The sequence below is a fragment of the Scardinius erythrophthalmus genome, assembly GCF_964197995.2.
Source record: "Scardinius erythrophthalmus genome assembly, chromosome: 22".
In the NCBI taxonomy this organism is placed as follows: Eukaryota; Metazoa; Chordata; class Actinopteri; order Cypriniformes; family Leuciscidae; genus Scardinius; species Scardinius erythrophthalmus.
Genome location: NC_138242.1, coordinates 26,850,749 through 26,994,927, shown reverse-complemented (window position 1 = coordinate 26,994,927; position 144,179 = coordinate 26,850,749). Strand labels below are relative to the sequence as shown.

Sequence of the window (144,179 nt, the reverse complement as noted above, 5' to 3'; positions counted from 1 at the left end):
CCCGAGGGACAGTCTCCGCCCTGGACGTCGGAGGGAAACTCCCCGCCCTGGCCGCCCGAGGGAAAGTCTCCGCCCTGGCCGCCCGAGGGAAAGTCTCCGCCATGGCCGCCCGAGGGGTCTTCACCGCCGTGGCCGCCCGAGGGGTCTTCACCGCCGTGGCCGCCCGAGGGGTCTTCACCGCCGTGGCCGCCCGAGTGGTCGTCTGCTTCGCCTGGGCCGCCCGATGAGCTGTCTGCTTCATTCTGGCCGCCGGCTAAGCCATCACCCCCTGTTCCTGTTCCCCTCCATGGACCTGGCCCCCCATCCCACCCCCTGATCCTCCACCGTTCCACCTCCCTCCTTGACTCTGGTTTTGTTTGTGTTTGTGGGTCTTGGAGTGTCTGGTAGCCACTCCGTAGAGGGGGGGTTGTGTCACAGTGTCTGGTTTATGTTCCTTGGGTCACCACTAGATGTCCTCCTTCCCCACGGTGTCCATCACACTCTTGAACTACATCCCCCATGATCCTTGTCTTTTCATTGCACTCAGCTGCCCCTTATCACTGATCATTGCACTCAGCCTGTTCCCCATTAGCATTGTTATTTCCCTGTGTATTTATACCCTGTCTGTTTTAGTATGTGTCACGGAGTCCTTGTTTGTATCACACCACTTCCGAGTTCTGTTCTTGCCGTTTGTTTGGTTCCTGTTCATGTTTGGATTGCTCTATTGGATATTGACCTTTGCCTGGACTGTTTATGAGATTGGATTACCCTAACATTAAATTAACACATACTGCATATTGGATCTACCTTTCTTCTGTTCTTGTGTGGATCGTGACAGGTTGTCCCTATTCTCTTAATGAGGAATGGGTGTGTTTTGGGCATAACGTGCAATAAACCAATCAGAGTCTCATCTCCCATTCCCTTTAAAAGCCAGTTGCGCTCGTGCCATGGCAGATTCGCTATTTACATGGCGTAATTTGCAAGCAGAAAAACTGAACGCTTCTCCAGAGAGGAATGAGATCTGCTCGTACGCGAGGTTTAATCGCGCGAGCAGACCATCTACAGGACAAGCCGGATTCCACAATATCTTTATGTACACAATAAAAATATTTTACATTTTACATTACATCCTTTTATTTTGAATATTTGGCTAGTTTGTGTGCTGTTGCGCGTCCCTGTGTGTGTAATAAGCAGAGTGTACGTGCGTTGTGCACCCGCCTATAGTAATGCGGCCTTTAAATAACAAAACAAATATTGTGCCATTGACTTTGGACCAGGTTTTTGTTCGTCAATGGCGCAGTCTATTTCAGTTGCCTCAAAATAGCAACGCGCCAACAATGCACCTGAACACACCTCGTTTTCAGATGGGCGAACAGATGGGCGCAAATGCATTTTCTATTTAAACAACGTGGCGCATGATAACTGCGTCGGGTAGAAGCAAAAAACACTTGCGTCGCGCCTGGCGCCGCATTGCGCCCGGTGGATGATAGGGCCATAATACTCTAATGAGAGTTACATGTAGTTTCAAACCTAGTGTAATGGATAACATAGAAAAGAATCAAATAGAAGAGAGAAGAAAAGGAGATAATAAAGCACAACAGATTACAGCAGGCAAATGAAGTGCATTGATTAGTCATTAATAAAGCTGCTATGTGGTATCAAATGTAAACTGTAAAGCTGACAGAATGTTTTGAGAGGGGGCTTGTTGGCGTCCGGATCTGGGTCTCGTCCAGTGACACGGTGGCGTGGGAGGGACAGCTGTGGTGTTCAGTCTGCTGGGGAATGAGTGGGCCTGACTGGACTGCCAGCTTCCCTCATTAAGATTTGATTAAGATTATTGTGCCCTTTCACGGAAAGCAAACAGAATGTTCTTCATTTGCTCTTCCTCCACTCTGCCACTCTGTCCAGGCTGTTTCTGTTTTCCCTTTTACGTTCACCTGTAAGGACGTGTGTTAAGAAAGGTTAGAATGTGATTACATTGCATACAGCTCGTGACACAATGACATTTACATGTATTTATCGAAGACAATGGAATTGTGTTGATCAATATTAAATTCAGTCTTGGGCAAACACTTCCCTCCTTCATATTTCCACACAAAGAATATGAACAAGAATATGAATATTATTATGAAAATGATCAATACTGCAGTTACTGAAGCCGTGCAGCTTTAAAACTGCTGTCGGATTTGATATATATATATATATATATATATACTGTATATATATAAGTGCTGTCAAATTGATTAATCACGATTAATCGCATCTATCCTAAAAGTTTGTGTTAATATAATATTATGTGTGTGTGTGTGTGTGTGTGTGTGTGTGTGTGTGTGTGTGTGTGTATACATATATATGTATCATATAAATCTTTGTGTGCGTGTCTGTGTATATGCACACACACACACAAATATACAAAAAACAAAAAATCTGGTAATTTCACTTAAATGGCAATGAAAATTATCTATGAATTGTCATTTAAGTGAAATTACTGAACTTAAATATACGAGATTGATAAAAATGATCATTCTAGAAGAGAATTTCAGATGGCACTTAGAGGCTTTTGCATCTGAACTCTTCATGTATACATGCATGCACACACACTTACGTCACACACATATTATATAAACACACTTTCATGTGATGTGATTAATTGTGATGAATCGATTTGACAGCACTATATATATGTGTGCGTGTGTGTGTGTGTGTGTGTGTGTGTGTGTGTGTGTGTGCATGCATTGTTTGGTAAACATTGGGCAAAATGCTTTTTTTCCTGCAATAAAACATATTAAAGAAATAGCATTTGAGTTTTACATTTTTTTAAAGATTATAAAAAAATAATCATCAGATTAATCAATTATTAAAATAATCCCTAACAGCAATTTTGTCAGGAACTGTGGTAGTCATGGTCGATTTTTTGTAAGGACACATAAACATCCTCATCAATTCACCGCAACATGAGGGCAACAGACCGCCTGTCCTTCCTCCATGTGTCCCAGCGGAAAGGTGATGGGATCGATATCCACATGTGCGATTAGTTTTCCACATAAGGCTGTGACAGATAGAGATAATCCCTGCATAAATCACACTGCTGCAGCGTGCATTAAATCTAGCCAATCAAACACCTGCAAGGGTGGTTACGCCCTGCCACTCCGTCATCCAATCAGAATGCAGCTCTCTGAGATGAACAGGTTGTTCTGCCTGACGACCCGGCCCGAAGATTCTGTTGAGCCAAAGAGGCACATTCAGGACAGCCAAAGAACAATATATGTATCTCTAAAAAGTCTCAAAAGCAACAAAATATAATTTTCACTATTTCTTAAAATATCTTCCAATGTGTTCTGTTTGAGGAGTAATGAGATATTTCCTAAGAAGGATCTTGAACCTAATAAGAATGGCAGGGATCTAAGCTGAAAGAAACACAGCCCTGCAACCCTGGAATCTGGTTGATACGTTGCCACGGAGATAAGAATAGCATGTTGGGTTTCTCATTGGGTGAAGGACTAGCTTGACTCTCATTTGATTGGTTTTCAAAAGCTTCAAGTCCACCAAATATTGATTAGTGATCAACAGTACAGTGACCTGGTAACGTCCAAGAAAGAAGAAGAAAGATATTTCTGTTGAATGACTGTTGTATTTCATTGAATTTTGATTGAGTAAAATCCTCAATTCAAATTCCAATTCATCATCTTTTTGGGGCATTCAAATTCACATTTATGCATTGAAAGGGAGCCGGTTCCTCAAATTCTGAATGGCCCTTGTTAGTAGTTTCGGGGTGAAATGCTCCATCAAATCTTGGCTCAGTTTATGTGTTGGAAAGAGCAGGGCGGAAACCGCAGCAGATGTGATCGGCAAGGCAAAAAAAAAACTATTTGATGCTGCTCTCACACTCGACAAAGTGCACTCATGAGATCTTTCAGTCTCATAGATGATCTACAACGGCCACTAGTACTTTACAAGACCCATTGACGACCCTTTCAGGCTGGCCATGTTATCCTGGAGGCTTTAAACTGGAACCATCTATCAAAAATAATAAGCTTTCATCTCTTCATCTGACTGAGCTGCTTTTGGCTTCGTCACTGAACCAGATGGAGAGAATCCTTTTACAGAGCCAATCGGCTGCATCTCTGCCTAACTTCAAACAGTTTAACTCATCATTCCTCCTGGAGAACAGTGGGATTTCTTTTCCCACGCAAGGTCCTGTCCAGCTTCCGTTTCTTTAAGGTCTAGTTTGTGCATGTACGGTTTCCCCAGGTCATTTTACAGTCAAACAGTTGAAATCTTGCCACTGCCGGCCCACACAAAGAGCAAAACTTTTTACTTACCCTCGAGTTTAGTTCATTTGAGTGTCCCTCTCAGTGTCTATGGTGGCCCTTGCTTACTATTTACTACTGCAGATTAGGGTCTAATTCTCATTATTAACTAACTATTAACTATGACTTTTGCCTCAATAAACTCCTAATTACTGCTTATTAATAGTTAATAAGGTAGTTGTTAAGTTTAGTTATTGAGGGATGTAGAATATGGTCATGCAGAATAAGGCATTAATATGTGCTTTATAAGTAGGCCTACTAATAAACAGCCAAAATCATAGTAATATGCATGATAATAAGCAACTTTACTGAAATACAGCTTAAAGAGATAGTTCACCCAAAAATGAAAATTCTGTCATTAATTACTCACCCTCATGTCGTTCCAAACCTGTAAAACTTTTGTTCATCTTCAGAACACATGAAGATCTTTTTTATGAAATCTGAGAGCTTTCTGTTCCTCCATTGACAGCTACGTAACTACCATTTTGATGCTTCAAAAAGTTCATAAAGAGGTCATAAAACTAATCCATATGAATTGAGTGGTTTAGCCAAAAAATTTCGGAAGAGACTTGATCGCTTTATGATGAACAGATTGAATGTAGGCGATAAGCGTGTTCGCTTGACGTGCGAGAACCAATGAGGTTCATTCTCATGTTACGCAGCACGTTTGAGCTTCAGCAAGAACCAATGAGGTTCATTCTCGTGTTAATGAGAAGTTGGATTACTAAAATTACTAAAAACTATAAACTAAATAGAAATGTTAAAATAAACCTAATAAATGTACAAAAGCACATAACACAATTAATAAAACTTAAACTAAAATTAAAATATAGCTTAAAATATAACAATAAATGCTAATTCAAAAAGTTAGTACATTATAATAGAATATAAATAATACTAAAGTAACACTGGTTATCATTTTACTACAGGAACAGTAAGCATGGTAGTATTATGATACAAGTATATTTGTACTAATTGTGCAATGTGCAGTTTGTGGTATGTTTATTGTACAATTTTGTATACGAGTTTTATAAATATATGCAGTACACTGTCAGAAATAGGGGTACAGCAGGAGTCCATTTCTGTCCCCCAAGGTACATATATGTACCTTTTTGAGGGTCAAAAGGGTACATATATGTCCCCAAGCATTAAAAGGTTCAAATATATACCGTTTCTTTTAAAGGTTAAGGTACAATATCAAAAGACAGCCTCTGCTAAGTATTTTTTTTTTTTTTTTTTTAAGGTGTTAATGATACCTTAATCATTTAAGGTATATTTTAACTTGTCACTATATTTGAGTAGCCTTGAAATAAAGTCAATTTACTGATATTAAATACTGATAAATATTAAACACAGCAAAAACTCCAGTGTTAAATGAACTGAAAATTAACAATCAAGATTGTTAAAGTTAATGATCTAATTAAAGGAGAACTCCGGTCAATTTTAACATTGAGCTCATTTTTTTGTACATTTGGAGTTCTGTCAATACAGAGAACAACCACAAAAATCGGTGTTGCCTACACCGAGTTATTCTATTTTTAAAATTTGCACCCTGTTGACTTCAATGGGGCAAGTACTAAACCTGCTTTTAGCCTCTTAACATCCTTGATGTGTCATTACAAGTGCACAGGTCATGTGAGTGATTCCTTCAGAGTGAACACGAGTGAATCTGACTGCAGTAGATGTGAAAGATATTAATAAAAATTATGTTATTTAAGCCAGCGCAAATATCTGTGTTTACATCCTGTTTTCGGTTGAAGTCCAGAGCAATCGATTGCCGAGTTCACACGCATATGATCACGAAAAATATTTAATACATTTTTATTTTACTTCTGCGTGTGTGTAATATATATTCATTATAGTCAACGATTGTACCCTGTCAAAGCCAATTTTGTACCATTTTTGAAGGGTCCATTTTTGTAATTTTAAATAAAGGTACAAAATTGTCACCACAGGTACAAGACTGGTCTCTTAAGGTACAAATCACAAGGGTACAAATATGTACCCTAGAGGGTACAGCCCCAGCCCCAATATTGTACCCTTGAGGGTACAGCCCCAGTGACAAGCCATTGTACCCCTAAAGGTACAATTATGTACTTGATTTTCTGAGAGTGTATATAACTAGAGCACATTGCACAAAAAAAAAAAAAAAAAAAAAAAACAGGCACTATACATATTGCTCTGTATGGAGTATGTTAGTATTTCACTCCAATTTTTTTTTTTTTTCTGTCCTGAAAAGTGAAATCAATACTTTATGTCAGCTGTCTTTGAATTCAATAGATATACAGTAGCTGTCATAATGTCAGGGTGGAAATCGCAACAGTAAGCGTACAGTCTTGTCTCTCGTACCATATAACATCCTATGCTGAGAGCATTGTTCGGAATAACACAGATAAGACAGGCTGGTTATCGCTAAATGTTTTATGTGATTATGAGAGTCTCTCTGCAGTGACCTCAAACTAAGGTTTATCTCTCAGCGACAGAGGAAAATAATCACCCTCCCTTTCTGGATTTTGATAAAACATACCACCTCATCCAATTGGATCACATCCTCGATCAAGTAAACTCTTGTGTGAGTAGTATAGTCCAGCTAGCATCGATCTCCAGCCTGGTGTCTCAGCAGTTACTCTATCGAGCAGAAGAGCAGCGGTGTGTCCGATTAGAGATTCGAGCCTCTCACACACACACACACACACACACACACACACACACACACTGCCGGACAGCAGGAGATGTAGGGCCGCACGACTCAACTGATTCATGTTTCCTGCTGCTTTTGTTCACCTCTGCTTAACTCTGCGATCGACCCTCCAATCAGAGCTGAGAATGCAATGCATGATGGGTTATCTTTTAGTGGGGATTGTTATCTGACAGGAGAGAGGGATGTGCAGGTTTACTATAAGAGCAGTTACGTTTGATTTTTCTCTGCAAACGGAGACGTTTAGCTGCCTTTTCCAGCCCAGACAAATGTTGAGCAAAATGCTGCATTACTTGCAGAAGATTTTATGCACAGCAAAGCTTTTAAAAGAACTGCCTCAGCCAATAACCCTGATGGATTTTGTTAAAAGTTAGGGGTTGGACTAAAAGAATTTGAGACTAAATGTACCTTAAATGGGCATTTCAAAGAACATTTAAAAAACTTCAGTGAAATGAACTGCCATTGAAAAAAGATGCCGTTTAAAGTTCCTCCGATGTGTAATTTGAAATTACTTATTTTAGACTCTTCCTAAAGTTAGATATTGTTTATGGTCAAGTTAAGTGCCGTCCCAGAATGCATATAGCGCCGAGAGAGAGAAAAAAGATGGTGGATAAATGGTGATTATAAATAGCTTGAAGTTACTGTCTATTCAATACTGAAAATATTGCTAAAATACAAATATATTTTATGTTTTTTACAGTCAGCGTGGCATTAGAATCAATTGTGAATCGAGTCTACCGGGCTTTGGAAGATATCTATCTGCAATGTGTGTGTGTTTTCATGCGTGTACATGTTCCTAGCATATGGCAGCACAACACAGTTCAGTAGAGCAAAAAATCAGGGCAAATTAATTCACAAAACATACAGCAACATTGAACACTGAAACAAGACCCAGCAGGACCAGCAGCAGATCTAAACACAGTTCAGTGAAAGTGCAGAACAATGTATACTCTCCAAATGAAACCATTGGAAATTCATGTCAACATTTGGAGAAAATGCAGTGCAGTGAAAAGAAGTGACTGAGAGAGAACACAATTTATCAGGAGACAATACACAGTACACACACACATATATGTGTAAATACAATTCATTTTTCCCTTTTTTTAAGTGATGGGGCCTTGTATCTCTGGAGTTAGAAAGGGGATTTTCACTGGGAAAGAGGATGCAGTTCTGTCTTGATTTATCTTGCAGCTTCCTCTCATATATTCGGTGCAGCTCTGAAATAGCAATTCCTTTCTGGCCCGTTCACTGGGCGCACCATCCCAAAACCGGTCAAAACTGGCACTAGAAATGTGTTGTTTGGTTCTTTAGCTGGCACTGACGAAAAATATCACAGTCATAAAAGGAAACTTGGACTGTGTGTTGTTGGGAAGCAGAAAAAAAAAGACCCAGCAAGCACCATCTGTGTTTTCAATGTGAATCATTCACAGTTCTGTATGACATACTTCTGAACAGCACAAGAAAGGCCAAATGTTCAGATATCAGTGCGACCTCGAGCTGCCAGAAATTATGATGAATTGAGACTGCATGGACTTGCAAAGGAAGGTTGCAAAAGTCATATTGATGCTTAGCAATTACAACGGCTTTACCGTTGTACTTCAAAATATTGCCTGTCAAATCTTCCTGGGAAAATTTGGGAAATGACGCAAAAAAGTAAATGCAAAATAATTTCTGTTTTCAATTCACAAAAAAGACAGAAGGAATTTTACATAAACAGTGCATGAAGGAAAAATAGTGCTGCCACATTTTGACTTTATGAGTTGTATTTTAGGGCACGGGACATATGAACAAACTCAACGAAAGTCAAAATTCACAATTAAAATTTGGTATAACCAATAAAGCTTCCACCATAGCAGGGGCTCAAAGAATATTACAACGTGCAATGGTGTTCATGTGCGCTCATAAACATGATCATTCTGATGTGATTTGAGGGCAGTTTTCAATGCAAGAAAGAGCGAATATATACTCATATATATATATATATATATATATATATATATATATATATATATATATATATATATAGCATGTTTTATATGTCTGGAAAACAAGATGGTCAACTCTCAGGCCAGTTCAGTACACTCTCCATTAGCGATGACATGCACTCAAAGACACACACATCATCATATTGCGGTTCAACAGAATTCCTTTTACACACACACTCACACCAGACACACAGACAACTTCCCCTCCATCGTTCACAGTCGTTCTTCTCCTCCCTCACGTTCCGTCTGTCGAGAGAAAGGCTGAGTTTAGAAAACCATCCTCATCGAATTACCTGGCAAAGCTTAATGAGCAAAATTTTTATAGTGCAAATGACTTGGTTGTTTAGTTCCAGATATATTGCTTCCTTCTCTTTCTTTATTTTAAGATATTTCACTCCCTCAGTCATTTTTATTTCAGGATATATCACTCCCTCCCTCTCTTTACTTCAGGATAAATCACTCTCTCCCACTCTGCTCTTTCTATCTTTATATCGGAATATATCACGACAAGAATCCTTTTCCGTTGTACTCTATTATTGATAATCTAATGGTGTGAGTTCAGTCTGGTTTGAAAGTGCAGAGAGCAGAATCCAGACAATGATGCAACCTGAATGTCTCTCATAGTCTGGCTTTTAATATTGGCTGAAAGTCTGGTTCAGTTTGCAGCTTATTCTGGCAACAAACTGCTTGACTGGCATGTAAAGTTTAATTTATTTATATTAAAATGTATTTTTTTTTTTATAAATTCCGATAAATTATAAAATTTCCTGAAGGAAATATAATGTATAATTTAATTGTAAATGTATTGCATTCAGTACTAGAAAATATCTATATAACAAAAATAGTAGTGTAGTTAGAATTGATTATTTCACCCAATATTGGTGTGTATGCTAATTAGCGCATCATAGTGGCAAAATGTTAACGGGAAGCACTGCTGACAATAATTGTGAATTGAATTTCCCTGCAGAGTTCTACTGCTGCCTGATGTAAAGTCAGGTGTTGTTCCAAATGCTGCCATAGAAGGTGCCTATGTAAGCGGTGAGTCTCTCTAAACTTCTAAAAGTTTACTTTAGGAATAAATCACAGGTCTAAGCACGTACAATGCAGCATCCCTAAAGTCTTCAACAGATCAGATTTGGCAAAAAGACAGGAAAGGGCCACAAGTTACTTATTTCTTGCTTTTTGTTTTTCTGCTCAGCTACTTTGCTAATTATGGTTGACTGTGTAAGCTGGCATTTGCTGTGTGTGTTTTACAGGCTATTGGTATAGCACAGTCCCTGGATACTGGCATCCTCTGGTCCTCTGTCCTACCAACTACAGTACACCCACCCACTTGCGTGGAGATGGAACCTTCTGTATTCCCCAATGACCGTGTGGGAGGCATCCCCACATCATTGAGCACACATTTAGAAAAGCCTCTCTCTCATGGTCCTACCCACATTCACTCATAAATGGTGAAAAAAGCAAAAGGTGAATGTGCATGCCATCTTTACAAGACTGTGTGTTACATAATCCTGACTCCCAGCTACTCCCTACCTCTGTCTCTTAGCTTCAAATCTCAACAGTTGCTCACCTGGAAAATAGAGATTCTGAACAAGGGCAACTACTCTACATTGTCACAAGCACAACAGATAACAGCTATTACATTTTTACAAGAAAAAGTAAGCAGGGCTTGTCTGTGCAAAAATCCACTAACACAATGCTAAGATGTTGCTTGTGATGGTTAGGGTGTTGCTATGTGGTTGCTAAGGTGTTCATGGGCAGTTGTCAGGGTGTTGATATGCAGTTGCGAAGGTGTTCTATGTGGTTGTTAGGGTGTTGCTATGTGGCTACTGAGATCTTCAAGGTCAGATGTTTTCTAAGTGTGGGGCGCGCCTCCCCTGACATGCTCTGGCGCCCCCTGGGCGAAATTAATATTTTCAATCAATACATTATAGTGGAAAGAATACTTTAAAAAGCAAGGTTTTTGGACTAGAGACGTTATGTTTTCGCTACTCATCGCTTACTGTAGATGATTTTAGATTTTTGATCAGATCATTTTAAACCGTATAAACTCCTGTAAAGTTTTAGTCCAAGAATCCAATAAGCGATGCATTCAAACAGTCAGTCCAAAACAGCCCAAATGCAGAGAAAACCCGGCCGATTTCATCAGAGATGGCGGAGTGAATAGTGTATTTGGCTTCAAAGGATGATCTCTCTCCTTTTCTGTGCTTGTTTCGGAGCAGCTATTTTTCATCATGAAATACAGACTGAACGGCAGCTTAAAACACCCAACCGCTGTGCGAGCATATTATGATACACAATCAGGGCTTGACATTTACTTTTTTGCTCCCCAGCCACTGTGGCTAGTGGTTTTCCAAAGTTACTAGATGGTTGGAGATGATTGACCAATCAGAACTGTCAAAGTTCAAAAAATCCAAAGCTGTCAAAAATCTATCATCATTAACTTCTTTCAATATTTAGTTATTAATCTGATCAGATTGCCTAATTTATATCATAGGCACCATTTCTGCTTCAAAAGTCAATTAATGATCACTAACTCAACCAAAATAATTGTGAATTTTTAATAGCAATGTACCTCTCCTGTTACTCTGCATGATTTACTCTCTCACGGACGTCTGGTGGATTTTATCTGAGTGCTGTTATTTCTGATGAGCAGAATGAATGAAGCATGCTGATATTTGAGTCTTATTGCCTTCTCAGTGTTTATGTTTGATGATTTGCGTCATTTAGCGTAGGCTTTGGTTCCAGGCAATCAGCAGGGGATTCTGGATAACAGACCTTTAGCCCCATGAGTCATACCCACAGTTCCCTGCAACGCTGATCACATCAGCTGAGATGCAGTGTCAGTGAGATGAATCAGATGAAATCGCTCTAACACATGGGAGGCGGCGCTGTTAGAGGAGCTGAGGTGAGGGAGGAAGCTGTCAATCACTGGCTGAGCAATTTGACCTCATCTCTATTTCCGTTGCTGCATAAAAACATAAACATTTGTCACAGGTAGCTTTCTACAAATTTGATTGACAGTTGAGATTGATTGCGTGAGTGACATCGAGAAACAAATTGAACTGTTTCTATCTCTGTCAGGAGATATGATAAAGGAGTCATGTAGATGTAAATTGAATGCATGCTGGGGGATTTATGCTTGGCAATTAAGGTCAATTACAAGAAAATTTCAGCTATGAGAACATTTGTTGGTATGTCTGTTTATGGAAAAGGCCACATATGAATGATAGGTATGATATCCTGCTGAAAAGACGAAAAAAAAAAAAAAAAAACCGCAAAATACATATACATTTTCATACTGTGCATTACAATGTTGAGATGGCTGCATACTTGTAGCACTTAAAAAGCATTAAAAAAGATAAATAATTTTATTTAGAGAAAATAATTTCAAATTTTAATATTGGCCTAATCAGTTACTAGCATCGGACAGAATATTGTGCATCCCTAACGATGCATGGATGGATGGATGGATGGATGGATGGATGGATGGATGGATGGATGGATGGGTGGATGGATGGATGGATGTATGTTTGGATGGATGGATGGATGGATGGATGGATGGGTGGGTGGGTGGATGATGGATGGATGGATGGGTGGATGGATGGATGGGTGGATGATGGATGGATGGATGGGTGGATGGATGGATGGATGTATGTTTGGATGGATGGATGGATGGATGGATGGGTGGGTGGGTGGATGATGGATGGATGGATGGGTGGATGGATGGATGGGTGGATGATGGATGGATGGATGGATGGATGGATGGATGGATGGATGGATGGATGGATGGATGGATGGATGGATGGATGGATGGATGGATGGATGGAAATGAAGCAATATTGAAAAAATACCAATTTTCTGGATTTACCAGATTTTCACTATCAGTTCATTCCTAATAGAAGCAGCGAAATAAATATCATGAAAATAATGTAGCAATGAAAAATAAATAAATAACAGTCATTGTAATGGAAATAATGTGGAAATATAAAACAAGGTATTCTTTCTTTTGATTTTGGGTTGAAATGGGACATGGAAATGTTCTTGACAGGTCTCGAGCTTCATCTGTGTCTGTGTGTTAGTTATGCTTGTCATTGAGACAGGCTGATCTATTCTAGCTGTGAAATTTCCCGTGCCTCATTAAGGCAGATGGAGGCGGGTCAGTCTTTCCATCTCCGTAGCAACAATGGCCATGCTGATATTAAGTAATATTGATGCAGTAAAGGTCAGAGTTGGCTGACAAAATAGCAGGCACAGATCACTCTTTGTTATGCCTTAAGGGTTAGTTCATGCTTATTTCAGGACAAAGAATCACAGGTATGATTATGTCTGACAGCAGGTCCCAGAAATGACCTCATCCTATACAGACGCACAATGTCTTGGATCATTGAATTATCAGAACTGATGTCAGGTCTGCTTCTCTGATCCTCAGCTAATAAGCACAGATGTTTCCTTATAGCTTTTATTAAAGTCTGAGACCACTGGGGCTTATCTGACCAAAAAACAAAACAAAAAAAACAAGGAGGAATGCATCAAAGGAGATTCCATGGAAAATGAACAAAATGAAAAACTCAGAGTGTGGCTACAAATTGGTGACAAGATTCCAGACTCAATCCTGAAAACCTACAGCACATGAAGATAATAACATGAGCATTATTATATATTCAAGCAAGCAAAACATGAATGGAATTCTTCAGTTTACACCATTGAATCAGTCCCCATCATGCTTTACATTTACTGCCCAGTGATTCATTTATGATGACTGAATCAACCAATAAGAAGCTTAGGAAACAGTACTCTTCATTAAAGAAATGGTAGGTAACTTTGCAGTGGCTAGCAATAGCAAGCTAGCTTTGAAAGCATAAGATTCCACCCTCCCTTCAGAGCCACACCTCCTTCAAAACACATGAAAACGCATAGCCAGAGCAGAGTCTGCAAGGCGTCACGAGAGTCTGCGTTAAATTACCTCATGTCTCAAAGCATGATTATTAGCATTATAATAATAATGAATATAAACAACTTAGAGCTCTGACTTGTACCACCTGACTGCTGCAGATTAATTTCTGCATTGAAAGAAACGGATAATTCCTCAGAGTACAGCTCAGAGTAGAATGTCACAGGTCATCATCTCGTAATTACGGTAATTACCATGGCGTGAAAGCAGCGTAAGCTCATTTTGGTTCATTTGGCGGCTTCTGTTTGTTTGCAGTGCTTTGTGACTGTCTGTCTACATCTTTGCATGCATAGCCTCATGGAACGCACTGATGACATGTGATGCCTGCGCGAACAGGTTGCGCGGAGGTATGGAAATACAGGTTGACCGGCAGGAACATCCTATTGGATGAACATTTTTTGGTCCTGAGACTTCCACTGAAGATATAAGTAAAAAAAATTGTTATATTTAGACCACTTCTAGTATTGATTGCTATCAGGATGAAGAGTTTCAACCAGCATAACAAAAACTTTGCCTTCTCTACCTTTAACACAAGTCTACCAAATTAAGTTTGTAATGCAATTGTGTTTTTAAAACACAGAGTATATAATGAATTGAAATCATTGTAATTAATAAAGCATCCTCTACCTAGTTTCAGCAATGAAAACTGTTAACAGAACCAAACGCCATTTAAAAAAAAGGTCAGGTAAAAAAAGTTTGGGCTGAGAAAGGATTTTATTATTTTTCCAATTATGATAAAAAGTGAATAAAAAAGTATATTGTTACAAAGGATTTATTTTTCAAATCAGAGCTGTTATTTTGAACTTTCTGTTCAAGAATCCTGAGAAAAAGACGTTTACATAAAAATATTAGGCAGAACAACTGTTTTCAACATTGATAATAAATATTTCTTGAGCAGGAAATCATCATATTAGAATGATTTCTGAAGGATCATGTGGCAGTAATGATGCTGAAAATTCAGCTTCGCATCACAGGAATGAATTACATTCTAAAATATATTCAAATGGAAAACATCTATTTTAAAAGGTAATAAACTTTCACAATTTTACTTATTTTACTGTATTTTTGAACAAATAAATGCAGCCTTGGTCAGCATCAGAGTTCATCTCTGTTATGCTACGATGAGAGGAGATTCTGACCTTGTGATGTGGCTTTGGTTTTGATTGATAGCTGTATTAAGAGTGTCACTACTGCTTTCGCTAATGGAACATCACATTCTGAGAGCCATTACTTTACCATCCATCCCACTGGCCACCTCTCTCTTTCACTCTATATCTGTCATCTATCTCTTTTTCAGCTCTCACCTATTTCGCTCCTCCTTGATCGTGTTTCCCATCACCTATCAGCTGTTTACATTCAATTTCTCATAGGCAACCGTGCTGTGCCCTGTGTGGACTAAATGAAGGTTAGGCAGAAGTTAGATGCACTGTCGTGGCCCAGAATGTGCTGCCTGGCTGGAGATGCTTCTTCCCAGGATCTGGACTGGTTTTTTTTTTTTTCCTCAAGGGAATAATTCCTCTCACAGACGGTGGGCTCATTTGCATCAGCAGTCGACAACAGCATTGTTTTGACAGCTCAGAGAAGGAGATTATTCCAAGCCACACAATCGGAACCTAATCTGGGAAATCAGGCGAGCGGCACCCCTCAAAGAGCTTTATCAAAGCACACTGTGTCTAAAACAGATCTAAAATCTCACCAAATGCATTCGCCATATCATAAATGGAGACATCTCAAAGTTAATGCTATCGTTTGTGATTTAGACACACACACACAGAGAGAGAAAGTAGTATGAAGCATGTGTATTGTATACTGTAGATATAAAAAACTTGGCAACACTTAATTTTGATGGTCCACTTTAGACATTCTAACTATAAGTAATTTTGCAACTACATGTCAACTAGCAGTCATTAGAGTAATAGTAGACTGTCTGCTTAATATCTGCTAACAGTTTATTTTGATGATCCCCAACAGACATTCTACTGACTATAAGTAACTTTGCAAGTGCATGTAAACTACTAACCCTTAACAGTCTGCTAATACTCTAATGAGAGTTAGTTGACATGTAGTTACAAAGTTATTTGTAGTTAGTAGAATGTCTAAAGTGGACTATCGAAATAAAGTGTAACCAAAAACGTTTCTGTACACAGTTTACTTACCCAAATGTGCAGTTTTTAATATTACTATAACCTCGATTCGACAACAACCTTTTATTTGCATTGTGACAAATGAAGCAGAATTCAAATAATTCAAATAAAAACTCAATGCCACTTGCTGAAGTAAATCATACAACATAATGAAATTGCGACATCTCTTTGAAAGCTTGTTGCATACTGCATATCACATACTATTTCACTTCTTTTTTTTTTACAGTAGGCATTATACAGTAAGCAGTGTGCAAGATACATAACATTTCGGACACAGCCACACACACACACACACACACACACACACACACACACACACACACAGTTTTAACTAAGTCAATAGCATCCCAGACACACTGCTGTTGGAGACATTGGCTCTGTTGCCCAGTGGCCAGTGTGATGAGTGTCAGCAAAGGGTGAGTCTGATATTCTTAATGCAAGTGTTGCTGCAGAGCTCATAAATTAGATTCAAGCCTGAAGCCATGCAGCCGAGCCAACTTCATTTGCAAAGTGCAGGTGATAAAGATACACACATGCAGACCCTCAAACCTTTTTCTTTCTCCCTCTTGACATGCAAACACACTTCAGCAGAATCGCACTTTGCCTGGACAGTCCGCGGGTGAGACAGGCCTCAGTGCAAGAAATTATTTCTCATGTATTAGCAAAGGCAGACGTGACAACATGATTTTCCATCTGTATGACTCAAGCAGCAATCTTATTTCTCTGACCTCTGCTCGCTGACTAAAACTGAATAAGGAAGTGGTTTTACTGTCATTGCATTCCTGTCAAAAACGTTTATATTTTACATTTAGGCTATTCTTACAGCTGTCCCTTTCCAGATATTTTGGCAGTCCTTTCTAAAAGACTAGAGAGGGCTTTTCATCTTTATATTCTACTAAAGAAATATGAAGCTATTGATGGTTCCATTAAGAATCTTTAAAGGGGTGGTTGATTATGATTTCACTTTTCTAACTTTAGTTAGTGTGTAATGTTGCTGTTTGTGCATTAACAACATCTGCAAAGTTACGATGCTCAAAGTTCAAAGCAAACGGAGATATTTGAGAAATCGTTTTTTAAGGACTACAACAAACGGCTGGTTGGGACTACACGACATTCCTCCTGGGTTAGTGACATCACTAACCCTAGAATTTACATAAACCCCGCCCCCTGAACACGATTTATAGATTATCAAGACAGAATATGCTAATCAAGTTAACTACACATAAGCTTCATAAATTCATCAACTAACCATTCAGAAATGTCCTGTTGCATTCTACATGTTGTCCCCTCTACTTGAGTCTCTCCATCATTGTCTGAATCCGGTTTGAACATAAAAGGCTAAAAAATTGTAGCATTTTCAGTGCATGTCTGTGTGAGCGCAAGCTGATGAAGCTCCGCCCCCTGTGCCGGGAGCAGCAGCTCATTTGCATTTAAAGGAACAGACACAAAACGGTGTGTTTTTGCTCACCCTCAAAAAGTGACAATTTTAACATGCTATATAAAAATATCTGTGGGGGTATTTTGAGCTAAAACTTCACATACACACTCTGGGGACATTAGATACTTATTTTACATCTTGTGAAAAGGGCTGTGGCGAGCAGGACGAGGCCGAGGGCCGTGGGAGGACGGCGCGAGGCCGGTGGCGTAATTATGATGAGCTACACCTGTGAGACGCACCGGTCTCGCATCTCTCACGGAGGAGCGGAGGCATAAAGGAGGAGCGACGACAGTGAAGAGCGAGAGAGGACAGGCCTGTGTTTTAGTTGATGTTTTGTTTTTGGTTTGTGTTGCCAGCAGTCGTCCGTGAGGGGCTGCTGGCTTTTACTTTCATTTTTGTATTTGTGTATTTATTTATTAAATATGTTTGAATGTCCGCCGGTTCCCGCCTCCTTCTTCCCGTAACATCTGAACCCCGTTACATTGGTGCCGAAACCCGGGAAGGAGGAGGAACGCGCTGTCAAAGAGCCCTTGCCGCTGTTGGGAATCCGCGGTGCCATCGAGCATGGCGGGCAGTTTCTGTCGCCATGGACGCTCGAGGCGGTGCGCTGGAATGAGTTACCGGGGGGACGGACGAGCTCGCTGCTGGCCGCCTGGGTGCTGGAGGGGCGGCTGCCGTCCGGTAGGGAGCGGAGGAGTCGTCGCCGTTCGCCGTGGGCCGGAGCCTGCTGCCATCCGCCATGACGGGGAGGAGCAGGGAACGGGGGACTCCTGCCGACTGCCCGAACCTGGAGGAGCCGTCGCCGTCCACCAGGCGGCGGAGGAGTGTCGTGCCGTCCACCGAGGTCTATCCAGCGTCACCGCCAGGCACCGCGGAGAAGATCGCCCAGCGGGTGGCGGGCCGGATGGCAGCGCGTTGTGGGAACCGGATCAAGGTTTTTTTTTTTTTTTTTTTTTTCTCTCCCCTCTCTCGTCTCTGTCGCTCCTCATGCTTCCGTCTCCTGTACTCTCGCCTCGTCTGTCCATACCCCCAGGTACCGCAGCCGCCGTGATCGGTCCCCCCGGGGAGGGGGGGGGGGAGTAGGCGCAGCCTCGGTGGTACCCCCCGGCCTGCGAGGGGCGATGGGGGTATGTGGCGAGCAGGACGAGGCCGAGGGCCGTGGGAGGACGGCGCGAGGCCGGTGGCGTAATTATGATGAGCTACACCTGTGAGACGCACCGGTCTCGCATCTCTCACGGAGGAGCGGAGGCATAAAGGAGGAGCGACGACAGTGAAGAGCGAGAGAGGACAGGCCTGTGTTTTAGTTGATGTTTTGTTTTTGGTTTGTGTTGCCAGCAGTCGTCCGTGAGGGGCTGCTGGCTTTTACTTTCATTTTTGTATTTGTGTATTTATTTATTAAATATGTTTGAATGTCCGCCGGTTCCCGCCTCCTTCTTCCCGTAACATCTGAACCCCGTTACAAGGGCATTATACCACCCCTTTAACATTTATGGAACATTTCCGTTGCATTTAAGTTTTTATAGTGGAAAAGGTTTATTTAGATGATAATGTTCCTTTAAGAACCGTTCACTGAAAGGTTCTTTGAGGAACCAAAATTGGTTCTTCTATGGCAAAACGCATTTTTGGAAACTTTTTAAGAGTGCAGCTAACACAAAAAACTTTTTAAAAGACTTGACTTCATCATTATATTTGGTATTTAAATCACTGGTGAAAAAAAAAAACAGCAATTCAAAATACATAAATACATGTTTGTTTTATCTGTTTTTTAGAACATTTTTAGGACAATTTTCTGCAACAGAATAACAGCAAGAAAAAAACAACATTAAGAGATGTTGGAGGAATACTGTGCTTGCTTGAAAATGACTAGATTATTCTGATAAATGATAAATGTTATCATTTATCCCTTTATTATCAGTCTTACAAAACACACACACACACACACACACACACACACACATATGCAAACATGACAAATTACACTCCTAATGAGTGCAAACGTTGCACCATTGTTTTGTGAATTGATCCCTTGGAGTGTCTAGATTCATTCTGTATTATTTCTGTAATGTACATAATTTCAGTGCAGCCAAAACAAGAGCACTGGGAAAGACAGATACAGAGAGCGAGCGCTGGGTTAGAAGGCGAGTCTGACATTATTCTAGATGAGTGATCGAGTGACACACTGGGCACTACATCATTCCCACTGAGCATTCTGGGTAATTTAATGCTTTTGTGTCCATGCATGTGTTTAAGGTCGTTTTGTTGGTTTCAGTTTTGATTTATGTCTTCAGCTCTGGCCTTTTAGCTGCTGAGAATGAATTAAAGTTTGATTTGCATACATTTGCTGTTAATTTTCTGCCCGTGAAAGCTTTTGTCTCGGTGCCTGTGTATTATCACACTCTGTATACAATAGAAGGTTGCTGGAATCTCTCTAAAGCTGATCTCAGACCCACAGGACTGTTAGACCCTTTTTACCTCTAAGATTATACATTTATGTAAGACTCCATAAATAGTTTGATGCTAAATTTGATATAAAATGGGTCAGTAGAGTCTTAAATACAAACCGCTCTCTCACAAACATTTTTTAAAACCTGGTTCATCTTCATATCTTTGCCTCCGGTCATGCCTGCTTGTTCAAGTGCTGTTTTAAGTCTTAAATAAGTATTAATTATAATTGTGGATTACAAAGAAACAAACAATTGTACTATTATGTATAATTTGTAATTTAGTTATGATGTCTATATTAAAAAATACATTACGGTTTCCACAAAAATATTAAACAACACAAACGTGATAATAATAAGAAATGTTTCTTGAGCAGCAAATCATCATATTAGAATGATTTCTGAAGGATCATGTGACACTGAAGACTGGAGTAATGATACAGTAGACTAAATACAACAAAGAAACTAGACAATATTGTTATTTTAGACAATATTTATATAATAAATATTTCACTCATAAAAAAATACCTAAAATGAATCAGTGAATCGTTTTCTGAAACAAAAAAAGTCAGTATAGGACAAACTGATTTACTAAAGTGAACTGGGCCCAATGCAACATATAAGAATGAGGCCATTTTATTTAATTTGTTTGGCTATAAAGTTGTTTACGCGTAATGCAGACAAAGACAATTGCATAGCATTTTGTTATGATATGCTGGCATTTTTGTAATTGGTAGAATCGCTACTTTTAGTTATTTACTGCCCAACACTGATTATTCATCTGCAAAATGACAGTTGCGGGGGTTTTTTTCTCGTTTGTGACATACAAGACAGAGAACTGCAGTGCCAAACCAAGAGTCTGAGCTAAGGTTTTATTCAGCTCCACTTGGCACACACACATCCCAGCGGCCTCAGGATGATGAACCGGATTTGTACAGTCAGACGCTACATGGCCAAAGGTCACTGGAATCAGTATTAGGTTTGAGTTTTAGACATCTTGTTTGAAGTATTACCTGGAGAGTCTTGCCTCAGATGCACGCGTGTTAGTGTGTGGATGCATGTTTGCTGACTCTTTGGAAAGACACAGACTATGTTTTCTCACCTCCATTGGGCATCAAACCGGTCCTGACCAAGCAGACCAGATGGAAGGCACTGCGTGAGCGTTTCGTCTTTAACTCTGAGCTCATAACTCTCTCTCTCTCTCTCTGTTCCACTGGTTGTTTCTTCTGTTGACCAAGCTCACAGTGAATGCAGGAGTGAGGCCTCATTGCTTTATGTCTCTTATAATCTATAAACAGAAATAACTAACTAAAAGTAGCAATTCTACTAACTTCTCTATATTTATCTGAAGTGTTGGAGTAGATAATCTTGAAAATACTTTTTCCGCTAACAACCTTTTTCCAATAACAATCTACTTTTCCAAGTCTAGTTCTAAACAATCTTTCATTCTAAATGGTCGTCGTGCTCATGCATTGGTTTGATTCATTCTAGTATATCAGTTTATTTGGACCGTTAAAAATATAATTCACAGATTCCCCTGCTGTTCATTATGTTTTCAGCTCAGTTAGCGTGCATTCAAGTTTTATGCTCTCACCCTAATTGAGATTGTCAGTTCATTTAAAACTCTTATTGTTTTGGGGCCAGAACAATACGACTATGAAAACTTGTAATATGCACTACCGCTCAAAAGTTTGGGGTTGGTTAGAAAAATGTCTCTTATGCTCACTAAAGCTGCAATACTGTGATATATTTTACAACTAATGATGATGAATTTTCATCATCTTTACTCCAGTCTTCAGTGTCACATGATCCTTCAGAAATCATTCCACTTTGAAATCATGACATTTTTCTAATATGCTGATTTATCACATTATCTTTGTGGGATGTATTTTTTCTGGATTCTCTGAGAACATCATTTATTTAAAACAGAATAACAATATAAAAACCTTTACTGTCACTTTTGATCAATTTAATGCATCTTTGCTGAATAAAAGTATTAATTTCTTTAAAAAAATATATATATATATATCTTGACCCCAAACTTTTGAAGTGTAGTTAAGCTACTTTACATTATTACTTGTATCCTGGCAGGCTGCAAAGTTGCTTCCCCAACACTATAAATAACATCCAAAAGGCAGACAAGAACAAAATGACAGATACATCTTAAGCAGAAGAACAATAGCTGAACAATGACACTGCATCTCCAATAACTTGCTCATTCAACGTGTAAAGAAACTTTTGAAAGACAACCAGAAAAAAGATTCTGTGCATGTCAAAGCGGCTGGGACTAAATTTAATCAGAGTGACTGACACAGAAATGCTTCGTTCTTTTCCCTCACTGTATGAACATTGATTATAGGTTAAAGGCAATTAAAGTAATGGAGAAAAAAAAAAAAAAGCGAGGACGCTGCCAAAGAGAGTCTTGGCTTGGCCGTCCGTTAGTGCAGAGACGGTGAGTGAGAGGTCTGATTTAGAGACCTAGAGCGTCTTACAGGAACAAACCCTTAATGCAGCATCTCTGGATGATGTTCAGAGAGAGAGAGAGAGAGAGAGAGAGAGAGAGAGCGAGAGCGAGAGAGCGAGAGAGAGAGAGAGAGAGAGAGAGAGAGAGTCTGAGTGTAGAGAAGCCAATGTCTGAAACGCTTTAGCAAAAAGGCATTAAAACAAAACAAGTGTAACCTGCTACAATTTACCTGAATCAATATAGGTCTCATTAATACAAAACAAAGTGTCTTTCAATGGTTAGAAAGGAAAGCTTTTCAGCTATTGCCATATGGAAACCATATCAAATTATGATGCTTTTCAATTGTTTACTGACCATATGAAATTTGTGAGTATCTAAAAAGGAAACTTATATGTACAACTATTATTTATTTGTTTTAATGGCTGAGTTACACCATGTGTCAATGCAATAAAGCAAGAAGCAATTCATCACGGCTGTTTATTTCCTAATCATCCATGCTTAGATTCTATTGCTGTCACGTTACTGTGCGCTGGGTAGTCCCACCCACTCTAATCCGATTGGTCTGAAATCATTAACCTGAATAACCATGGCCAGATTTACTAAACAGGGCAAATTAGCGTGAGAGCGCAATCCCACAAAAGAGCCGATGGTAGTGGAAAGTTTTGCGCGTGATCTACTGACCACATGCAAATTTGTTTCTGGTTTAAGACATGCTTTTTGGGTGGCGCATTAAATAATGCAAATACCAGTAAATTGGTGAGCAAACCTTAGTAAATCACCTTGCATGACTCATTTAAATACCCTCCTCCCATAAATTTTGTGTCTGAAAGGGAAACTCTTACAAATGCATATGCAATAATGTCAGCCTCAAAAATAACTGTGTCCACACCTTTTCAGCGCTGACAGTAGTTTTTAAACGGCAAAAGAGGGTTTGCGCTGGCGCAAGCTGTTAGTAAATCTGGCCCTATAACTACCAGATAGATAGTTCTGAAATATCAAATGGCAATCTGAGCAATTTATGGTAACTACAATTAAAAATGACTAGTTGTGATGTGGAGTGCCCGTGTGAGCCACTGGAGGGCACTCTCTCCCTGCATTGTTTCACCATGGACTCATTATGTTTAACTATGTTTCAGTGGTGTTTGATTATGGGTTATTGAGTTCCTTATATAAGTCTGAGTGATCTCTGTGTCCGGTGCGAAGTCTTGTCACACTGTAAGCGTACATCTCTGAGCATTCTTCCATGTTTGTGTATTCCGTGTTTCTCTGGACTCTTGACCCTTGCCTGCTTCTTGGACTGTGTATGAACCTGTGCTGCCTGCCTCGACCAAAGCCTGTTATCACCACGAGTTACTGGATTGCCCCTTGTTTAACTGTATGCCGGAGTTTATGTCTGCTTGTGTTTGATGCTGAAATAAAGTGCTGCATATGGATCTGACCGCCTCTGTCCGTACGTTACAGAAGACTTCGCCACTACAGGATCCAGCGGACTTTCAGCATTTATCCACCGTGGCCAAGACCCAAGTTTCCATGCTAGCCTCTCATCATTTACAGCTGACGAGACTAACATCTCTCCTCGAGGAACTTACAAGCTTTACGCAATCTGTGTCTTCGCAGAGCTCAAGCACAGCCACTAATCAAGTCCAAGCTCCCGCTGCACCTGTCCCACCGCAACCCAGTGTGAGTGCTGCATCTAATTATTCTAGTCTGTCATTTCCTGAAAGGTTTAATGGCTCACCTGTGGCGTGTGAAGGATTCCTTCAGCAGTGCAGCTTATATATGAATCATCAGCCCCAGTTTTACACCTCGGATGATGACCGCATTTCTTTCATTTGTTCACTGTTCACTGGAAAGGCTCTGGAGTGGGTAGGCGCGTTCTGGGAACCAGGTCGGATATCGTTCCCTTCTTATGATGTGTTTATCGCCCTATTCAGAGAGGCTTTTGAACTCCCCGCAGGAGAAGAGGATCCCGAGGAACTGCTCTTGTCCTTGCACCGGGGTGGTTCGTATGCGGCGGATTTCTCTCACTCATTCCGAACGCCACTAAAGCCTCATCTCGCCAAGCTGTTCGATCCTCCCTTGATGACCATTAGAGGGGCTTTCAAGTATACAGTTTCTGCCAAACCCATTCTTCGTGTCGGACCCCTCAAGCCCGTATTCCTCACTGGTCTTGTTGAACTTGTTAATCCAGAGACAGCGGGGGTTTCGCCGGCCGAACTGGAGTTTGAGCGCGTGCCAGCTGACTCGAGAGAATCGAGTGCCGAGTCGAGTGAATCAAGTGAGTCCAATGAACTGAATCCCGAGTCCAGTGAGTCGAATCCCGAGTCCAGTGAGTCCAGTGAACTGAATCCTGAGTCCAGTGAACCGAATCCCGAGTCCAGTGAGTCCAGTGAACTGAATCCCGAGTCCAGTGAGTCCAGTGAACTGAATCCCGAGTCCAGTGAGTCCAGTGAACTGAATCCCGAGTCCAGTGAGTCCAGTGAACTGAATCCCGAGTCCAGTGAGTCCAGTGAACTGAATCCCGAGTCCAGTGAGTCCAGTGAACCGAATCCCGAGTCCAGTGAGTCCAGTGAACCGAATCGTGAGTCCAGTGAGTCCAGTGAACTGAATCCTGAGTCCAGTGAACCGAATCCCGAGTCCAGTGAGTCCAGTGAACCGAATCCCGAGTCCAGTGAGTCCAGTGAACTGAATCCCGAGTCCAGTGAGTCCAGTGAACTGAATCCCGAGTCCAGTGAGTCCAGTGAACTGAATCCCGAGTCCAGTGAGTCCAGTGAACTGAATCCCGAGTCCAGTGAGTCCAGTGAACTGAATCCCGAGTCCAGTGAGTCCAGTGAACTGAATCCCGAGTCCAGTGAGTCCAGTGAACCGAATCCCGAGTCCAGTGAACCGAATTCCGAGTCCAGTGAACCGAATCCCGAGTCAAGTGAATCTAGCCTTGAGTCAAGTGGATCAAGTCCCGAACCAAGTGAATCCAGTGTGGAAAGTGAGTCAAGTTCGGCTGAATTTATGGAGTCAGATCCAGCTAAGCGAAACAATTATGTTCCCATGGATCCAGAGTTATCAGTTCCAACAGTGCGCCGTCGCAGGAGGAAGAGGAGGAGGACTCACTCGGCTCGCCAGGCTCCTGTGAGCGTACCTAGACTCCTCGCCCTGCCGGCCCCGCCTCTGCGCCTCGCCCTGCCGGCCCCGCCTCTGCGCCTCGCCCTGCCGGCCCCGCCTCTGCGCCTCGCCCTGCCGGCCCCGCCTCTGCGCCTCGCCCTGCCGGCCCCGCCTCTGCGCCTCGCCCTGCCGGCCCCGCCTCTGCGCCTCGCCCTGCCGGCCCCGCCTCTGCGCCTCACCTCGCCAACGCCTATCAAGCTCTGGGAGCCTTTTCCAGAGGCTGTTTCCAGCCCGGAGGCTATAGCCTTAAATTTCCCCAAGAACTTTTTGGGGGGGGGCAGTAGGTATCCTGTGAGGGCCATGGAGGTGGCGCTGACATGGACCCTGTCTGTGCTATTTCCACTTGAGCTTCTTATGCCGCTAGTCCTGTCTGATCCTGTGCTTCCCATGCCACTGGTTACGTCCAGTCCTGAGTCTGCTCCGTCCTTGTCTCCGCCTAAGTGGGCTTCGTCCTGGCACCTCTCCAAGTGTGCTCAACCCTGGTTTCCGGTCAAGTGTGTTCTACCCTGGTTGCCTACGACACGTGCTTCCCCATGGTCTCTTACCCTGCTCGGGTTTCCAGGCCCTAGGTCTCTCCATGGGTCTGGCCTCCTACCTCTCCACGGGCCTGGCCCTCCATCCCAGCCCCCGTTGACCTCCCCCCAGAGTTTTTAGGAGCGTCTGGAAGCCGCTCCTTTGGGGGGGGGCTATGTGATGTGGAGTGCCCGTGTGAGCCACTGGAGGGCACTCTCTCCCTGCATTGTTTCACCATGGACTCATTATGTTTAACTATGTTTCAGTGGTGTTTGATTATGGGTTATTGAGTTCCTTATATAAGTCTGAGTGATCTCTGTGTCCGGTGCGAAGTCTTGTCACACTGTAAGCGTACATCTCTGAGCATTCTTCCATGTTTGTGTATTCCGTGTTTCTCTGGACTCTTGACCCTTGCCTGCTTCTTGGACTGTGTATGAACCTGTGCTGCCTGCCTCGACCAAAGCCTGTTATCACCACGAGTTACTGGATTGCCCCTTGTTTAACTGTATGCCGGAGTTTATGTCTGCTTGTGTTTGATGCTGAAATAAAGTGCTGCATATGGATCTGACCGCCTCTGTCCGTACGTTACACTAGTAAAGTACAGCATGATTGTCACATTTTGGGTTTTGTTTCTTGTCATTGTCATGTTTCTGTGTCTTGTCATGTGATTCCCTGTTTGTCATGTGATCCTGCCATGTGTCTTGTCATTGGTTAATCGTCTGATCATTGTTTCCAGTTTCATGCCTTTGTTTTATGTTTGATTATGTTTTGGAATTAAAGTTGCATTTGGGTTCACTTCAACTTGCCTCCAGTGTGATTCATTACAATAATAAACGGAATATAGATCACTAGTTAATGACAAATGTCATTAGTATAAAGTAAAAATGTAATTATTTATAAGCTAAAACATAACAAATGAAATAGATATTTAATAAAAACTAAATATGCTTTAAAAATAACAAAATATTACAGTGTATAAAAAATAAGCTACTAAAATGTAATAAAATATATTATGCAATAAAATATGATTTATTTTTAAATACAATAAAATAATATTTAAAATACTAATTTGTATGGACTGCTAATAGGGAGGGCAGGTATGCAGTGATAAGCAGCCAAATTTATATTTTTAGAGCCCTAGTTGGTTAACAGCTTTAAACATAAAATATTTTCTGATCTTCTGCAATTTTGTTGGTTCGTGACAACAACAAAAATATATATACTGTATCTGGTTAAGAAAGCGTTAGAGGCCTGCAATGTTCAAAACAAGTTTGGGTTTGCAGTTTTCAGGGCATCGAAAGCTCTTGATAAAGAAATTTTGCTCTGATTTGCATGTGACCTTTATCAAAATTAGGTGGCAGACAGCTGAAGTCTGAAGTTGGATCATTTTCTCTGAATGTGCTTCTCCTCTACTAATCAATTACAGCCAGTAAATAAGAAATGCAGTCAGCATACTCAAATCAAAGTAAATGATGCACCATTTCCACTCCTGTAGTTGACTCAGAACGTGGTATATGGCAAAGTACGGAATAATTGAATTCCTTCGGGGCCAGACCAGCTCAGCGAGGTATCAGACAGAATGCCCTGTGGTTTATTTGGAGCCGTGTGTAAATACTCTTCTGATAGTGGTTCATTTTGATGTGACTGAGTGCATGCTGCAGTTTAAGTGCAGGTTTACCTTTGTCTTAAAGGGAGAGTTCACCAAAAAAAAAAATCTTTCATCACCCTCATATCATTCCAAACCTGCACTGAAAAAAAAAATGGTGTTGAATTAATTTACACCTAGAAATTTGCAAGTACACAAAGAAAAAAAAAAGGTTATACAAATTATACCTTAAGAGGTACAACAGCTTGTCACTACATGAGGCAGTGGACATCTCTGTACCTTTTTACCACGAAAAGGTTCATAGTAGTACCTTAAGAGGTGGAGAGTAACAAAGTACATTTACTTGAGTACTGTACTTAAGGACACTTTTTGAGTATCTGTACTTTACTTGAGTATTATTTTTTCTGGAAACGTTTTACTTTAAAGGTGCATTAAGCAACTTTTCATGTTAAAAATACCCGTTTTTCTAACCCATACATGCTTAAACAATTGCCTGATGGGCTGAATGAGCCCTTCTATGATCTCTGCGATTGCCTCTATAATCCTGTACAGTAAAATAAATAAGAGGGATTCGGGACGGAATCGACTGGGCGTGACGCAGGGTTCTCAAGTTTGATCAAAATCTTGGAGTGAGATCACATGCGGTTGGGGGAGGAGCCCTAATGGAGCCCCGCCCCCACCTGTCCCCGCCCCCCAATTTTACCCATTGTTCATAATTAACCAGCACAAATTGAAATTATAACAATTGGTAAATCTGATAAATGACAGAGCAATTAATCACATCAAATATACTCTTTAGTGTTATTTCAAAATTACAATTAAGTTACAAAAATTACAAAAATATAACAAATTGCTCCAAACAGTTTGGAAAAACAAATATTTTTGCATTTTGAATGTGTCTAGTCGAAATGGTATAATGATTTATTGTGTGGTGGGACATTGAGAACAAATGACAGAGTATTATTAAGGTATGTGTGTGTGTTTGTGTGTGTGTGTGTGTGTGTGTGTACACAAGAGTACACACTCCAGCTTATGAAATGTGTTTTGTGTTGCAAGTGTTTGAAAAATACAAATGCAATGGCAATCAATGAATGCAATGGCAACGTTATGTTTTGACAGGATATAAAATATTACCCAGAGCACTCTGCTTTAATACGTATGTAGCCTTAATGTAACTAGAAATACTATTAATACAGTAGGCTATAATATATAATATAATTTAAAATAAAATAAATACATTTAAATTTATTTAAAATAAAATGAAGAAATACATCTTCATTCCTTCCCATACCCACTAACATTTCCCTTAGTTTCAGATAACGTAAGCTAGCCAAACTGAGCCAAAGCTTCTGGCCTGGTTGCAAAGTAGTTGTAGAGTTTTGACTGCATCAATAATAATGTATACGATGGGCTATATATTAAATGTTCTAGGACTGTTAGACGAGCTTTCTTCCAACTTACCTTCTCCATTATCACGACATGTGTTCGCGCGATGTTGTTGGTTACCTAGTAACGAACGTACGGTGGCCGAGAATGTTCCATCAACTTCCGTGTGTTCGCGCATCTATGCTGCCTATTAACGAACGCAATCTGGCCGAGATACGTGCTGGCGGCAGGAAACTTCACTTTGTGTGCCCGCGCCTCGTATACAACGTTATATAAAGCTTGTAGGACAACTTGGTTGGCATTGCCTTTTCAGCGTGAGAAATACACGGTGTGGCGTGTGAGCGTGTGAACTGGTTGAATTGCGTGTGTCTCACGGCCAATGCGTGAGACTTGAGAACCCTGGTGACGTCATGCGCGTTCACGCTCACCTGGCTATGTCTGGCAGGTTTGTGTATTCGCCGCCATTATCCGCATCAGCGAAGACAACTCAAGAGACTTTGGCAAAAGTAGAAGATGGATTCAAAGAGACCGGCTTCTAGTTCATCCCAAACCCCAACGCAAACTCCACGTAACCGTGTGCACAACTCTGGTTGCAGTTTCGCGTGTCGCCAGAAGGGGGCATAGTTCTGCAAAAACTCAGAGACTTGCGCAATGCACCTTTAACTTCACTACATTTGAAAGACAAATATCGTACTTTTTACTCCACTACATTTCTGTCAAGGTCCTTGAATAGAAAGTAACCTCAGTCAGGGGATGATTTTGGTTGCAGGGGTTGCATTTTGGTCGGAAATGAAAATTGGGTTGACGTCAGAACCTGATTTATGTTGGTTTCTGACGTCAACCAGATTTTCATTTTCAACCACAATACATGAAACATGAAAATTTGAAGCAGCATTTTCTTTTACAGTTTTATTTACAACTTCGAAAATACATTTTTATTTACAGTGTGTATGACTAATTGAATTCATTTAACACAAAGAAATTGTTTAGCAGAATGTTCAATGCTTCTTTTAATACAATAAAAACGTCAAAAGAATGATAACAGAATTTGCATTTATGGTTGAAATATCCCTTCAGTTTTGCTAGCTGTACTTCAGATCAAATCTGCCCCAAACCAATAGCATGTGCTCTTCCTTTTCCTTTCTTCAACCGCTCACATTTCTTTAACTCCATCCCTCCATTTGCCCATTGTGTAAATAAACCAAATATCAGGCAGGGCTGATTGACTTCCTGCCCAGTCTGGTCCCACCCAGCCCAACTCCACATGCGAAATATACTTCGATTCCCCCTGTCAGGGCTCCTGGTCCCCACAGAACCAGACAGAACCTCTGTCTCCTGGTTAGAGAAGTTTACTGACATGCGTTTCAGCAGGTCTAAATGGAGCCTGTGTGCTGTAACTCCAGAGAACACAAAACCCTCATGCAAGCTTCAACAGTGTGATGGATTGAAAAGGGTTTGAATGAGAGCTGTGTGGCTGAACATGATGTTGCAATGCTTGTGTGGACCTCGTGCTCGGATAGTACAGGCTTTGACGGCATGGAACAGAGGAGAGTGTGTCTGTTGTGATGCCACACAAGGATATCAGTCATGATGTTTGTGCAGCAACCGTGCCCATGGGGTAACTGCACTTAAATCTAGACTATGTGAAAAAACAGTGATAAACAAGAGAGACGGAGAGAAAAGTGCTACTAGAGGGCAAACATCTGTTCTAGCCAAATGATCATTAAAGCATCAGCTCATCCGAAAATAAAAATCCTGTCATTAATTACTCACCCTCACGAGACTTTCGTTCATCTTCAGAACGCAAATGAAGATCTTTTGATGAAATCTGAGAGATTTCTGTCCCTCCATTGACAGCTACACAACTGACACTTTGACGCTTCAAAAAGTTCATAAAGAGATCGTAAAACTAATCCATATGAATTGAGTGGTTTAGTTAAAAATTTCTGAGGAGACTCGATCGCTTTATATGATGAAAAGATTGAATTTAGGCTTTTAATTGGTTTATTTTCACAATAAATGTGCGACTATTGACAGCCCTTGTATATATAGCCTATATATATATATATATATATATATATATATATTACATGGCTTGGCTGAATTCCAATGTAGAATGCGGTCTGTTATTTCTTGATACAGACCGCTGCGAAGTATACATACAACCGGCGTATAGCGTCATAGAACGTCTCTGAAAAGGTTCACGCCCACTTTTAGGGGAAAACAATCCGGCGAGCTCCATACACAGTAACGGATTGAGGACGTGTACTAACCCTTACAAACATGTAATTTGTATTTAAACATTTTTTTTTTTTCACACAGTAGGCTACCCCTATTATGTATTTGTATTTAATTATTTTTTTCCACACAGTATTTTGTATTTTTTATTTTATTTTAAATACATTTCCATGTATTTATGCCCATCTCTGCCTGCCATCATCATCAATATCTTGCTGTTATGGAAATATCATGAATTACGGATGATGCTATCGAAAGCTAAATCAGGCTAGTTGTATAGCTGGACAGAAACGTGCACTCAGTAGCTACTCTAAATATAAAGACACAATATTATACATTTAAAGATGTTTACTTATTAAAACCGTAGTAAAATCATTCACTGGCTACCTGGTGACTCGATGAGGTACGAGTAAATGTCCGGGTAAACCACTGGGTGGGGTTGTTAGACCAATTTGACGCTGGTAGAATGAAACGGGATATGTTTTTAAGTTGCCCAAATTAAGTTTATAAATGTATCGTTCACGCTCTATGGAAGGCAGGGTGGACATATAATTACTCAACGTATTTCATCTAAGTGATTTCTGAAGTTATACACGTCTGCCGGCTGTGTACGGACGTTGTTTTGTGCCGCTATTTTGTATTGAAGTCTATGGGAAGTCTGGCTTGTTTTTCCCTAAAAAGGGGCGGTTACGAAATTGACAGTTAAGTTCCCGGATGTGCCGGTTGTATGTATAACAGACCGTTGCCATGAAAAACAGTGCGTTGCTATGGACGCGGAACGGACTATTTTCTTTGGCGGAAGCAAAACAATCGTTTTTAAATCAATAAACTCCTTTTTAAATCAATAATTCGTGCCAAATTATGTATTTATTTTGTAGGTAGCCATGTATTAAGCGGGATAATGTATAGAGAGGCGGTCGTTATAGGGAATAACAACCCCTTCAGGCTGATTCAAGACCCATTCAGCCTGTCGGGGTTGTTATTCGCTATAACGACCGCCTCTCTATACATTATCCCTTATATATATATATATATATATATATATATATATATATATATATATATATATATATATATATATATATATATATATATATATATATATATAATCATGCCAATATGTACTTTGAAATTGAAAGAAAAAAGTTAAAATTGAGAGTAAAAGATGAAGGTGTAATGCAGGCCAAGACAAAGAAAAAAATCTGGTGCATCAGAGGGATAATTTTGACAGAAACAGCCAGAACATCACCAGCCATTGATCACATAGAGAAGAGATGCCAGCTATCTCCTGAGAGAGATGGACAACGATTACCAATTTAGAGAGAGATCTTTGGCTGATAGAAATTGAGACAGATGAAAAGAGAGAGGACAGAGGCTGAGATGAAGATCAGTATGATGGTCAGTACAAAAAACCTCGAAGATATCAGAAGAGAAGATGAGTGGGAGAGAGAGAAAAAAGAGAGAACTCAGGAACAAAGAGCATAAAAGGAATGAGGAGTACAAGAAGGGGAGAGATAATTAAAGAACAAAAGAAACAGGAGAAATAGGGCGTAAGCGCAAGGAAATCCACAGACATAACAGTGGGATTGTTTTCAAAATGTGCAAAAGAGAGAGCTTGAGCAACATTGCAGACATTGTAATGAAATAAAATAAAATCTCAGTACACATTTTTCATTACTTTTGAAAAGCTACAGTACCACTGACACACACACACACATATACACAAAGGACAGAGCCAGACACATCCAGAGAGGCTCTTGTGGTAAATGGGCTACATTAGGCATTTGGCCAGTGTGTATAGAAAACTATTAAAAATGTACTTATGAAATATGCATTACGTGGCCCCTCTGATGCACTGAACCCTGACAAAACAATCCACTGCAACCTAAACCTGCACACTTGAAAGTGAGAGGCAACTTAAAAAAAAACAAATAAAAAAAACAGCAATGCTCAAAAAACTATTCTAAGGCTTCAAATTAATTCAGTGTGTGGTTTCACACATTGGAAATCAGTTTTATTTTTTAACATTAAACTAAAGTGTAAACTCAAATACCTTGTGTGGAGGAAACATAACAGAATTAAATAAACCCAATAAAATTATGCATGAACTGAACTGAATCACAAGCTAGCAATAGCACACATTAGGATACCAAATGCAATATTATTTCAACATGCAAGAAAAAAAAAATTTAAATGAGCAAATTATTTTTGATAATTGAAAATGCGCACATGACATGCCGGGAAAAAATCCGAGTAATACGAGAAATTAATAATTTGTTCCAACGGCTTACTAATACGTCAGCACGTTTTACTAATTCATTCCCTCTTTTTAAGTAAATTATGTGCACAATATAATAATTTGTTTCCTCGTTTTACTAAATCGTGGCCAGATTGTAATTGTAAATTGTAAAATTTGTTCTCTTTTACTAAAAAATTAACTATAATTAAAAAGAAAACAGAATAATATAAATATATTAATATTAATATTAATATTAATACATACTATAATAGTAAACACACTATCGTTCAAAAGTACAAGTACAAGGGTACAAGGCTGCATTTGATCAAAAATACAGTAAAAACATAAAATATTATTACAATTTAAAATGACTTTTCTATTTTATTATATTTTAAAGTCGTATTTATTGCTGTGATGCAAAGCTGGATTTTCAGCACCATTACTCACACATTTCTTCTTATTATTATTATTATTAATGTTAAACAGTAGTGCTGCTTAAAATTTTTTGGAAACCGTTATATTTTTTTTCAGGATTCTTGATTGAATCAAATTAATGAATAAAAAGTTCAAAAGAACAGCATTTGGAATATTATGTAACAAAGTAAATGCCTTCACTGTCACTTGATCAGTTTAATGCATTCTTGCTCAATCAGTTAATTTCTTAAAAAAAAAAATGTAGTCATGTAAATTGACTGCACACAATGAAATTAAGTTGCAGCAAATATTCAAACATTGTCGCATAGCTGATTTTAATTAAAAAACATTGCTGCAAGCAGCAAAAGCTCATTTATGAGTGAACAAGGAGCTCTAGTAAACACAGCATAAACAAGATAACATGCATATTAAGAGCATGTTCACAGGATATGGACATGGACGGCCTTGTGTAGACGTGATCTGATCAGAAGGGGTCATCTAAATGTCCTTGTTTCAGCTGAGCTCCAACATGCACCAGTTCTGCTCTGACAAATGGCCAGGACTGGGTTTCAAATATCACGTTCCTCTTAAGAAAACAACACACGGTCCTTCTGTTGCTCATTAAACTCTTGATGTCATCGGGATTGTTCCACTAGCCAGTCCTCCTGCATTCTATTTGCTCCATTTCCTGTGCAGATTTACACTGTGTTCTAACCAGATGTGACATGATAAACCAACAAGCGCATCCACTGCTTTCTGTTGCATTGTGCTGGGTCACGAGGATGAAATCTCATTGGCACAAAATTGTAGTCCATGTATCTGTTTATTAGACAACAGAGCAAGTTTGGGTTTGGTAAGATTTTTTTTTATGTTTTTGAAAGATGTCTCTTATTATCACATAGGCTTCATTTTTTTGATCAAAACACAACAGAAATAGTACTATTGTAACTGTATTTGAATATATTTTAAAAATTTGAATTTTCCAGTCTTCGGGGTCACATGACCCTTCAGAAATCATTCTAATATGCTGATTTGATGCTTATGGAAACCTTGTTAAATTTAGGATTCTTTGATTAATTCCAGGTTCAGAAGAACTGCATTTACTTATAAACGTCTTTACTGTCACTATTGACCAATTGAACGCATCCTTATGAAAAAGGTATACATTTCTATAAAACAAAAATCTTCCTGACCCCAAACTTCTGAACAGCGAGTTTTGAACACTTTTAATTTTTATTATGGCACGTCAAGCCATACTATTATGGTTTATGCAAACTAAATAGAAAACATAGTTCCATTAACTGAAATAAAAATATAAAACCAATTTAAAAACTCACCCTCAAGTTGTTCCAAAACTGTACGAGTTTCTTTATTTTGTTGAACACAAAAGAAGATATTTTAAAGAATGTTGGTAATCAGAAAGTTGATGGACCCCATTGACTTCAAAAGTATATATTTTTCTATTATGGAAGTCAACGGGTGCCGTCAACTGTTCGATTACCAACATTCTTTAAAATATCTTCTTTTGTGTTCAACAAAAGAAAGAAACTCATATAGTTTGGAACAACTTGAGGGTGAGTAAATGATGACAGGATTTTCATTTTTGGTTAAAAAATCCCTTTAAGATAAACAAATTCATATTTATATTAATAACAATATAGTATAACGGTTTCAAATTTGAGGACCTTCATTCAATAAACAACTAAGGGGCCATTCACACAGAATGCATTTCTTGAAAAGTTCAACTACTTTTAACTAAAGCAACATGTTTTTAGAACGGTGAGATGCTGCAAAAGATGTGAAACACTAGTGAATGTCAAAAGCACCCTATCCATTTTCATTGTATGGAAAATAAGAGAAATACAATCGTATGTGTTTGGAACCCATGGAAACCTGATGACAGAAGATCTATTCCTTTAATCAGCAAGACACGGAGTCTCGTTGGAACAGTACAATGCTGGTCCAGAGACAGCCGACCTTGCGAACCCTATACACCAAAAAATGCTCCCTCGTTCTGCCTGATGTTCTGTGACCGCAAACATCTGCCCTCAGGAGGAGATGAAAACCTCATCTCAAGGGAGACACCAGCTGGGACTGGACTTCTAGGGGATTCCTAGAATACAGGGCAAAGGTGGAGGAAACGTGCCGGCTGGGATTTCCTCAGAGCCAACAGGGGGAGCAGTGTTGGGGGTGAGGGGTGCATCCTGCATGTACTAGTTGTTAAATTGATTCCAGCCTTGAAAAGCAAAGGAAATACCATTCCTCATGCAAGATCCTTTTGTCTGGGTAAAACATCCTATACTATTGTTCTGTCTGAAGTTTTAAACTGAAACACCTGCCGGAGGCCCCTTCGGACCGAGCGTCTGCTTTCACTAGAAGTTTTTCCTACAAAGTAATTAGGGTAAGCCTTTTGGCCTGCACTGAAAAATAAGCACGTTTGAAAAATAACTGCAGAACTGGGGTATTGTTTCACATAAATGGTCCTGTTTTCCTAATAGATGATGATAGTAAGGTTTAGGCTAGAGATGCTTTTTAAATTTCCTTTCAGCTTGAGTGCCGCATTTTTAGATATGTCGTGAAGGACAATGTAAAAGACGTGAAAAGCTACTGCAATGATCAAACCTGTCTCTCTAACACACTTTTACTTAAAAAAAAAAAACGGAAAAGGAGTGCAATGCAAAAATAAAAAATGCATTATGTGTGAAGCAGTTTTGTTTTGGTATTGAGATACTATTACAGTTTGTATTAATATTTTCAATCAGTTTTTATTTTTATATTTTCCGTTTTCATTAGTTTCATTAGAGTTAAGTAATTTTGTTGTGTGTTTGTCATTTTTTTTATAGCCTATGTTTTAAAATATGCCTATAGCTTTTATTATTTTTAATTTAGTTTGTTATTTTAATACATCAAGGTAAACTACATTAAAACGAGAGAATGTAGTTAAAGTTACACTGGGTAAGTTTTGACCCAAGCGGTTAAAAAACAAAACCGCATGCATTTTGCGGAAGAAGATTGTTTTGGTTGTGCTTCGGCTCTTTGTGACTGTGTGGATGAATATGACCCTTTACAATAGATAATACTTTACAATTAATTCTGTTAGAGCTACATATGGCAATTTATCTGTTAAAAAAAATACCTTACTCACCAACCATCTCCGCATCGCTTTTCCAACATTTCAAATCCCTTATCACCGTCTCCGAAAATCCAAGCCATTGCCAATGTTGATTCTGGATTCATTTCGAGCTCTGTTGCGTTTTCTTTTTGCCAGCAGACTCTCCTCTGTTCGGCGTTTGTTTAAAGTGGAGCTTCATCAAACTTTCTCGCTCATTGTGACAACTAACCTATGCTCACACACTCGAGGTGTCAAAGTAGCCGGAACTACTTTTCGGACGTAATGCAAGTGGCGAACCTTCCCATCAAGTCTAATAAGATTACCATGAATCAGTGTAAGACAAAAACACGTTTTGGAAAAATGATTAATGATTTATTGACTCATTTAAATTGTATTAATTTTGAACAAAAAACAGTTAAAAGTGTACCTTTAATGTTTGTTTTATTTCAAGTAACAATTTATTTTTACTGTTTAGTATGGCCCCTAACTCTGGTTCAAAAATACTAAAACTAAAATAAAAACTAAAACTGAAACTATAAAAATAAAACTGTAAAAACTAAAACTAACAGTCCTCGAGTGAAAGCTAATGGAAACTAAAACTAAACTGAAAGCACATTAAAGCATTTGAACTTATGTGCATGGCATGCAAATGAGTTTTGAGAGTCTTGGAATAAAGCACATATGGACCAATATTATAGTGCTTTTTTTATATTGTTCAACAGAAATGATCTTGTTTTCCTAATAGAGGACAATAGCTATATTGGAAGGAATCCAGAATATATTTTGCTCAGCTGATGGGGTGTGTCCTGACTCAGGGATATAAGATTCCAGAAGACACAACCTGGTTCCTCCTCAAACGCTGTTGCGCTTACGATTTTAAGCCAACCAAATCCTTCATAACCTTTTCATGGAAGTTGGTGGGGGTCGATTTCCATCCTGTTCGTGCTTAGCATAGCATGCCAGCGAAAACTGAAAAAGCGCTCACGCATGTTTCCTTCTGCATGTCACTGTCAGGTGTCCTGGAATTTATGCCTCACCCTCCTGTCTGCCCTAGTCTTTTTACAGAACACAAATATATACATACGCATGCATACATGGACTATAATGAAACACACTTGACAAAATACCCCATACACTCTAAACATACACTCAGAACTTCCTCAAAAAAACTGAATTCACATTCTTCTCCACAGGTGGAACCTCTTTCTTCTGAAATGAAACTACACAATTCTGTTAATAACAACTCAGCTTCATGTTTTATTCCTAGTCTTATAAAGCTGTATGATAACTTCGATGGCTGTATGATTAATAAAAATAAAACCGAAAGCACGATATGGCTTAGTGGCTTAAATGTGCTAATCATCTTTCTGAACTTGTAATGAAGTACTTATAAATCAGCTGATATAAACAAACGAGAAGCTTAAAATGCTCTCTGTGGTTTTCCGCCAAAATAAAACCTTAAACGTTTAAAAATGAAGAAATGAAGATGTTATAAATATGTTTTAAATTGTTTAAAAAAGGAAAACATCCACAGCATGTGAGTCATATAAACTACTTTTTTGATAATTGTATTGCATTGTTTTTGAATCTTGAAATCTCCAATTATCATTAACTGTAAATGCATGCAAAAAAGCAATCAACACTTAATTCATAATTCATAATTTCGTCTTCAAGAGAAGAAAGAAAATCATATGGGTTTGGATCAGAGGGCGAGTAAATAATGACAACCTTTTCTTTTTGTAGGTGAACCATTCCTTTAAGTCACAGTAATGTAGAAATGGTCTTAATTCTATTTATTATCATGCAGTGTCATGCCAGGAGCTAATGATGGTTGGAGAGTGATAGAAAGATGTGGAGAAGATCAGAGAGTGGGAGGAGAGAGGCAGAGTTCAAGTGTTGATGAAAGATCCGCAGAACGAGATGGATCGATCTGGCCTGAAGTCTCGGGATTGGGTAGATGCCAGCACTTAGAAACGTCTACCACATAGACTTTAACAAATGATTCCTGATGGACTTTAGCTGCAGGGATATGCTTGTACATTTTAACTTACAGTTAAATCTGATTATTAGCAATACTATAGCATACTAAGTCAACAACAATATGTGCAATCTCTCCCTTCACAGACACAGATTTAATAGAAGGCTTCCAAAGTCTTGGGAACACAGACTTTCCTGCTGCTCCGAAAGGAAGAACAAGGGAAGAACAAGGCTAATCTGTTCCATTCCAGGAATGTAGTGTTTAGAAATGGATATTACATGTTCAGCACTCCTGATGGACTCTATCCAAACTGCTTTTGACTCTGAGCCCAGCTGTCTAGCGTCACAAACCCTATGGGCTTCATTGAAAGCTGATGACTGATCACTAGCAGTCAATAATCTAGTGCAGACGGGACTGAATGGGCTCTTTTAATCTGCACTAAGGGTATCTAGTAATCGAGTTCCCAATGCAGCATTTAGCATTGCTTGAAAATGCAAACTCTATGTCTGCTCTTGTCTGGAGGGTTTTATTGCAGTGCTATTGGTCATTCTGATAAATTAATCTATTGGGAAGCAGCCAAGACTTCCTGTTTAGCATCCACAGTCCATGAGTTTCCCACTATGCAGAAGGTGTGTCCCAATTCGCAATTCGACTTTTTTGAATAGTGCGAGTAGTGTGTTCACACTGAAAATTCCAAAAAGAAAAAGTGCACTTTAAATACCCAGATGATGCACCAAATTAAAGGTTGTATCAGTGATTTCAGGCCCAAAAAAAAACGATCACATTCATCTAATCTTTCCTAACGATCCGCTAGCTGCCCGCCCCATAAGCATGCCGTCATAAAAACGACTCTCTGTAGGCAGCCTAGGCTCTGAGATTTGCACACAAGAACAATTGGGTTCACCAACCACTCAAAACCAAAACAATTAGTGTTCCAACCAATCACCGACAGGGGGAGGGTGTTGTGAGGTTTTGTGCTCGTGCACGGCTGCACGCGAAGTCGGAGCTGAAGAAGAAGCTGGCTCAAAACCTCACAACACCCCCCCCCCCCCCACACACACACACACACACACCCCTACCCCCCCTACCCCCCCTGTCAGTGATTGGTTGGAACACTATTTGTTTTGGTTTTGAGTGGTTGGTGAAACCAATTGTTCTTGTGTGCAGATCTCAGAGCCTAGGCTGCCTAGAGACGCGTTTTTTTGAAGGCATGCTTATGGGGTGGGCAGATAGCGGATCGTTAGGAAAGATTAGATGAATGTGATCTGAAATCACTGGGCATGAAATCACTGATACAACCTTTAATGGGAGAAAACGTGTGAAATGTTAGACATCTTATGCACTAAACTGTCGCAACTTTAATTACGTAGCGGAGGGGGAGGTGCATCCGACTCCAATGTTGAATGACAAAATAACCTTATAAAATCCATACACTATATAGATGAGTATACAATGCATATACTGTGCAAAATGTATAGTGCGTCATTTGGGCACAACTAGAGTTTTTGAACATTAAAAAGTGAGTGACTGACATGTTTTTGTATCTGTATGTGTAGCAGGGAAGTATGCATACTGCTAGATAGTGCTAGCAACGGCAAGGCTCAAGTTCAATTCCAGGGAACACACACACAAAATGTATAATTTCAATGCCCTTTCAGTCGCTTTGGATATTAGCATCAACTAAATGACAAATTAGCCATTACTACACTACACAAACACCTGAGTTTGCAGTTGACTTCACCTTATTTGCTAAGTCAGCATAAAACAGCACTAATTCTGTTGACCGTAAATGGGTCGAGTGCACATGGGCGGGGTTTAGAAAGGAAGAACAACTACAACATCTTGTAAGGTCTTGCTTCATTAGCTGGTATAATATGTGCTAGTGAGAAAGCAGCACACGTGGGTCATCTCTAAACATGTAATAAATCACAGAACAACCTTTCATCCAAATAGATAAACAGCTGTCTTGCTACATGCAGCAAATGATTGAGGACTACAACATTCGTGCAACTTTTGTGCCCTCTGAACTAAACACAACTCTTTTTTTGGGCATTATTATCCACATTTACAGATGAAAAAAAAAAACTAACAAAAAAACCAGCATGAACAGTGTAGGCCGATTCACAAACAATCACTCTCCAATGAGTTGGTTCTTTTAATGAATCGTTCAAAAGACTCACAAACTCGGGAAATAATTGATTGAATCAGTCTGACGAATCATTCACTGAATGTACGCATTGAGTCATTCAGAACTGTCACTGATTCACAGAGGTGGAGAGTAACCAAGTACATTTACTTGAGTACTGTACTTAAGTACACTTTTTGAGTATCTGTACTTTACTTGAGTATAATTTTTTCTAGAAACTTTTTACTTTAACTTCACTACATTTGAAAGACAAATATCGTACTTTTTACTCCACCACATTTCTGTCAAGGTCCTTGAGTAGAAAGTAGTAACGTCAGTCAGGGGATGATTTTGGTTGCAGAGGTTGCATTTTGGTTGGAAATAAAAGTTGGGTTGACTTCAGAACCCAACTGATTTTGGTTTCTGACGTCAACCCGATTTTCATTTTCAACCACATTACAACGTCTGTCCAACGTTGGAGATTAATGTCAATTTGACATTGGATTCTGCCTTTAACCTGATTTTCATTTTCAGCGTTGGGTTTGGTCTCCTTAATGTGAATTTTGTCATTGTTTTGGAGCAGACTAGCTTATACATAACAGGAAGGCTAACATATTCATACTAGAAGCCAAAAAACTTTAAATAGGGCATTATTTGAGGGAACAGCCATTTGAGTGTCCGAAACCATTGTGGACATTATTGAGTGCACTTATTCAATCTCACATTCAGTCCCACAACTAGACCATGTGTTCTAGAAATATATTTGATATTGTAAATATTCAGAGTAATATTTGAGCAGTAGTATCTGTACTTTCACTCAAGTAAGGAAGTTGTATACTGTCTATCATCTGAATTAATAGGCTAATAAGGCCAAGCACACATAAGATATCCCCCTGCCTATTTCATAATAGTTTTGATAATTATTGACGCATATAATCTCTAAACCATTAACACAACATGCAAATATCTTAACGAAATTGACTAAACAAATCGCGCAGCGCCTATCATAAACACAAGTCTACATGAATATTCATATGAATAAAGCGCCCATTTCCATCTAAAGTCTACTAACTTGTACGTAGAGGAACTGAATCCATCATCAACTCCCTCATTATGCCAAATGTATATTACATATCCATGAAGTTCTGTCTCTCTTGTGTTTTGAAACCCTTCTATAATTTCATCTGTTTTGTCTTCACCACAAGAAGGCTCGATGGCTCATTAAAGTGATACTGAAAGCTGATTGGCTTGTTATGATGTCCATAAACAGTAGAGAAGGTGAAAAACAGCACTAGCTACCCAGATCAGTAGCTTTGAGAAGAAACCACTAATATTTCTCTCTCATCCTGTCCACCTGCTCTAGGAATTTTTAAGGGATTCTCACCACTTTACCTTGGACGACAACACCTGACGCCTGCAAACCATCTTACTGCACTAACAAGCACCTTTAAGCCACCTGTACTTCACTGTTTGTAAAGTACAAATCTGAAAAATCTCCGCCTTGAGTTAACTTTCAGAATCTGCATTCATTTCCCTCTATCAGACCAGCACTGCAGTGATGGTTTGAGATTTCTTTTTTATTACAAATTGAGTCAGCATCCATAAACCTTCACATCCTCCCAGAGCAAAACATCAGCAGGATAGTCGGAGTATTTTTATTAATGATGAAATATTGTGAAGCACTTCTTACTGTCTGCAGAAATTGCCAGGGGTGCAGGACGGTAACTGCTCGATTAAATGGTTGTATTTTCATGGACGCATCTAAGCTTTATGATCACCAGATCACTGTCTAGAGTCCTTACCGGATATGAGAAGAGGGTTCAGGTTTGTGATGCAGACATAAGAACCTGCATAAATCAAACGCAGGAGAAAATATATATATATAAAAAGACACTATAGGAGAAAGTAAACTTTTTGATGCACTGTTCACATTTATCATCTAACACAACACTTCCTACAAAAGTAGTTTTCATTTCAGCTCCCCTCATCTATCGTTTTATATAATTAAGTACATTCAGCTATGGAAACCTATAAGTCTGCTACATTTTAAGACCATAGAAACTAAACATGCTTCATCTGCCGTTGTTTGAATTTGTAGGGAATAATTCCCATCGAAGTGTCTTTTACAACCATGCAAGAGCACTCCAGGGCATCTGTGTGATTATCTCTCAGTTTCATAAACCATTTCTCTAAACTCAGAGTTTTTATTGTGTGTTTATTACTTTTAAGACAGATGCATTGCTTTCTTTTACCAAGGGAACATGAGTCCTGTAAATAATGCATTTCTTTTAGACAATGACATTTCAGCAGCCCTTTGAAGAAGTGTCCATTTTTCAGCAACAGAAAGTATTTGTAACATCATTTTTGGCTTAAGCCCGTGTGGTCCACCAGGTTACGATTCTTTTCTGATTTTGGACCATTTTAGTTTGGTAAAACAAAAGATACTTTTGCTAAGTCACCTTGTTTCTTTTTCCTTCATTACTGCTGAGACTTTGATCCTCCAGCGGTCATATTTCACTGAATGACAGAGCGGAAAATTGAGCTAAAAGTGCCCAGCTGTATTTGTCCAAATATCCCTTTTCTCAGTCTTTTTGGGCCCAGTCGAGCTGCCAGTGCTAATTTTTGGGCCATGTTTGTTTAGGTTTATCTAAAGGGTGTGTGAGGTTTGTCTCTGGGTGTGCGTATACACAGTATGTGTGTGGCGTATCACAGGTGGGTATGTGTTTTGTGTGCTAGCTAAACTCTTCTGTTGTGTAAGTAAGCCAACCTGCTGTGAAACGCTCTGGCACTGATGCTCCTAAATCCTGCCAGTTCCACTAGGCACCAAACCAGCACCAGAGCCCATACAGATGCAGTAGAGTCGGCCTGTTTTTCTCTGCTCACCCACAGAGGATAGAACATGATGGCTTTGTTCCAAAACCTAGTAAACTACCTACTGCCTACATAGGCAACATCCTAACAGTATGCTTACTAAAATAGATTCTCATAAGTAATTTTGAATGTTTACATACAGTAGTTCTACTCAGTGTTGGGGGTAATGCAAGTAATGTAATCAGATTACTTTTTTCAAGTAACTAAGGCCTCCTTTACACTGTCAGTGAAATGTGACCCAATTCCGATTTTTTGCGTGACACAGATCCGATGTGTTCTATGACAGTGTATACAGGAAAAAAACGCATGCATTTGGATATTTCGAGATTGGTTTCAGGCCTCATTCATATGTGGAAATAAATTGGATATGTGCCAATACGACTGTCATGTAAACAGGCAGATCGGACTTTCTGAGGCATTAGGCAACGTCTCCGCGGTTTAATGACGAGAGAAACCCCAATGCGCATCTGCAAAGGGACGTCGTGTCGTCGTAGGAGAGGAATGTGGACAAACGTTGACAACATGTTGTACACAAAAAAAATTCGGACCGACCGCTCCTCGTTAAAGCCAATATTTAAACAGAACATGCTCCCACCAGTCCTAAGATCTCTCTCACACACAATAACTGAAGCATATGTGAAATGATGGCACTTTTCATCCTCCTTTGCCTCATAATCATGGTGATGTTTGGCGAACTTCGCATATATCGCAGAGCTAGTCAAGCATATTTTGCGTTCGTCCATCTGTGCAAGATAATTTAACCCTTTAAGCATGCGCGATGTTTCAGATAGTATGGCAAGTGTAAACACATGTGGGTCGCAGTTGAAAGAACGTGTAAACGGACGGTCAAAAAAATTGGATAAATGTAACAAATCAGAATTGGGCATCAAGACCTGCAGTGTAAACGAGGCCTAAGTAACACATTACTTTTAAATTTACAACAAAATATCGGAGTTACTTTATCAAATAAATAACACAAGTTACTTTGTTTTCCCATTTATTGACTGCATGACACCTCTCCTGTCCCCATGTTGAGAGAAATCGGGTGTAATACAAAGGCACTGTGTGCGCTGTAAACATGACGGTTATTGTAGTTCTCGACTAAATGTGAGCATACATCATCTCAATATGCGTAATAAATGACTTTACTTAAACATATAATTTTTTACAATTCAGCTTATTCATTTCACTTTTGGTTCAAGGACCGTTATGTTTGTCAAAAATATACATTATTATTACTTAAATAACAAATAAGCAAGCCCAGTCCAGGAGAGAAAAAAGTAAGGCAATTGTCACACAATGCATTACTTTCCATAAAAAAGTAACTAACGCAATTAGTTACTTTTTTAGGAAGTAACGCAATATAACGCATTACTTTTAGAAGTAACTTTCTCCAACACTGGTTCTACTTAGTAATGTTCCTCATACAAAGTGCGCAACTGGGTTATTTTTTCAGTTATAGCATTATTATTTTGCTTAGCCGACAATGCAAAACTCTAATACAAGGGTTTTTCAAACTGGATTTTGCCACAAGGGAATATTAGTATATATATAGGCTATATGTCAAAAGTCAAGAGATTAATCATGTTCATAATTAAATCTGTTGACAGACACCATAAAACAGCCAATCAGATTTGAACTGGTGATTTCAGACAGAGCTTGCCATTTTTGCATGCATCACGCATCAGATGGTCAGCGAACGGACTGTGGGCGGTCCGGGGGTGTGATGTCTGAGGCTGAGACTAGCCAGACATTGACCCCTTGGTCATATCAGCCAGTAAAACAATCAAAAAGTACCACTACCTCCCCATTGTCTCATATCTTATACATTCATATACTCCTACATGTTCACAAATTTTGCTCGGTTCACTAGAAGTCAGGCTGACCTCTAACCCTGAGAGTAGGCTTAAAATGTATATATGATGTAATGAAAACATTGTGTTTTTTCAGGGACACCTCTCTCCTGCTATAGGCACAAGAAGCACTGAGTTTTCAATGTGTGGTTCATACAGTATGTGGTTTGTGCTGAACTAAAACTCCATCTGGACAGCAAAGGCTCAGTGTGGGTGGAGCTTTTAGCGTGAGATGTGTTAGGACAGCAGCAGTGGACTGAGTACAGACTGCAGTGGGAGTAGATGTTGGATTCTGATTAATTTCTGAGTAATACATAGACATCTGATAGCACACACATACGTATTCACAACAACAACAATAACAGAACGAAGTGGCATTACTCACATCCAAAATCATTATGTCTCATGGGAAGATGTGAAATGCTTAAAAATTGGAGCAAAACAGTAAACAAACAAACAATGGAGATTAAAAGAAAAAAATACATAAAGAATTGAAGGATTGTATATATTTAAGGAATGTATGATTTCAATAATAAATATTTTGTTTAATGTGGAAATATATTTCATTCATTATTTAATTTATACAAATTCTAACTGTTAAAACTCATAATGTAAGAGACATAAGGGACAGCTGTGGCCTAATGGTTAGAGAGTCGTAGAGAGACTTATAACCCGAAGGTCGCGGGTTCAATTCTCAATACCAGCAGGAAATGACTGAGGTGCCCTTGAGTAAGGCACCTAACCCCCCAATCGCTCCCTGGGTGCCGCAGTGTTTTCATATGAACAATCAGTCAAAAACTATAATGATTTAACTACAACATTTGTACATTGTAAACTACATGTGTCTGAGTCCCGGATTCCACAATTTATATGACCTTACGATCTTGTGGACTTACAATGGCTGCCATGTATACGCATGTCTGTGAAGTCTACAAGACCGTAGGGTGTCCCGTTTGTCATTTTAGGTTTCAGAAGGGTGCTCATTATATGCACCCTCGATGTGCACTTTTGCTGAGCCCGCAGCAGACCAAAAGTGCAGACTCGTAGGAGGACTGCGAGTGTTTAGGGTGTAATTTGGGAAAGGACCTTGTATTGATTCACTAAAAAAAAAAACAGACTCATAAGAGCCATTCATATACGATCTGTTGCAGTGTTTTTGAATAAGTAAAGGCTACTACAGGAAACTCGATTTTATACGGTATTCCGTTTAATGCATGGTTACACTTTATTTTAAGGTGACGTAGTTACATTGTACTTACTCAAGTATATACTGAGTAATATTATTAACTATGTACTTACTATAGGGTTTGGTTTAGGGTCTGTTACTTGTAATTATGCATAATTTACTATTATTAGTAAGTACATGTATTAACGTGTAACTACTTTACCTTAAAATAAAGTGTTACCGAATGCACGTAAGAGAATCGAACGTCAAAAAAAGTAAAACACAAACAACATATTAGTGATATACTCTAAACGTTGCTACATTTGGCTACATTTTTACCGGCCATGAAAGGAGAAAAATGCTTGTTGAATCAGATGGTGTAGTTACGGCCTCTACCAGGCTAACTGGGTCATGCTAACCACCAGCCAAACCTTGATAACATGAGGGTGAGTAAAGGATTACACTAAACTATTCCATCTTTTGGAGCATAAAAGAGTAGAAATAATATTTATGTGTTTATCCATATCTTCTATGCCTTACAAAAGTTATGGCAAAAAGTCTTTACAGCACACTCCACATGGCAAAACATGTGGTTATATGACTCACAATGGAAGTTCCTCAGGGAACACAGAAGATAGAGGGGTGAGCGATAATATTTATATCATATTTCCCCCTCACTCCGAACAATCCAATTATTACCTCTTGCTCACCACTCATAACCATATTAGAGTGAGTTGTCATGGCAATGGAGATTTCCAATCAGCTCTCTCACATTTCTTGTCACATGGTAGATGACGATATTAAAGGGCAGAATTTATCACCGGGGGTTCTCCAAATCTCATTTGAGATTCAATCATGAGAGCAACAATAGCTTAATATTCTGTTTCATCTGGCTATGTCTCAGAATCCTCAGGGTCACCATTAGCGGGTAGACTTTGCACATTAATGGACCTGTCATACGTTATTTTTAATGAACCCAATGACATTTTTGGCTATGTATGCTTCTAATAGGGGAACCCAAGGCTAGTTATCACACTTAATAGTCCAGTGAATCCCAATACTGGGGCATGTTGTCACAATGGAATCACTGAAAAACGAAAAGTGAAAGGCAACATACAAAAGCAGCTCTCGTTGTTTTGTCCAACAAATATTGTAATTAATAAATTGTATGCATTTACATCATTTAAAGCATGATATCCTTAATCCCCTCCTCAAGCCTACCGTCTACCTAACATTGTGTGGAATCCTTTTATTCAAAATCTCATGTGACACTGTGTGCCAGGATTTAGTTATATCACTGATGCTGTAATCATCACCAAACAGATATGGCATTAAACAATCCTGCGCTGTGGAAATCTCCGGCAGAGACAGGTTTGCCTCTTGAATCCTGTATAATCCCGCAACCTGTCTGTGTTTATGTAAGAGAGCTGAAATACCTCCCCAAATATCTTCCTCGTGTGCGCACACGGGAACTGGCATCCCTCAGGTCGCATGGCTCAGTCATGCTGCTTCCAGGCCATAATCAGCCTAGCTGAGATGTGAACTGTGACAACAGCCCAAACCATCCCATTTCTCATGGGAGAAAGACGGCCTGGATGTAATACTAGATCTTTCTTGATGGTGGTCTTTCGGGAAAATAAATAAACTAATAAAATAAATCAAGTTTGAAAGATGTTTGGTACAATGAAAGCATGGACAAACCCACCAGTGGCAAAATGACAATGAGAACCCATAGAAAGTTCGTTTTTTCTCCTATTGCGGATTTGACAATTTTGTTGCCATGGACTCATATAATATAATCTATTGGCAAGCGACCCCCTTCCTAAAATAAAGGCAGCTTTGAAACTGTGAAAAATATGTAAAAAGTTTAAAACATTTTTTTAACCCACAACTAAATACGTTCAGAGAATCAAAAACCTAAAAAGAAACCAAGATTGCAACCAAGATCTCAAGATCTTCCAAAACCAAATGATCTGAGTTTAAATTTTGTGTAGCCTACTCTAACTGTAGCCTATCTCAAGAATCGTCTCAAACATGTCTCATTTATAGCCTACATATAAGAGAAAGTAAAATGCTTAAATGAAACAAACAAAGGGCTGGTTTCACAGCTTAAGCTAGGATCAAGGTCATTTTTGAAAACGAAAACTGAAACTAAAGACTAAAACTATTGGTCAACATTTTTTTCGTAAACTAGAAATTTCAACATAAATGAAAAACTAAAACTAAACGAAACTAACACCAGTTAATGAAAAACTAAATGAAATAAAATAATAATTAGCAAAAAATAAATATAAATAGTTTTCGTAATTAATAAGCTCTCATCCTGCCTACCGGAAAATCACGTTTTTCCATTGAACTGCGCTACTAAACACGCGCTAGAGACACATGTACAAGCGTACATTTGCAGCGTCTCGAGCCACGGTTACAAAAAAAAAGCCGTTCATACCGCCAAGCGAAATGGTGTCTTGCGCCGCACGACTTCCCACATCGCAATGACGTAATTTTGCCGCGCGCGGCGAGTAGGCTACAAACCTAGCTTAAAACGCGGCACTCAAGTTAAAATAAGTTCAACTTTTAAAATAACTTTTTTCTCGAGACCTTGCGCCTTTTCCCCATTCCACTGCCTGCTTCTCACGTTTTTCAAAGCAAAATGTTTTCTTTGTAAACCAGCTTAAGAAGCAGAAATGGCTAAATACTTATTTCCACCATGCCTTGACCTTATGTGGACCTAATTCCAGGTAAGATAACCATCTAATGAGAATAAGAAAGGCAACCACACATATTAGACAGGATATGCTAATATGACACTGAGCAGAAAACGGAAAAAACAAACAAATAGCATGTCTAGCCCACAAATAGACACATTTTCAGAGCAGAAGTAAACTAAATGTCTGGTCTGAATAGAACACATGAATACTATATGAGTATAAATATGAGAATATGACAATGAAGTCATTTAGTTCATTTAGGACATTTACGTAGCTTTTATCATGCCTTAGAAACAAACATTTCTGGTGTGCATCTTGAGACAAAACAATGACACTGATATATTTTAAGATATGTCAGTGCAAGGTGATTTCCATTAAAACAGCTCAAACATGCGTTTTAGTCTTAATCTTAAGCCTTGTCTGTGAAACCAGGGGTAAGAAAACCATTAAGGTATAGTTAACTATAAAAGAGCAATCTCTGAGCAATAACATTTTACTTTGCTCTTTGATGATTCATATGTCAGACAGATCTATCGATATGACATCATCCTTCCTTCTCATTTGATAGCGTACAACAGTAAACTCCTTTATTTCACTAATGAGCAAGACAAACAATACATCATTCAATACACTCTGTAAAAACAACAGCATAAGTGTGGGAGTAATTGGCTTCAAGTTGAAGTTTAGATCTCAATACTGATCCGGGCTGGACACGAATGGTCAAGCTCGTAAAGCCAGAAGTAGGTAAACCTGATTCATTTTTACCTTAAAGATTCATGAAAAAGTAGGCTATATGAAAAACAATGCAATAAATTATTAAATCCAATCCAGTTTATGTTATTTCCCCACTCATTTCCATGTTTAATAAATGCACAAAATAATATTGTTTGTGTACTATTAGTGTAGGCAGGTTATTTGTTCAATTGTTGTGAAAATCATATCAAATTTATGCATAAATACTTTATCCTGCAATATTTTGACTTTGAGAAGAGATATTGTAATAATCCAGTTGAGTTCTGCTGGATTTTGAAAGCAAACATGAAAGTCTGACTGAATTATTGATCAGCTAGGATATATTCTGCAAAAACACGCTGGTCAGACTATCCATCACACCTTCTCAGTCTTGATTTCCTCTCCACTCAAATCAGATATCACGAGCTATGACACTAATGTACAGTATAATCACATTGGTTGCCATTAAATGGTGACTTGTGATTTACAAGACCGGGTATTTCAGTTCAATATGCGTGTAGCTGTAATGTAACAAGCTTGCTCTACTTATTAAAAGCCTGAGTTTGCAAACATTGCTAGGCTATTGAGTCTGCAGACCATATTTAATATTTAATCACTCAGCAATTTAGTGGAAAAGGCCAAATCATTTTTAACACTTTAAAGGTTGCACCAAGTATTTTTTCCACTTGAAAAATGTTTTACACGTAAATAAATTCATAGACTTTCCCAAAAATGTTTAAAATGAGATGAAGTCTCAATTTGTCCAGGAAAAAGGATTTGTTTTCTTCTGAAACTGAAAGTCAAACGGTGCAGTTTATAATCATTAGCAACACCAAGTGGAATTGCAAATGAATAAATAAATAAATAAATAAATAAATTCAAAACAAAGTTAGTTTACCAAGTCTACCAAACACAGTCCTACACAGTTCGTAGATGGAAAAAGATGGCAATATATTTCAATGTTTTTGTGTTCACTGGCAAGAAGTTTGCATTCTCTTGCAAAAGTTTTGCGTTCGCATGTCAAATTTTTGCCTTTGCTTGCAAAAAAATTGTGAGCAAACACAAAACTAGTGATGAAAATAAAATGAAAAGGAAGAAATAAATATGTTTTAATAGTTTTTCCATCACCATGTCCCTTTAGGGGCTCCGTACAGTCGTGCCCCAAAAGCGCACCATTGGTTGAGGTAATGTCAGGTTTCTGAAACAGACTGTAATACCATTTTCTGCCACTATAGTCACAGATATTACACATTGCACCTTTAAGCCTGTAATACCATTTTCTGCCACTATAGTCACAGATATTACACATTGCACCTTTAAGCCAGGTTCACACTGTACGATTTTGGCCGTCTGAGACAAATTTTGCAAATTCTAAAAAATTCCAATTCTGATCCTAAAATCTGAAGTATATGATCGTTAGTTTGACATGTTTACAGACAGCCGATTAATGACAGTTGCAATAAAATTTTACCTCAGACGAAATTCTGGCAGTGTCAGAAGATTTGACTTACAGTCCTACGGTGTGGCTTCTCCTACGATGACCATCAAATTGTCTTCGTTTTCAGTCCAATCCAATAAAAAAAATATTAAAGTTCACTGGTGTTTTAGAACTGGATGAGAAGTTTACACTCTTAGAATAAAAGGTTCAATGTGGTTCTATAATGAACTAAATTTAAATTTAAACAAAACTAATGAATTAAAACTAAATCCATAAAATGATGGGAACCCCTAAAACGTTCATAGAACCTTTTCTTTTAAGAGTGTAGAGGCAATCCTTTGGGACACAGCAGGAAAATGTGTGTCATCCTTTTGTCCTGTTTTCAACAGCTCGCATTACGCATTTAACATTTAGAACGATGGCGCGCACTTGATGTTTCGGCCAAACCCACCATGGCACTTCCAGCAGGAACCTGACAGGCCCCGGAGACAATGCGTCTCATTACCCTCACTTACCCCAGCAGGAGGGCATCTTGCCCCCTCACAGATGGTTCGGGAACCTGGACGGCGTCCACAAGCACCAGAATGACCGAGGCAGTGTCAGCTTCCGGAACTCTGACCATCCGTCTTTTGACGTCTGCGGGCATGACAACAAAACACACTCTCCCACTGACATATGCATAGTGACACATGGATACATCCCGCACAAACACACTCAAATCCGTTTCAACAAACGGATGACAGACACCCTATAGACCGCGGCTGATTTATTGGCCGGATGTTATGCGCGACCCTGCTTGCATGTTTAATCACATTATGTAAATATCGTGTTTGTCATGCTATTGTGCACATGTTCGCTGGTATTAGGTTGTTTTTATGCTCCATCTGTCCTCTAAAGTCAGTCTATAACCACAGCTGGACTTAAAACCAGACTTTCAGGGGGAAAAAAGCCCAGACATTTTTTCAGCCAATTAAAACCGGAGGCTGTATTGTGATTTCAAGGGGGACATTATCTCTACACTGATGTTTAAAGCCTGGCTTTCTGAAGAGTCTGTAAGGTCTGACCTCAATCTGACCCTGTGGTCTGACTGCATTTTATAACTGTCAGTGAGTCTGTGCCATTGCTGGATCTACAAAAGTCTCTGATGAAATCTTAACCTTCTAAACCTTAATCCTTAAGCCTGCCATCATTTATATGTAAAAAAAAGAACTTTTGAACAGAGATAGATGGATGGATGGATGGATGGATGGATGGATGGGTGGGTGGATGGATGGATGGATGGATGGATGGATAGATAGATATGATGGATGGATGGATGGATGGATAGGTGGATGGATGGATGGATAGATCGATATAATGGGTAAATGGATGGATAGATAGATAGATAGATAGATAGATGATAGATAGATAGATAGATAGATAGATAGATAGATAGATAGATAGATAGATAGATAGATAGATAGATAGATGGATGGATGGATGGATGGATGGATGGATGGATGGATGGATGGATGGATGGATGGATGGATGGATGGATGGATGGATGGATGGATGGATGGATATGATGGGTGGATGGATGGATGGATAGATAGATAGATAGATGGATGGATGGATGGATGGATGGATGATGGACGGATGGACGGACGGACGGACGGATGATATGATAGATAGATAGATAGATAGATGGATGGATGGATGGATGGATGGATGGATGGATATGATGGGTGGATGGATGGATGGATAGATAGATAGATAGATGGATGGATGGATGGATGGATGGATGGATGGATGGATGGATGGATGGATGGATGGATGGATGGATGGATGGATGGATGGATGGATGGATGATGGACGGACGGACGGACGGATGATAGATAGATAGATAGATAGATAGATAGATAGATAGATAGATAGATAGATAGATAGATAGATAGATAGATAGATAGATAGATAGATAGATAGATAGATAGATAGATGGATGGATGGATGGATGGATGGATGGATGGATGGATGGATGGATGGATGGATGGGTTGGTGGGTGAATAGATAGATAGATTGATGGATGGATGGATAGATATAATGGACAGTTTTTAATTGCATAAACACAAATGGAAAGGAAGAAAACAACCACATATACCGACATAGACACTGTTTATAATGTCCAAGTACAAATCTAGATTTTTTCCTGATGCATGTCTCTAAGAAAAAGGAGTGCAAATGGAGATTACGCTGGAAAGAGGGTGGGAGAAAAGAAGAATAGGTTGGCGAGAGAGGGAGAGAGAGTGATGCATGATGGGTCGCCAGGAGATATGGCCAAATGCTTAACCCACACATGTGAAGCCTGAACCTGTTCAAAGCATTTTTGGCTGGTCTGTGAAGGAAGCAGAAGGAGCGTTTTGAACCAGGCAGTCAAAAAGGGGCGCTCTGAATGGGGGAGCAGATGCAGTTATAACACAAGAAGTGAGACAGAGGGAAGGTTATACGGGCCAGCACAGTATCAGTGCTGGAACAGAGGAACTACAGAGTCTTCAATCTCTATCTGTGAAGTACAGCGCAAGACAGCGAGAGAGACTGCAGTACAACAGAATGAGAGATGGTCAGAGGAAGAGAAAGAGGCACAGATGGTTGCTGAAATGTGTGAGTGCTCCAGTTTAGGATGTCATCATTATTGCGTGTCAACGATAAATGCCAGAATTGAAATGATGGCACCTGCTCATTTCTCTTTCTTTAGCACAACTGCCCAGCAAGCGTAAAACACTCCCACTTTGCATATTGTTGCGGTTATAGTAAAGTAGGCAACATTGTGGAACATTTTAAAAACAAAAGCTGAACAAACTACAATGTTTCTGGAATGTTTTATTTAGGTTTTAATGTAATCTATATGTTTCAAACACATAGTGAAATCAAAACCATAACACAATGTTATTTGTCCTTGTCAGTGTGATTATTGTTGACCTAAAACTAAAACTCTTCAAAATCATTTTTGTTTATTGACATAAAGCTGAAATAAAATAAAATATAATATAAATATTAGATTAAAAACTTAAAGAAAAAAAAAACTTTTAAGTTGAAGTACTAAAACTGAAATAAAAAAAATAAATTAATTTAAGAAATAATTAGAATAATTATATAATAAATAAATTAGAAATATTAACAAACAAAAGCTAATAAAATGACAAAAGCACATAGAAAGTGTTAAACTTAAACTGAAATAACATGAAAACTGATAAAAGCTAAATTAAAATATTAAATACTGTAATAAAATACATACACGTGTGTGTGTGTGTGTGTGTGTGTGTGTGTGTGTGTGTGTGTGTGTGTGTGTGTGTGTGTGTGTGTGAAAAACAAAGCACCTTTTTATAAAAACATGTATTTCTTATGTTAAAAAACATCTGTAAGATAACAGTATGGCAACATTAGATAAATGTTTTACTACATGCAATACTATGCTGGTTGAGTTCTCAGTTTACCTCAAAAGACCTTTTGCACGACCTATTTGATGAGCACGTGACGTTCGTCTTCACTGGCTGATCTCCACTCATGTGGCTGAAATGTGACGGTTACATAGATCCAAACAGAGAGTCATTGGCAGAGTTTATGGATTTGAATCAAGAGAGCAATTATCCACTGCACAGCAAAACACTAAATCAAAAGCAGCAAAAACACAGTTCTGATAGTTTCTTAACCCAAATGACTGTTCAAATTAACAAAGCAAAAGTTTTATGATTAGTGGAGTTTATTAGTACCAGACAAAAGACGACGTCTAACGTTAACGTTATGTTAACAAACTGCACATGGAAACATTGTTCGCGATGTCTGCCATCATATTCATGTCTCTTGTCAACAACACCATGTAAGTTAGCATGTATTAATATATATGCATTTGAGCCGATACGGCGTGGGAACCGAGCAGTGGTAAGTTACGTTGTTATGTCGAACAGCCGGTGGTGGTTTTGGGCGAAGAGCGGGTTGGTAAGTTGCAACGCGTGTGGCTGTTGTAATGCGATGCCCACCGTGTCAGAGTCCATCTGCTGTATAACGTTAACATGTTAGACTTCATTAGTTGTTCGCGAATCGCGGTCAAAACTCCGTGGTGTAGACAGTTTGACGTCGTGATATTAATACATTCAGCCAGGTTTATTAAAGCCAACCAACCCCGTGACGTCACACTTTAGAATACTGCACACAATGGCAGCGCCCTGGCAGCAAAAGATAAAACGTTTTTTCTTTTTTTTTCTTTTATATGTTTACATTTGTCATGTTTCTTATATAATTGTTGATTAAAGTGGAAATCCATCTTGTAAATCATGTAAACTTGATTGACTGCTTCATTTCCCCTTTAATATCATACCTGCATGTTTTAAAGGGATAGTTCACTTTGAAATTAAATTTTGGTATGTTTTAGCTTACCTCAAGGGCATCCAAGATGTAGGTGTCTTTTTTTCCGCAGTAGTTTCAATTTTGATATTTTTTGGTCAAACCGTTCTTGTCTGTCAGTCGTATAATGCAGGTCTATGATCACCACCTCAAAGAGCAAGCACAGAGAAGTCCAAATTAAACAATTCCCCATCGTAAGTACACACTGATGGCCTAAGACACGAAACGAGCGGTTTGTGTGAGAAAACGAACAGTATTTATATTGTTTTTACCTCTTGTGCACAACCACGTCCAAGTGATCTGAGGGTGCGCGCGCTTCCTGGTGTGTGACGTGTGCGCGCGTTCTAGCTTAGTCTGCGCAAGCGCCGGAAAGTGTACAAGAGGTAAAAACGATATAAATACTGTTCGTTTTCTCACACAAACCGCTCGTTTCGTGTCTTAGGCCATCAGTGTGTACTTACGATGGGGAATTGTTTAATTTGGACTCTGTGCATGCTCTTTGAGACAGTGACCATAGACCTGCATTATATGACTGACAGACAAGAACGGTTTGACCTAAAAATATCAAAATTGAAACTACTGCGGAAACAAAGACACCTACATCTTGGATGCCCTTGAGTTAAGCTAAAACATACCAAGATTTAATTTCAAAGTGAACTATCCCTTTAAGGTGATACTCATGCTAGACTTAGCAAGCACCAATAGGCCTATGTTTAAGCGGAAAGCTGTTATTGGTCAGTGGAAACCCGGCATCTTTCCTGCGGTCAGTGACGTGTGAGATCAACGGTTGTAGTTTCACAGATGTTAGTCCCAAGTTTACAGAGAATAGCTTATTCCCTGCAGTCTCATACAAATTGAAACCTCATTAGATGTCCATGTCGTACCCTGCTGCTCTGCTTTTTTCCCATCGCATTTGCCTCTAAGTAGAAAATCATTGATCTGCGACATTTAATCTGATTTTCTTTTCTTTTTCGCCCTTGATGTACGTGTTCACACTGAGATGGAGATGGGCTTGTTTTGCACTCATATCTCTGGAATGTTCCCTGTAAGAGAGGAACACACACTTGATACATTGCACTTTTTTTAAGAGTGTTGAAATAAATTGTGTCGAGCAACAATAAATATAACACACAAGCAAAATTTGCTCTGTTCAGGATCTGGATGTTTTTTTTTTTTTTTTTCTCTAAACCACTAGATGGCACAAAAAGTTGCCGCAACACTTTCCGAAACATCCGCTTTTCAAAATGCACGTGAAAATTTGGCTGATCCTTGATGTGATCGCGGACAGCAGCGCAAAGTTGATTCTGCACTAATTTGATCGATTATTTGACGTTTTTTAAAAATGTTGTAGATTTAAGTAGCAAATGAAAAGCACTAAAATTATTGAATATATTTTGAGACAAAGGACTTAATGATTTTAATATCAGAAGAATGTGTAAAAGTGTGGTATCTGGGGTAAAAGGCGCCCCCTGCTGTTGGGGCAAAAGGCACAATAGTTAACATGATAATAAACAGCTGGCTGACTTTTCCATTTGTTGACATGCAGATAGATTCAAATGGCATCATATATTAAGTTGGGTGTCTATGTTAGATATAATCACATAAATATAATTAAACCATCATGTATAATAATATTATATTAATCATATCATAAAATAAAATGTAATTTAGCCTATTGTTACTACTGTAAATCTATATTAAATTATTACGGGATCTACAATGCTTTCAGAATCTTTACTTTTTAAAATACTTTTGTTTCTGTATTTTTTAAATATATTTTTATATTAATAACAGAAAATAGAACAAACTTTGCTAAAGTGATTGTTTTAACTTAGACATTATTAAAAACATATCATTTTAGCTAAAGTGTTTGTATCAGTATTTTGTGACTTTCCCCCCACGCTTGTGTGCCTTTTACCCTGTGCGGGGTTTTAAACAAACAAGATTTATGATTTATTTTCACACAAAATATGTTGCTCTGTCAATGTTCAATCCAGTTTTTGGTAACACTTTATTTTACAGTGTCCTTGTTACATATGTTATATGTACTTACCACAGTAATTTATGCATAATTACTTGCAACTAACCCTCAACTAAACCCTAATCCTACCCTAACCCTATAGTAAGTACATGTAGTTAATTAATATTACTCAGTACTTAAATATATAATTGCACTGTAACAATGACACCTTAAAATAAAGTGTAACACAATTTTTTTTCTGCAATCAATCATACACTTTGTGAGTAGTGAAAAGCACATTTGTCTTAAGGTGTGCCTGTACCCTACATTAAAAGTGGGGAAATTGTGATGTCCCATTCTTTGTTTAGGAGCTGTAAGAAAGCACGAGAGATGCCCTCTAGTGGACATGAACGGTACACTGCATGTCAAAAGGCATCCAAGGAAGGGTAGCCAATTATTTCTTGTAAACACAAAAGGATAAAGAATAAATTATGAAATCTTCATTACATACTGTATATATAACATATATAGAATATACATAATATCTCTCTCTATAATTAATATAAAGTTGATAAATAAATGTATTGTTAATTTTAGTCACTGCTACAACTACTGGGCTACTACTACTACTACTACTGATAAAATAATAATAAAATAATAAAATTATTGTTAAATATTTTTATCAATAATAATAAATATTAGTATAATACTACAGTAGGTGTAATTTACTCCAGTTCGGTGTTGTGTTTCTGATCTAGGATTCCGTGACGTTGCTCTCCGTGGGTTCTCCGCTGAGGTGGGATTGAGAGCGGAGCTCAGTGCGCATGCTCAGAAGGGAGAGGTATGGTTGAAAACTCGCAGTCCATCGCGCTGAGCAGAAGAGGAGCAGAACAACTAAATGTGACTTATCTGAGCATCATCATCATCATCACATCTGCGCCTCCGGGAGACAAAGGCGAGACGAACTCTAAAGGAGCAAACAACGCGATCAGCAGAGCCTCCCGGAGTGATATGATATTATTATTATTATATCTCTCGACGTGACGACTGTTTGCCTGCCTCTAATGTTTCCATCCCACTGAGACCAGAGGGAATTGTTCCTTCTTTTGTTCTTTTTTTATTTTTTATTTTTTTATTGACTATTAATAAAAGCAAGCAGCCAAAACGATTAAATACGGGTCATTATGGTTTTGTTAACACTGAATAATAGAAGAGGGTTGAATTGCTTGTGCGCGCAGTTCTTGCTGTGGATTTTATGTGCTGTGGACGGTGAGGAGCAGCAATTCAGTGTGGAGGTAAGAGATCCACACAGGAGATGATGATGATGATGATGATGATGATGATGATGTCCTTCACATCTCTATGTTCATAACAAACCCTGCGCTGGACTGAGCATTTTGCATGAAAACTTCTATGCAATTCACGCTTTGCACGTTAACCTCCCCATAACACACCAATTCAAAGTTTATTAAATGATAACAGTACTAGCCTAAGAACGCAGCAGGAATGGATTGTCTTGTTATTGACTTGTTGGTGAATGCTTACTATAATATTACAAGACCGAAGGTGTAGGATTTATAGGCTACATAACTTAATGTAAACATCTTAAGTAGCCTATGTTAAATAATGTATTGTGAAATAAGGGGTCACACTCACAGTCTAAATTAGTGTTCATGTTACAGTGCAATTGCTTAGTAATTAAAAAGCAGCATGCAATTTATGTTGTGAAGCATACACTTTTGTAATGCATTTAGGCTATTCTCAATCTATTTGTTTATGTATTCAAAAACATAGAGAAGTGCTTGTTTAGTTGCACCTCTGACTTATTGTGTGGCACACTTCCATAATTCCAGTCTAGAAGCTCTTCTCTTTTCCTGCTGCTCTGGACACACAAACACACACACACACACATACATTGAGGTTTGTTCTATTGGCACAATCTGATTCCCGAAAGGGCGGAATAAATCAACTCTACATGACTTGATATCCGGCCAGTAACCAGAAGAAGTCAACCTGTCATTACAGCCTAAATATTGTAACGGTAAACATGCTGTTACAGTTCAACTTTTCATTTTTATTAGAAATGCAGCATAGAAAGCTTTCGCCTTTGAAACGTGCCAACATTATAAAAGTCCACTGTGAATTTACAGTCGGTCAGAAGTTATGCTCAAATGAGACAGCTGTTTGTGTTGTTTGGAGTAGTGAAGTGTGTTCAGGGCAAAGTTTTTCTCCATAGTTTATAATGACTCAAGCGCTGGACGGTGTTGTAGAGGCAGACCGCCTGTTTATGGGCTTGACAGTTCTGTCAGATGCCCTTTATGTCTTTAAGGAGCCTAAAATCTGCGGTAAAGCAAACAATAGCTTGAGACGCCTTAAATTTTCATTCTGACAACTGGTATTCTTTCTGTCTCTTAGAAGATTGCTATTTTAGACCCTTTGAGATTAGAGGCTTTCTCAGGACAGCAGCAATTCTGTAAGATTTTACAGTACCGTGTACTTTGAAGTCTCCAGTCACCATGTATTTAAGCACCCAGTCATATGAATTAGAATTTTGAGACAACTCAATGAGAAGCGAATTGGAAAACAGATTATATCAATCAAATCATCTTGATACAAACTTCTTCACTGGACTGACTTTGATTTCTTTAATGGCATCTATGGTTCCATAGAGAACCTTTAAGATCTTCACTCTTAAAAGGGGTTCTAAAAGGGGTTTTCACAGCGATGCCATAGAAGAACCATTTTTTAGTTTCCCAAAGAACGGTGAACAGTTCTTAAAAGAACCATGTTTTTTCCTTTTGTGCAGTGGATAGGTTCCATGGATGTTAAAGGTTCTTCATGGAACCATTGATGCCAATAAAGGATCTTTGATATTTTTCTTTAAGAGTGTAGAGAAAAAGTGTTCTTCAGATTATTAAAATGCTCTTCAAACTAAGAAAAAAAATCTTTCTTTTAAGAACTGTTCCCTCAAAAGTTCTTTTGGGAACCTGAATGATTCTTATATCCTTGAAAAAAATACCCTCTCCGAACCTTTATTTTTGAGAGAGTAATTGATAGTTTACTCAAAAATGAAAATTCTGCCATCATTTACTCACCCTCATGTCATTCCAAACCTTGTTCTCCTGCTGAACACACACACACAAACGTCTCGTATAATGAAAGTCAATGGGGTCCAATGTTGCTTGGACCCCAACATTCTTCAAAATATATATTTTTTTTTTGTGTTCAGCAGACTCATACCGGTTTGGAATGACATTAGGGTGAGTAAATGATGACAGAGCTTTCATTTTTAGGCGAACTATCCCTTTAAGAAAGCCTTGTGGCATTCAAACATTGAATCTGCCAGGGTAAAAGAACATAGAGCAGACAGACAGAATGCATTTTCCACTTGTCTGATGTTATAAACGGACGCTGATGTAAAAACATTGAAGTTTATTGGCGCGGTTTGGCTTTGTATGGTCTGCTGGTGTGGCAGTGGCAGAGGTTTATATTGGTAGCTTCCTGTGCGCACACAAAAATACAGGGGTAAGATGAGTCTCTGTCTTTCTAAATGACAGATCTGTGCGTTAGCCGGAGTTTAACCTAAATCTGTCCAGGTTTTGATGGCGGAGCAGCGGTCGGCTGACATTCTGACCGTCTCTGTGGGACTGAGGTCAGGAGCTGATTGGTCACTGGGCAACAGCATCACATCAAATATCTGCCGACTTGTGTTCCACACGATTAACACTGTTTTACCAGACGCATTTAACTAGTTTTATTGTGTTATGGTTCAATATCTATTCAAATGTTCAATGCACACACTCCCAGTACAGTAGAAAAGGTGTCTCTCTCTCTCTCTCTCTCTCTCTCTCTCTCTCTCTCTCTCTCTCTCTCTCTCTCTCTCTCTCTCTCTCTCTCTCTCTCTCTCTCTCTCTCTCTCTCTCTCTCTCTCTCGGTCTCTGTGCGTGTGTTTTGGAGAGAGACATTATTAATAGTGTGACAGACAGACAAAAGAGGGATTTAACTAGTGTGCAGCAAAGGCAGTGAGGTGTGTTATAAAAGAAACCATTGACAAACTATTTGGTCTTTCAGAAAGCCAAATTATTAAGAGCTGACAATGGACATGTAATCTTTTCTTGGCAGTTCTCGCGCTCTCTATACGTATTGCTCTCTGGAGGTCTTTACGAGGCTTTCAGTTGAAGAATGGCCTCCCAGAACCAGCCGAGAAGTTATCTCTTGGGGACACAACTGATTTATTTTTTTAATTAAAAAGAAAGATTTATTAAATGGAAAAAGTTGTATTAATATAATTCGTTTAGATTATGGGGCGTTATTTCATTCATTGTATAGATTTAAGTCATCATGTGTTACGAAAAAGCTGTAAAATAGCGCCAGAGCTGTCAGTCAACAAAAAAGCGTCACTGTGAACAGATAAAGCTCTGTCTCACCTCTCCAACAAAGCCGTATTCTCTGCAGAATGACATGTTTGGATGATGTTTGTCACTTCGTATAACATGATGTGTGTGTGAATAGAGTTCAGATAGAGTTCAGCCTCCAACTTTCAATGACAGTGTCTTTCATTTTGCTAATGTTACGTTAAAACAAGAGCGAATGTTATTTCTGCCGCCATGGCCACAGTGGTTCACCCCCAAAAATACACATGCATATGCACTGGATGTATAGGGCCGGGTGACATTATGACCCTTTTAATGATATTCAATATATATATATATATAACATAATATCTCATTTGCTCTGAAATGACCCAAAAGTGACTAATCTTTTTTTACCAAATCTGCAAAAAAAAAAAAAAAAAATGCAAGAATTAAACAAATTTTCCATTGATATGAATCAACATAACATCACATCCCAATAAACTGCAATATTTACCTACAAATATTTTACTGAAACGTTTTAATATGTGAAAAACACTATGCTGAGACTTCCATTAACGTTCTTGAGTGACAAGATAACGCAAACAAGTTACTGATTTGAACTGATTCACATAGATAAATTGAATCAAATAAAATATTTTATAAATATTTATTATATTGCCTAGCTCTAATTGTATGCCAGTGTTTTGGGGATAAAACATATTATGTGGAGACTTTCATGAACATTTTTGAGTGATTGAATCAGAGCTTAATTGATTCATATAAATGCTGATTCATATAGATGAATTGAACAAACTCATCGAAAAATCAAAGATGCTACTAAAACTGTTTTAAAGCTCTCATACTTGAGAGTCATAAGACAAAGAAAAGATTGTCATCTCAAACATTTCATAAATATTCAATATATCACCCTGCCATAATTATACATTGGGGTTGAACAATATGCGGAGTTAAATAAAAAATTAGCACGCTCATTCTGACAACTAACACATCTCACTCAGACATTTACAAAGTATTCAACATATCACCTAGCTCCTATGCCAGTGTGTTGGGTTGAATATGTAAGATTATAGGTCTATATTTAGATAATCTGTGTATCACATTATTCCGAGGCACGCTTTGGATTTTGTCACACTCATACAAGCCACTTGCACGTATAATACACACACATTTTCTCTCATGCTCAGCTCTCAACGCAACACACAGCTTCAAAGAGAATACACAATGCGCAACTCATCCCATAAGCCCTTTGCTTTAACTTTACATGTGTACTAGAGGCCTTGAGTTCTGTCTATTTCACTGCCTGACACTTCCGATCACAAGAACCCTTTGAATAATGGAGACATTTGACTTGGTCGGTTTTGTTCCTGAGTGCAACATTAAAGTCTCTTTTGATGGCGCATGAATGAACAGAAGCTCAAATGTTCATTAGATCGTGTTTATACATTTGCAGTGTTTGTGAGTGGCATTTTCTGTCTTGAGGCCTACTGTGGGCATGAGTCGATTGTTGACCTTTTATCAGCTCTAAATACGCAAGATCATCCTACTTTATGTGTCTGCATGTTTGTGTATGCATCAATGCATGCATGCTTTGTGTCATCATGTGTATTTCCAGGAAAGATCGTATAGTGCTCTGTGTTTCATGTAGCATGTTGCGTTCACACATGGTCTCTCTGATGTCAGTTTGGCTCTGCGCTGCGAGCAGATTTTCGCTGTGGAGGGGACGACACATCCGTCTGTTTATCTGTCAGAATCCTGTGAGAACTAAAGCGCACCAACCCAAACACAGTCGCAAACCGAACGCGCGATTCTGTCTGTATGCAATGCCCTATTTCTAGCTTTCTTACTCCCCGGACGTTATTTTCGTTCTTTTCTGTCTCACTCACGCCGTCCCTTGCTGTTTTCCTTGGCGTAATGTTTGTGTGCTGAAAGAGACTGTTGCTCTTCAATCTTTAATGGCACGGGTGATTGCTGGTGTTGAACAGACGCACATGACACTATCGGCCCTCTTGAGATGTTTGGGGTTTTCTATTGACACCGTTGGGACCTGGAAAAAATGTTCTTGCAGCTCAATCCGGTGATGACTGGATGCCAAGCTCACTTCTATAGCACAGCCAATGAATACACTGTAAAAACTAACAATGTGGTATTTCGACATGACCTGACCCTTGGAAATGACTTTTGTTGGTGGAACCGAAGGTAGTCAGGTTTATTCAGTCATATTAAATCATATACCATTTTTAAAATCTTTCAAAACCATTCACATTTTACAGTGTACTGTATATTTAAAATAACATAATACGACACTACTAATGATACTGTCAAATAAATATAATAAGAAATTTGTATTTATTTCGTTTTTTGGGAGAAATATGTTCTTTTAGATTTCATGAGGTTCTGTATGTGTGGAATACCCGAATGATTTACTACATTTGCCAAAAAATGTGCAGTACAACAGGAGCACAATGTGTGAAATACTGTTTCCTCAATGCACTGAACTGAAATTGACCTTTCATTTCAAGTGTGACGGATGAAATGGAAGCAAAAGCCACGTTAACATCTAATTCATGCTTAATTAATAATTTAAAAAGTCAAACCATAAGACATGAAGAAACCCAGAAAGCAATAGCCGTCATTTTCAGCACATCTGATATAGTCCAAGCTATGAGTAATCCACTTCTAGCCAAAATAACCTTGAATTTGGTTACATGTCGTTTATGACAAATAACTGCGACATGTATGATATTCCATCATGTAAACAAAGTCATTACAAGGTGTTTGGTTTCATTTCTTTGACATGTTCTATGTGTAGCCTGTGCATCTATTCTTGGGCTATAGTTAGGCGTCTATTACATTTTCACTGACAGTCCAAATTTTAGACGTCAAGGCTGTGTTTGGACGGCTATTCAACGTCTTTTAAATGCAAAATTGCTTGCTGGGAATGAACTTAATTAATTAATCATTTAAAAAGTCAAAACATAAGACATAAGAAATAAGCACGCCACAGGATTTGGACCATACTGCTTCACATATACTATGAAATATTAGAACATACAGTACATACTGAGCAGTATGCAGTATGCTAGTATTCAATTCTGAACATGTAGCAACAGACACAAACCTCTCTCTGGAGGGAATGAACTGCGAATGAATGAAAATGTTTTGTTTGGAACTGGGTCGAGAGGTTAAAAGCATGCTAGACCCGTTATAGAACTGTGACATTCTCTGACATTTGGCCAAAACAGTCGGCAGCGGTTGATGGAGGGCATGAGACGGAGGGGGTAGCCATGGAGATCCCTTGTGCGATATGACGGTTTGGTATGTGTCCGGATTAATAATTTAGTGCGTGTGAAAACGGATACCAGAGAGCGATAGCCCTTACACACACACACTTACACTCATTTAAGCACAAGTGACGCAAGAGATCCGTTGTGTCTGGTGTCACAGCTCAGCTAAAACACACAGCAGTTAAGCACCATTGTGTGAAACGTTCCGTTTTTAATATAAGCCACACTGAGTGCTTAGAAACATACATATATAACACGTATGTAGGCAGCAAAACAGTCATGATGTGTCAAATTGCATGTTGGGATTGGAAGTTAAATCACACAATAAAATGAATTAGCCTTGCAAAGCCTTCCAAACGCCCATAATGATCTAGTTGAATTATCTGGAAAAGTTCTGAGCAACTTGATTAGGAATTGCTAAAATAATGACTGTTTTCACTCAAAACACTCCTCAAACATTTCCTCAAACACTCCCCTCATCTGCCATTGGTCAATCTCCCGTCCCAAACTCACCCCATTGGTTGAGCCAATGTTGCTGTTGCCGGGCTGGTCGGGATGCTCAAACAAACAATTTTTTGAAAGCACCACAGAGCCAAATCTTTACACTTACACTAAAAAAATAGACATTTCAGCTGTAAAGATGAACAAAAGATTTCACAGGATAGAATCAGAAGTTTTTTGACTACCCAAACAACAGGTCACTTATTTATCTGTTATCTATATTACATCTGTACACGTTGCCATGGTCCCATTCTCTCTCTGAGGGTTTCTCGTTGCTAATGAAGCATTAGAACGGCATTTAGGGTTCAGCTTTGATGTTTCTATGAGGCTAATTAGGCCTCGTTTGGATTATTAGCTAGTGATCCATGAAGCTCTGAAAGTTCACTGGTGTGGTTCAGCGATCAGAGTACGGCATCAGGTCTGCTCCGGCCTGAATCATATCATGTGTGATTTTGGTTGAGCTTTTTGGATTTTTTTTTTTTAATTGCACAATCACAATAATTATCCTGATGAATGGTCACATGCCATTTATGGATCAGATGATTGGCTCAAAAAAGTTTCCACAAAAAAGTGCCTATGGGCAAAGATGACAGCAAGCAGCTCATATACTTCCAGAAAGTCCTGCAATAGCCAAGTAACTGTCATTGAGATGAATGGAAATGTTAAGGATGTCTAGTTTGCTATTCCAAATACAGAATGAGTTGAGCACTGATTGGTTACAAAAATGAAAATGCATTTAAAATAAACTGAAAAGGAACAGTTTCCAGCAAATCTAACAAATCGGGAATGAATGGGTTGGGAGATTTAAAGGTAGGGTAGGCAATTTTCGGAGAGGCTAGCAACAGTAAGCTAGCTTTGAAAGCATAAGATCCCGCCCTCCCTTCAGAGCGTCTCCAAAGCCACACCTCCTTCAAAACACATTTTGTGTCAAATTATTGATTTATTTGGTAGGTAGCACTTAATAAGCGGGATAATGTAGAGCGAGACGGTTGTTATAGCGAATACAACCCCTTCAGGCTGATCCAAGACCCCTCCGCTTCGCATCGGGGTCCTGATCAGCCTGCTGCCTTACATTCTCCCTTACAAATACATATAAATACATTTAGACCACTTAACTTAGTGATTGCTATCAGGATGTGAAGAGACTTTCAACCAGCATTACAAAGAATGTTTCTGGAACAAATCACATACCCTGCCTTTAAAGGTAAAAGGTTGAATATCTGGGCTAATAACTGAAAGTTTGTAGGATTGAACTGCAAATGTGTCTTTCAGTTTAAAAAAAGGTGTATAGTAAGGTGCTTTTGACAGCAGCATCTGTCAAGTAAATAAAAGTCAATCTCACCAAAATACTGTATAGGCGACATGTATGCCCAAAGCTTTTTGTTAATTTGCGACACAGTCCACATCCAAAGAGCCTACGTATTTTGTGTCCTTGCTGTGGTTTTTAATGGCCCAAATCTTCTTGAAGCTGCACCAAACATGTTAAGTGTTCCAAAATCCAAAAACCGCCTCTCTCCCTCTAGAGGTCCCCGGGGGTAAAAAGTCCTCAGAAAACCTCTTCCCTTCTCTTAAAGACACAGTAACTTAGAATAAAAATGGCAAAATGTACAAGTCATACACTTTACCACATCACAGAATAATCCATATATATCTTTGAATGAATCTGTGTTCACTGTGTTAAATGTGTTTCTGCTCTGATATGGAGTGATTGACAGAGAAGTGTAAGAAAACATTGACCTGCTGTGTGGAGTTCAGCTGTCTATCATGAGCAGATAAAGGAGGGCATATATCACAGGAAAACTGAAAGAGTAAACGAGTTAACACACCAGTGAAGGCTGAACCTAAAGAGCCAAACAAACATCTTGAATTATCCTTCTCTTTTCCTTCGCTCGTCCTGTTTCTTTTTTTTTCCCTCGCTAATTATATGTGGTGTGACAAAGCAAGTGCACAGTATGTGAATGTTTGAATGCCAGCTAGCGTTCTATAAATCTCCTATTCAGGCAGGAGAGTGGTGTAGTACATTTTAGGACAAATGAAATACTGATGACTTAATGTAATTAAATAATTATGATTGATCACATGAATTTGATATCGATAAATAAATTAAATTAAATTCAACTTTTTTTAAAATTATTAATTTATTTTATTAATAATTATTATTCATTTTACACTATTATTTCTAAACTCATCTGTGACCAATTTGTAAACCCCTGCTCTTTAACACTTTTTTTTATTAATTATTATTACTATTATTACCATTATTAATTGTACACTATTTTTTCTAAACTTGCCTGTGAACAGTTTGGAAACCCCTGCCCTTTAAAACTATTATTATTATTATTATTATTCATTTATTAATTATTATTATTATTCATTTTACAAAAATAAATTCTAAACTCGTCTGTGACCAGTTTGTAGACCCCTGCCCTTTAAAACATTTTTTTTTATATTCATCTATTTTATTAATTATTATTATTATTAATTTTACACAGTTTTTTCGAAATTTTCGAAAACCTCTGCCCTACAGTTTAGACCAAATGGGTCGGGTACATAATGTCAACCCAAATTAGCTATTTAGCCATTGTTTAAAGATGGAGTTTGTGATTTATGCTCCACTACTGGCAACAGCATTGCAAAAGTAATGATTTCAAACAAGTTTCCATTGATTTGGACAAACAAATAATCCCACAACACTGGTTAAGCCAATGTCGTTTTGCCTAAACCAGTCAGGCCTTTCAAACAAACAGATTGCAGTTCCGTTTGGTGCCAGAAATGGCACACTTCACTTTTAAAAAATAATACAGCCTTTCTAAAACCTTGCCAATATTTAACTCAATAATGCACCATACCTCCCACAGATAAAGTTGAGGTTCACTGTGTTTATTTATACTCGTGGTTTTTGCCAGGATTTCATGTCTTTTGCAACCTTTGGGGTTTTATTGAGGTTTTGAAACAAAGCCTGAAAATGTGAAGCGTTGGGCGTAGACGCTGGGCAGCAATAGCTGTGTTGCGTTGTGCAATCAAATAATGGCACCTCTGCACAATGCCCCTCACGAAAAACGTGACACGTTTGCTGCTCTGGTTTTGTTTCCTCACTCACTTCAAGTCTGTGCATTATGCAACACCTCATCACTTATGTGTTTGTGAACCTGCACTCGCATAGATCCACTTGGATCCTGTTCCAACATCAAATTAGGTAATGATTTTTATTCATGAAGTCAGACTTTTAGTGCCAAATGCCTGTGCCAGGTAAAAGCATGATTCTTGTGCAGGGGTAAAAACCTCTGACGATAACAGATCACTGTTGAGCTAACAGCATGCTGTGAGTGAATGCAAATACAGGATATATTAGCAGAGTGTTACACTTTCCTGGCCAGACATGCCATTGGCCAGGGGTGAAGGTCGACCAGTAGGCAGAGGGAATTCTGTGAGGAAATTCTGAATGTATTGGTCAAGTTGGCAGGTCTCTATACTGTACATATTTTAACTGACCCCTAAATCATATCTAGAGGAAAATTGAAATGCTCAGATGTTGCTCTTTCATACCTCAGTAGATCTAATGGAATTCTCCATTCCAGTATCACCATTGTCAGATGTTTCTACTAAAACTTGTTTGTAGAGAAAATAAAAAAAACAGAAACAAATGAGACTGCTGCTGACATATAGTAAGATTAAACTTGTAATATTGGAGTTTGATATAATTTGATAAGAATTTTTTTTGTTTATATTGAAATAGTTCTGATTGCAGACTTCATATCTTGGTGAATCCGAGCACAGTTTGAGACACTGTTGAGATCTTTTCTGAAACTCTGGACACATTTACTAAGGTGATCATGTTGATGATGTTGATCAACTATTAAAAAATTGTTTTCGGTAATTAAAATAAAACTGATATAAATCTAAATTTTAGATGACGAACTTCAAACTTTAATGAAAATTAGAAATGTTGCCTTGGCAGCTAACTTGAAATAAGTTTATCTAATCACTTCACGACCACTAAAAAGTATGTTTTATAGTATGCATGTGTGTAGTATGAATGTAATCTGGATGTACAGGGTGGGCCATTTATATGGGTACACCGAAATAACATGGGAATGGTTGGTGGTATTAAAGTCCTGTTTGTGGCACATTAGTATATGTGAGGGGGCAAACTCCTCAAGGGTGGTGACCATGGTGGCCATTTAGAAGTCGGCCATCTTGGATACAACTTTTGTTTTTTTCAATAGGAAGAGGGCCATGTGACACATCAAACTTATTGGTAATGTCACAAGAAAAACAATGGTGTGCTTGGTTTCAACGTAACTTTATTCGTTCATGAGTTATTTACAAGTTTCTGACCACTTATAAAATGTGTTCAATGTGCTGCCCATTATGTTGGATTGTCAATGCAACCCTGTTCTCCCACTCTTCACACACTGAATGGCCCCCAAGGTCTCCCGATCTGACCCCCTTAGACTTTTATCTTTGGGGTCATCTGAAGGCAATTGTCTATGGTGTGAAGATACGAGATGTGCAGCACCTGAAACTACGGATACCGGATGCCTGTGCTGGCATTTCTCCTGCGGTGTTGCTATCAGTGTGTGAAGAGTGGGAGAACAGGGTTGCATTGACAATCCAACACAATGGGCAGCACATTGAACACATTTTATAAGTGGTCAGAAACTTGTAAATAACTCATGAACGAATAAAGTTACGTTGAAACCAAGCACACCATTGTTTTTCTTGTGACATTACCAATAAGTTTGATGTGTCACATGGCCCTCTTCCTATTGAAAAAACAAAAGTTGTATCCAAGATGGCCGACTTCTAAATGGCCACCATGGTCACCACCCATCTTGAGGAGTTTGCCCCCTCACATATACTAATGTGCCACAAACAGGACCTTAATATTACCAACCATTCCCATGTTATTACGGTGTATCCATATAAATGGCCCACCCTGTACTACATCTGCCATGTTGTCATTATCATGTGACCTACCAGCGTCTGTTGTGTCACTTCACTGTCATTCATAAATCCTGTCCTGTGGCCTCATGGGAATGTAAAGTGTCCATCGAATGCACACTTCAGAACCTCAACAGAAGTAGTAGGTCACCCGGGTGCTTTTTGCCTACTCTTTTATGAGTTCTGTGAATTCAGACATACTTCTTTTGTCACATACTGTTTTTTGCCTACTATATAGTAGGAAAGTATGCGATTTCAGATGCAGCCATAGTCGTTGGGACGGGATACGCAATCGTCGTCAGCACCACCGTAACTTCCGGTCTGATACTGCTGGCCTGGTGCTGCTGTCCTCAGACTGCTGTGATGTGTGGTTATGCAGTCACTTGACCGCTACAGGTTCCTTTAGGCATTCAGAGTGGTGCCATAAAAAATGCATAATTCCCAGTGAACAGCTTTGAATAGAACGTCACGTGTTGTCATCTCGAGACTATAGTAATTACGCCATTGCGTGAACGCAGCATAACACACCTCAGGTAATTATCCTTGTGATGCATAACACATAAAACAACTTAAGTGAATCAAGTCCTTTTGATTACTAAGTGTGTAATGGAGATATATTCATGTGACTGTTATATACTGTATTAAGCTTTCTGCCAGGTACACAGAACAACCTGAATTTGTTCTTTATTCTTACTTGGGCTTGATGACATTCTCAACATTCCTGGTAAATAACATAAAAAGGTTGTGTGGCGTTGTGTTGAAGTCTTACAAGTTAGTAACCTAATTTTCTTCAAGATTGGTCCTAACTTTTCTAAGTCAGTTACAGAAAAAGGTAGTTTGGTCTAATCTAAATCTGAAAAGTAGGAGCGATTACCTCTTGTATAACTGCTAGTTGGTCAAACTAGTTATTACGGCACAGTCTTAACATAGAGGTTTATGCAACTGGCCGCTGCACTTTAAAGTATAAGTACATACTTGTGCATTAAACTCCTTAACATGATTTACCAAAGTAGATTGTGTTCCTGTATCAATTTCCTTGTTGACCACAAACAACATTCGTTTCAACCTATCAAACCTTATTTTTAGAGCTATCATTCCCATTGATTTTATGGGATGGGTTGGCTTATGATTACAAATAAACAATGTTGATCCAGGAACGTCATACTTGGGGAAATTGTGTAATGCGTTTTAGTTTAGTATGTCATAAAATTAAGTTTGCCAGCTCCAGGACCTTTAAAAAACAACTACAATGCTGAATCTCACATAGAAATGTCTAGATCATATTTCACCCCAAAATTAAAAGACAAAAATGAAAAAAAAAAAAATTAGCTTATGAAAATTATACTTGGCTTATTTTGCATAAATATCATCCTCTTTACAGTAAGGCAAAATAAATATCATTCTCATTACTGAAAATGATCCACAATGGAAAAATCTGCTTCATTTTCTTTATGAAAATATAATTAAAAGCACAGAAGGTACAGAAACGTTTGCTCAGTTTAAGATATGATTAAATATAAGCCAGTTATATCTTTGCACATGGGCTACAATGACTAATTTAACTGTTTTTCTTAATGCAAAGTTTTATGAAAAGTTTTTTTATATTTATTTTTTATTATGTCGAATTCTGCTCATAGGGGATGAAACAACTAAAAACACCCTAACACCATTTGCTCAAGGAAGTCTTTAATACTTTTATATCATAACATTATCTATTCTACTAACCAATAAAACGACCATCAACAGCCAATCAAAATTCAGCAGTTGAAATTTGACACCAAAACAACTACAGGATCTATGATCATTTTGGCATGTTCTCCACATGCGCTTGGATCAGAATAATTGTAGCGTTTAGCTTTATTTTCATTTTTTTCCGTGTGGTTTTGGGGTGAAATATGACTTTCTTGAGAGTTTTTGTTAGACTCACACCATAATACCTTTTTAAGAGCCAGATGACCTTAATGTACAGAGCAGAGGTGATTCAACCTCTCTCTTGTGCATTTGTGTGTTTATATAGTGGACTTCTCTTTAACACAGCCACATGGACTTTAGTAAAGGGCACATTAGGACAGGGTTGTTCTTATAGCCAGAGGAGAGATTTGAGCAGAACTACAGAGGTGATGATTCACACACACACACACACACACACACACACACACACACACACACACACACACACACACGCACACGCACACACACACACACACACACACAGTGTCATGACGAGGGTTGTAGAGTTGTGATGAATTTGGCTGTTGGCTGAAGGCAGCAGATGGGTCAGCAGAGGATCCGTGTAAGCACTTCCTACTGCTTCTCTCTGGCATTAATGAGAAAACCACTTCAAAACAAACTCAACGTTCTTTTCAATCTGCTAATGGCAGTAACGGTATCAGCCGCCATGTTTCTGCAGAAAACTCTTTCAGCATGAGTTAGTTCAGCTATGCTAAAATAATATAATTATATCTGGATTATGTGTAGACTTTTAACTGCATATATTATTTGTTTTTCTCTCAATTTCATAAGAAACTGTCAGAATGAGTTATTTTAGATATGCTAATAAAAAATAATTATTAAGTTATATATACAGTTATATTACATTACAGTGTACCACAATGTAGTTGTGTACAAATGTAAATAGTAATTCTTATTACACATTCTTATTATACGCGATTCTTAATGGTCGATTATTGAATTTTGCTGTGAAATCTTTATGGAAGTAATGTGTAATGATTGAACAAAAGTCTCTCTCTCTCTCTCTCTCTCTCTCTCTCTTTAAGGCTTGGCTGCAGAGGTATGGCTACCTCCCTCCCACAGACCCCAGAATGTCCGTCCTGCGGTCAGATCAGACCATGCAGTCTGCTATCGCTGCCATGCAGCGTCTCTACGGCCTTAATGTCACCGGTGAACTGGATAAGAACACCATTAAGTGAGTAGAAGTTACACTCTCACTATAGCTCCCATATTGACTGATTCTGGGTCAGAAGTTTAAGATGATGTTGTTCTTCTCAGAGACTCTTTAACATTGCTGACTGTGCACATTGCACAACAAAATGCCCATAAGTGTCCTTGAGGTGATTGACCCTGTTGAAAAGACCAGTAAAGATGGATGCCAGTTTGGTTACCAATCATGAGGTGTTTTTACCAGCAGTGGCGCTAGCAATACAGGTCATGGGTTCAATGCATGAACTTATACAATGAATGCAAAGTCTCTCTGGGTTAAAAACAATTACCAGATGCATACATTTAACTTTGAATATTCTATACCACCAGCTAGATCAGTGTAAACCAGTCTGGTCCAACTTGAAAATTTATGCTAGCCTAATTTGATAATTTCAGTAGGGTAAAAAGATGGGGAAATACCTGATTTAATTTCAGAAACGTCTTCGCAAACTGCTCAAAGCTCTAAAAGACAACATGATAAATGTATTGATAATATAAAATGTATAGATCTGTATCTCCTGCTTACTGAATATGATGTACAGCAGTGATTCCCAACCAGGTGTATAAGACATTTTGTAGTGTTATTAAAAGGTACTTGAGCCTTTGTGATAAGACTGAGGAGCTTTATATGACTGAAAATGTTGGGAAACACTGATGTACAACATCTGGCCGCTAGGATCATGGTTATTTCATAACTCTCATGTACTGTTTTGCTTCCTTTTTGCTTCGGCATAGTGATATCACCATAAGGTGAGGCTGATTCTTCTCTTGTGATTTGTTTTTATGCATTCAAATTGTCTCTGTCTCTGTCTCTGTCTCTCTGTGAACTCTATTGAGGCTGTTCTTAGTAAGATCAGAATGAGAGGAAGCTGATTTAGAGTATCATGAAATATATATTAGTGATAGTGGAAAGCATTCATTAGCTGATATTTGGCTTCTCTAGATATTAGTATTGGAATTGGATATTAAAAACAAGGTGGTCCTACTGCTACTAAATGCAAAAATACTAAGTAAGTTAATTATACCACAAATATAGTTTGACATGATGTATATAAACTTTAAATTTGAAACCTCGTGGAATTTGAGACGTTATTCTGGAATGCTAATTCATCAAGGAACATTTTAGAGGCCCAGACAGGCTGAATGTCATGAGTGAGAAGCAATGCATTATTAATGAATCTACTTCTTTCTCTCTCTCTCTCAGCTGGATGAGGAAGCCAAGGTGTGGGGTGCCAGACCAGTTCGGTGGTGCCTCGAAATTTAGCGTCCGAAAAAGACGTTACGCCCTCACAGGGCAGAAGTGGCAACATAAACATATCACATACAGGTGAGGTACAAAAGCACACTTCCTTTGTGTGTGTGTGTGTGTGTGTGTGTGTGTGTGTGTGTGATATGAAATGCATTTCTTGTTTTGAGATTTAAGCACAAAAAAAGAAAAATATTTCTTCATATTCAGTATTTTTGTCTCGTTTTCCAGTAAACATCTTTAAGATCAAGATAAATTTACTACCCTAAGACCCCAAGACTTGATTTCAGAGAAAGTTTTTCTTCTCTTTTAAGCTTAAATCTAACAACATTTTAGTGAGGGTTATATGTTTAAATCCATTTGCCAATGGGGTAAGAAAAACACACTTAATTCTAAATACATTCTCTGAAAACAAGTCTTAATATTTGATGTAATTTTGTTTATCAAGTATAAATGTGTCTTGTTTTAAGGATGTTTAAATGTGTTCACTGAAAAACGACACTAATACTGATTAAGAAAATGATTTTTGCCAGGCCAGCAGCAGTGCTGAGATAATTAGGCTGTCAGATTCTTCTCCCTCACCTCACTGTTCGCCTGCCAAACTGCCTTCACTCGTCCTAAATCACTCATCTCTTCCCCTCTCCCAGCTGGCCTCACTCCCTCTGAGTTTACAAACCTTTATTGGAATGACTGTAAAGGATCAAGTTTCACAAAATCATTCGAGCCAAATTATTTAAAGACTAGATACATTATACACTACCAGGTTAAACTTTATTTAAAGGTGTCATTGTTACAATGTAATTATACATTTAATTACTGAGTAATATTAATTAACAACATGTACTTACTATAGGGTTAGGGTAGGATTAGGGTTTAGTTGAGGGTTAGTTGCATGTAATTATGCATAATTTACTATTATTACTATGGTATGTAACATATGTAACAAGGACACTATGAAATAAAGTGTTACCCACTACAATTTAAATGTTTGGGGTCAGTAAGATTACTATGAATGCTGTTCTTTTTAACATTCTATTAATCAAAAAGTCCTGAAAAAATTGTATCACAGTTTCCAGCACTGGTTTCAAATTTGAGAATTGTTTCTTGATCAGCATTTTAGACTGATTTCTGAAGGATCATGTGACACTGAAGACTGGAGGAATGATGCTGAGAATTCAGCTTTCATCATGAGAATCAGAATCATGTATTGCATGTTTTGCCCTACGTTGTTCTTATCGTTGTGAGATGTATTATTCTTACATGATGCTCTATAAAAATTTGATAATCCCACAGCTTATGTATGTATGACCTATATTCAAATATAACTGCATTACATTTGCCTCAAACTAATTTGCCTGAGTATTGCGTGGACGAGTGTGTGTGACAGACGCGAAAGAAAAAGTCCCCGAAAAGCAGACCAATACTCCTAGAGCATAACAGATGTTTATCCACCTAAAAAAGTAGTCCCACCTGATAGGGATGTGTAACAGCTCGAATAACAAACATTCTTACTGAATAATTCATGTAAGTGCTTTTACAAAAAAGCTGCTTTTAAACTCTTCGGACCGCTTTGACTGTCAGCAAATTAATATAAAGGTGTTTTGTAAACTGATGGACACAAATAAATTACAAAAGACCATACAGTGTACCAGCATACTTTGATATGATGTAAATCAAACAATATGGTCTACTGAGGAAGAGAGATTGAGAAAGAGAGAGAGAGAGAGATTATGATTATGTAATGGAATGCAGCTTGGTGGCTTTAGGCAGGAGTTTGTGTTTGTGTGTGTCTGTGTGTGCGCGCGTGTGTGTGTGTGTGTGTGTAGCCAGGCTGAGCAGATGGGTAGGCAGATGTTCCCTTCAGCACTCCCTGCTCTCTGTCTTGATCCAGACTGTACCACCCTTCACCTTCCCCCAACCCTGGATCATACCATGTGAACACACACACACACGCGCACACACACACACACACACACACACACTCATACAGAGCCCTCTCCTCATCCTCATACTATAACAAGCACAAATAGCATCACTGTGTGAGTGTGTGTGAGTGCGAGTGTGTGCTAATTGAGTTGGTCTCAAAGCAGTCTGTGTTCTCATAACCACTGACACACACAGTCGTTCACGTAACTGACATGGTTTCAGTATCGCCAGCTAAAGACTTTGAAGAACAAAGCGCAGTGTTGTGTATTCAGTGTCCAGGGGACTCTTTCGTGTGAGCCCTTGTGTTTACATGGGTTTAGACAGTATAATACCACAATTTGTATAGTAACAGCATTAGTAATGAACAACACTGTTGTTGCCTTTTGAGCTCATCTGGGCTGGGTAGAATATTTTCAACACCAAACGAACACTTTAAGATATTTAGGATTCAGTATGAGCTCGGTGGACAGCTTTTGTGGCATAATGCTGATTATCACAGAAAATAGCTTGTAATTTTTATTTAAGTGGTTGCAATAACACACTTTCATTGGATGTATACCAGGCCGGCATCTTTTTCAAAAGATGACTAGATTTTTTTACAAATATTTTATTAACATATTACAGGTATATGTTTTTTTTTTTTTTTTTTTCAGTGGAAGTAAATCAAGCCAGTATGTAATTTTAAAATATAAAAATATATATATATATTTTTTACATTTTTGTTAAAACACTGGACTGGTATTAATTAATCAGTACAACTATGTTTACTTTGATCTATAAAGTCTAAATCTACAGAATTTATTAAATTGTCATTTTTAAATGTTTTTTACTGTCAAAACTTTCAAACAAGGCCTTCAAACAAACAAACTTCTATGTTCTCTATTTAATTCTGAAAGGCACACAGCTCTGCGTTGTATAGAGGACAGTATCCTTGCTGTTCAGTTTTCCTAGTGGAAAGACTTCCTTCTGGTGGTGTAGTCTAGTGGTTAAAGAGCCGGGCCAATAGCCAGACAGTTACAGGTTCAAACCCCAGAAGAGGTGATATATGAATTATAACCATTGTGCCCTTCTGACATACACTTAACCCCTACCTAACATGGTTAGATTGTGGAAACGATTTCCACTGGCACTGTTCATCAACCAAGTGCTTTTTGGCATCCAAACCTGATGCAAATTTATGCACCTTCTCAGCGATTCTTTAACATCTACTGAATCCATTCTGTATGTAGCAGATGAGAAGCACCGCTGGAAGTTTTGTAAGACACCTCGCACTCCGTGCAGATAACAAGCTTCACGGCAGCTGAGCTGAAAATCTAAGCCTGGAGAGGAAAAGAAATATATGAAGGGTCATGAAGTTCAAAGACAGGATTATGATTTCTGGGAAGTACAGCTGAGAAAGAAAAATACATGAACAGTGGAGGCCAGATGTTGATCTAATAGTTTGCTCTCACAGACAGAACAACTGTATGAGGATGATATCAAACCCCATCCTGCACCACCTGGAGGGAATGAGAGAGAAATAGAGATAGAGAGCTTAGGTTTCCCTGAGATATTATGTCTTGTAAATATTTTAAGAGGCACAGCTTTAATAGAGTTTAAATTCCTCAGCACATTTGAGAAAACAGCTGCTACTGAGTTGATAGAGAGTTTTGGCTAATACACAGACACTAGCACAAAATACCCAATATTACACTTAAGTATAAGAGTCAAAATCTGCTATGGGCTAATTAAGTGTAACAAATCATTTAAAATGAAACAACATTTTATCAAACTTTGATAATTGCCTTAATCTTTTAAACAATACATTTGCAATACAATACATTTGATAAAAATCACCTGTCAAGTTTATAATATGGCCTATTTTACATCAGCAAATGAGTCAAATTGGACGTCTACAGGACTCATCTCAAGATCACACATTTAACAGTTCATTTATTGCTGAAAGAATTTAATTATTAAAAATATTCAAATCAGGAGTGCCAGAATTAGAATGTGTAGTTCATGCGTAAAAAATGTCCGTCAAAACCCACACGTTGAACGATGTTCACTAACCTGGCGAAGTTTTTCAATTGGATTGGCGTTTATTCTTTTTAGCATGCAGTGTGAAGCCTTTCACTCATCATTCCGATTCAAATTCAGCGTGTGAAGAACAAATTTATGTTTTACATACGTTATCGTCTTTGACAGACAGCATGATGAAGCATCTAAGGCTGCCTTTTTCACCCTTTTCTCGAAAAGCTGTGGTCTTGTCAAAACATCTGGTAGTATGGGTTTCTATATACTTATGTGCAACACAGAGTTATTTATTTGAGCATTGCATGTAAAATTCACACTTTCTGATTGCTGTCATCTAATCTTTCCAGCATAAAAAACGTCACGCCTAAAGTGGGAGCGGAGGAGACCCACAATGCCATTCGCCGGGCGTTCGACGTGTGGCAGAACGTCACGCCGCTGCGTTTCGAGGCAGTTCCCTATAGTGACCTGGAGCGCAACAAGAAAGATGTGGATATTACTATCATTTTCGCCTCAGGTTTCCATGGCGACAGCTCCCCTTTTGATGGAGAAGGGGGTTTCCTTGCACACGCCTACTTTCCTGGTCCAGGGATCGGAGGAGATACACACTTTGATTCGGATGAGCCCTGGACACTAGGGAACCCTAACCATGACGGTATGTAAACCTGTTTATATTGGCCGCGTATAAACCCAGCTTTATTGGAGAATAAATCCCAGTTCTCTCTCCATTAAAGTGAATACCTTTGTTGTCTTGCCCCTGCTTTTCTGGACTGCACTAGAAAATCTTACAATATACATACAATACATCTATTCTGGTCAGTTTGCATTCCTTTAAAATGAAAAGCAACTGATGTTTTGAGAGCATTTTGAGAACAACAAATCAGTAGATTTGAGTTTTACAAGTTTATATAATCAAGTAGTTTTGAAAGTTGTTTGAGGAACTTTGTATCAAGTAAACCAGATTTTCAGCAATTTTATATTCTGCTTTTTATATTTTCTGTGAAAATATCAGTACTTATTACTTTTGGATAAATGTGACCCTGGACCACAAAACCAGTCACATGGGTCAATTTTTTGAAACTGATATTTATACATCACCTGAAAGCTGAATAAAAAAGATTTCCATTGATGTATGTTCTGTTAGGAAAGGACAATATTTGGCTGATATACAACTATTTGAACATCTGGAATCTGAGGGTGCAAAAAAAATCGAAACATTGAGAAAATCGCCTTTAAAGTTGTCCATTTATGTTCGCGATTGTGCTGCATTCACTCACGAAAATAAATGTTTTATATATTTATGGTAGGAAATTTACAAAATATCTTCATGGAACATGATCTTTACATAATATCCTTATGATTCTTGGCATAAAAGAAAAATCGAGAATTTTGACCCATACAAATATGTATTGTTGGCTATTGCTACTTGTGACTGGTTTTGTGATCCAGGGTCACAAGTGTTCTGCTGTTTTTCCACACTGGTCTATTACAGTATTGTTGTTTCATTGATTTCAGATTTACCCGCCCCTAAACAACTCGTACAAACTAAAGCAAACTGTGGTTTCTGTACACACCGGTCAAATGGTCTCTTCCTGTCTAGGTGGGCATTTCTTGACCAGAATAAACTGCAGCATAGATCGGACACTAAGCCAAAGTCTGTCTCTGCAAGACCAGATTGTCTCTGACAAGTGTTGCCAGATCTCACTAGAAAAAATAACCAAACAAACTAAGACAAAAAAAGCCCAAAGCGACTCAGTTCACCAAAATACACCACACATTTGTGTGGGTTGATGGTGTTAATTGTTGTGTGGGATAGTAACTATTTCTTCTATTCATATGAACATTTTGGGGTCGAAAAACTAACTGCACTGTAAATGAACCCTCAAAACTGAAAACCGTGACTTTAAAGAAAAAAGAACATAAAAGGTGCTTAAACTATGCAGACATGGCAACGGATTCTGACATCAAGTGTTCTGAATCAGAAAATATAATTTGTGCAGAATACATAGTGTGGGGGCAGAGCCAGAACGCTGTCAATCATTCGACAATTGAATCCATTACCTCAGATGTGTTATACTGCAATATTACTCATCAACTGTTCAACCAGAATTTTTTTATACCAATGAAACAGAGCAATAATAAACTTGGCGTGCAACCCAATTCACAGTAACAATGGTATCCACACAACATGCTGCTATATCATGACCAGTTCTGAACCTTTTCTAACTAATAACACAGACCCAAACACGTTTCACATAATTCCAAAGTGTTAACAAGCATTTGGACCCAAACTTATAGTCACAGCTCATCCAGCTGCAACGCATTGCAACATAACAACCAGCTAGCCTTCCTTATCACGTCAGCATAGAGTCCATTTCCACATCAGATTAAACATTAAAAATGGTCATTGTGTGATAAAGTCATATTGTGACATAAAATAAGAAACAAATTATATTGTGAGATATAAAGTCACATTGCAACACTTATGAGATATAAAGTTGCAATTACGAAACAAAGTTACAATTAGGAGACATTGAGTGAAATATCAAATATTGTGATATAAAGTCACATTTTAAAATATAGGTCACAATTGTGAGATATAAAGTTGAAATCATGAGAAACAAAGTCACAACTGGCAGATATAAAGTCAATTCACTTTATGCGCCAGAGAATCAAGCGTACTTCCGTCTTTAGAATTTTGTGTTTTCTCGGTAGCTCTGTATATTTCTATGGCATCGCTGTCGAAGAGTTATTAGCTGGTGAAGTGGATTTGCTTTTTGTAGAGCTAGTTAAAGTTATCATGAACATTGTAATGTTTGAAGTGGATGTCATAACAGATGTACAGTAAGTAGACCGGGAGGATTTTTAAACTGGCGGTTCATTCATAAATCTGTAAGATCTTACCTTCATGCTGTGGAAATACAAACCGGAAGAGAGAACGGAATGAGCGCGGCGCTGAAAAGGGGCGTGGCTACATAAGATCGGATAGTGAGATATAGTCACATTTTACCATATAAAATATTTTGTTGTGATGCAATTGTGAGATATAAAGTCAGATTTTAAGATATTTTGTGAAATATAAGTGACAATTACGAGAAATACAGTGGTAATTACAACATATAAAGTCACAATTTTATTATTCATTTTTTACCCTGAGGCAGAAGCAAGCCTCCATACTTCAATATCCTCTCCTTCAAATCTAACTGCCCTCTCATCCCCCATTTCCCCTGCACTCATTCCTAGCTCTTCCTCTCTCTATTTTCTACACTTGTCATCCTGCTGTTATAGAAACCCCTTAGGTATCTCTCTCTCTCTCATTCACCACATTTCAAATTGTTGCCATTTTTGCCATCTATCTTTATAATAGGCCTACTTGCATACACCCACAAAGCACATGGTCAAAGTGCGCCTCTGTCAAATCAATCCTCTGCCTGTTTCCGGGCACGATTGTTGTGTTTGTTTTGTTGCCGTGCAGTGACGGACTACAGCTCTCAGAGGCCGACACATCCTCCCTCACGTGGGCCGACACTTCCACTCTCTGCTTGTGGACATCCTCTCTACCTCTCCACTGTCTTGTCAGGGAGTTAGGCTGTAAGTAGGTCAGCCAGTGTGTAAAAGTAGCAAGTGATGGGGATTTTGGGAGTATAATAAGGGGACACAGCTCACAAGATGTTTAGTCTGGGTTAGGGGGACAAACTACACAGAAAAATGCGAATTTCACCCGTGTGCGGTCGCTATTTTCAAATTCGTACCTTCTCTTTCAATTTTATCGCTTTGCTTGGTTTCAGAAGCAGACACAAGGAACATTACGAACTTTGTGTGTGTGTGAGGGAGGGAGAGCAGTTAGACCGCACAGCAGGAACAATCTCCTGTTCTTATTCTAGGCTGAGAGAAAGAGAGATTGTCTGTGAAGATTAAGATGAAATGCACAGAATGGAGCAATAAAACCATTTGTTTACTTGTACAACTGCAGCCAGTTTAGCACCAAAACTGTGAACTGATGAAGCTGTGTAGCTTCTGCCCTTATTGGTGTCGTGGTGCAGTGGTTGAAGATCTGGGGTGGTAACCAAAAGGTTGGCGGTTCAAATCAGCATGCCAAGGTTTGATTGGCTAGCATTGTCCCATTAGCCTGCTAGTAGATGCCACAACTACATAATGCGGACATAAAGCATCTTTCTCCATTGACAACCATTCAAAGAGTCAAGTGTCACTACTATTATTGCTTATATTTTAACTCGAGCTCAGTAGTTTTCAAACTTTTTAACGCCAGGAACACTCAATTATAATGATGGGATTATGATTTAATGAAGGGATCCTCTTCCTAAAATATAAAAGCATCTACTTTTACACTGCGTGAGTAAAAATATATTGATAGCTTTCTAATATTAATATAATATAAATGAAATTAAGTGTGGCATTATAAAGACAACATATTGTTAAATTTAAGTTGACAGCATATCCTGTTGTTAGACAACACTATTAATGTTAGATGTATAAACCTGAAAAAATATATTTAATTCGACTGTATTTGTATAGCACTTTTCACAATAACTGAAATTTTCAGAATTTCCAATTCTTTAAATGTGTTAAAAAATTATTGCAATTAATGGTTAAATTTAAAACATTCATTTATTAATATACCATAACACGTTAATTAAATAAAACATTTTGTATTTTTTCAGTCGATGGCATTAAGTTTGGCAGAAATCTAAATAATCTGTTAAAATAATAAAAAGTACCTTTTCCGTTAAGTTTACGGACATTCCCGTCAACCCTAAAACACAACAAAATAAAGTGCAAAATTCTAAATATTGTAAAATACCTGCGAAAAATCAATACAGAAAATTCCTTCATATTAGCACAGTACATTGTGCCATATTTTTACAGACTGTACCGGTAGTTTTATATCTAACATCTAATTCAAATCAGCCTGTATGTAACAAGAAAACCTACAATATTTCCAGCTGCCCATACAGGCACCATTATACTCTTGAAAAGATAAGCAGCAAATGTTTGTTTTTTCACCAAAATGTCCCCGGGGAGAAGTCCACACAGCCGAACACGGATTCCGACGGATTCTGAAGTTTCCCGCACTCTTAAGTTGATGCGATAACATCGGCTACAGTGGAAAATATGGAACATTCATGTGGTTGCATTCATGCAGGAAATTAAAATTCCAGAGAGATATTTTCTCTCCCTCACCCAAATCAGGGTGAGACGGTGTCTGTGTGTAGGGAAAACAATCGAGAGTGAGGAATGCCCTGAATGTTTCCTGAATCAGGAGACATGCTTAAATAATTCAAGAATTTCACCTACATTTCTGATGAACACATTTAGTCAAATGCAAGAGCAGGCGGGAGTCGTAGCTCGTGTTAGAGCAGTGTGAGGATGTTGGAGGAAGAGGAGGGAGGAACTGAACATCTGGAAAGCTGTGCAAAGAGCAAGCTCTGTTGGAAGAGAATAACTGGCCAGATAAGTGTGGATGATACAATAAATGCGCAGAGGAAGAGGAATATAATATATAGCTTATATATTGCATGTCAACATGGTGCAGTTGGCTATCAACATAGAGAAAGAGGTGTGTGTATGTGTGAATATTGATTACAGATGTGCAAAGTTACATATTTTCAAAATTGACCTGTCAGTGGCATAAGATAGATAGATGAAGACTGTATAATGATACTGAAAAATTAGCTTTGAATAAATAATTATTTTAAAATATATTAAAATAACCAGTTATTTTACTTTGTAATAATATTTCACAATACATTTTTGATCAAATAAATGCAGCTTTGGTGAGCATGAGCGCTTAATAAACATTGTCAATGGTAGTGTATATTATATATATTTTTTCTTTTCTTTTCAAATAAGATAAACATAGACAGCATCAACATAATCAACAGATTGGCGGCAGTCAAAAATAAAATCAACAAGTTATTGCAGAAGATTCACAGTCCAATCGAAACCTGATAGATTCAACACATTATAGAAGTTAAATGCAAACGCGGTTTTATGTTGTCTTGTTGAAATCATTCCTGCATTCATGTTGTGTCAGAATTACTGTAATTATGGGATGACAACTCTGAGACTCTGAGCTGTTCGCATCCTCAGACTCAGAAATTATTCATTTCTATGGCAACTCTTACAACGGCAAAACAGATGTATGCGCGGCTTTGTTCTCGAAGACATCAAAACGTAATCACATGAATTCACTTCTAAAAATGTTGAAGAATAGTGCAATATTGACTATACTTAAAACGATAGAAACATGACAAAGAAGTCGGCGCGTTAGTATAGTTCAGCAAAAACAAATGTTTTTACCAATTGGAACCTCGTAAAAATGGAATTTCTGACATTGTGAATGCAGCATCTGTCATGTGACCAGTCTGTGATGTCATTGTTTACTCAAAAAAAAGCAGCTAAAGAGACTGTGTACACAGGACACACTTAATATAATACAGTATATGGCAGAATTAGCATTTATGAATAACCAATATGCGATTTGAATGGCCTGCAGACACTGCGTTGTACTGTATGTGATCCATATCCTGTGTGTAAGGAGAGCGACTCATGCTGCTACACACCAGGCCTGCTCTCAAAATAGGCTCTCACCCACCGACTGGAGCATTAGCATTCCATGTGGGTAACAGTAGCACCTTCCGCCGGCACAGCCTGCCTCTCTCTCTCTCTCTCTCTCCATCTCTCACTTTTTCTCTCTCTTCTCATTCAAAATTTGTCTCACACAGCATTGTGAGTGAGGCTTTGATAACCTGACGTGCGAGTGTTTAAAAACTGTCCTTAATCTCTCCTCACTCTTGCGTGTGTCTGTCTCAAGGCCACTTCCTCTGGATTCAGTACCATTTTAATTCATGCCTTGTTAGCTTGCTAAAGTCAAGGAGTCTTTAAGATACTGCCTTAGATACTGTCTTCCTTCTTATAAAGCAGTTTTATAGTGAATTTAGTGTAAAAGTGAGCTCATAAATGTGGATTCTCATTAAGCTGTATTGGAAATACTGCTATATGTAAATTGACACACACAAAAAACAAGGCTAGTATATAGTTTAAAATCGTACATCTGATCGCTTACAAAAGTACTGTAACTACTGCACACCTGTACTTAGCAAGCTGCATGGTTTGAGGTCGGTTCTTAGCACAAATAAGTTTAATGAGTTGCGCAGCAAACTTTAATATGTGTCCACAATTTGGGGTGTAATCTAATAAAATAAAAAAATTCTGATAAAAATTGTGATTTAAAAGAAAAACAAAGATTGCTGTGCATGTTTGTAGTGCTGCACAATTTGGCCAGAATGTTGTGATTGTTTATGAACTATACTAATAGTAATAATAATTAATTATAATTAATTATAATTAAATAATTAATAATAATAATAATATAAAACAAAACTATTGTAATATTTCACTGCAAAATAAAAAATTTAAAACATTTAATATAATAATAGTATTTTTATTTTGCAGCACAATATAAAAAACGCAATACTAACATTTATGGCTGTCTTATTTTTTGCATTTTCATTAAATCGTTTTAAAATTTCGTTCAATTTCGTTCAAAAAACACAGGAAGCCAGGTGCCACATGTTGTGTTCCCAAATGCACATTATAAGCGACCCAAACTCAGATCAGATGCAGAAATCGAGTTTGTGTAGAGTAAACTTCACTATGAATCGAGCCGCTCTGAGAAACTCAAAACACTCGATCATGAGCTGCCCACGTGTAAAAGACATTGGCTCCGTCCGAAAGCTTAAAAATGCTTCCTTCGGAGTTGGCCTTCCAAGGAGGGAAGGCATCAAGGCACGTCCAAATTCAATGTTAGCTTCTTGTCTCATGAGATACCTTCATCTGATCGATTTTTGATGTCAGCATTGATATATCCTTCGATGCTTTTGATATCCCACAATCCTGTGCGTTCCATTCCGTGACAGCTGAGCTAAAAAATAAACACGGCGTCTGAAGTGTGCTTTTTGTTATCAGTTTGGGTGTAAATGTACTTTTTTGACACTTTTGATGTCCTTTCTAGCTAGAAATGACTATTGTAGTAATAAAATATTCGCTTAGTTATCACCAAAGCTCTCTCTATTTAGCTTTAGATCGTTAAACCGTCACGCTGCCTCAGAAGTATGTCCGAAATCAGTTTCGTGAGGTACTTTCGTGCGCAAACGCTGCCTGCCAAGTCATTGCCAAGAGTCAGCTGCCTTAGTTTTAGTTTGTTCACTCTGAAACAAACAGCGCATATATTTGTTTATTTAACCGCAGCCTTTGCGATTTGATAATCATGCTAAGCCATATAGCGTTTTCTCTTTTATTTTGATCACGCAGCGACTAATCGACTAAAGTTCTAGTTAGAAGTTTTAAAAATCCTTAACCATGAGCAAACACTAAATATTCTACAACAGTACTGCGTTTTTGAGATGGTTTGTGTTCAAGGTCAGCATATATATTAGTAAGGATGAAGATCTGAATTTGAAACAGGAAAAGCGGCGGTAGAGCCAAAGTAAAGGCCGTAGGCCTGGTCTAGACGTGAGAACCGAACAAGAGGAAGAGAGGGGGTTTTGGACAGAGGAAGAGAAAAGAGAGAAAGATGGCCGGGCAGCTGTTCTTTCCACAATGCTTCATCTGTTCATGGGCACCGGCTCATTTCTTAACACCCAAGAATGAACCTGAACCTGATCTCTCCTGGAATCAGCCACGGCTAACAAAAGAGCGCTAGGAATCTGAGTACTCAGCGTTCTCTTCGTCTCCCTCTTTCTAACAAAAGCCCTCTTGTTCTCAACTGTCCCATGTTTTTAATCACCACTCATGTTGAAATGAAGACTAAAAATGTTTGTCATCCATAATTAGCATTTCAGAATGGATTCCTCTGATTTGCAGTTCAACTGTGTGCTTTATGAGCTGTGTTGATGCTAACCGCTAATGCTAAGGCCTACTGTTTTTACTGTAATGATCTGTTAGCATGGTGTTCTTAGCTGTGTCTGTTTATTGAGTATGAATCAGCAAGGGTCTGTTTGTGGGGTGCGTTAGCATTGTTAAGCGAGGGTTTGCTAGCAAACCGTAATGGATTGGGTTAGCAGAGAACAGCATTAGACTGGTGTATTTGTAGGGTTTGCTAGCAGGGTGTAATGACTTGTGTTAGCAGGGTGTAAAGCAACAGACTAGTGATTAGCATCAAATCACTGAGTACAAAACTAATAGGCAAGTATTTCGGATGTTTCACTCAAGTGTGTCAAATCAGACTAAACCATTTGTGCTGTGTGTTTTTGATTCCCTCAAATGGTTAGTGCTGTTTCACACAGTTTTGTTTATGATCTCCATGTGACCGTGATGTTATAATAGATACTACCCAGAAGCTCTATGCGCACTCAGAAGAAAGAAATCGTTGGGGAAAATCAAACATGGTTCACTTTAAAAGAGGGGAAAGGAATTTTTCCCAAAGAGACCAGTTAGGCCTTGGGCATTTACTGTTTTCTCTGAAATCCTGTTGACAACGCTGTAAGTGTGGGTCAGTACTGTAGCAGAAACAGATTTAAGATTATAAAGAGGAAGTCAGTATAGCAAATGGTAGATTAATGAAAAAGAGATCTTGCTCTCTAATAACTGTGCTTTCTGCTTTTAGTTGAACAGGACGTTTGTCCCCCAGCAGAGAGGAAATCCGTAAGGGATATAAAAAGGGTGTAACGTGCCCCAAGGGTATCCTGACTGATGTCTTTGTGTGCGTGTTTAGCTTTTCATTTAAAAGACGCCCTGTGCCTCAATGTCACAAACATCCACACATTCACACACATCTTGCCTTACTGAATTGCTCTCCGTTCCCCTGAGAAACGCTGAGTGATGTCATATCCTTTGAAGGCTAATGAATCCCTGAAAGTTCATCAAGCCGTTCGCTGTTATTAAAATAATTTCCTGGCAGTGAATGTGGCAGAAAGGCTTGTCAATCATTCAGCGGTGTGGGATGATCCACTTCGACATTTCCCATCTCGTGTTTGGAATTAAGCGGATGGATCCATCATCTGTAATCAGAGCCCAGGTCTCTGGAGCCGCATGTCTGTGTGTGTGTGTCTGTGTGTAGGAAGCTCATCATGCGGCTTAAAAAGGCATCGCTCATTTCGCAACAAGCGAAACTGACATTAGAAAGAAGGTGAGATGCAAAGAGAAAAGATTAGAAACATTTTACTAATTCCCTTTTGCATGATGGGATACATGCACATGAACCAATTGTTGTGTCTCTGTTCTACACAGAAGTGTACCATGGTGTTACCATGGACATCATACTATTATAATGCCATGTTTTTTTTTGTTCACTCCCTTAGAAAAATGTACTATGGCAGTACTATGGTACAGAGACAGTAATACTATGGTACTTTGAAACATACTGTACCATGGTATATAAATTAATGTATTATGGTATTTACATGATTTTCCAAGGTACCTTTAAGGTCCATGGTCCTACTATGGTAAATAGTAAAAAAAAAAAAAAAAAAGGGTGGTACCGTGGTCATTTTTGAAGGGTTTACTGTGGTAAAATCATAGTATTATTTCAAATACTTTTGCAGTACCTTAGAGTAGCATGGTATATTAATATGGAAATCATTCAGTACCATGGTATATATCAATGTTCTGTGGTATTACCATGTTTTATTGGACATTTACCATGGTAATAACTTTTAAGTAAATTAGAGTACTATATAAATACCACTGTAGTTAAATATGAATGCTAATCAGTCAGTAGTATGGTATACTGCATATCAAAGTATCATGATGCTTATTTTACCATGGTAAAACCAAATTATTCATTACCAAAAACCATCATTATTCAAATACCATGGTATACAAATATGGCAATTATTCAGTAACACACACACATACATTCATTCATATATACAATATATATATATATATATATATATATATATATATATATATATATATATATATATACATATATATATATATATATACAATATATATATATATATATATGAAGAGTTCAGATGCAAAAGCCTCTAAGTGCCATCTGAAATTTTCTTCTAGAATGATGAATGATCATTTTTATCAAGCTCGTATATTTAAGTTCAATAATTTCACTTAAATGGCAATGCAAATTACCTATTAATGGTCATTTAAGTGAAATTACTTAACTTAAATATACAAGCTTTATGAAAATGATCATTCTAGAAGAAAATTTCAGATGGCACTTAGAGGCTTTTGCATCTGAACTCTTCATATATATATATATATATATATATATATATATATATATATATATATATATATATATATATATATATATATATATATATATATATATATATATATATATATATATATATACACCATGGTATTGTCATGCTTTTTGGACATTTACCATGGTAAAACCATGAAGAACCATGCAAAAAACATGGCAAATAAATAGGGTAATCATTCAGTACCATGGTATATATCAATGTTCTGTAGTATTACCATGTTACCATGCATTGCCATGGTATTAAATGTCATGTTCGTTTCCCGTTTTTGTTTCCCATCACTTTGCTTTTCTTCTCTTTTTGATGAGTGAACTTGCCTTTTAGCTGCCTGCTAATTAATCAGGGTCTCTGGTCTTACATAAGAGATGTGATGGTTCAAACACAGCTGTTCCTGATTGAACTTCAGCAGGAGCATCTTGGGAGAACTGAGCCTGAGCTCGAGTCGGCTGATACTGTATGACACGCACGCTTCACTCCACTCCACACATCACCAGATAGATCTACCCCCCACTGGTTTTATCCTTCTCTCTGTAGAGGGAGCAAAAATTCAAATACTTTTTATATTTTATGTAAAAAGCAGACTTCATGTGCACTTGCAGTCCTGTGGACCACATGCTTGTTGTCTGCAAGTCAGTAGGGTGTCCCATTTGTCATTTTAGGCTTCCTAAGTGTGCTTGCGAGCGCCCTCAATACCTACTTTTGCAGAGCCTGCACTAAAGCGAGCTCCACAGCATACTAGTCAAAGTGGCATTACGTCACGAAAGTGTAGACTCTGAAGAAGGCTCATAAGGCTCATAAGAATCATTTGTGAATCAAACTACAATGATTGCACTTTCTGATTTTGTTTCTGATTCGCTAAAACAAACCAGCTCATAAGAGTAATTCAGTCACAAATCAAACTACAATTGGCCTTGATGTGTGTTTTTGATTCACAAATTGACCGTCATTTGTCATTTGTTCAGGAATTATACTGGTCTTGCTATGTTTTTGATTCATATCTCTGTCTCGCACTGTTTCCCACCTCCCTATTTTTCTGTGGCGTGAGCATAAATAAACCACATTTTTATATTTTATGAAAAAAATATAGCTGGTTGCTGTTCTGAGAGCTGGCTCATAAGAATCATTTGTCAATTTTTATTCACAAAACACTGCTAACGAGAGTCATTTGTTCGGTCTGATTTACACACACACACAAAATGCTCGTAAAAGTTGTACATTTGTGAATACAAACTACACTGTTCACCCTTTTTTTGAGTCATTAAAACAAATTGGCTCATAAGAGTGATTTGTTCAAAAAATCAAACTACACTCGCCATGCTGTGTGCTTGATTCTCAAATGAACTCTTAACAAATATACTGGTCTTGCACTATGATTTTGATACATTTCTCGATCCAGGTTTTACCTTTTATCCCTGTGGAGAGAGCATAGATAAACTAAATTTGTACATTTTGTGAAAAAATGATTGTTTAATACAGTCATGTTTTGCCAGTTTTGGGCTGGCTAAGGAGGTTATTAGCATTTGAGTGGTTGTTAGCATGTTGCTATGTGGTTGCTGGGTGGATACACTCTACCTTAAAGGGACAATCATCATTTTACTCACCTTCATGTCATTCAAAACCCATAGGACAGATTTATTTTTGAGTGAACTATTATCCTTTATTACAAAAGAGCTCACCCAAGTCTTTAGATGGCTCAAATTTCTCCTTAAAAGTCTTAAGATCTGAAATGCCATTCACGTCCGTAGCATAAACAGTGAAGGATGATTTATGTCACAAAGTTTTGAAAAACTGATCGCTCTAATTTCAGACAGTTCAGTTACAGTGCGGCCCAATTTTTATCATAACTACAAAGTCTCTCTCGATTACATTCTTGCACACCCACCATCCCGTTACTCATAAATTCTTAATAACTCTTCTGTGTTATCTATGAACAGTTTGTTTCCTTCTAAAATCCTACCAAACTAATATTTTCCTCTGATAACAGAAATGTAACTGGTCTCGTGTGTTTTGTTCGCTCGGTAGCATTTGGTCAACTGTGTATTTTGGAGTGTTTTGCAGCCATCGGCTTTGATGCCGCCGAATTCTCCGGGGCAACGTTCCGTGCGCTGAAATAGACCGAAATATCCAGGAATGCAAAACGCATCATTTGATCTGCGTCTCCCGCGCCAAGCAGTTTAAATAAAACACAAGTCGACTGAATAAAAATGTGTCATATTCATTTGTGTCAGCAGATAAAAGACAGCGAGTCAGAACTGAAGGAGAAGAGAAAGGATTGACAGATGATGTGGCCATCATGGGTGTGCTGTTCTCGTTTTCCATCGCATAACATCTGCCTTACTTTGGTGTTTGGACTGTTTTCTGGCCTGTGGAGTAAAGTCCCACTTCCAAAGCATCTTGGGGCGAGCAGGGTGGGGTTTTCCATTTGTGCACAGAGGGAAGATGCTCAGTGTGGATGTTTGATGTGAGGGTGTGTAGTGACAGCGTTCATACTGTAATGAATCCCTGCAGTAGCTGTGGTTACTCTGGATGAGTTATTCCGGAGTGGAAACAGAGTTGGATAACAATTTACGCACACAAACAACCACACACACACATACAGACTGCAGCTTTGATTTTGACATATCATTATGTGCTCTGACACATTCATACTTTGCTGTGAATTTAGTGGCATTTTCTTTATTTTAGAACGTATACACTTCTCATGATTCAATATGTGTTATATATTAATAATTCGATCCTCATTATTACTGCTTAAAGGTGTAGTAAGTGACTTTTGCACACAACAAACTTGTAGCCAATCAGCATTAGGGGGCGTGTCCACTCATAATAGGGGAGTAGAGAGAGTGAGCAAAAGGGAGATTTGAAGAAAGTCTAGAAAGAGAGATGGCTGAGAGATATTACAAAAGAGAAAAGCTCAGAGGAATATCACTGGAAAAAGAAGAGTTATGATCAGGCAAGAGCTTTAGGACCCGTGTTAATATTAGAAAAGCTTTCCAGCGCTGAAAAGACCTGAGCGGGAAGGCCTGAAAACGGACGCTGAGGTTGTGTTGTTTCTGTTCCATACATGAGTAACACTGGTTATGAGTGTCATTGTTTGTCTGGAGCTGCTGTTATGCTGGTGACTAACAACAAACTCTTGTTTGTATACTCTTGAGGACTGTATGTTAAGTTTTTCGTTCGTCATCTTCACCCTATTTTGTGAAGCACAATTTTGCTTTGCTTCTGCTATGATAAAAAGACATCCATTGCATTGCGTGTTCGTGCGTTTTGGGGGCGGAGCAATGACGAGAGGGGTGTGTTTGTTTGGGTTGATTTCAAATATCAACAGTGTTCAACAACGATTCTCAGAAATTGCGTACTGCACCTTTAAAATTTCCAATACTGTTTACTTTAAAGTGAAGTTGATTGGGTCCTGAAAAGTGTTTTTTACATATCAGCCAGGTTGCTGAATGTTGTAGATTCATAAAAAAAAGAAAAGGCTCGAAAAGAGTCATTAGTTTGTTTTAATTCAATAAAAAAAGAACCGGCTCATAAGAGTAATTTGTTTGCTTTCATTCACCAAAAAAAAGAACATTTGCATTTATTCATTTAGCAGGGGCTTTTATCCAAAGAACCAGCTCTTGAGAATCATTTAGTCATTTTGATTCACAAAAAAAAAAAAATTTGCTTACAAGAGCATTTGTTCATTTATATTCACTAAAAAATAAATAACTCGTAAGAGTTGTATATTTGGGAATTGGACTACAAAGGTAACACTGTATTTGACTCACTAAAAAACAGTCAGCTCGTAAGAGTCATTTCTTTGTTTTGATTCAATGATTTGGGAATCAGATTGCAATGGTAGCACTATATGTTTCACTAAAATGAACCAACTCAGAGTCGTTTGTTCACAAATCAAACTAAACCATTTGTGCTGTGTTTTTTCCCCCCTTCAAATTAATCGAGTCATTTGTTTGGGAATCAGGCCATCTTGATATCTTGACACATGTTTTTGGTTTACTATAACGAACCGGCTGATTCAGAGTCACTGATTCAGGAATCAGACTTTATCGATGTTAGCAACTCTAACAAGTGACATCAGAGAGTTTCAACAGCAGTTTTAAAGATGCAGTTCTTTTATCTGAAAGTTATTCCATCAATTTTACAGTAATTGGACTGGTTTTATGTATTTATTTTGTGTGTATAGGGAACGACCTCTTCCTGGTGGCGGTACATGAGCTGGGACATGCGTTAGGCCTGGAGCACTCCAACGACCCCACTGCCATCATGGCCCCCTTCTACCAGTACATGGACACAGAGAACTTCCGACTGCCACACGACGATCTGCAGGGAATCCAGAAGATCTACGGTAACATTCACACAGAACACACTAAATTCACAACATTTCTTTTCTCAACAAATACACACTAAATGTTAAACCTCAGTGTGTAGCTCAAATCAGATCCACTTTCCTGAATCCCATCCAACATCCAAATGGCTCATAAGAGTCGTTCATTTGTGAATAAAACCACAAAATGTTGACTCAACAACTCATGAGAGTCGTTTGAGTCAACAACTCATGAGAGTCGTTTGAGTCAACAACTCATGAGAGTCATTTGAGTCAACAACTCATGAGAGTCGTTTGAGTCAACAACTAATTAGAGTTGTTTGAGTCAACAACTCATGAGAGTCATTTGAGTCAACAACTCATGAAAGTCATTTGAGTCAACAACTCATGAGAGTCATTTGAGTCAACAACTTATGAGAGCCGTTTGTTGCTGCGTCCAAAATCGCATACTAAGTAGGTACTAAATTTGAATTAGAATTTACTTCGCGACATTAAAAATGTATGCTATGTATGCCACCAATTTAAATACACATTCATCTTTCCAGCTGTGAAATATCCATTTAATTGATGCTGTATGTTTTTGATTCATCTCGCTATATCGCACTGGTTTTATCCTCTTTTCCTGTGGAGAGAGCATAAATTAACTACATTTTTACATTTTATGAAAAAACGTAAGTGGTGTTTTGCCCATATTGTGACCAAGATGTCGTCTTTCTCTATGTTTTTGATTCATCTATCTGGTTTTACCTTTTTTTTTTCTGTGGAGAGAATATAAATTAACTACATTTTTACATTTTATAAAAAAATATATAAGAGGTGTTTTGCAGATTTTGCGGTGACTAAAGTTGTTGGATGGGTTGCATGTAGCCTTAAAGGGACAGTTCACCCCAAAAATGAAAATTCTGTCATCATTTACTCACCCTCATGTCATTCCAAACCAGCAAGACACACTTTCATCATAAAATGTAAAATCTAGTGCCTTACATTTCCCTCTGTTCTTCCACACCTATCCAGAATAACTCTTTCCTGAATCCCATTCAACATCCGTCCCTTTGGTCTTCCTCTTTCCTCCCTCCGGCACAGGGAGAGACCGGAGAGGGTGGAGATACTCGCACATCTTATGTATCACGCACACATTCCCAACCATGTTCCCTCAATATCCCTCTCTCACCAGAGCAGATCTCTCTCTCTCTATATCTGTCTGTGTCGTCCGCCCTGTGTTATGTAACATGAAGGGCTGTAATCCTCGCTCTATTTCAGGAGATTTGATTTCAGACAGTCACTCCTCTCTGTGGTCCTGTGGGTCGTTCGCATCTCCAGAGGGGTAATCCTGTCAGGTCTCCCTCCTGCCTGATTCATACTTAAAATCATTCATTATTTTCTCCATTTAATCACCGATCCTTTCATTCTCACAGAGGATTTCTTGACCTCTCGATCCGTCGGCTCTTAGCGTTCTGTTGGCTCTTCCAAAAATCTGACGTTCATTGTGCTAACAGCTTGAACTCTTCAGCGCGGGTCAGCTGTGATAATGAGTCCACAGATAATCGAGGACTATAACTGATGCGAGAGCACATTATTACACCAACACTCCAGATGAATATTATAAAACCAATTATTCTGTCAGCTATATTATCTAATTTATTTTGCCTTTATTTTTAAAATAATGCATACAATAAAAATACACATATATTCAATAATAAATGTTATATATTATACAATGCATGATAAATATGTGAAAAAATATACACAAAAAATAAAAAATATTTATATTTATTAAATATTTTATTTAGATTTAAATAATAATAAATGTATTATTTAATAATAAAATATAAATCTATTTTAGACATTAATTAAAATCTAATCTTTTTAAAGTTTAGTATTTATTTTTAATGTTAAAAACAATTGTTGGATGGCCATTCAATGTTGTAAAAATAGTGTATCAAAATAGTGATGTTTTAATAATAACTTGCTAACCATAAACTGAACTAAAGCTGGGCTAATGAAATATATTGTTTGATGAAATAATTGTAATATATACAACAACACACAAAAAAAAAATATTTTCATGATTTGTTATCACAACATTTATCTTTTGTCAAATCAACTTGGATAATATTTTGAGTTTTTTATTTATTAAACCTATTCTATTTATTATTAAATCTCCTTTATTATATTAACTCAAATGTTTAATTTCAATGAACTCAAAATTTTAAAGCAACCAGGTAACTTACTTTTTTAAGTTAAACCAACGTTTTTTTTACAGTGAATACAAATAATAAAATATAATTAAGCATAAATATATTATAAAAAAATATAAATTAATTATTTTAAAATATAACATTTATAATAATAATATTTTTTTCAAAGTAATTATTTATTATTATTCATTAAACATTTAAAAGATTTTATTTATTTAATTAATTTATTATTTATTAAATATTTGTTATATGTCTTTATAAAAGCGACAACAGAAATATGATATATAATAAAAATAGCAGTGTTCAGTGAGTCAGGGGTATTTGTACACGTGGCATTTAGCCTTTAAACTTTTATAAAACCATATCATGATAAAACAAACACAATATTCAATGAATCATTAAATGTATTATTGTTAATAATTCCGGCAAGTAATATAGTACATTAGCAAGCCATGACAAGCAACGTGGCACATTAATATAGTGTACAGTCTAAATACTTCTTAGTATGAGACCAAATTGTGTCGTTTATAAGGAGGTTTTTGGCTACAAACACCCTTAATTATGACAAAAAAAATGACCCTAAAAAATGTTTAATGACCCTCATCTCTCTTTCTCTTTCTCTCTCTCTCTCTTCAGGACCTCCAGATAAACTTCCTCAGCCCACGAGACCTCTACCCACGATCCCACCCGTCCGCTCGCACCCTCCCGTAGATCCACGCAAAAACGACAGGCAGACGCGTCCACCCCGAATACCGACCGGCGACAAACCAGCGCACCCGAACGCTAAGCCAGACATCTGTGATGGCGGCTTCAACACGCTTGCCATCCTCAGGAGGGAGATGTTCGTGTTTAAGGTAAGCGAAAGAATGAGACATACAGTATCTGTCTGAAACGCTCCAAACATACACACAGATTCTTAATGTCAATATGAAATGAGCTAATTTCAAGCTTATGGTCTCATACAGTAACTGCTGCTTCAACACTGTGTTTAGAGCGCTGGCAGCCTCCGCTGACAAACACACACACACACACACACACGTGGCGGCCGCAGGAAACGTTTCAGCGTGTGGGTGTTTTCTCTTTGTTCTCTTGAGCTTGTGCTGAAGGAAAGTGACCTATTAGTCAGAGCCAATGAGCTTTTCTTTGCTCGCTGAACCTGAGAGCTGCCTTCAATGAATCCTTAAAGCTCTAGTGTGATAGTTCAGTGTATCAAAAGAGCTGAGCGTTAGCAATCACTGTGTGGATTATCAGGCTCTGACCCTACTAATGAAAGCTTGAACCTCACCAGTGCAAAAAGAGAAAGGGAGGCTCATGGAAAGCAGATACACTAAACTGTTTAGTTCTACATACCATGTAGGGAACAGCATTTTCGAATAACGTCATGTAATTACATATCATAATCACATGTTATTCAGAGTACAAAAGTAACCATAGGAACTGAAGGCTACTTGAGTGTTTATCAGTATTGAAGTACATCGACAAAACATTAGTATTAATAATATTTATAGATTTGTTATAGATTTGCATATCACTATCACATATGTCATTGTCATGATTTTTTTTAATGAAATGAATACTTCTATTCAGCAAGGATACATTAAATTGATTAAAAGTGACAGTAAAGACATTTAACTTAGTGATAAAAAACTTTCTTTCTTTCTTGAACTTTCTATTCTTTAAAGAATCATGAGAAAGTATCACGTTTCCACACAAAAAAGTAAGCAGAACAACTGATTTTAAACTTCATAATAATAAGAAATGTTTCTTGAGCAGCAAATCAGCATATTAGAATGATTTCTGAAGGATCATGTGACACCCAAGACTATAGGAATGATGCTGAAAATTATAGATTATATTAAAATAGTTTACTTTTGAATGGTAAATAAATACATACATCTTTTACATAATGTTTTACTGTGTGTATATATATATATATATAGTATGAAAGATATGTAATATATACGTAAAATCTTTTTTAGAATATAAGATTTATAACAATTTTTTTATTTATTTTTTTACCTGTAGCTCATGTTCTCAGTAGGCTTTCAGAAAGGTGATGACTCCAAAATCCATGAATGTCAAAGTCTATAAACTGAAATCAGAACAAACCAAGAGAAGTTACCAACTGATGTCCACTAACTGCACACAGGGGCACCAAAAGAGGTTTGCAGAACATAAAACTTTAACAGATTAACAACGGGAACTCTTTTGAAAATGTTGATTCTCTCTGAAAGTATAGCGTGCTATCCCATCTCCATGAGGAGATGCACATGAATAGAGACTGAACCCAACAGTTGTGTTGTAGCTCTCTGATCTGTGCGCGTCTCTGACGGCCACAGCAAAGATGTACTGTGCTCTCACTTAACACACAGCCAGTGTTTTTGTTGTGTGTGTATTTTTCTCTGTTTAAAAATAGATGGAATTCATTTGTCAGGACTTTACAGAAAGTTTCTTGTTTTCTGAATAGCCAAACTCAAACTGACGTGTGAATTTATTCCACTTGAAGAGGGTTTTTGTTGGGCTCTAATCTTGTCACTTGGTATCCACTCCCAGTTCCACAGCAGACGCCTCTGGGAAAACAAAATCTATCATGAATGCTGTTACATTTCCTCACTTACTCACTCAGCCGCTCGCTCTCTCGCACGCTGGAGTAGTCTATCATCGCGGTTAGACAATAACACAAACACATTTCTGTGCAGTAAAACGCTCAAAGTCTGCCATCTAAGGTCTGAGGTGTATCCACTGTAACATCTGTGTCAGCTTCCTCACGTTGGCGGCACACGGTTGTGGACGGAAGACCTGATTGGCTGAAAGATGATGAGGTCGACAATACTGTATATTTAACTGTAGGAATACACTGACAGATCCATAATCATCAGGAAAAGTTTGATACCAAATAATTTCTTCCAACCACTTGAAAACAATTACTAGGTCAATATAATCATTTAATTATATATATATATATATATATATAAAATGATATACTGATTAATTAATCATATTTATTTACTGCGAAAATCCAAATGAAAATTATTCAAATGCATTATTTTGGTGATTAAATATCTTAATAGACTAAATGTGTTTAGTATCGGTATCATATATATATATATAATCAAATCTATAAATATATCACTGACCTACAGGACAACTAGATTATCTAGCTTGTTTGACCTTTTTAAATAATGCAATACAAATAATATATATTAAATAATATTTTTTATATATTGCATGATAAATATATGAATAAATAAATACATAAAATATTTCATTAAAAAATACAATATAAATATATTTAATAAACTTTTATTTCTTAAATCTTAAAAATAAGCTTTTTCAAATGTCAAAGTGAAAGTCTGTACACTAAAGTCTATAAAATAATGCACTAAAAATTATATTAAATAATAAATATTATATAATGCATGATAAATATTTGAATAAATACATACAATATTTAATTTGATATTTTTATTTATTTATAATAAATATACAATATAAATATAATATTTAATAAGCTATAATTTTAATTATATAATAAATATTTATAGATATTTATATGTATATATACATATTTAATATATATATATATAAAATAAATTATATATTTTATTTATTATAAATATACAATAAAAAACAAATTGAATAAGCTTTTTTAAATGTCAAAATTAAAGTCTGGAAACCCTGTACGTACAATCTCTGCCAATGTAAATAAAAGCACACTTTGTTCTCTATCATTTCTCCAGTAATATAAACAGTCAGTTCCCTCCTCCACTCTCTCTCTCTCTCTCTCTCTGTAAGTATGTGTGTTTGTGTTTGTCTCACTCCACTGACTGCTCGTCTCCTGAGCGCTGGTGTTTGATGCGGTTTCAGCCTGTGCCCGGTGACAGATCTCTCTCGTCCAGTCTCCAGTCCTGTGAGGAGAGTTTCACAGTCCGGTGAAGGATCTGTAGACTGTGAAACAGCGAGCTCTCAACCTGCCCAGCAACACACTGCTTGTGGCGCTTTCATCTTTCCCATACATCTCTCATCCCTCCGTCTCCCTGCACGCATCCCAGTGTTCAGTATTGGCTGGTTGTTACGGTGGGCTTCATCTGAACAGGCTAAACCTCACGCGCCACATGAGCGCGCAATCCGTATTCACATCCTAATGCTGAGCTCTAGTAACTTACAGTTTCATCCTGAAAAATCAATAAAATAAAATTTCATTGATAGATTTCCCTAGGGTTAGGAAATATGAGACATTTAAAGATCTGCCTCCAACAATTCTGGTTCCTTAATCATTCCATTAACAATTAAGTAGTTCATCCAAAAATCAAAATTCTGTCATTACTGTAGTTTTTGACCCTCATATTGTTTCAAACTTATATATTAAATATCAAACTTATATCATAGCTTAAACCCCAATTCCAGCTCTATATAGCGAAGGACTCTAGACTAAACCATTCTGATTTCACAAGAAGTTCTGAGCCTCGGATCCTAATAATTGAACAGCGTGTGTAAATTCAAGATATTTTAAATTGAAGACAGTCCAACTTGTACCAGATAATGGTCTCTCTGAGAGTGACTGTTCCTAAAAATGAGGTACGGAGGGTCACATAAGGCACTCTTTCTTACAGAATAAAACAGAATTCATTTTTGGTCGGTGACCCATTTTTTAAGTCCCAAAATTCATGCAACCCCTCATTTTAAGCCGACATTTTAAAGTCTTAGAGATGCAAAATACTGTACAGAACTGCCAAAATGTTTTACTTTTTAACATTTACTATTTATAATTGTTATTGTTATTAAGTAACAAGAACTAGCAAATAATTCGGGCAGCCCTTAATTAATAAGAAAGGCTGAAAACCTCTAGAAGGCTAACTTAAAATCACCATGAAATCAAAAATGACAATTCATATTATAAATGATTTATCTGTGCACATCACTCATTTTTTTTAAATTCATGTGCCTCGTAATCTTCAATCACTATAACGACATCTCTTCTCTGATGATGTGTTCACTGGGGCGAGGGCGGGGCAACCTGTCACTCACATGAGATCGACCAATAGCAAACCACAACCATCCAACCAATTCCCAACAATCAAAATCAAGTCCAGCCCTGCATTTTGTCTTGTTCGAGAAGCCGTTTCACTAAGATATCTGTCACAATAGGGAAGAAAGGCTATCGCAACTTCTGTTTCATGCCGACAATAAATATTTAGTGTGACGGAGTCCATTTTAATACTGAAGCTATGCAACGTGAACGCACACACACAACAGTGTGTCTTCTCTCGTAGCCAAACAATAATGAAACGCAGATGAATGTGGTGCCTCCAGGGAGGCATAGGTCACTGTTGTCTGTGTGGGCCTTGCTGTGATTACATAGTGCCAGTTGGATTTGTTTGTCTTTCTCTGGTTTTGTGATGAGAAAAAGTAGGAGTTTATATAGAAGCAAAGAAAAAAGTGACTTTGTGCCACAATGCTGTTTTCAGTTGCTTATGTGAAGTGAAATGAAGGCCTCTGTGTTTAACCCATCCAAGTAAGAACACACACACACACACACACACACACACACTGCAAACCGTGGACACACACATCCAGAGCAGTGGGCAGCCATTCACTGTTAGCACGTTTGTATGTGATTGCTAGCTTGCTAGCTATCATTCAAGTCTTTAGCACAAACAGTATGCGACAAGTTACACACCAAAGTTTAATTTGGGTTTGTCCAAACTACGAGTACGAGCCAAACACCAAGATTTATCTGTACAATACATTTGCAGTTACAGTATTTTCTCCAAGGACACCGAATACTACTTTCGCTCCATAAAGACTCCTGCTGACTGCTGTGGGCGGATGAGTGTGTGTGCAGTCGTGTATAGTGTCAGATAATGGAAAAGAAACTGATTACACATTCATAGTATCATTAAAGATACACACTTTTCACGCTCTCTCTAGTTTAAAAAGTACTATATATAGGCTATTCATCCACCACAAGTCATGCATTTCCAGCACAAAATCATTTCCATCACATCCCAAATGATGTATGGAAATACCATTAAGTGATGGAAATTATATTATCAATTTTAGAATAAAATAGCCATATTTTTCATCTTGCTTCGTTTGGGTCTATTTTAAAGCAAGCACTCCATAAATACACAAAATTAAATAATATTTTTACACTTTTGCGATTGGAAATGATGAACAATAAAAATATTTAATAACCAAGTATACAATCCTTTGGTCGGTGTGACAATTAGAGGAATATTATGCAGGAATATTTTTTTTTTTAATAATTAAAAATATTTTTTGTTCAAAATCTGAAGAATGACATCTCTGTAATCGAGTACAAACTACTATGAGTGAGGACCAGGCATGATTCACAGGCTAAAGAAGTGTCATCTTACAGCAGGAGAAAATGAAAGAGGAGCTCAGTTTTAGAGAGACCGATGGTCAAATGCTATGCTTCAATTTGCTGCAAAAAGATTAGTCAGGAGAAGCAAATCTGTGCTTGAAGAATAACGGAGGTGTCATTCTCAAACCATTTGTTATGCTCAAGCTTGCTGTTAAATTGTATTCTGAGAGATACAGAGAAGTATCTCAGAAATTCTCATATAAAAAGCTGCTATCCGTGTGACGTTGGTCAATATCAGTTTCCAGCTGCGCTACACTACACAACATAATTATGTTCAACAGAAGAAAAAAAAATCATAGAGCTTTGAAACAGACAGAGATGAAAAGCCTGGCAGAAAATGCTACTTGTTTATCCAGTTTATAATATAACAATATGAAAAATGTATAATAATATTATATTTTATGTAAATTATTTATACACACACACACACATATATATACATATAGTGTGTATATATATATATATATATATATATACATATACTGTATATATATATATATATATATATATATATATATACAGTACATACATACACATATACATATGTGTGTGTGTGTGTATATATACTTATAGGTATTATAGTATTTTTTTTATTTAAACTATTTACTGTTATAGCCTATATAATTTTAATTATTCTAAATAGTCTTATTTATTATTTAAAATATGACATGCACATTTATGGGACCCATTCTCATTCCTGAAATTATATATCTGTATATATAAATATTAAAAAATATATATATTTCTGTATCATATTTTAAATAATATATACGATTATTTATAATATTTAAAATTACACACACATATGAGACCCATTCTCATTTCTGAAATGATATATATACAGTATATATATATATATATATATATATATATATATATATATATATATATATATATATATATATATATATATATATATATATATTTGTGTATCATAATTTAAATAATATTTAAGATTATTTATATTAATTAAAACATTATATATTCAACAGAACAAAAAAGTCATACAGGTTTGGAGCGAATAGAGATAAAGCCTGGCAGAATATGCTATTTGTTTATCCAGTTTATGAGGTGACAGGCTTGATTTCCCATCATCCTCTGTGGCAGAGTGATAGAACACAGATGAACATCAATTACACACCTAATGTGCATCATTTGCTCTTCACTATAGGACTAAAGTAAAGAGCCTCCTGCATCTGATGGGAACTGTTCAACAGAGAAAGAAATATGAAATTGCCCACAATTTCTATTCACTTGAACGCACGTCCCCTCATTATTTTGATATCTGGACTCGTAAGTAGGAACTTCCCAGGAGGCAACGATTGTTACAGTGATGACGGAGGTATTGTCTGTTTTGCCACCAACGTTTAAACAAGCTTTGGAGACATCAAAGCTGTAGATGTGTGACGGGATTTTCCGAAGCTGGAAGTGAGGGCAGCTGTGGCCGCACACAGTAGGTGAAGGCCAGGAGGCCACAAATAAAACTATTCCATGTAGGACGATGCCTGTTTGGGTTTGATTAAATAAAATATACTTTTCCACCCTCAAAAACAATGGCAGAATAGCTGGTGTTTACAAGACAAAGCCTCTTAGAAAACCTCTAAAGCCTTGTATTGACCACTCTGCGCTCCAAAAACACAACATGCAAAGCTTTATAGGATCCATCTGGAGCTGTAAACCCCGAAATGTGCCACGCAACTAATGTTTCTTTTTTCTCTTTCAATCATCTTCCCTCTATGAAGGACCACTGGTTTTGGAGGGTCAGGGACAATGTCGTGATGTCCGGCTACCCCATGCTCATCAATGTCTTCTGGAGGGGTCTGCCACCCAAGATTGACGCCGTCTATGAGAACAGCAAGGGCAAATTTGTGTTTTTCAAAGGTAAGATTTCTTCACATCAGATCAACGTCCCTCAGCGCAGTTTGTTTACAAGCGTAAGAGGCGAGTTGAGTTCAGAGATAGTGAGGGAACAGCGTGAAGATGAGACTTAACCTGGTTTCTACAGAGAGGTCAACTGCTGTAGGGCTCTCACTGGGTTTATCTACGCCGTTTTTCTGACTTGCTGGAAAGGGAGGCAGTTTGCCTCTAAATATAACAACATTAGGAGTTCATATAGTAAACACAGGAGAATGTACTGTATGTGTGTAAGAGCGAATCTCACAAAGACTTTCAAGAGCATGAGCCATATTTTACACAAAATTCAAAAAGACACATGCATTTCTTTTTGTATTTCATATTTTGCTTAACGAAAATAAAGCTTATTTTTAAGATTTAAAAATAGACTTGTTGGCAGAGGCTATTTACACTAACTCCGCCCACCATTGAGTTCGAAACCGCCTTTTCCAAACTCACTCCTCTCCATTTTCCCATCGCATATCAGCTCAGAGTGGCATTTAAAATATAACTGTATCTTATAACTGTAATGCAAATACAATTGTATATTATTTAAAATTGTAATAATGCCTTAATACATTTTTTTTAATTAGTTTTTTTTAAACAGTGTGCTAAATGGACTTTATTTCACAAGCAAACAAAATTAGGCTTCATTTTCTCAATAAGCTGAATCAAAAGAGAATATTTATATTGTGTGTAAACAATATAAATATTCACTTTAGACTTTTTTTGTTTATTTATGTTTAGTTGTGTCTGTATCACTAGCCTATGACACTATTAGGCTCTACACAATGTGTGTATTTTTTGAGAGAGAGAGAGAGAGAGAGAGAGAGAGAGAGAGAGAGAGAGAGAGAGAGAGAGAGAGAGAGAGAGAGAGAGAGAGTTTAAAGAGAAAAAGAGGAGGCTGGGCCAAATGCGATAATGACAAATACACACACACCTACACAAACACAGCAGTTTTCCACACGCTTTTGTTCCTCGACAACTAGACAAATGTTCAGAGAGCTTAATGAACCTTTTTAGCCCACCATGCCTGTCATCTTAATTATTTATTTGCCTGTACACCTCACAGAGAACAAGGGAAATGAGAGGGATGGATTGAATTATGGATGGATGGAACATGTACCAGTTGTTTCTGTGTTTTTCTGTGATTGCGCAAGCTTTCCGGATCAACTTTGTCCCAGATTTTTCTCTTAAAATTCCTACAATTGTAAAAAATAATTACATTTCGATTTTTTTACTCTGAGGCAGAAATGCATCAATAGGCAGCAAAATGAATAGTTTTCTCTTTAAATTCGTTAGAGGAGAAAAAAATTAATTAGTCACTAATTAGACAATATCTGGCATTCTACATAGTAAGGAGATAGAGCTGCTTTCAAACTAATAAAATAAAACAAATGCTGTTAAATGTAAATAATATACATAATATAAATAAACATTAGTATAATAATAATATAAATATATATTATAATTAAATAATTAAATAAAAATATAAATAAAATGGCTGTAATGTGTTCACGTTGAGGCTGTTTGGATTGAGATTATAAAGTTATCACGTTTGTGATTTTCCTTGCCTTGGGGTAGTGCATACACAGTGTGTGTGGTCCATGTGGAAACAAATAAACACATGTTTTCACACTCATTGCTGGTAGAAAGCAGCACACGGTGAGAATCGCTTACACTGACCTCTCAGCATTTAAGTAGGTCAGAAAGCATGGCCAAATCTGGAAGTTTAAATGTGTTGCTCTGGATAGCATTGACCTCAAGCCAACATTTACAACAATATCATCCTGTAATTTCACTTTCACATACTCACACGATCACTGGCAAAACACAGACACTCGAGCTCTCTTGCACTCATCGGCCCTGGCGGAGGGTTCTGGTTGGCACAGAGACGCTGACCCCGCTGAGAGGGTCATGAGAAAGACTCAGGTGACGTGACAGGCATTTCCTCTTCCAGAGAAAATGACGGCCCTGTCCTCCTCTGACCCCTCGGACTCCAAACAAACCAGGACACCCTTAACCCCGTCCACTGTGGACATACATCACAGAGGGTTTCCTGAGCTCAGAGGGTCAGCGCTGCACCCCTGTAACACACACTGACATCTTAACCTTCACGTTAAGCCATTAACATGTCAGGTCTGAGTAACAGTGGCAGACATACGGTCAAAGGCCCGGTCACGGTAATTAAAAGCAAACAGGAAGTGCCTGAGCTGTGAAATTGAATGTTTGGTTTTGGTGAAGCAGACATTTATCTGGAAATGATGTAAATATTGGGGATTCCGTATCAATAACCTCAGTGTCAGATTATCAGGAAATATGATTATGGTCATCCTCACACTCAAGTTTTTCCAGACACATATACAGTATACTGTATGTATGTGTGTGTGTGTGTGTGTGTGTGATATATGTATATGTATATATCACACACACATACAGTATATAGTCAGTATATATAACCGTAAAGTATTTATACATTATGCTACAATCTGTTTACTGACTTAAAATGAATAAAAAATACAATTAAAATTACAATAATTTGCATTGTAATTTTCTTAATTTACACATATATATTAGTGCTGGGCAACGATTAATCGCATCCCAAATAAAAATTTGTGTTTACATAATATAAAAGTGTGTACTGTGTATAATTATTTTGTATATATAAATACACACATGCATGTACAGTATATATTTAAGAAAAAATTATTTATATATAAAATATTGATATTGTAAATAAATTATATAAATATATATACAGTATATACATGCAAATATTTCTTAAATATATACATGCATATGCATATATATATATATATATATATATATATATATATATATATATTTGCCGTAATACTGTACTTACTGTAATATTTAGTAATAAGTGTCTTAAAAATACTATGACAATTTTGTCAACACTCTTATATCAAAGTCCCAGGAAGAATCACAATGCAATCAATAACAAAGTTTTAATAGAAAAAAAATAAAAAGTGCATTAAAATCACCAGTATTTATAATCAATATATAGTCCAAATTCAACTTATCCCTCAGCCGTAAGTGGAGCAACACTTGAACAAATCAGCAAGTCAAAGAGAATTTATAGAAACTATGATTTACATTTTCTTCCTTTGACTGAGCTAAATCACTGAGCACTCTCATTTGGCCCAGTGAAAACGTACCCTGGGCTGAACACTGTAATCCCCTGATTTCTCCTTTGTTCTTGTGCTTTTTCTAGGGAAGCAGTTCTGGGTGTTCAAGGACACAATACTACAGCCTGGCTACCCCCAGGACATCTCAATGTTTGGAAACGGCATGCCAGCTCAGAGTATAGAGACAGCCGTCTGGTGGGAGGACGTAGCCAAGACCTACTTCTTCAAAGGAGATAGGTATGTGCACAGCATGTGAGCGTTCATCTGTGTGTGTGTGTGTGTGTGTGTGTGTAACTTTCTCTACTTAACTATATGCAGGTATTGGAGATATAACGAAGACATGAGAACGATGGATCCTGGTTATCCCAAGTCTATCACAGTATGGAAGGGTGTTCCGGATTCTCCACAGGGAGCATTTGTGGACAAAGCTAACGGTATGGTTCATCTTTTAGAATCAAGTTAAGTTGTAAGCCATTTTAAAAATCATACAAATCATTTACTCACCCTCATTGTTGTTCCCCTGTTTCGTATGACTGTTTCTCCCATAAGGACGTATACTGTTGAGTTTCAATAATGAAATAAAAAGCTTTGTGTGAGAAACACAGTGATATTTAACTTTTCTTTGGCCTGTTCTACTTTCAAATGCAATGCATGGAAAATGGGCATTATGGGCAATATGGACAACTTCTATGGCAACAAAATATTAATTTGAAGTCAACTAAACCTTTATCAACTAACCTTTAACTAAATCATAACCCTAAAGATTATGATTTGATATGCTAAGTAAAATTGCCGCTGTGGTGCTCATGCAGATGACAGGAGTTTGAATCCGGCTTGCAACATTTCCCAATCGCATGGCCTCGTCATCTTCCCATAACTTCCTGGCGTTTCTTCACTGTATTCTGAATAAAAAAGGCAAAAATGGCAGAAAAAGAATTAGGTATATTGATATGATCCAAATTTGGGACAAAAAAAAAAACAGTTAACAAAAAGTTGCTATGGCAGAAGAAAATAATCTGAAAATGATATGCTATAAAAATAACCAAAACCAACAAAAAATATAAACATACAAAACGTAAATAAGGACTGGTGAGATAACTAATTGAAAGATGACCTATTAAATGTCTTGAATTTGTTTTTGGGGTCTACTAGAATAGGTTTTTATTAGCCTGGGAAAACCCAGACTACTTCCGGCGAATTTTAATTCTCTCTCCAGGATAGTCTGGAGAAGAGCCCATTCAAACTCATTTCTGTGCCGCCGAAATCGCGGCACCAATCAGAAACGTTTGGGGAGGGATTTACATGATGACGACAGCGCAGCGACCCTGAAGGAGATTTCATTACAAAGATGGATGCCGCCGTGGAACATCACTCGTTCGAATCATAGACAGTATATAAACGAATCAGTTATCGCGTCTGTTTTGAGCGTTTTAAACTTACCGTTTTCGTTAAAACCGGAGCAAAGAACAACACTCGAAGCATACGTCATCGTCATCTCCTTCATCGATCTGATTGGTTTTAAGACTATCCAATTGCGCCCAGAGGAATTTGAGCTACGTCGGTTGGTGACGCCCCTTTGGAAATGATTTGTCTACATAGCTTCGCCAGACCCTACACTCAGTTTCAACTGAGAAGGGTCTGGTTTTAACCAGGCTAGGTTTTTATGCTTCAATGTTCAAAATTCACATTAGTTTTCACATATTTTCACATTGTTGCAGGCGACACCTCTCTTCCCAGTCTGTCAGTAACGCTCTGTTCAGTTCTGGTCTCTATGAAACCCCTCCTTCCGAAAAACACAATGTGCTCTGATTGGTCAGCTGGACCAGTGTGTTGTGATTGGTCAATCACTTCAAGCTTGTTCTGGAAATGTCACTCCCTTTGTCATAACTGCGAGTTTCAACACACTACTAAAGCACCTCAACCAGGCCTCACCCCTTTTTAGCGCATGCCTTGGCCGGGAATTATTTAAATGAGAAATATTGTGATGTGTTTGTTCCCTGAAGAAAACCCAAGACTACAAACGAGGCGTTTCAGGGAGTTCAGGAATGCTGCGCACTGATATAGAGAATAACTCCCTTTGGAGTGGATTTGTGCTGTGTAACTTTGTAGACCTTTTTCATGCAAAACAACAACATTACACACTAAAGTTAAAAATGTTTTTTTTTTTTTTTAAGCATAAACTACAATCAACCCATGCAGAACACAACACAGCATCTGATATTATACCGCATATGATACAGAATCTATTGTGAAGCAGTTTAAATCGGTATAATTCTCATTTACACTGCCCTGTATTCATTCTGTACAAGAACTCAGTTATGAAGGGTTGTGCGTTTCAGGACAAGTGTGAATCTTTGTATGAGCTCTCGTCTTGCATGAGTTCAGTCCATAGCTGCAGGCCCGCAGGTCGACAGCCAGACACATGCCATCTGTACCGAGCCTCGGTGCCAGGTTTGCCCGTGGACGCAGGCGATCATCTGAGCGTGAAGGGTGGATTGATATTCCAGGGAAATTGTTTGGCTAACCACAGTTTGAAAGTGATTGTGGGCTTTCTTTCAGCCCTGTCTCTGCACGTTACCCAAAAGGCCTCTGTGGGCGAGACAGAGTAGAGAAAATTGACCCTAATTATGTGTCATCATGGCCAGCCGATCAAGGGGAGATCGGAAAGGACAGCTTTTCTTTTTGCTTCAGCTCTAGTCCTGTTTTATTGCGAGTATAGATTTTACGATAACACATTGGTCTTACGATAAGCCTTTATCTTTGGTTTAGTGTCTTTCAAATCACACTGAGCCCCTGTTCCAGTATGGACCATTTTTATGTCAAGGATTAAGAATCTTTATTAAACAGATTTAGTGGAAGAGTGACAGGAAATTATTGGGGAGATATGGGATCAGGATAAATGTCAGGTTGGAACTTGCATCCCCCACAGGTGCACCATGACTCAACGTCTATTCCAGCAGACCTGAACTTGTGGTTTTGGAAAAAAAAGTAATTACATTAAATTAAATAAATCGTGTAGCGTAATGGTAGCAAAATGAATAGGTTTATCAACTTTTGAGAGGAAAGTGAAAATGCTATATGCTAAATATGAAAAATGAATTAAATTTTTTTTAAATAAAAAAACAAATATCTAACAAAAATATAGAATTATAAACTATTATATAAAAAAATGATCAAAATAAAACCTAAATATTTTTTTATTTTTTCTTACAAAACCAAAATCAATGTATTCAATCAAAAATCAAATAAATTTTTTTTAAACTTAATATGAAATAAAAATATTAAATAAAATTTTACTAAAATTTGTGCTGTCCAGTCGATTAATCACGATTAATCACATCTAACATAAAAGTTTGTTTATATAATATATGTGTGTACATGTATGTGTGTGTGTGTGTATATATATATATATATATTTACACACATACATATATCACAGCCCTCATAAAAATCTCTCTCTCTATATATCTATCTTAAAAATATAATTCGACAACAAATCAATACATTTCAATGCTACAAGTGAATTTAGGCATCACAATATTATGTATGAAAAATAGATATTCAATTTGAGATTTGCTAAAGATTACATTTACATGTCCGCAAACATAGTAAAAAATAAAAAAATAGGTGGAAATGGGCATGAATTAAATATCGAATATAAATATAAAAGCATCTAACAAATGTCTCCTGTGTCGATGCTTTGCAGGTTTCACGTACTTCTACAAGGGTAAAGAATACTGGAAGTTCAACAACCACAGGCTGCGGGTGGAGCCGGGCTACCCTCGCTCTATCCTGAAAGACTTCATGGGATGCGACCTCACGCCCATCGACCCCGACCTGCAGCCGACGGATGACGAGGACGTCGTGATTAAACTGGACAGTGAAGCCAGCACGGTCAAAGCCATCGCCATCGTCATTCCCTGCGTCCTGGCGCTCTGCCTGCTGGTGTTGATCTACACCGTCTTTCAGTTCAAGAGGAAGGGGACGCCCCGGCACATACTGTACTGTAAACGCTCCATGCAGGAGTGGGTGTGAGTCTGACAGCCACAAGACCGTGGTGTAACACCCCAAACTTGCGGACTTTGGCTCTCGACCTGTGTCTCGCTCTAGGAGAACAGCGAGGGCCTTTGCTTTGACTCCCCTCTCCAGGAGATGAGGGGCGCATTTCTCCTAAAACCCCCTTCTCTTCTCTCATTGGCCCCGGTGCACCCGCTGTAGGACTGCAAGGATCCCACGGTGCATTGCGACGTCCAGTGCCACTGTTCCACATGGAAATCGCTGATTGCTATACGTTTAGGTTTTACAAGTGCACGTTGAAAACGCGAAAAAAAAAATGAAAACGTTGTCGCAGGAGCCGATTTTAGCTTCGATTTGATTTTCAGAGATATTTACGATTCCCTTTAAAGCACTCCCAAACCAAATAAATCTCTCCAAAGAGGATCTTTTTTTTCTTTTCTATACATCTTTTTTTTCCCTTCCTGCTCTTTATTTTGCCGTGATATGTAGTGGGGGAACTTTTGACTGTTGTGGCAGTCTGTCTCAAAACAGGGGCCAAAATATTCTGCAATATTTTTAACAGCCTTAATTATGGATTGTGTTGTTTGCTTTTGTTTTAGTTTATTCGTTTGTTTTCGAGCACCGCTTTTGTTCGTCTGTCGGAAAGGCAGTGCAATATTGCTTTGCTCCCTTTGAGATCAGAGATGGTGGTTAACCTCATTTTCGCCAGGGGCTGCACTGCAGGGTCGCCTGAAGCCGGGACGGGACTCCTTAACCTCTGCCTAACATGAAGCATATCAGTCAAAACAGAGGAAAGACCAAGCCACTGCAACGACCAATATTTTATTCTGCTTTTTTCCGTCCGACGGTGGAATTGCAACTGCAAAGGAAGAGCTTGAACCGTTATCGTGCTTAACGCTCACTCGTATGGTCGTGTTTTGCACGGACAGAGATTTGAGAATTCGTATCTTCCCTTCTTTTTTTTTTTTACGAAAGGTCGCTGTTCAAGCATGTAATTTCCTTCGAACTGCCTTGTTTTTAGGTCTGGATGGGATCCTAGAACCTTGAAGTATGAACCAGAACCACCAGAGCAACTCAGGACAGCGCTTGATTCAAAAGTGTATGCAAGCATTCACATCCAGTCCTGTGTCTTTATTATCAACCGAGAAGAAAATCAAGGATATATATCATGTAACGTTTCACCATCGCTTGTGATCGGAAGTTTCTGCAATGGGATCGGGCTCGGAGTCAGAACTCTCAGTTCGGTTCACGAACTCTAGATCGGTCCTTCGCATCGAACGGATGTTTGAACATACAGTTATTTGCTTGCGTTAACATTTTATATGTTTGTTTGTTTGGTACATTTGAACAAACCGAATGGTCTCAACCTCAACTTTAAAGTGGTACTTAAAGTGCTAAGCTGTCATCCGGAACGTTTCCTTTAGATGCGAGAGAAAACGTAACGCGATCTAAAGGAAAATATGTGCGTGTTTCTGGCAAGCAGTGTTTGAATGTGTGTCTGTATCAATGCTAGATTTTCTTTTTTTTTCTTTTCTTTCCTTTTTCATTGTTTTAATAAGAAAAAAAAAAGGAAAAACATGGGACATTCTTCAAGTTCATGTACTTCATGACTCGGTTTGGGACAAACCGTCCTGACAGACTTAATAAATTAATCAGTATATGATTAAAATGCCTTTTAGCGATTTGTTCACATTTACTTTACATATATTTGAAGTCTGGGAATATATAAACATCCACTCTCTAAACTTGCAAAAATATCATGGTAATACCGTAGTATTTTGGTATTGTAATATTTCAGTATCAAAACACTATGGTGTTGCCATGGTAATGACGCAGTTCTTTTCTTTCTTTCTTTCACTTACAAAAATGTACCATGGTATTTTGAGCATAAGTACCATGAAATGGGATAATACCATGGTATTTTGCACATTGTGCTATGACGTTTGATCACGGTGCCATGATACTACCATGGTATTTTGGACATTTTACTATGACATTTGATCATGGTCCCATCATACTACTAATATGGTATCTACTACGGTATTTTGGACATGGGACCATGCATGGCATTCTGGACATTTTATCATAGTACTGCCACAGTATTTTGGACATGGCACCATGATACTACTATGGTATTTTGAAAAAATTTCCATTGTACTACTATGGAATTTTAGACATTAGACATAAGATGGTATTTTGGACATGGCACCATGTTACTACCCTGTTTTTTTGTGCATGGTACCATGCATGGCCTCCTGGACATTCGACATGGTACTTTTAATACCTACCATGGTACTACCAAGGCATTTTTGACATTTTATCATGGTATTCTGAACATGTGCCATGGTATTTTAGATATGTATTATGGTAGTACCATGATATTCTTGGAAGTACCATGCAAATACAATGCTACATAAAATCCAGTACCATGGTATATTTCAAAATGAACATAATATTACCGTCTGATACCATCGTACCACTACAGTACTTTTTTGTAAGGGTTCTATCTCTCTTTCTTACTGTCTGTGTGTGTGTGTGTGTGTGTGTGTGTGTGTGTGTGTGTGTGTGTGTGTGCACGTGCACGTATGCATGATCGCATCTGAACATTTCCCAGAATCCCAGCCGATCAAACAAAAGTCTGCCTTAAACAAGTGAGAGGAAAAGGCAATCGTTAAATAATACAAAAATGGAGTATCGTGGAGGTGGTGTGTATCCTGTGGTTATATTTAGCTAGTATGATCAAAATCAGAGCATAAAATATGAGACGGCGGTGAACAGAGGCGTTTAGAACTCGCCAAGTGCAAAAGTAAACAGAGACCGACACGGCCCATGGTGGATGAGTTCAGCTCGGGCATCAACTGCCATCTATGTTCCAAATCAAATCTAGCTCAGCAAGATCACTGCAGACATGGTTACTGTGAGCATAATGACTAAGATGAGAGATTAAAGCAGTAAATGACCTGAATTACTGTCTGTGGAAAACTTTGACTGCTTTTCAAACGCTTTAATCACTCTGAACCGACCAGCAATGTTGACGTGCAAAACTACATATTTTCAATATCATCTATTTGTGGGTCGTCTGAATGACTAGTCGACTAGTCAGGATTTATAGGGTTTATGTCCACTAGACACCAATCAGATGTGTGTCTTAATGCGAGGCGTTCACATACTGTAGGATGCGTTCTTGCATTCAAAAATGGCTAGATGGAGTGCAACAGGAAACATTTTTAACATTCAAGTTTTCAAATTCAAGTTTTAACGTGACACGCCACATTAAAACCCAATGACAGAAAAACGGCGAGATGTAAGGCAAGGCAAAAAGAATTTGCATGTAGACTACAATTTAAAAGTTAGGGGTTGGTAAGATTTTTTACTATATTTTTAAAAGAAGACTCACCAAGGCTACATTTGTTTGATTAAAAATAGTACAAATCCTAAATATTATTACAATAATAAAAAAGAAAATTCTATTTGAATATATTTTAAAATGTAATTTATTCCTGTGCTGAATTTTCAGCATCATTACTCCAGTCTTCAGTGTCACACGATCCTACAGAAATCATTCTAATATGCTGATTTGCTGCTCAATAAACGTCATATTATTATCAATGGAGAAAGCATTTCTGCTGATTAATATCTGAAAACCATAACATTATTAATATCTTTTTTCTTTTAATCAAATGATAAAAATGTATATGTCCTTGCTGAATAAATGTATGCATTTCTTTGAAAAAAATAAAATAAAAAAATCTTCCTGACCCTAAATTTTTTAATGGTAGTGTACATAAAATATAAAAAATTACAATATTAATAATCATATTATATTAGTAAAATCTATATTCATCGGACAATCATTTTCTTGAAATTTATTGCAGAAGGTGGTGAATTTGTTTTTCGATGTTGAAAATCTAAATTAGTTACCATGCTAAAGCTCAGTGTGCTAAAACCGCCTGCGTCTGTAAAGTAATCTTCTTAAAACGGCAACAAAAATATTAAACCGTCTGATTAAACCCATAATTTCAACCAATTAAAGTAGTTTTTGCATGTCTAGTCGACTAGTTGATCGTCCTTTGTGAGAAATGTCCAACAGACGCGCGTGCAGCGCTAATGTGTATTAGCTAAGAAGCTAATCTGTGGTTCTGTGTGTTTGGTGTAAGAACAGTAAGTCTGCTCTCTCTCTCTTAAAGTTTTCTGTCTAGCCGACAGAACCTGTGGTGCTAACTGGACCTACACTGGTGAGCGTCATCCTGTAATCTTTTGGTGCTGTTATTATTTTAAACCTTATGGATTTACACTTGATTTGACTATGGTCCGTGCAGGAATAATGTATTTGCGCTCATGTAGCACTAGCCGCGATGGTGCATGGAGTGGAAGTAAGGCTTGCGTATATATTTCCTGTGTGTTCTGTGAAGGCCTTAAGCTAAGTCAGGTGTCAAAGGTTGTGCCGCCCATCGGCTACATGTTGGTGCTAGACCCTGATTCATGTTTACAGTTTCTGTAACTTTAGAAAGGATGTGGTTCTCTGTTTGCTTTGCGACATATCATCATGATCTTAATTCCTCAAACTCATCAGCATCTGTGCTATTCTCAATCATCCTCATCATCCTGTTTATCATCTTGCCATCCTGATTATGTTAAACGATTCCAAATGAAGGAAACAAAGTCTGAAAAACATGTTTATACTTTTTTCATTCTGTCTGTATCCCTGTATTTGTGATGTATCTGTTGACGATCCATTTCATTGATCAATAAACACATTTGAACATATTTCCCCAGAGCATTTTTGTGTTCATCTGCCTTTACCATCATCATGTTTCCTCATTTTCCAAGTCCAAACATCACTCACCCTCAGCTGTGAACATAACTGCTATAAACTGACACTAAGCTAAAATTGTCATGACCAAAAAATTGACTAATATTAAAATAAAATCACCACAAATTAATGATTTTTTTTAAACTACTTTTTGTCAAAATGTAAAATTTTTGTTTTAGTAAAACCCAACTGCACTAAAAAACTAACAATAGCTAAACATACAATAACTAAACTAAATCAAAAAAACTAATTGACATAAAATAGAAACAAATATTTTATATGAGAATGTATCAAATATAAAACATTTGATCAAAAAAGTATCAAAAATATTATAGCATGAAATACTTTAGGGTCACATTGTTCTTACCGGGCATGTTTTTCATGCCAAAAATGAATCCTCTGTGTATACAGGCTTATTAAGATGTTGCCAAATCTATCCTCTTATCTTGCACCATTTCCATGGTGTTTTTATGAAAACGTTCTATTTCATAATGAAAGTGATAGACTGTAAATATGTTGCTGTAATTACCAAGTTCTTTTACTTAAAGTGCTTAGTGTTCTTTTAAATAACATTATATATGAGATTTTGAAAACATTGATACATAATGTCTTTATGAGTGTCTCCAGGCAGATGTGCATCGATGCAGCCCAGCTAGGAGCCACAACTGCAGCGAGAGCTCATTATCCTCATTAGTCGGACTGTGCTAAAGTGATTCCAACGGCAGGAAGAAATTAGCTCTATTTCTCAGAATATTGACTTGCTCGTGGGGTTCATTCTACTCTCCACGCCTTACTGACTTTTCTGAAAAGATTACCGTCGCTAAGCAAACAACCACACAAGCTACCAACAGATGGCATATTGCATATGCTTACTAAAAACTAAATTTGTATGAAAAGAGTAATGGCATAACCTAAAAAGTTTTCCAAAATGTGCAGGACAATAAAGTGTGGTGCGGTGTGGAATAGCTTATTATAAACTCCAAAACAATGCATTCAATCACGTTAATTTCCTGACAAATAGGCCTGATATAGATTCCTGTACTCATTGTACTCATTATTATTCGGACTGCCACATATTCAGACATTTTTACAAATTTTTTATAAAAAATGCAATCTTGAATCTGTTGAATCCCCTTTCAGCAGGTTACTTCGTTAGTTACACCAGTAGGTGGCGACAAACGTTACTTTTTTGCCACGATTGTCTTGCAAATGAATCAATGAATCATTTGTTCAATTGATTCGCAAAAAAGTTACTTTTTTAGATCCAAAACTAGTCGTAGTTTCGTGTTTTTTTTGTTTGTTTTTTAAACTTGCGCGATTACAAATCTACTAAAATACTGCCTAGATGATGATGACATAGAAGATCAAACACTTCTAAGGGGCCATTCACACAGAACGCTACTTTTCCATTGTTTTTCAATGTAAACATGCGCTACACGAACGTGCATAACTGTTGCCTCACGTATTTGCAGCGTCTCAAATGACACAGCGATCTAAAAACGTAGGCTCTCAAGTTAAAAGAAGTTCAACTTCGCATCTAGACCTTGCGCTTTAATTCATTCCATCCGTTTTTAACAGCAAAAATGCATTCTGTTTAAACCAGCCCTAACTCGGTTTTCATCCACGATTTGTTCACTCAAATGATTCGCTAATACACGAAACACCACAGTGTGCAGCCTGCTTGAGGCACAAAACTCAGAAGTTTTTAAAGAAATAAATTCTAAAAAGTAAAAACATGATATAGGCTAGTTAGTCTGATGTCACTCTGGACAAGTTCGGATTTTTAAAGCACGGACAATAAAATGAACTGAAATGCAATGATTCTGAATCGCACCATGTTGTGCCGAATTATGTGACCCACCGGATTCTGTGACTGTATGTAACACTTCCAGTTATAGTCGCACCAGTCCAAGAAGGATTCGAACAGGCGTTTCCGGCATGGGAGGTGTGCACGCTAAAATCTGCAGCCTCGTCGATTGCTAGTGTTCCTCTTGCGGCCAAGGGAGTGAGGTTTACTCACACAGCTCTTTGTGTTACACATCGGAGCTGTAGTGAGCTAATCCTAACCCTACCATCACTATGTGATTAGCGGTCACATAATTCGGTCGTCACTGAATTCGATATAACACCGGCTTCACAGACCCACCTTTGGGTTGTTATTTTAAGGCCTGGTTTCACAGACAGGGCTTAGATTAAGCCAGGATTAGGCCTTAGTTCAATCAGGACATGCAAGTAGCTTTAATAAACGTGCTCTAGAAAAAACATTACTGGTGTGCATCTTGAGACAAAACAATGGCACTGACATATTTTAAGATATGTCAGTGCAAGTTACTTTCAGTTAAAACAGCTAAAACATACTTTTCTGGGCTTAAGCCTTGTGAAACTGGGGGTAAATATATGTATTAAAATACAATGGGTTTCCATCTGCTTGTTGCATAATCAGTCTAATGCATTTTTTTCTGTTATTCGGTTTGATTCATTCTGCAGTCATTAATCGTGTTTGCATAAACTACAGACTCCACTCACTTTTTCCACCTCCAAACACATCATGCATTTTGCACTCACTGACACCTACAAACATCCTAAATATCTTGCGACTTACTCAATGCATTAGAAAAGAAAACCTGATTAAACCAGTAACTGATTAGTCCTCTCAGGAACTTGTGTAATATTGCATGTGGCCCTGCTAATGGTTCTAACCTTTGTTGTTGCTTTAATGATCAGCATTTAACTGGAGGCCTGCAGGCTGGAAACATGTTCTCTGGGAACTAATCAATACACGGCATGGTTCACTTGACCGCGAGACATTAATCAGCGGCACTCTACTATATAATGGAGGAGTTTTTCATTCTACATTTAATACCTAGGTCAGCTGTCTTTCTAGAGAACGGAGCATGTGTTTCCAGGTACTGGGATTCTTCCTCCGTCTGTTTTACTCATCGTCTCAGCTCCCAGGAGTGATTTCTGCCTAATTTAACCTGCCACAGAGACGGTAGTTGCTGAAACATTTAGCTTACTTAGAACAGAGAGGGGGGAAAAAAGAATGATGGTGTAAAATAGTGAGAAATATGGATGAATGAAAAGACAGAATGCTAAATAAAGCAATAAGACTTCCAGGAACAATGAGTTGAATAAAACGTTCTGATAAAAGTACTGCAAAAATCAAGCACCCTCAAGTTTCCCAAACCTGTGTTGCTACTTTTCTTCCACACAAAACGAGAATTTTGAAGAATCCTCACATAGCTTATTTCCATCAAAGTTCATGACCATGGATGGATGCTAAAGGTTTTTCATGGAAGCATAGATGCCAATAAATAACCTTTATTTTTAAGTGGCCACTATATTCCAAGTCATCTGAAGCCATATGCAGCTTTGTGAGAGGAACAGACAAGCTTTAACCAACATTTATATACTCAGTGGAAAACATACCTTCTATTCAAATAGAGTCAGTTTCATGCTCGACTGATGTTCACAGCAGGTGTGTTCCTCACTATTTCCCCCAGTGGTTCTGAACCAACTGGGGGTAAAACACACAGTGTTCGTGCACTTTTAAGTTCATGATCTCTAAACACTTTCCAAAAATGTCAGAGGTGTTTTGGAAAAACTGTGGTTTCCAACCTGAAGAAAGAATGGAACAAGACAGCTGTTTAGTGTCTAAGGTTGCACTTTGGAAAAACATCATAACATTTATCTGTATGATTATTATCTTTGAAAATGATAGGTTAAAAAACAAACAAACTCGACAATCAAAAGCATACTGCGTCTACAAGAGGCACTAAACAGGTTAACACACTTCATTTCTAATGCACAATATGCCCAGAGCTCTTATTGCATTTCAGATGATTCTCTCCAAAATATGATTTCCTTGAACCGAAACTGCAGTGGAATGATAATTAATAACGCGAGTCCGTCTGACAAAGCGCTACAATCTAATCTTCAGGAGATCAGCAGAACGAATGGGAAAGCAATTAATAGCACTCAATGGAGTCAGCATTTCCTTTTGTTTGTGGCGGGGTTGAATAAAAAAATTCGGAATATTTTCACGTTTAGAATAAAGAAGCAATTTAGAAAGCTATTGTAACCAAATCTCTTTAAGTAGATACGAAAAAAAGAAAAAGAGTTTACAAATAACTTCCCTAAAACAGAGATATCCAAAGCTTAAAATAACACTTTATCAGCTATTAGTAAGTATATACAGTAAGAAGTGTTTTCAAACTTTTCAAACCAGGACGTGTGGAAAAATATTAAGCATTGTGTTAAATAAAACATTATGATTAAATATTAAACTTGTTTCCAAAATGAAATAGTTTGTTTTTATATTTTCCTTGTACTAAAGTATTATTTCAACTGTAAGGATAGATGAACCTGCATTTTATTGCTCACCTTCCAGCCAATTAGAATAGAGAATTCAGACAGACCATGGTATAAAAAAACATTATCAACTGTATGTGTGTTGGCTTCATACCCTGGAAATGATTTGGGCAAGGAGGCAATACTTAAGAAAACGGATAAATCCATTCCTTGATAGCTTGAGCCGCGTTCAAAGTCATTGTAAATCACTCTAGAAACATGTGAAACCTGTGACTTCATTAAAATAAATATTTTATAGACCAACCTTCCATATGTTACAACAGCAATGAGCCCCATGAAGCCGTGATTTACCAATGCCCCTTTGCTGTTCTAAATTCATTGTAAACCACTGTTTCTCGGATCTTATTGCTTTAATAAATGCCATTACGTTAGATATAACATATCAAAGCAAGTACTATTTTACTAAAGTATTGCAAAACTTTCAGGTTGTCAAATGTTCTTGAAACACATTCGAATTTATTGTGATGGAATCACCTTGACACCAGTTTAAAGTCATTGCATAAATGCTTCAGAGAAGTTCTAGCATCATTTGTTTGCAGTCATGTGTTATTTAATGCAATGACATTCAGATATTTTCAAGTGTGGGTTAGGGTTAGGGAAGTCATTGATGTATGCTACATTAGAAGGGTAATTTAGGGTATTTATTGAAGCTGACCTGGCACTCTTGATGCGCAATGGTCTGTGAATACTTTTAAGCATATTAGTTGAAGGAGTGACTTCAATGACCTGCAGGGAACAAACAGTACAAACATTTTGTGAAGATGAAGACTTTGGCCACATTTACACTGCAGGACTTCATGCCCAATTTTCTTTTAAAAGTGACCCATGTCCAATATCTGCATTTACACTATACACTTGGCGAAACAACCCATGGTAGACGTACTGACCTGGAAAAGCTTAGGCCAAAAAGGAATTAAAAAAACAGTGCGACTTGCAATGGATGCAGACAAAATGACAAGCTGCAACGGGTCAGCAAAACACTGGGTTGAGCCTTCGCCCTCCATTTCGCCATTGAAAAAGAGTCATGTGATTGCGGTTGGTGTCCAAATGAGTTGATGCCATTCACCGCCGTCTCTTTTTCAATGACGTAAGGCTCATATTAACAGGGGAAAATCCGTTCTGTCCGCTTGCATGGCAGATGCAAATGTACATATCCGATTCGAATGAGGCCTGAAACCGATCTGAGAATATCAGAATCCATGAACTTTTTCAAATCCAATCTTTGCCATGGAGGAAAAAATGGTAAATGGATCACTTTGTTTAGTTGGAGGTTTTAGGTAATATGAGTGAATAAATACATGAAAAAAGAAAAGAAAACATGAATATAGAAAATCAACACTGACCTATCCAGCAAAACACTTACATCAAATTCACACAAACCAAAACTCTCTCAGATAAGTAAATATAAAATAGATCTAAGCTCTAGATCTGCATCAACAGACTGACACGCACCTCAGAAATCATCTAACACCGAATTAAAGCGAGAAAAGATGCCCAACTTTAATGCAATTTTTTATTTATTTTTCAATTCTAGTAATTATTTAATCCCCTGAAATCTACCAGTCAAAACTAACACAGACTTGATGTAATCTGTAGCCACAAATATTCGTACAGTTAGAGTCAGGAGAGCAGATACAGAGAAAGGACCTTGAAAGAGACGGCAAATAAAGGACAGAGAGAGAGAGAAATGATAGAGATGAAACTAAATGAGCAGTTTTAGACCTGTGGGCCACTAATCTGCTGTAACTCGTAATGAGCAAATCTCATTTTACAGTCATGTGAACTCTTTATTCTAGGAATGTATGGACATAAAGCAAATAGGCAAGGATAAAATATATCATGGCATAAAAGAGGAGAGCGAACAGATGGATGGAATGCATTTGAAAGACTGTGTTCCTTCGTTTTTTATCATCTTGCTGTAACAATGTTTAATGGGACTTTACAGGGCGCAGTGCTAATTATGGTACATAATCAACTGTGAATAAATGAACTAGATTTCACTCCCATGATGCCAAGGCGTTGCTATGTGGTTGCTTGGGAATTCTGGGTGGTTGCTAGGGTGTTCTAGGAGGTTTCATACTGAGCCAATCTTGAGCTGAATTGCATTTACAGCCACATTACCCACACAAAAATGCAAAATGACACATATATTATAAAACATTGGATCAATTCAGGTAAACCATGTCTGTTGTATTTTTACAACAATTGAAATCAAGAAGAAAAATCCTTATTATACACTACCACTCAAAAGTTTAGTGTTGGTATGATGTTCATATTCAAGGCTGCATTCATTTGATCAAAATGCAAACAGTAATATTGTGAAATATTATTACTATTTAAAATAACTGCTTTCTATTTTAACAAATTTTAAAAAAGTAATTCATTCCTGGGATGCATGAAGCTGAATTTTCAGCATCATTACTCCAGTCTTCAGTGTCACATGATCCTTCAGAAATCATTCTGATATGATGATTTCTAATTATTATCAATGTTGAAAAAAGTTTATACTTTTTTTTCAGGATTCTTTGATGAATAGAATGTTCAAATGAACAGCATTTATTTGAAAAATTATTTTTTGAAACAATGCAAAAGTCACTTTTGATCAATTTAATGCACCCTTGCTTAGTAATAGTATTAATTTCTATAAAAAAAATACTGACCCCAAACCTTTAAACGGTAGTGTACTGTATGTTCCTTGCATAGTTGAACGTGGTTAAATTGCACAATCTGGGATGTATTCAGATCATTTTTAAACATATCCCAGATCATCCCATGGGTTTGTTCAAATCCTTAACCCCAAGTATTACCGTAATAGTGATTATCCCAATAGTGCACGGATCACGTACCATTTGCTCCTTGAGTTCACTGTGAATCATTCAGAGGACCAAGATAAACACTGTATTAGCTGGAATGAGTTTTCTTTAGGATAATGCGATCAGTTAATTGTACCTCTTGTGAGCTCAAGCAAACGTAACATCATTGATTTTCAATGACAGCAGGGTGGATCCGGGGCTCAATAGCATCATTTTGAAGGCAGGGAGTAATTGTAAATTAGAACGGGACATTATCACGTTAATTTAATGAGACCTGGCCAGCGGTCGACTGGATTTTCCTGTGGTGCTCATGTAAATTACGTTAATATGCCTATCCGGGCCGCCTGATGTTCAGACGAGCGGGTTGATTTATTTCTAATTTGTTTTACAACAGGAGAAAAACAGACAAAATTTCAGTCAAGTCATATTCTTTGGCTATAGATGTGGGTCAAACTGAAACAGATTATGTTGATTGGAGCCCAGGGGCCGCTGATGGGGAATAAATGAGAGCTGGTCAGAGGGTAAAATGAGGGGAAATTATGTCGTCGTTTGATTTTCATGCTGTGAAGATTGCAAAATCCTACTGTGGAATTTTCATTAACATAATTCCGACCGCTAATGAAAAGAAAACATCTTTGCATTTAGTGGAAAATGTGGAAATATTACTACTGTCAAATTTAATTGTTTGTGAACCTGATTTCACTTTGGTAAACAAGCCTCCAAAACTCAAACATGACAGAACTGAACTGTTGTACATCAGGGTTGTATAAAGTTTAAAACAAGAATTGGCTTTATCTATCTCTATCTATACACATTAAAAAAATATATATTTTCGAAGTTGTAAATAAAACTGATTATTGGAGTATGTTTTACAAGAAAATACTAATTCAGTTTTTCTACTTCAAAATTTCATGCTTAATTCAATGTTATTTGCAGTTTCTTTGCAATTATTTGTGAAATTAATCCATCCATCCATCCATCCATCCATCCATTTTAATGTTTTTTAAAAACTTTTTTCAAGCCAACTTGTCTTTTGTCGAGCCAACATTCAAAGTTTGTCTTGACCATCTTTGCCTTTCTAGTTAAAGGGATAGTTCACCCAAAAAGAAGATAGTTTGAAGATAATCCGTAACCCAACAGTTGATGGGACCCATTGACTTCCATAATATGAAAAAAAAAAAAAAAATACTATGGAAGTCAATGGGGTCCATCAACTGTCTGGTTACTGGCATTCTTCAAAATATCTTCTTTTGTGTTCAGCTGAAGAAAGAAATTCATACAGGTTTGGAACAACTTGAGGGTGAGTAAATGATGACATAATTTTCATTTTTGGGTGAACTATCCCTTTAAATCTTGGTTATATAAATTTCTTTGAATTTCAATTCTACTTTCTACTTCCTTATATTCAAAATCAAATTGCAATTCTGCATCCTACATTTGAAACTAAAGGCATTCTCAATTCAGTTATGAATGGTTCACACCCCTGTTGCACACAGTATGACGTTTATAACCAATATATTTGGAAAATATAGTAGCGTGGCTATTCTCCCATCTCATCTCATCTCATATGATATGACAGACTCTGTCAGTTACCTCATGCAAATCAGAGCACATAATGGACCACACTCGGTAACGGTGAGGAGCTGCGCTCTGATTGGCTGCGGTCTCTGAAGACTTCTTCATCAGCTGAGTTGACTCCTGGTTGCCTTGTTAATCGGAAACACACCAATTGCAGGTTGAGAGGAAGGAGAATAAATCAGGAAATGTTTGATACACATCAGACACTTGACAAAAGGAGAAACGCAATGATGATCACAGGAAACACTTGATTAAATAACTGTTTACGAGCAGATTTGATACGTCAGCACATTGTCCTTGACTTTTTTGCAGCACCCGTCGGCTCTGATAAATATTAGTAAACTGTGTGGGAGAATTCCGACATATTTGTCAGTTTGTGTGAAGACAGCATTTCCGATAAATAAGAATTGACTCATCGCCTCATTAGTCATTGATTAAGTATATTAAGAGTTGACAAGCCTGTTCATCACACAGACCGTTTGCTGCTTTCTTGTTTTCATAAGTTCAATCATTATTGATTTGCCTGCTCATGAAAGCAAAACTCTAGTTAACATGAAAATGAATGCAGCGACTGTGAGTTATTAATGTTTTATGTGTATTTAACATTTAAATTGACGTGTTACTTTCTTTTGTTTTAATTTAAAAAATACACTTTAAAATATACTTAATATAATTAAAATAAATGTTATTATTATTGTTAATTAAGTTTTAATCAAATATTTTTTATTTTAATTATTAATTTTGTTTTTATCCTCAAAAAAATAATGATAATTGCATTCTTATTTTGATATCACGGTCATCAAATAGACCCTATTAAATATAATGATTTTTAAAGAAGCAAATTTTCCTATAAAATACAACTGTGGCCGCCACATTTTCAGCAGCCTGGGATCTGAAAATACATTTTCCATTTATTTTCTCCCTCAGCATTTTGAAAAACTGTTTCAAGGACCACAGAATATAAGATTAATTATTACAACACTTGATTCGAAGCAAAGGTATTCTAAAATCAGGAGAAAAAAAGGGATTTACTTATACCATAAAGCTTTGCAAATGATGTATCAGAATCAGCAAGAAAATTATACAAAAGTGTTGACTTTAAGTCATTGACTATAAGCATAAAATATGATATTTTAGAAGTATCCAAAATACTCAATATCACTAAAAATTAAATTGCTTAAATGGATAGTTGACCCAAAAAACTAAATTCTGTCATTAATTACTCACCCTCGTCAGACCCGCAAGACTTTCGTTCAACACAAATGAAGATCTTTTTGATGAAATCTGACAGCTTTACTCTCCATTGACAGCTACGCAACTACCACTTTGACGCTTCATATAAAAGGCTAAATTCAATCTGTTCATCATATAAAGAGGTCGAGTTTTTTCAGAAAATTTGGACTAAACCGCTCAATTCATATGGATTCGTTCTTACAATCTCTTTATGAACTTTCTGAAGCGTCAAAGTGTCAGTTGTGTATAGCTGTCAATGGAGGGACACAAAACTGTCAAAAAGACCGATTTCATCAAAAAGATCTTCATTTGTATTCCGAAGATGAACGAAAGTCTTACAGATTTGGATGAGTAATGACAAAAGTTTCATTTTCGGATTAACTATCTCTTTAATGGAAGAAATAAATGAACATTTTCAGTGGTGGGTGGGTGTCAACAATACATTCAAAAACACAGCAATTGCTTCAGGCCTCTACCATTGACTTCATGTTCAAATCCTCTCTCAGCATCTGTAGCTACGGGTGTCACAGTCAGTCATTTTAATTGACACTTGTTGCGTGTATAAAAAGGTCTAAATTGCTTCCCCTGAGATGCTGCCAAAGATGGATGATATCACTCTTACCATTATTAATTTCATTCGCTGCTTTTCCCCATCAGTCAGCTTGTAGGTAATTAGTCCTGTTGAGAGAAAGTGCAAATCAGTTTAAAAAAAAAAAAAATCAGTTGCAAATGGGACAGCTGTCTGTTTCTACATGCAGGAGACTTTGCATAGACCATCTGACTCATCAACACAAGCACGCAGGAGAAAGTTTCTCATTTCACAGTGAATTTGCCACATCAATGAGAGCTTCGGAGATCAGCCACAATGAGACAGCAGGTCATAACAGACTGAGCCACAATGATAAGAGAGATTGAGGCCACAAACAGGTCATGTGCAGTATCTAAATCACTGCATACCATATATACTTTATACCACATTCTATTTGCAAAATATGTATTTATTTTATTATTATATTGTATTTATTCAAATCAGTACCATTGATAAGGTGACACTTTATTTCAATGGTCCACTTTAGACATTCTACTAACTAGACGTAACTACATGTCAACTAACTCTCATTAGGTATTAGCAGAGTGTTAGGTGTTAGGTTTCAGGTTAGTAGAATAAGTTGACATGTAGTTGCAAAGTTACTTATATTCAGAATATCTGTTGGTGGAGCATCAAAATAAAGTGTTAGCAGATATTAAGCAGACAGTCTACTAATATTTTAATGAGAGTTAGTTGACATAGTTGCAGAGTAAATGTAAAACATTTGCATATTCTCCCCATGACACACATCTAAATCCTCACAGTGAAAGGCACTCAGTAAATTAATGTCTTGTTGAGTGCAGTGGGACATCCCAGACCATCAGCAGGTACGGGAAGCATGACATTAATGCACTCCTGTCTTGGGAATGTCAAACCCAATCACACAATGAAGACACTCATGCACACATGTACAGAAATGTTGAGAAATCAAATTTGCCTTGATCTTGTGAATAAAAACATGTTATACTATCAGAATGCAAGACTTGCAAACCCACAGCAAAACACCGCTTTTCATTTTCACAAAGAGGATGTTTGCACAGAAGCAGCAGCAGAAAAACAGACTGAGAAAGGTTGAAAAAAATGGTTGAAAAACAAACTTTACTAACATTACAAGTGGTCATGAGGAGAAGCAAAAAAAAAAAAACGAGAAAAAAAAAAGTGTGATATGATTCCAGTTGAATGCAAGCACAACCACAATCATATCTCTAACAATTCCAGAGCATAATTACACAGTAATTTCCATAAAAAAAAAACTGCCGGCAAGATCTCTTCGTTTGTGGCAAAATTGATTCTTTATATTCTTCTATGTAAAACGTGTACAACAAAAACCTCTATTCTAACTGGACGGACAGTTCAACTACATAAGAATGTTCTAATCTTCTAATCTTAATTTTTTTTAGATTTATCAACCAAAAATAATCATGTTAATACATAAATAAATAAAATAAAAAAATCACATTTCGCTTGGAAATCTTTAGAACAATAAAAAAGTTGCAGTGACACTGAATGAGAGTCAAGCAGATTTTCAACCTAAATATAACTAATTAGTAATTATATAAATTAGTATATAAGTGATAAATATATATATATATATCATATTTTTCATATTTTGGATGAAATATGTTTTTCGTGAGATTCACCCTGTTTTCTTTTTGAAAGTGATTGAGCCATAGTGCAGAAAATGACTTATAAATTGAAAGAAATACAAGAGCTTGACAAAGATACTGATAGAAATAAACACAGACAGTCCTGATAAACAGACAGACTACAGACTGTAACTGTGTTTGCTTTGGTCTCTGCAGGCGGTCACATCAGCGCTGATGTTCCCCTGGAGAAGCACAATGATAATTCTTCAATAACTCAATCTTCATCAGCTTTACAAGAAACTCCCACCTGACCCATTTTTCCTGTACGCCTGTTCTCTACACCTCTGGATTCATTATCGTCCCCCACTTAAAAGCCTTTTGTGTTTCCAAATTTCCTCTAAACTCCCTCGGATACTCCCCTCGCCTCCCTCCACATCCTTTCCGGCTACAGAAGGAAAGATACCTCAGCTCATGGAAGCAGGACGTTCCCAGTCGTGCGCTGTTGGCGGGCCAAAGAGACGGCAAACAGTCATCTGTGTTTGTGTGCACTACAGAAGCAGACAGAAAGAACACATCGGCCAAGGCCCAACAATATTTTCCAAAGGAGATGATTTTGTTTTGGTTTTGTGGCCTCTGAACCATTTTGCTGAGACCACAGAATGGGAGGATGGACACGGTGGCCGCTGGCTTTAAAGGTTAGGATCGGTTTGGAAGGTGTGCTGTGGAAACGAGGAGGAAAAGAAAGATGAATAAAGAGAGGAACAAAGAAACAAAGGCGCTGTGCTGATGCCAGACTGGAAACGATGAGTCAAGCTGGGAAACAGGTCAAATGTTCCTGTAAATAAAACAAGGGAACTCCGGACTGACATTCACTTAGTCAATCTCACACAGTGCACAGGAAACACATGGATAGTTCTTGGATAGTTCTCTCACACAGATGTAGGTTATATTGATGATCTGTGTTGAAAAAAATGCTGATATAGTACACTGCCCGGCCAAAACAAAACAAAAAATCACTGTTTGGATTTGCGAATGATTAAGAGAGTCTATGATTGGATCATTATTGCAGTGATTATTATGTTTCTAGCATGATATATGTTTAGCAACAGTTCTTCTAACCCTAAATGATGGAGTGTGTAGCTTTTCATTTCTTAAACAACCATGTAGGAAGACACATCATGACCATATTCCAGGATGACAATGTCAAGATTCATCAGGCTCAAATTGTGAAAGAATGGTTAGGAGGGAGCATTTCACACATTTTAAGTCCAGACCTTAAAATCATTGAAAGTATTTGAGATGTGCTGGAGGAGACTTTACAGAGTGCTGGACTCTTTGTCAATACAAGATCTTGACCAAAAATTGATGCACCTAAATAACATAACATTTATTTCCATTAAGAGATGCATCAATTTTTGTTCAAGATCTTTATATATAGTATTTTTTTTAAACAACCCAATCTCTTTTAGAGAGAGAAGTCTCTTTTGCGTACCAAGGCTGTATTTATTTTATCAAAAAATACAATAAAGAATATTGTGAAATATTATAATGTTAAATAAGTGTTTTCCATTTTAATACATTTTAAAATTTAATTTATTTATGTGGTGGCAAAGTTGAATTTTGCAATATTTTCAGGATTCTTTGATGAATTCTTTGTTCAAAGAACATTATTTTATTTTAAATACAAAACTTTTGCAACATTAGAATGTCTTTTTGCCACTTTTGATCAATTGAATGTGTCCTTGCTGAATAAAAGTATTAAATTCTTTCTTATGTACTTCCACAGGATGAAATTTCACCAGTGCTTTAATATATAAGATTATTTTGTGCCTCAATATTACACTATCAAATGTCATCATAATATAACCACATGCTGACCAGTTGAGGTTTAGCTCAAGCTAAATAATTAAAGAGAAAATGTTACATTAGTAATTCATTGCCATGTAGCCTCTGTACAAAATTCTTTTCATGCGGTGTGTTTCGGCTCATCGCAACGACCACAACATAAGCAAAATAAGTAGCAATCTACTTTCAATCAATAAGTAATAAGAGACAGCTCAGTTTATTGACTGTACAGATGGTAACCCTGTCAGAGGATGGTTTTAGATGTCATTAGCAACAAATAAATCATTCAAAGATATAACCAACCATTCCCTTCAGGGTGGGATCGCATGTCCTAGTCAGAGAGAACATAGAGGGTTATTAAGGGGCTTGTGATGAAGGGAAGGTGGACTGTTGAGAAAAAAAAACTGGTACAGTATGACACCAAAAACTAGTGATCTGCCTCGCTGTTCACGGACTACATTGGCAGCTGCCTTCTAAGACAGAATCCTGACCATCATGGAGCACAGCAAGTGACGGACTACATATGTACACCACATAAAAAAACACCACTCACACAGGAGTCTCGACTCACATTTGATTCTAGTATATCTATATATATTTGAACCAATTGTGAGTTGATTCTCCTCTGTGCTTATAGTGAGTGGTGTATTTTTTGCATTTATATACACATTCAAAATTTGTAATATAAAAAAAAATGTTTTTAAAGAAGAGACTAAACAAGGCTGCATTTATTTGATAAAAAATACAGTAAAAACAGTAATATTGTGATATATTATTACAATTTATTACAACGTATAGTTCCAGTCCTTGATTCTGATTGGTTGAGCCGCATTACATTAGTATTACTGCAGTTTGTGATTCTTTATTGCTGCATGTGTTGCTTAGCAACCTCTTTGGAACAACATTGCTTGGCGGAGGAAAAAATGTGTTATAACCACTGATCTATATAGAATGTCATTATATAGATCAGTGGTTATAACGTTATATTTTTTGTTGCTGTTGTTTATTTTATGAATAAAATAAATATTAAAATGAATTTTTTTTATGGAGTAACCGTTTTATAAAAGCAATAAGCCCCTTGAAGCCATGTTTTAAAGTGGATTTTAGAACAGCTAAGGGGCGTTGTTAGGCTCGACGCGGAGCACCTTCCGAGCTGTCCTAAATCCACTGTAAAACAAGGCTTTGCAGGGCTTATTGCTTAATATATATATATATATATATATATATATATATATATATATATATATATATATATATATATATATATATATATATATATATATATACACTGCTCAAAAAAATAAAGGGAACACTTAAACGACACAATGTAACTCCAAGTCAATCACACTTCTGTGAAATCAAACTGTCCACTTAGGAAGCAACACTGATTGACAATCAATTTCACATGCTGTTGTGCAAATGGAATAGACAACAGGTGGAAATTATAGGCAATTAGCAAGACACCCCCAATAAAGGAGTGGTTCTGCAGGTGGTGACCACAGACCACTTCTCAGTTCCTATGCTTCCTGGCTGATGTTTTGGTCACTTTTGAATGCTGGCGGTGCTTTCACTCTAGTGGTAGCATGAGACGGAGTCTACAACCCACACAAGTGGCTCAGGTAGTGCAGCTCATCCAGGATGGCACATCAATGCGAGCTGTGGCAAGAAGGTTTGCTGTGTCTGTCAGCGTAGTGTCCAGAGCATGGAGGCGCTACCAGGAGACAGGCCAGTACATCAGGAGACATGGAGGAGGCCGTAGGAGGGCAACAACCCAGCAGCAGGACCACTACCTCCGCCTTTGTGCAAGGACGAGCAGGAGGAGCACTGCCAGAGCCCTGCAAAATGACCTCCAGCAGGCCATAAATGTGTATTTGTCTGCTCAAACGGTCAGAAACAGACTCCATGAGGGTGGTATGAGGGCCCGACGTCCACAGGTGGGGGTTGTGCTTACAGCCCAACACCGTGCAGGACGTTTGGCATTTGCCAGAGAACACCAAGATTGGCAAATTTGCCACTGGCGCCCTGTGCTCTTCACAGATGTTACAGGCAGCAGAACGTTCTCCACGGCGTCTCCAGACTCTGTCACGTCTGTCACATGTGCTCAGTGTAAACCTGCTTTCATCTGTGAAGAGCACAGGGTGCCAGTGTCAATCAGTGTTGCTTCCTAAGAGGAGAGTTTGATTTCACAGAAGTGTGATTGACTTGGAGTTACATTGTGTTGTTTAAGTGTTCCTTTTATTTTTTTGAGCAGTGTGTGTATATATATATATATATATATATATATATATATATATATATATATATATATATATATATATATATATATATATATATATATATATATATATATATATATATATATATTACTATTATTATTTTTTTTTATCCACTAGATTCCAAAAAACAAATTTGATATTTTGACTGATGATATTCCAAGTTTAAAACATTTCTGAAAAGAAAAGAGAGTATTTAGTTCACATTTGCATCCTGTAAGTGTTTTGAAGAGTTTCTCAAAAACAGCTTTTTGTGGAGCCAAATATGGAGCAAAAACGTGATGAGGGAAAATGACAACATAACAGATGCTCTGATAACCATCAGAATGTGTCACCTTGTGATAGTGATACAAATGCCAACTGATGCACTTTTAAAACCTCAGTGAACCCTGAGGGTTTTCTATCTCTCCGGCCGGCAGATGCCACGATGCCGCGGCCCATATGTGAGGTGGACAGCTGAACTCCTAACTCAAAACAATGGAGGTATCGATCATTCTGAACAAGCGGAAGAAATTTATGCACACCTGCTGACCTTAAGGAGGAGAAATTAGAGCTCTGGGTTATTGCAGCTCTGACATTTGTGAGCCTTATATAATGTGACTGTAAGCTGTTTTAATGTCACATTTTGATTCGGCACTGGTGTTCAAAATTTCCACAGCCTGACGTGAGTTTCGTCTGAATGAGTCAGGACAGGTGCTGTGTTTGTTTATCTGGGTATCATAGTCATATCATGACAGGTTGGAAATGCATGACTAAATCGAGCACATGTGAAAAAGTTTCAGCCTGTAGACTTCCTTCATTAACTTTCCTTTGTTCGTTAAGCAAAGGAAGTAAGGAAAAAAGGCAGACAGATATGGATGAAACTCAGTATGGTGTAGAGTATACAACATCGTGCATTTCATTTCACGTCTTCCCTTCTTGATAAATGTCTCTCGCATGCATTCGTCTCTTAAAAAGGAGCGTAATGTTGTGGAACAAACCTTCACGGGCGGCACAAAGTGCCCCCGCGCTGCCGGTTAGATTCGCTGGGATTGGCTGGCAGATGGATTGATTGTCTGAATACAACTGGCCAGCTGCTCGCAGACTCCCGGCACTTTAAATCAACTTGATTCCCTCGTGTTTGAAGCTCAAAATCAGCCACGGAGCTGTAAAGATCCTCACTTCTGCCTGTGTGACGTCAGCTTGGGAGATCTGGAGTGTGAAGGAGAACAGTGCAGTTAATAGAAAAACTACAGAATGATAGAAAAAATATTTGGTACACTGATTATCCAACAAACACATGAATAAAACGATATTTTTAATGAACATATTTCAAATTATAAGTCAATACAACTAAATTGTTACAATGAAATTTGAGATCACAGCCTCTATTTATTGTGAAATCTAAAACTGTCAAGCAACATTAAACTAATAAACTACTTTATAATCATAGATACTTTCCACTTTTTAAATATGTATTTTAAGGTTTTAAACATTCTGAGCAATATACACTACCGTTTGAGGTCGGTAAGATATTTGAACATTTTTGAAATAAGTCTCTTATGCTCACTGAGGCTGCATTTATTTGATCAAAAATACAGTAAAAAGTTATATTGTGAAATATTATTAAAATTTTAAATAATGTTTCCTTCGAAGTCCGCGAAGGTTGAACCGTAAGAGTTGTTAAATGGGACGGTCTACCCTATGGAGGATTGCTTTTTTGAAAGTTACCTACTGGTGCATGTGCAATCATTCTCTAAAATATTACGTTTTACTTGACTTTATTTACATGTGACCTTGAAGGAATCCAAAAGTAATCAGATTACATTACTTTCGTATTGTGGTGCTTGGATTACGTTACTCAATACTGTTTATGAAGTAATTTTAAACTATAAAAGAATACATTTTTAAAGTTACCTTTCCAACCCTGGATATAAGTCAACATTTGAAACTTTAATTTGAAGCTTTTTTTTTTTTACATTTGTATCATTAGATATTCAAGTCAGTTCAAAAACAATAGTTACATTTAAAAGTGTAATGTAGAATTTTCTCTCAAAAAAATGCTGTCGTGCAATGAATCTTGGGATAGGCTAGGCTGCAAAGGTTCTATCCTTCACAGCCCGAGAAACCAAGGACACATTTGTAAGCCGCATTCAAAGAAGCCTTCGAATTGGGAGAGCCTTCACATTCAGCCTTCGAAGGATGCAGGCTCTTTGAAGTAGGGCGCATTGCATTATGGGATACAAACATTCCATGCAGTGTTTGGTTCCATAATGCACATTTTGGCAAATGTAGTACAGCTCTCAAGTTTTCTATGCATATCGAAAATTGTCATATACTGTGCACAAAATGCATACTGCATACTTCTTAAATAGTATGATAGCATGCTATTTCTGATTGTAGGTTTTAAGGGTGAAGTGTAGTATTTGAGGGTAGTCTGTTATGCATGATAGTGGTGTACAGTGTGTGAAGCTAGTGGTTAGTGGGTTAGTACAGTGTGTGAAATGCAGATGGCTGCATAACAGGAGGTTTAAAGGTTCTGGCAAAAGAGTGAGGAGTATAAGCTTTACAGCATCTCATATAAACTGGTACAGTATCTTATAAAGTCCATTCTTTTTCCTATGAGATTTATAGATGGGATTTTATATCTAGCCAGATGTGCGGGGTTGTTTTAAAAGCGAGTGGTGCTGAGCACACAGATGAAAGCCAAAGATGAGCTCACTGACAGATCTGGATGTTAAAGAGAGGCAGGGTCGAGTTCTGGCCCGGTTCAACCCGTAGGGAGAGAGACAGAGAGTTGGATCTCTAACAGGTGGCTAATCTTCAACTGTGCTTCAAGAGAGTAGAGAAACATCACAGCGTTTCCCAAACATTTCACCCCGTTTCACCCCATACCCACTACAAAACACAAAAAATATTTTTGTAGTGAGTATGGGGTGAAACGGGGTGAAATGTTTGTGTCATTGTGTTTATTTTTCCTGCAAGCCAATTTAAGACCTCTCAATCTGGTTTAAACTTTAGTGTACACAGTGAATACATATTATAATTATTGGGGTCAGTAAGATTAAAGTCTTTTTTTTAAATACTTTTATACTTTTATTTAGCAAGTATGCATTAAATTGATCAAGCGACAATGAAGAAATGTATAATATTACAAAAGATTAGTACATCTTTAGAGAAGATTAGATTAGAGAAGTCTTGAAGAACAAAAATATGAACTGTTTTAAACACTCATAATAATAATAAATGTTAAGTATTAGAATGATTTCTGAAGGATCATGTGACACTGAAGACTGGAGTAATGATACTGAAAAACTCACAGGAAGAAATTACATTTTAGAAATAACGTTATATTAAAATAGAATGCTGTTGTTTTAAATTGTAACAATATTTCATAGTATTACTGCTTTTACTGTATTTTTGATCAAATAAATGCAGCCTTGGTGAGCATAAAATACTTTTTACAAAAAACATTTTAAAAAATCTTAGCGACCCGAAACACTTGAACGGTAGTGTATAAAAACATGTTTGAGATAAAATGAGCTTCCCAGGGTTGGGATGTATAGAAGATCAAACAGTGTCTGTCTCGAAAAGTTTGTATCTACTCTCATAGAAAAGCAGATGGCTGCAAGGCTCCAGCCAAACTGAAAACATTCAAAGTTCTTCAAGGTCTTTATCTCTCGCGCGCACTCTCTCTCGTGGACCGATTGCAAACAAATACTGTATGTTTGCATTACAGAGCAATTTGTCCTTGGTTGCCATAGGGACAGCAGATCCCCATTTGTCGTGGATGACCTCATGCAATGCAGCGAACGGCAGAATTAGGTCAGAGTTATTAGCACATGCTCTGATCTCCTGACAGAGTGCTTAAAATTGGCTTGGGTCTCCAACAAGTGCTTCATTGCGACATTTCAGCTAATTATAAATAATTACTGGACAGAACACCATTCTAGTTATCATTTATGAAGGTCTATATAAGAAAAACCCCAAGAGAGGAGACAAAAACACTAAAGACTAAAAAATGGCTGCTAAGTTATTTGAAGCTACATGTTCAGAGTAAGTTTGTCAAAATTCAGTTTTATATTGTAATTATAAACATAATTATGTGTCCGTAACGTGTGTATAGCCTACAAACACCCTATTGTGTTAAAAGTCCATCCACTACATTTGTTATTTTTCCCATAAATCTGAAACAGTGTTTCAAAATGAGCCATTCAAGAATGTGCTCAAAAGTGACATCACATTGCACAGGCCCCGCCCACAACTGGTGACTAATTCTGCTCCATTAGCTTAGCTCCTCCCCTGAGTGAGCTGTACACAGTCCACCATGTTTATCTCCTCGCCAGAGCTTTTAATAGCAGCATTCAAGAAATGTATTCTTATTAAAGCAACTTAAGTTATTCAGTCAAAAGCAGTGAGTGATTTTCTGTTTTTCTTTTGTTGATTCATATTAACAGCATACACAGCAGTAGGTACTGTATATTATGCTGCTTTTCACTTTAATACACAGATCTAATATACACATGCAATTTCATGCAGCAGCTCATTTGCATTTAAAGATACATGCATGAAAACAGCTTGTTTTTGCTTCCACTCAAAGTAGGCATTTACAACATGGTATAATAAATGATCTATGTGCTACTTTGAGCTGAAAATTCACAGACACATTCTGATTCTGGGGACACCTGAGACTTATATTACATCTTGTAAAAAAGGGGCATAATTAGGTCCCCTTTAAAGACATGCAAGCTCAATTGGCAATAGTTCGTCTTTGATCCTTCTAATTAAGGCAAGAGACAGAAGGAAGAATTGTGTTTATTTTTTCATGCACTGGTCAATTTTGAGCTATTTGGCTTCTCATGAAGTGTTGTTTCAGACTAGTAGGAAGAAAACATCCGAAATGCACTTGTGTTTATTTTATTAAAGTGTTTGTTTTATTTTATATCTATTTGCATCTGTAGATTTCAATTACAATATATATCTTTAATCCATGTCCTCAAAATGAGCTTTTTCTCCTGCACCGAGCCAGAAATCTCCACATCACTTAAACAAAACTATACAGATTTATTCCTCTAATCTATATTCTGAAGGATTTTACAGAGGGGTTTGTTTGTTCATATATCATTTGTCTGATTTGGCATTTCATTCCTAAAAACATGGTGACTTTTTTCTTCTGGCTGTTGACAGTATTTTCTGATTTATAGAATAATAAAAAGAGATTTTCAAAATACCCTCTGTAAAAACCTGACTCTAATATATCAACAATATGAAAAGAATTGTGAACCTGGCTTTAACCAATGTTCTGATTTTCTGTTTGCTGCATGCAAATAATCACATATTTTAATAATCTGCATATTTAAACACAGCATCTCAGAAACCTTTTTTGTATTACAACTCTTAATGTAATCAGTCAACTTGAGATGTTAGGTGATATCTATTATGTGTTTTATTACTATTATTATTATTCTACCTGGGGTGTCTTGCCTTAATCTAAACCTCACCAGTCCACGAAAGAACAAACTGCACAAGAGAAAAATGGAATTCTAGAAACATTTTAAGAGGTAATACATGAAAAAATGCTATGAAGGGAGGGGAGCGTGTGTTCCTCTCTTTTCATTTTCATTCTTGGAGAGAAATCCTTTATCACACCACTCCTCCTGCTTCTAACACCTGCGACAGTGAAATCTCCATGTCTCCAATAATCATCCCGCGGCCCTCCTGATGCTGGCTAGAGTCCAGGCCCGCAACAGTGGTTAAGGGTAGACGCGCGTAAATGGAACATTGCTGGCAACTTGTGATGAGCCGCACCTGGTGCCCATTGAGCCTCGCCACTGTTGCCATAAACCCACTATTGTGACTCTCCTCCAGTGAAACTATAACACCATGAGTGCATGCATGAGGTGTACTATGGTGGACTGTTTTAGAGCAGACGATGATGAGAGTTGCTAAACATTATGTACGCTGAGGGAACATTTGGAACGATATACTACCGTTCTACTCATAATATTGTTGCAGTATGACGGCTGCACACAGTATGAACATTTTAGTATAGAAAACTATTTGCAAATGTAGTATGAAACCAGAAGAGTATAATGTGCAAACTATATATACTAAAAAGAATAGTGCTATATACAAAATCCCACAATGCAATGGGCTCGACTAGTGCCACCGAACAGATCTTAGAACATGTATGCCTTACTTAGCTGCTGGGATGGGAACTGAAACTACTGAAAATTATATTTATAAATTATATAATTCTATGTATGCTGGTAAATGCTCATTTTAAATGTACATTAAGCAAATATATATCTGCTGTGTATATCATGGAGGCCTTTCAGGCTTTGTTGGCACTCTTACCTGAATCACTGCTGGACACATGCCTTTAATGGAAGCAACAGTGAGGTATTATTGACCAGACATCTTCCTTCAGGACAGAGCGTCTGATCCGTGAAGAGGTGCAGTGACAAACTGTCCTGCCGACAACACGCTCTCCGGAGAGTCCTGCATCTGTCAGACTGGAGAAGGATGCGGTTATAGACACAGAACAGATATTTAACATAACAGATAACAGAACAGACACAGATATTTGAGCTCAGGTAAAAACATTGTTTTCCATATTGTTCTCATGAAGATCTATTCCATGTTACAAGCAAAACCTATAGTAACACTAATCAGGACAATGACAATGAAAAAAAAAAGGTGCTTGCATGTGCAAAAAATGCCACCATGATGCTAGGATGTCCTGGGACATCATCAAGCAGTGCTATTTCAGTACAGTATTGTTTATATACTAGTATGTATTGATAAATACTTTGGTCACACTTTAGATTAAGGTCCAATTCTCACTATTAACTAACTATTAACTTTGCCTTTTGCCTAAACTCCTAAATACTGCGAATTAAATAGTAAGGTAGTTGTTAAGTTTAGGTATTTGGTAGAATAAAGGGATGTAGAATATGGTCGTTCAGAATAAGTCATTAATATGTGCTTTATAAGTACTAATAAACAGCCAATATAGTAATATGCCTGCTAATAGTTAATAGTGAGAACTGGACCCTAAACTAAAGTGTTACCCATACTTTTATTGTTATATTTTCAGTTTTCATTTTAGTTAATTTTTTTTATATTTCTACTGTATATACTGTAGCTTTATTTTATTTTCAGGGTTTTTTTGTTGTAATTTTAATACTTATTTTAATATTTCAATTCCTAATTTAGTTTTTCATGTAATATTTGTATTTTATTTTATTTTAGCTTTATTTCAGTTACAAATATTCTATAATATTTCAAATGAAAACCATAAATCGAACTGCTTTGAATTGTAAAATTATAACCCCAGTCAACGCGCCACATAATATTAAGTCTCCTTTGTGACCGTAGCACAAACGGTGTATGATGAATTATGCATTGAAGTTTAATACTTGAGAATAAAGGTTTGTTTAAATCCCTAACCTTAAAAATGAAATCCCTAACTTATAAAAATAGTGTTAGTTCCCTTAACAAGGGCCACTAATAAAGCTAAACAAGAAATAAATACAATTAAATCTGATGGCTTGTTTGCTTTAAGGTATTTTAATCTGACGGCACCAGCATGCACAACTCGAGGGATGTTTCCTGCACGGGAACAAAATTAGGTTTGAGATTAAAGTATATTTCCAGTGAAGAATCACCATTGAATATAAAATGTAGGAAAGGAGCCAAGAGTGAAAGCGAACACTTCTTTATCTTAAGCTAATTCTACATTACTTCCCCACATCTCTTGCTATTTATTGACTTAGAGGGACAACAATAAATGTGTATAGAGAAAATTAGCACAAAGGCGGGTTATTAAGATTTGTCTTCCTTTGTTTCTCTAACTTTTTAATTATTTTTGAATCCTTCAATGGATCTGAACTGTGGGGCTGCTGGTAAATCAATCTCGCTCTGTCCTTTTCTAATTTGTAGGCCCTGGTGCATTACCCACTGCTTCTCATCCAAGCTCCTAAATGACTGCCTGACTTTGCATTTCCAGACTTAATGAACAAAGAAAATATCGAATTGGGAACTTTTGTCTGGTACACAATGCCACTTTTCTCTCCTGTGTTAATAAAGAACTTATCTAATAGCCTTTCCCTTTTCTTCAATATTAGCTTTAGAGTATAGAGTAATATCTGATTTAGAGTGTGCTTTCACGACAACGTAGTAATAAAAACGTAAAAGTTTTTCCTTCGTTTTTTTTTTTCACGTACAGATGACAACGTTGTCAAAACGATCCCCGTTCACACACTAATCCGCGAAAATTACAAAAAACGCTGTATTCTGCTACAAGGCCAGTAGTTGGCGACGTCACTGTAAAAAAACACAAAAAAACTCTGTAGGTCTGTAGACTGAACACGTAATACGCATGCATATGACTTCACCGTTTCACAAAGTCACGCTTTTGTTGTTTAAATGGACAATAACGGTACCGTTTTTAAAAACGTGCACTTTGAAACCTGATTTCAAAAGCTTCTGTTTTCAGACCCCAAAAACGCAGTTGTCATGTAAATGAATGGCCAAAACACATAAAAAAAAATCTGTTTTTAGTTGAACACGATGTCGTGTAAATGATTTAATATCAGCCATAAACCATGATTTGCTACTTTGTTGCAGGTGGTATGAGGGGGAGGGGCATTTACATTCTACTGAGCATGTGATTGGACAGATATAATAGTACATGAGTCATCTTAAAGGAGAACTCCGGTCAATTTTAACATTGAGCTCATTTTTTTGTACATTTGGAGTGCTGTCAATACAGAGAACAACGACAAAAAACGACAAAGTAGTCGATTGTCAAGTTCACGCGCGTGATCATAGGTACTAAACCTATGCGTGTGAACTCGACAATCGACTACTTTGGACTTCACCCGAAAACAGGATGTAAACACAGATATTTGCGCTGGCTTAAATAACATAATTTTTATACATTTCTTTCACATCTACTGCAGTCAGATTCACTCGTGTTCACTCTGAAGGAATCACTCACATTTTCTGTGCACTTGTAATGACACATCAAGGATGTTAAGAGGCTAAAAGCAGGTTTAGTACTTGCCCCATTGAAGTCAACAGGGTGCAAATTTTAAAAATAGAATAACTCGGTGTAGGCAACACCGATTTTTGTCGTTGTTCTCTGTATTGACAGCACTCCAAATGTACAAAAAAATGAGCTCAATGTTAAAATTGACCGGAGTTCTCCTTTAAGTATCATCATCTTAGAGCGAGTGTACGTTTTAGACCTGTAAATTTGCAACAAAAAAATTCTCATCAACATTTAGGAGTACACTAGCACATACATGACCTCAAATCTAACAGACATGGACCTCAAAGCCAATTTTAAGGTATTTTAAGTCTTTTAAAAGTATTCTGTTAATGTTCTCATCTGAGATAAATCCAACCATATATGTTCTTAAAAATAGAAATTTCAACTATAGAAATCAAAAAGAAAATAAGAAATGCTGAATACATTTAAATACTAATATACAGTACACTACTGTTCAAAAGTTTGAAGGCAGTAAGAGATTTTTTTTTTTTGACAGAAGTCTTTCATGCACACCAAGACTGCATTTATTTGATAAAAAAATTAAGTAATTTATTTTTGTAATGGCAAAGCTGAATTCTCAGCATCATCAGTCTTCAATGTCACATGATGCTTCATTAATTATTTTAATATACTGATTTGGTGTTCAAGAAACATTTCTTATTACTATAAATGTTAAAAACAGTTGTGCTGTCAAAAATCTCCCACAATGCCTTCACACCTATTCATGTAAATGCTAGCTAACACTGAGCTTAAGTGCAATAAAGTTAAATCAATGTGAACACACGACTCTTATGGATGGTACAGATGGATGACAGCACATCAGAGGACATTAAACGGTGACAGAATCTAAAATTACAGGAAGTCTCAACCTTCCCCGATATGACGCATATATGAACTTGATATGACCAGAACAGATGGGATAGAGTCATATGAAGAACAGTAAGTGAAAACAGCATCACAAAAGTGCCTGAAATTATTAATTTACGTTCATTCATCATCTTTCCAAAGGACACAAAAGAAAGCCTTGTATTGTCTTTAATCTGAACTCTGAACTAATCTTTGGGTTTCAAGAGAAAAGAGATGCGAAACAATGGCTGACGACATGTATTCAAATATAACAAATGGCGTGAGACTTCTAGACATAGATGATAAGCATCTAATGGTCTGGGGAGGACGGGGAGATGGATTCGCCGTGTCTTTGCTCTATTTGAATGCGAGGTATTTGCAGTGATGGTGGAGGCAGCATGATGGATGTTCTGCAGGCTACAGAGGTTTTGGTCTGGAGGGAGACGGG

The 144,179-nt window shown here is 37.6% G+C and overlaps 1 protein-coding gene across 1 annotated transcript; it reads left to right on the top strand.

The window, feature by feature from the left end:
• The first annotated feature begins 58,658 nt into the window (after positions 1-58,658).
• mmp16a (matrix metallopeptidase 16a (membrane-inserted)) lies at positions 58,659-117,489 on the top strand. The gene is made up of 11 exons (XM_081352573.1): positions 58,659-58,736; positions 59,049-59,585; positions 74,173-74,321; positions 75,540-75,662; positions 79,871-80,175; positions 94,962-95,123; positions 97,937-98,154; positions 105,431-105,569; positions 108,817-108,967; positions 109,049-109,164; positions 112,437-117,489. The coding sequence occupies exons 2-11, from the start codon at positions 59,475-59,477 to the stop codon at positions 112,763-112,765; spliced, it is 1,803 nt and encodes a 600-aa protein (XP_081208699.1). The 5' UTR covers positions 58,659-58,736; positions 59,049-59,474; the 3' UTR covers positions 112,766-117,489.
• The last annotated feature ends 26,690 nt before the right edge of the window (positions 117,490-144,179 follow it).

What these genes read in the sequence shown, in the direction of transcription:
- mmp16a (XM_081352573.1), top strand. Translation starts at nt 59,475, where the DNA reads ATGGTTTTGTTAACACTGAATAATAGAAGAGGGTTGAATTGCTTGTGC. An exon ending in AGCAGCAATTCAGTGTGGAG is followed by an intron (nt 59,586 to 74,172) that starts GTAAGAGATCCA and finishes TCTCTCTTTAAG; the next exon opens with GCTTGGCTGCAGAGGTATGG. An exon ending in GGGAATCCAGAAGATCTACG is followed by an intron (nt 95,124 to 97,936) that starts GTAACATTCACA and finishes CTCTCTCTTCAG; the next exon opens with GACCTCCAGATAAACTTCCT.